This window comes from Bubalus kerabau, chromosome 23 (genome assembly GCF_029407905.1).
Source record: "Bubalus kerabau isolate K-KA32 ecotype Philippines breed swamp buffalo chromosome 23, PCC_UOA_SB_1v2, whole genome shotgun sequence".
In the NCBI taxonomy this organism is placed as follows: Eukaryota; Metazoa; Chordata; class Mammalia; order Artiodactyla; family Bovidae; genus Bubalus; species Bubalus kerabau.
Genome location: NC_073646.1, coordinates 8,712,810 through 8,855,456, shown reverse-complemented (window position 1 = coordinate 8,855,456; position 142,647 = coordinate 8,712,810). Strand labels below are relative to the sequence as shown.

Below are 142,647 nucleotides of genomic sequence, written 5' to 3'. Positions count from 1 at the left end.
GTTCCCCGACCAGGGATTGAAACTGTGTCCCCTGAGTTGGCAGATGGAGTAACCACTGGACCACAGGGAAGTCCTTTCAAAGTCCCTTGACTGGTAAGTAGCAAAGACTGAATTTGAACTCTAGGTCATCTGGGGCACAGCCCGGGGGGCAGGGAGCTTTCCTTCGTCATCATCCTAGGCGAGGCTGGGAGAGTTAGAAGTGTGAAAATTGAAGGCGTCAAGGTAATGACTCATCCCTCAGGCGAGGAGCTGGGAATCCTGACCGGGGGCTGAGTCACCGTTTCCGCCCCACTCTGTGCTGACTTGCTCATACCTCCAGTTCTTGGCCTCCCTGAGCTCTTTGAGGGGAGGAGGCCAGGGGGTCCACACAGTTTGGGCCTCCATTCTCATCCTGCCTCTGCCTTCTTGGCCGGGACTGTGTGACCCAGGTGAAGCCACAGACGTGGGCCCAGACCAGCAGTCCCCATACAGCTGTGCATGCGTGCTAAGTCGCTTCAGCCATGTCCGACTCTGTGATCCTATGGACTGTATCCTGCCAGGCTCCTCTGTCCATGGGATTCTCCAGGCAAGAATACTGGAGTGGGTTGCCATTTCCCCCTCCAGGGGATCTTCCGGACTCAAGGATCAAACCCGTGTCTCTTGTGTCTCCTGCATTGGCAGGCGGGTTCTTTACCACTGGCACCACCTGGGGAGCCCACCGCATACCTGCGGCAAGCTCTAAATGCTGCCTGTGGTGAGACCTTGAAGACATTCCTGCTCTGAGGTTTTCTTGAATGGGACAGCAGCTACAGCCCCATCCATACCTGACTTACCCAAAACACTCCTTTAGTCTAATGTTTCAAAGAGGAAAAAGAAGCCTTAGCCTCAGAGAGAGATGGGCTTGAAGGCCCAGATCTGCCTTTTATTAACTGTGTGACCTAGGGTTCCTTACTTGACCACTCAGTTCGTCTATTTTCTCATCTGGAAAGCGAGATAATAACATTATCTGTTTCCAAGTGTGGGCAAGAGGATGGAACAGGACTTTGAAAAAAAATTGTTTATTTATTTATGGCTGTGCTGGGTTTTCCTTCTGCGAGAGGGCTTTTTCTAGTTGCGGCGAGTGGGGGCTACTCTCTAGTTGCGGGGCTTCTCATTGCGGTGGCTTCTCTTGTTGCCAGGGTACTCGGGCTTCAGTAGATGCAGCTGAAGGGCTCCAGAGAAAGGACTCAGTGGTTGTGGCGCCTGGGCTTAGTTGTTCCGAGGCATGTGGAGTCTTCCTGGGCCAGGGTTCAAATCCACGTCCCCTGCATTGGCAGGTGGACTCTTATCCACTGAGCCACCAGGAAAGTCCTTTCTTTCCTTTTTTTTTTTTGATCGAAGTATAGTTGACTTACAGTGTGCTAATTTCTGCTGTACAGCAGTGACTTGGTTATACACATATATACACTCTATTTTGATACATATGTGGGCTTCCCAGGTGGCGCTACTGGTAAAGGACCTGCCTCCCAGTGCAGGAGACATAAGAGATACAGGTTGGATCCCTGGGTTGGGAAAATCCCCTGGAGGAGGGAATGGCAACCCACTCCAGTTTCTTGCCTGGAGAATCCCATGGATAGAGGAGCCTGGTGGGCTACAGTCCACAGGGTCGCAAAGAGTCAGACACGACTGAAGTGACTTGGCACACATTCAACATATATGCTTTTCCATGTGGTTTATCCCAGAGGACTGGATATAGTTCCCTGTGCTATATAGTAGGACCTTGTTTTCAGCATCTTTTCAAAGGTGTATAATGACCGTTTCTGTATTACCTGCTGTGAATGCCCTGAGAGTGTTGATAGCACTGTGGATATTTCACTCTGCTTTCTCAGCACACTCCAACTCTGCCCTGCAGTGGCTGTATATGTCCTGGCCGTCCAAATCCTCTCTTTTCCCTGTGGTAACAGTCCCTGTGGTCCCCTTCTGCCCAACCTCCTGCGTGGGCAAATTCACAGCCTTTGACTCAAGGGAAACTAACAGGTCCATCCCCAGGTCGTGGTGATTGGTTCATGGCAGAGCCCATGACCCCAGAAGGGCCAGCCAGAGAAACCAAGGCTCCAACCTTCCTTCTTTTCCAGCTCTTGGACAGAGAAACTCTGTCTCCCTCTGCATTTGGTTTGGCAATATGGGGAATATGAAGTTTCCAGGGAACCCCAAGACAAGCTGGAAACTGAAGTGGCCACAGAGAAGGCAAAACCAAGGATGGCAGAGATTCCGGGTCTGGATGCTATTGTTACATGAGTCTCTGGATCCAGCCTCATCCAAAGTCAAGCCGTGCCTGAAATTCCCCATGACGGAAGGAAATGAATTTCTTCTTTTTCTTAGTAGTAGTAAAGTCACTCAGTCATGTCTGACTCTTTGCCACCCCATGGACTGTAGCCCGAAAGGCTCCTCTGTCCATGGGAGTCTCCAGGCAAGAATACTGGAGTGAGTTGCCATTCCGTTCTCCAGAGAGGGGGATCTTCCAGACCCAGGGATCGAACCCACGTCTCCTGCATTGCAAGCAGCTTCTTTACCATGGGAGCCACCAGGGAAGCCCACTATTATTATATACTATTATTATTTTAATGATTATTTATTTTTTAACAACTTAGGTTGAGATTGTTGGGTTTTTGTTTTGAGTTTTTTCATTTGTCCCCTTGTGAGTCTTAATTGATCCCCATGCCCAGAAGGAAGAAAACACAGAACTATATTCAGCCCAACTTGGCTCTCCAGCCTGAAGGCTCATAGATACGCTACCCAGAAGGAGTTAAGTACATCTTTTTTTTTTCTAATGCTAAATGATGTGGAAAGCATGAGCCTCCCTGTTTTGGAGGGAAGCAGGTAGGCACAGAAAAGACAATGCCTGGCCCTCAGATCCTTGGAGACTTTATTTAAAAAAAAAAAAAAGAAGAAGAGAAGGAGGAAGAGCTTTTGTGATCTGAGCAAAAGCCTGGGCAGCAGGAGTGAACAGACGGGCTCATTACTTTATGTTTGGCTCTGCGGTTTTCTTGCATGGGCTGGGGGCTGGGGGCTCTCCTTTATGGAAAGAACCACAGCTGTTACCGAGAGCGGCTTTCACACATTTGGTGAACAATTGTCTTTGAATTCTAATTTTTTATTTTCCAAATAAATGGACTGCTCTTGAGATTAGCCAGAGGTCCCCAGGCTAGGAGAAAGGAGGCTGCTGGCTGCTGATAACGCGGGCGGATCTCCAGATAGTGAGAGGGGGAGAAGCAGGGAGGGAGAGAGAAGAAGGCGTGGGACTCCCAAGGTCAGACTCTGACTCCCTCTCTTACCAGCTGCTCCAGTTGCTATGACAGCAACACTAAGTACCCGCCCCAAACTCAGTGCCATGAAGCAACCATCTCTTTGGCTTACAGATGCCTGGCAGAACACATCAGCTAGGGGCTTCCCTGGTGGCTCCCCGGTGAAGAATCTGCCTGCTGATGTAGGAGACGCGGGAAACGAGGGTTTGATTCCTGGGTCAGGAAGATCCCCTGGAGGAGGGCATGGCAGCCCACTCCAGTATCCTTGCCTGGAGAAACCCATGGACAGAGGAGACTGGCAGGCTATAGTCCATGGGGTCGCAGAGTCGGACACGACTGAAGTGATTTATCACGCACGTTCTTTTTCACATTCTTTCTCGTACAGGTTACCACAGAATATTGAGCAGATCCCTGTGCTATACAGTAGGTCCTTGTTGGTTATCTATCTTACATGTGGTATCGTGTGTATGTTCATCCCATGCTCCTGATTTATCCCTCTCCATGTTTCCCTTTGATAACCATGATTTTGTTTCCCATAACTGTAAGTCTGAAAAATATGGAATGCTTCGTGAATTTTCATGACAACTCGTGCAGGAGCCATGTTATTCTTCTCTGTATAGATCTAATTTTAGTATATGTGCTGAAGCAAGCACCTAACCGTGTTTTTTGGTTAAACATTATTTTCAGATGTATTTGACAGAAATAAAGTATGGATTATTGTTAAAACAAACAAAAATACGAAAGAGTATAAGTTAAAAAAGAGCAATCCCCTTGCAGTGACCAGTCTCAATGTAAGATGATAAAGACCATCAATAGTTTGGTATATATCCTTCTATATACTGAGAAGTCCCTTGGATTGCAAGGAGATCAAACCAGTCCATCCTAAAGTAAATCAGTCCTGAATATTCATTGGAAGGACTGACGCTGAAGCTGAAGCTCCAATACTTTGGCCACCTGATACAAAGAACTGACTCATTGGAAAAGACCCCAATGCCAGGAAAGATTAAAGGCAGGAGGAGAAGGGGATGGCAGAGGATGAGATGGTTGGATGGCATCACTGATTCGATGGACGTGAATTTGAGCAAACTTGGGGAGATAGTGAAGGACAGGTTAGCCTGCCATGCTGCAGTCCGCCAGGTCATGACTGAGCAACTGAGCACCACCACTACAATATATGTTCTACAAAAATGAATGCATGCGTGTACAGGGTGTGTTTTTCAGTAGTGAGTTCACGTGATAGGACCCCTTTTACTACCTGCTGTATTCAGCTAATGTATCTGGGCGATCAGATAAGGGCTGACGTCAGAGCAACTCCAGAGGGCATCTCTATAGAGGGTAGTGTGAATGGGCTGGAGAGGAAGCATCACAAGGATTACCCAGCCTGTGCAACTTCAGCACTGTGGACAGGGACACAGCTCGCCCCTCCAACCCTGAATGGTCAAGGCAAAGATGACTAGGACATAGACATTGTCCTCAGGGAATTCACAGTCTTGTGGGAGGGTCAGCTTTGTGGTGGAATGTGAATACTGTTAGTTGCTCAGTCATGCCGACTTTTTGCAACCGCATGGACTATAGGCCGCCAGGCTCCTCTGTCTGTGGAATTCTCCAGACAAGAATACTGGAGGGGGTTGCCATTCCATTATCCAGGGGATCTTCCCGACCCAGGGATGGAACCCGGGTCTCCTGCACTGCAGGCAGATTCTTTACCATCAGTCAGTCAGTCAGTTCAGTCGCTCAGTCGTGTCCTACTCTTTGTGACCCCATGAACCGCAGCACGCCAGGCCTCCCTGTCCATCATCAACTCCCGGAGTTTACCCAAACCCATGTCCATTGAGTTGGTGATGCCATCCAGCCATCTCATCCTCTGTTGTCCCCTTATCCTCCTGCCCTCATTACCATCAGAGACACCATAATAGCTTAATAATGACATTACAAGAAAATACAGATGTAATTCCCCAAACTCTGCCCACAAGACTTGAGTAGGATCTTACTGTAAGTTGAAGGGAGTTTTGTCCTGACACATGGTTTGTGAAAGAATGAATTGCTGTTGGGTTTGACTGATTGTAGATGAGTTGTGATGTGGTTTATCTAAAGGCTATTGAATGCATCTTATAATACTCAATAAAAATCTTTATTCTTTTAGTATATAGTCCAAGGTATAGTTTTTCAGTAGTCATGTACAAATGTGACAGTTGGGCCATAAAGAAGGCTGAGTGCCAAAGAATTGATGCTTTCGAATTTTGGTGCTGGAGAAGACTCTTGAGAGTCTCTTGGACTGCAAGGAGATCCAACCAGTCCATCCTAAAGTAAATAAGTCCTGAATATTCATTGGAAGGACTGGTGCTGAAGCTGATGCTCCACTACTTGGGCCACGTGATGCAAAGAGCTGATTCTATTGGAAAACATCCTGATGCTGGGAAAGATTGAGGGCAGAAAGAGAAGCAGGCAGCAGAGGAAAGACAGTTACATAGCATCACCGACTCAATGAACATGCATCTGAGCAAACTCCGGGAGATAGTAAAGGACAGAGGAGCCTGGTGTGCTGCAGTCCATGGGGTCACAAAGAGTCAGACACTTGGTAACTGAACAACAGTGATCGTGAACATCCACTGAGCACCCTGTGCTAAGCATGTTGCTTGCATTATCTCAGTTAATCCTCTTCACCACACTCTGATGGAGATAATCTTAAGGATCCTGTTTTACAGATGAAGAAACTGAAGCTCAGAAAGATGAATTGACAGGAGTAAATAGTGATGATCTTACAAATGCACAGGAAAAACCTCTAGATGTGGTATTTGGGTGGCTCAAGCCTGTGGCCCAGTATGACACTCAGCTAACTGGCCTTGGGGGTTAAAGTACATGCTGAGAGGGGGTGTGTCTTGCAGTTGGGCTCTTTATTTATTCATGCTGTGGTAAGGAGCTGCCCTGGCGGCTCAACTAGTGAAGAATCCGCCTGTAATGCAGGAGACCTGGATTCGATCCCTGGGTTGGAAAGGTCTCCTGAGAAGGGAACAGCTACCCACTCCAGTATCCTGGCCTGGAGAATTCCATGGACTGTATAGTCCATGGGGTTGCAAAGAGTCGGACACGACTGAGCGACTTTCACTTCACAAGGAGCTGCTGCTAATACTCACCTCCTTACAGCCACGCAGCAACAGTAAACTTCTATCTCCTGGCCGGCGGGACGTGACTGTAATGTCCCAGACCACCACAGCCACATCTTGTACTGTCTTTGTATCCATGAAGCATCCAGAGCAGGCGCTTGTCCAGGGGTCCCCCGGCCTTGCCGGTTTACTCCCCAGTCAGGGCCTCGGGCGTCTCTCTCTCGCCCCCTGCTGTCTGCTTTCCATACTGCAGCCAGCCTCCTCCTCGGAGGACGTGAACTATTAATATTTTGCTCCTTTGTTACTTTGTTTCCCTGTATTCCTTTTTCCTTAGTATTGGCACTTGTAGGATTTATTTATTTTTATTTTTAACTGAATTTGTTTATTTGTCTGCACCGGGTCTTTGTTGTGGCATGAAAGATCATTGCCACAGGTGCAATCTAGTTCCCAGATCAGGGATCGAACCCTGTCCCACTGCATCGGGGAGCGCGGAGCCATAGACACCAGACCTCCAGGCAGGTCCCTAGAATTTATCTTATTAATCTTGAAATTAAAATAATTCAGTAAGAAATGTTTCATAGACGCCTCGACTATTGAGTTCGGCTCATAGAAATTATGTGGGTTTTTTTTCCGATACGAAAAATGATTCCCCAATTATTGCTAAAAATATTTGTCTCCCTATCTGTTCTTTGTTTCTCAAATGTGTAATATTTATTTATGGAATTTCTTGGCTCTTTATTTCTATTTAATACTTCATATGCAGTCCTTTAGTCTCTGAGTTTAATTTTTTTTCCTATAATAAATTATACACTACTCCAAGAAAATGCGTATCTGACCCCTCCTTGGATGCCCCCTCATAGCAACCCATCGGCTCTTGGGGTGCCCGTGAATGCCCCTTGACCTGCACACCTCATTCCCACCCCTCAACCCCCCGCCTGACTTTCAGACCCTTCTTTCATACACAGGCGCTGTTCACCACGCCAGCTCCTTGTTCGGCTCTGATAACATGTACTTTACGGCACGGCCACGCCAAGGAACTGTGGGCACCCCCGCCCTCCTCGGGCAGTCTGTGTGGGGAGAGGGAGGCCGCCTCCACAGGAAGTAGGTCCGATCTCTGCGGCTCCCCGCAGGCCTCTCGGCTAAACACACCAAGGATTTTTTTGTCATCATCACCATTCCCATCAATGGTGGTAGGACATTACTCTGCAATGCCTTTCCAGAGCTACAAATTATTCCCAAGGAGGCTCTGAAACAAGCCTTATTTCCTCTGCTGAATCAGTTCCCTGGAGGAACCTGGCGGGCGGGGGCGGGGACAGGGGAGGGGAGGGGAGGAGGGAGAGACTCTAGAAACCCGTCTCCCATCAATTCTTCCTTCCTTTTATTTATTTTTTTTTTTAATAATTTATTTATTTGGCTTCCATGGGTCTTAGTTGTGGCATACAAACTCTTAGTTGCAGCATGTGGAATCTAGTTCCTTGACCAGGATTGAACCTGGGCCCTCTGCATTTGGGAGCAAGAAGTCTTAGCCACTGCACCGCCAGGGAGGTCTCCCCACCCACATTTTTAAAAAGTAAGAAAAAACAAGAAAAGAGGTGAAATTAGCATTTATATTTTATCTAAGTCAGTATATCAAAAACTGTATCATATCAACATATACTCCAGGTTTTCTTAGTTTTTAATGAGATATTTTAAAGTATCTGGAATGCAAAAGTAGGAAGTCAAGAGATACCTGGAGTAACAGGCAAGTCTGGCCTTGGAGTACAAGTGAAGCAGGGCAAAGGCCAACAGAGTTTTGCCAAGAGAACAGATTGTTCACAGCAAACACCCTCTTCCAACAACACAGGAGACGACTCTACACATGGACATCACCAGATGGTCAATACCCAAATCAGATTGATTATATTCTTTGCAGCCAAAGATGGATAAGCTCTGTAAGTCAGCAAAGAAAAGACCAGGAGCTGACTGTGCCTCAGATCATGAACTCCTTATTTCCAAATTCAGACTTAAAGAAAGTAAGGAAAACCACTAGACCATTCAGATATGACCTAAATCAAATCCCTTACAATTATACAGTGGAAGTGAGAAATAGATTCAAGGGATTAGATCTGATAGACAGAGTGCCTGATGAACTATGAACGGAGGTTCCTGACATTGTACAGGAGGCAGTGATCAAAACCATCCCCAAGAAAAAGAAATGCAAAAAGGCAAAATGATTGTTTAAGGAGGACTTACAAATAGCTGAGAAAAGAAGAGAAGCAAAAGGTAAAGGAGAAAGGGAATGATATACCCATCTGAATGCAGAGTTCCAAAGAATAGCAAGGAGAGATAAGAAAGCCCTCCTCACTGATCAGTGCAAAGAAATAGAAGACTATAGTAGGATGGGCGAGACTAGAGATCTCTTCAAGAAAATTAGAGATACCAAGGGAACATTTCATGCAAAGATGGGCTCAATAAAGGACAGAAATGGTATGGACCTAACAGAAGCAGAAGGTATTAAGAAAAGGTGGCAAGAATATACAGAAGATCTATACAAAAAACATCTTCATGACCCAGATAACCATGATGGCATGATCATTCACCTAAAGCCAGACATCCTGGAGTCCGAAATCAAGTGGGCCTTAGGAAGCATCACTTTGAACAAAAGCATCACTCTACGAACAAAGCTAGTGGAGGTGATGGAATCTCAGTTGAGCTGTTTCAGATCCTGAAAAATGATGCTGTTAAATTGCTGCACTCAATATGTCAGCAAATTTGGAAAACTCAGCAGTGGCCACAGGACTGGAAAGGTCAGTTTTCATTCCAATCCCAAAGAAAGGCAATGCCAAAGAGTGTTCAAACTACTGCACAATTGCACTCATCTCACATGCTAGCAAAGTAATGCTCAAAATTCTCCAAGTGAGGCTTCAACAGTATATGAACCAAGACATTTCAGATGTTCAAGCTGGATTTAGAAAAGGCAGAGGAACCAGAGATCAAATTGCCAATTTGATAATAGAAAAAGCAAGAGAGTTCCATAAAAGCATCTACTTCTGCTTTATTGACTATGTCAAAGCCTTTGATTGTGTGGATCACAACAAACTGTGGAAAATTCTTAAAGAGATGGAAATAACAGACCACCTGACCTGCCTCCTAAGAAACCTGTATGCAGGTCAAGAAGCAACAGTTAGAATCAGAGATGGAACAGCAGACTGGTTCCAAATTGGAAAAGGAGTAGCAAGACTGCATATTGTCACCCTGCTTATTTAACTTCTATGCAGAGTATATCTTGTGAAATGCCAGGCTGGATGAAACACAAGCTGGAATCTAGATTTCTGGGAGAAGTATCAATAACCTCAGATATGCAGATGACACCACCTTTATGGCAGTGAAGAGGAACTGAAGAGCTTCTTGATGAATGTGAAAGAGGAGAGTGAAAAAGCTGGCTTAAAATTCAGTATTCAAAAAAAGGAAGATCATGGCATCTGGTCCCATCACTTCATGGGAAACAGATGGGGAAATGGTGACAGACTTTATTTTCTTGGGCTCCAAAATCACTGCAGATTAAAATTAATTAAAAGATGCTTGCTCCTTGGAAGAAAAGCTATGACCAACCTAGACAGCATATTAAAAAGCAGAGACATTACTTTGCCGACAAAGGTCTGTCTAGTCAAAGTTGTGGGTTTTCCAGTAGTCATGTATGGATGTGAGAGTTGAACTGTGAAGAAAGCTGAGCGCTGAAGAATGGATGCTTTTGCCCTGTGGTGTTGGAGAAGACTCTTGAGAGTCCCTTGGACTGCAAGGAGATCCAACCCGTCCATCCTAAAGGAAGTCAGTCCTGAATATTCATTGGAAGGACTGATGCTGAAGCTGAAACTCCAGTCCTTTGGCCACCTGATGTGAAGAACTGACTCCTTGGAAAAGACCCTGATGCTGGGAAAGATTGAAGGCAGGAGGAGAAGGGGACGACAGAAGATGAGATGGTTGGATGGCATCACCAACTCGAGGGACATGAGTTTGAGCAAGCTCCGGGAGTTGGTGATGGACAGGGAAGCCTGGCGTGCTGCAGTCCATGGGGTCGCAAAGAGTCAGACACGACTGAGCGACTGAACTGAACTGAACTGAATGAGATATTTTGTTCTTTTTCGTATCAAGTTAGGAAACCCTATGAATATTCTACACCACTAACATATGTCAATTTGGGGGCCCCACTCATTTTTGTGCTTAGTTGTTCAGTCATGTCTGACTCTTTTGTGACCCCATGAACTGTAGCCCCCCAGGCTCCTCTGTCGATGGGAATTCTCCAGGCAAGAATACTGGAGTGGGGTTGCCATTTCCAACCCCTGTGTTAACAAGATGTGGCTGATGGCTCCCATACTGGAGAGCACTGCTCCAGAACACTCATCCTCAGCAGGAAGTTACCCCCGCCCCACTCCACCCCTGTTTCACTAGGGAGACATTTGGGAAATTTTAGGCGCTCTTTTTGTTTCCACACCTTTTTCTCTCCTTTGGCTGCACCTTGCAGCTCCTGGGATCTTAGGTCCCTGTTGTTGTTGTTCAGTTGCTCAGTCGAGTCTGAGTCTTTTTGACCGCATAGATTGCAGCACGCCAGGCTCCTCTCTTCACTATCTCCCGGAATTTGCTCAGCTGCATATTCATTGAGTCAGTGATACTGTATAATCATCTTATCCTCTGCTGTCCTCTTCTTTTGCACTCAATCTTTCCCAGCATCAGGGTCTTTTCCAAAAAGTTAGTTCTTTGCATCAGGTGGCCTGAGTAGTGGAGCTTCAGCTTCAGCATCAGTCCTTCCAGTGAATATTCAGGGTTAGTTGATTTCATTTAGGATGGACTGGTTGATCGATCTCCTTACTGTTCAAGAGTCTTCTCCAGCACCACAATTTGAAAGCCTCAATTCTTTGGTGTTCACCCTTCTTTATGGCCCAACTTTCACATCTGTACATGACTACTGGAAAAATCACAGTTTGACTGTACAGAGCTTTGTTGGCATGGATCAAACCCATGCCCTCTGCAGTGGAAGCATGGAGTGTTAGCCACTGGGCCACCAGGCAAGTTCCTGTTTCCGCAATTACTGAAGAGCTGTTGGCGTAAAGTGGGCAGGCACCAGGCATGATGCCGCTCCGGCAGTGCATGGGACAGTGCTGGCAAATGAAGACCGGTCCCGTGCGCCTCTGGTGACTTTTGAATCTTCCACTGAACATTCACAAAGATGGTAAAACAAACAAACAAGCAAACAGAAACATCTATAAGCTCTGAACCTCTCTCTCTGTTTTATGTATGATCCCAAAGTGTCTTTTGGACTATTTTGTTGTACACTGAAGAATCCAATAAGTTAGCTACCCAGTAAATCCTGGGAAGACCATGCTTTGTTTAGTTTGGAATCTTACCAGGAGTCATCTACCAGCTGGGAAATTCACATTTCCAAATGTGGTGTCTGTGCGGCAACACAGCACAGCCGTATCAGTTTGCATTTTCAGCATCTGCCCGCTCTTTTAAGCCTCGCAGAGTATTTGTGCCTATGCATTTACTTGTAGAAATGCATATTATTTTATTGTACATGACATTTTTCCTTTTAAAAATACAGTTGGGTCTTGGTATTCATTTTTGTAAATTATGTGTGGAAAGGTTACATTGTCCATGAATTTTCTTTCAGTAGAGTAAAGTGAGATTATGAAATATTTGTATTTAAAGGAAGCTTTAGGGACTTCCCTGGTGGCCCAGTGGCTAAGACTCCACGCTCCAAGGCAGGGGCCCTGGGTAATATCCGTGGTCAGGGAATTGGATTCCACATGCCACAGCTAAGGCTTTGCATGGCCCAACGAAAGATTCCCGCGGGCCGCAACAAAGATCAAAAATCCTGTGTGCTGCAACTAAGACCTGGTCCAGCCTAATACTTTTTTTAGAAGAAAAAAAAAAAGGAGCTTTGGGTGTAATGGGTTGTCTGCAGGACCCAGGCCCTGGCCTAGCCCAACTCTCCTGTGGCTTGGAGGGACTGAACTGTCTTTTCACCGCCTGAGGTTTCCAGGGCATCTCCTGATGACACTCTTCGATTGTGTGTCCCAGAGCCTAAAGGATGTAGGCAAAGTAGTCAGAACCAGGCCAAGAAGAGCCGTGAATGCCATCCGAAGGGCTTTGAACTTAATCCTGAAGGCAAAAGAAGCCGCCGAACAGTGGCTATTTGTTCTTCGTTTTATTGCAGACTGTCCATGTCCACAGCTGCTCTTCAGAATTTCGCCTGTATTTAATAAAGCCTTCATCTTGAAATAATTTTAGAGTTACAAGAGGTTGAAAACATAGTACAGAGAGTTCTCATCCACTCTTCACCTGCCTTTCCCCATAGCGTCTTACATAAATGAATTTTCAAAACCAGGAAATTAACACTGGTGTAATGCTATTCACTGAACTCCAAACTTCATTCACGTTCACCGGTTTTTACAGGTGTGTGTGTGTGCGTGTGCGTGTGTGATACTATGAAATTTTATTACATGTGTCTAGATTCTTGTAACCACGTCCACAATTGGGATACAAAATGGTGGCAATCCTACAATACATGTTTAAAACCTATGTGCTTTCCTGATGTGCAAGCAATTGTGTGTTATTTGGTAAGTATTCACAGCGGGTCATTGTATAGATTATACAAAGAAGGGTGGGGGGAAATGACAAGACAAGTCCCTTTTTATTTCCTTTGATCAGGTATATTTTTTAGTTTTTTTTTTTTAAAGATTCAGAAGTATTGTTTCCACATTTTATTTCATTTTTTTAAATATTTATTTATTTGGCTGCCTCAGATCTTAGTTGCAGCATGTGGGACCTAGTTCCCTGACCAGGGATTGAACCCAGACCCCCTGCATTGGGAATGCGGAGTCTTAGCCACTGGACCACGAGGGAACTTCTCCTGTTTCCACATTTTAGATAGCTAAATTTCCATTCACTGCTCAGTCTTATAACTCTGTTTCATCAAAGTTTGTTATCTTTATCAAAGGACTTCAAACTAGAAACCAAAACACACAGGATGGTATGACATATCTCCTTTGCTGTATCTTTTTTTAAAGGGATCATAAGAATAACTTGTGAAATAATTTTAATAATGAGTCAGTACCTAGACTGTGAATCGCAATCTTGACTGCTGATTAGGAGCACATGAATAGAAAGATTCTTTTTAAAATCTTACGTCCAGGCTCTAATTTATACCAATCAAATCAGAACCTATTGGGACTTCCCTGGCAGTCTGGGGGTTAGGGCTCCATGCTTCCAATGTATGGAGTGCCGGTTCAATCCCTAGTCAGGAAACTAATATCTCATATGCCACTTGGTGTGTCCTAAATAAATAAATAAAATGAAAAATATTAACAATGTTTATTTACATGAATAGCATATAAATGCTGTCAAAGTTAAAAAAGAGTCACAACCCTATTTGCATAGGGTCTAAGCATCAGCAATATTTTAAGCTTTTAATTTTGAGGTTATTTTAGATTTATAGAAAATTTGTAAAAAGTAAAAAAAGCCCAAATAGTTCCTCAAAGACTCTGATGATGGGAAAGATTGAAGGCAGGAAAAGAAGGGGACGACAGAGGCTGAGATGGTTGGGTGTCATCACCGACTCAATGGACATGAGTTTGAGCAAGCTCTGGGAGATAGTGGGGGACAGAGGAGCCTGGCGTGCTGCAGTCCATGGGGTCACAGAGTTGGACACGACTGAGAGACTGAATAACAATATCTCTTATAATCATAGGGCAATGGGGTTATTGGTTATGGAGCAATAAACAACTCATATGTGCCTACCTCCTAGTTTTGTAAAGATTAATTTTTTTTAAGAAATCCCATTCTGGGTTGGGCTTCCCATAAGGCTTAGTGGTAAAGAATTCACCTGCCAATGCGGAAGACTCAGGAGACTCGGGTTCAATCTCTGGGTCAGGAAGATTCCCTGGAGTAAATAGCAACCCACCCCAGTATTTCTGCCTGAAAAATTCCATGGACAGAGGAGCCTGGTGGGCTGTAGTCCACGGGGGTTGCAAAGAGTCGGACACGACTGAGTGAGCAACGCACATATTCTGGTTTGTCTGCCCTCAGCAAAACTTTAATTAAATTAAATTATTTTTTGGCTGTGCTGGGTCTTCATTACTTTGCACGGGTTTTCTCCAGCTGCAGTGAGCAGGGGCTACTCTTCGTTGTGGTGCACAGGCTTCTCGTTGTGGTGGCTTCTCGTTGTGGCAGAACATGGGCTCTAGGCGCACAAGCTTCAGTGGTTGGAGTTCAAGGGCCCCAGAGCAAGCTCAGTAGTCATGGTGCAGAGCCTTAGTTCCTTCACTGCATGTGGGATCTTCCTGGACCAGGAATCGAACCCTGGTCCCCTGCATTGGCAGGTGGATTCTTATCTACTGTGCCACCAGGGAAGTCAAAGATTAAATTTAATAATGTATGGTAAAAGGCTTAACATAGTGCCTTATATAATTGCTTATTAATGTGTTAAAAATGATATACACAGAGATTTAAAAATGACAGAGATCCCAGGGACAGCAGAGAGAATGTCCTCATCAGAATGTCTTGAGGAGAGAAAAGTACAGAGGCTATTGCTCAAAGTCTAGAGAAATTGCTTGGAAAACTTATGGAAAGAGGGCTGCAAATTGGTGGCCAGGAACCAGAATTTAGCCCAGGAATGTTTTTGTTGAATGAATGCTTTATTTAAAAAAAAAAACACTGTTTATAATAGCCAGGACATGGAAGCAACCTAGATGTCCATCAGCAGATGAATGGATAAGAAAGCTGTGGTACATATACACAATGGAGTATTACTCAGCCTTTAAAAAGAATACATTTGAATCAGTTCTAATGAGGTGGATGAAACTGGAGCCTATTATACAGAGTGAAGTAAGCCAGAAAGAAAAACACCAATACAGTATACTAACACATATATATGGAATTTAGAAAGATGGTAACAATAACCCTGGGTACGAGACAGCAAAAGAGACACTGATGTATAGAACAGTCTTATGGACTCTGTGAGAGAGGGAGAAGGTGGGAAGATTTGGGAGAATGGCATTGAAACATGTAAAATATCATGTATGAAACAAGTTGCCAGTCCAAGTTCGATGCATGATACTGGATGCTTGGGGCTAGTGCACTGGGACGACCCAGAGGGATGGTATGGGGAGGGAGGAGGGTGGAGGGTTCAGGATGAAGAACACATGTATACCTGTGGCAGATTCATTATGATATTTGGCATAACTAATACAATTTTGTAAAGTTTAAAAATAAAATTAAATTAAAAAAAAAGAAAAAAAAAAAACAAGCCACTATATAAAACTCAAAAAAAGTATTTTAACATCAAATTCCACATTGCATTTTCTCTTGAAAATTCCTAAGCTATGGCAATACGGGCTTCCCAGGTAGCCCTATGGGTAAAGAGTCCACCTACCAATGCAGGACACATAAGAGACTCGGGTTTGATTTCTGGGTCAGGAAGATCCCTGCAGGAGGCCATGGCAACCCACTCCAGTATTCGTGCCTGAAAAATCCCCTGGACAGAGAAACCCGGCGGGCTACAGTCCATGGAGTCACAGAGTCGGACACGACTGAAGCGACTTAGCACATATGCATGGCAACACTATACCAACACTTCCCCTGGCAACAAGCTGTTGGAATTCAGTAGTAGCTGTCCCTTTAAAAAGGGAAGTGTTGGGATTCCAATTTGCCACAGTCCTTACTCCTTCCAATTGCCCTCCAGCACTAAGGCTGAAACCCAAACACCCTTAACATTTCAGCATTTGAGTTGCCATTTTCTTTCAGCAGAGCCATCTTTCTCAGTACTCGTTTCTTTTTCTCAAAAATGGGAAAGTTAGAAAAAAGACTTTCTGACATTTGAAAAGGAAATCTAAGTTCTGTATTATGTGAAGAAAGATTACTCAAGGCTCCCTGGCATTTAGTGGCATGAAGTTACCCTTTTGAACTTTATAGATTCTTGCTAACACCTGTCAGAAGCTGACAAGCCTGGGAAGGAGGGGGCTGGGTGTGGTGGGGCGGGGGATGGAGAACACAGGCGCTTCTAGAATGCCATTCGCCTTATTGCTACAATCTCAAATAAGAGAGGACTGGGAGGCTCTGAAAAACAGGAGATGGACAAACTGCTGTTTTCTGCAAATCCCCAGACAGCCAGCATTCTTGGCAGACACCGAATGTATGAGACCAGAGAAGGAATTTCTCAGCAATGTGCATTAAAATCTAGTTGCCTATTTGACTCAGTGCATTTTCCCCTCTGCAACAAGAACCTGTAATGTTAATGCTCCTAAGAATTATTGGATTGAAAGGTATAGTTTTCAAGATACGAGGAAAGATGGAATAAGAAGGGTGACGTCAGTCATTTATCTGATTACCTAGTGTGCCGTGTGCTTTTACACACTGAGTTTTCTCCTCCTGTCTCCCCCTTCCTCTTCCCTGAATTTACACTGAAGTCAGCCTAGTACTCATGACCTCAGGGGAGAGAAATAGCAGGGGATAGAGTTGAAATAACCTTTGGGGCTTTTGTTTTCAAAACTCAAAAGCACCTTATGTGGAATAACAGCCAAGAAATAACTGTGATGTGAAGAAGATGCAGAATGCCTTGATTCGTTTGCTAAAATTTGTGTTGGGGAAAAAGAAAGGAAGGAAGCTGTGTAACTCTAGAGCCAAGCGGCTTCTTGGAGAAATGGCTGAGTTTAGACCTGGAGCAGCAAATGTGTGAAGTGAGTAAAGACTACTAGGGTCCTCTCAAATCCAGATGTTAAGTTCAAGAGTTTCCTGCAAGCCAAAGAGGGGATAATTTGACTATCAATAAGGATAACTGAGGGGCTTCCCAGGTGGCTTAGTGGTAAAGAATCCACCTGCCAATGCAGGAGACATGGGTTCAGTCTCTGGGCTGGGAAGATCCCCTGGAGAAAGAAATGACAAGCCACTCCAGTATTCTTGCCTGGAGAATCCCATGGACAGAGGAACCTGGTGGACTACAGTCCGTGGGGTCATAAGAAAGTCAGATACAGTTTAGTGACTAAAACAACAACAAGGATAACTGAAATGGGTTGAAATAAATACATTTAAACCCATAAATGCAAAATCATACTTAAAAAAAAAAAACAAACAAACCTCACCTTACAGGATATGAATGAACCAGCTCATTCTGTTTTGAAATCTGGCCAACAAGGGGAAAGAAACAAGCATTTGTTTTGCCTTCCTTCTTCAAATAGAACCTCAAGATAACCGAACAATTGATTTAGCGAAGATTCCACCACAGGAAGGAAGAATAGATCAAATCAGAACGTTGCCACTTAGCAAGTTTGAATACATTAATAGTTAAGGCAACAAGCGTTAGTGACCTCAACATAGACAAAAAGAGACAATCTGAGGCTGTGTACTTTCCAGCAGAAATGCACACACCAGCCTGAAGAAGTCTTGTCCAACAATGGAATCTGATACTAAAGGGATGAATATTAGGGGACAAAGGCAATGGCACCCCTCTCCAGTACTCTTGCCTGGAAAATCCCATGGACAGAGGAGCCTGGTTGGCTACAGTCCATGAGGTCACTAAGAGTCGGACACGACTGAGTGACTTCCCTTTCACTTTTCACTTTCCTGCATTGGAGAAGGAAATGGCAACCCACTCCAGTGTTCTTGCCTGGAGAATCCCAGGGACGGGCGAGCCTGGTGGGCTGCTGTCTATGGGGTCGCACAGAGTCGGACACGACTGAAGTGACTTAGCAGCAGCACCAGCAGGTGGTCTCTGCCCCAAGCAAGAGGAAGCACCTCACAGGCAGAGAGAAGCATCTGAAGACACAAAGGCTTTCAGAGTTGGGAATTCCCTGATGGTCCAGTGGTTGGGACTCTGTGCTTTCACTGCCGAGGGCCCGGTTCAGTCCCTGGTTGAAGATCCCACAAACCACGGAGCACAGCCAAAAACAAAACACAGAACAGAGTGCCTGATACTTGAGCTGGGCATTAAGGACTGAGTGGGAGTGAGCCCTTCAAGGGTACAGCCATGGAGACCTGAGAGATGTCAGCCTTGGGGGAAATGAAGTCCCGGGTGGCTGGAGAATTAAGAGCAATAGAAGTCTCTGGAAAGGAGGCTGCTGCCCCACTCCCTCCTGTATTGCTGTTGATGTTTAGTCGCCAACTCGTGTCCGACTCTTTGTGACCCCATGGACTGCAGCATGCCAGGCCTTCCTGTCCACTATCTCGCAGAGTTTGTTCAAATTCACGTCCGTTGAGCTGGTGATGCTATATAACCATCTCATCCTCTGCCACCACCTTCTCCTCCTGCCCTCAATCTTTCTTAGCAACTCAGGATCCTTTCCAATGAGTCGGCTCTTCACAATCAGGTGGCCAAAGCATTGGAGCTTCAGCTTCAGCATTAGTCCTTCCAATGAATATTCAGGGTTAGTTTCCTTTAGGATTGACTGGTTGGATCTCCTTGCAGTCCAAGGGACTCTCTAGAGTCTTCTCCAGCAGCACAGTTTGAAAGCATCAACCCTTTGGTGCTCAGCCTTCTTTATGGTCCAACTCTCATCATACATGACTACTGGAAAAATCCAATCTTTGACTCTACAGACGTTTGTCGGCAAAGTGACGTCTCTGCTTTTTAATACATTGTCTAGCTTTGTCATGTCTTTCCTTTCAAGCAGCAAGCGTCTTTCTGTTACAGGGAATGAAAGATCAGGGAAGTCTGGAAATTTGGCCAAGGTCAGTCTGTGAAGTCAGGACTTAAACCCAGGTTTATAGAATGCTTGCAGCCTTGAGGTTTCCATTTGCTCAGTAGGATTTTTTGTTTGTGTTGGTTTTCTTCTTTGCATTAAATCACACACCCAGATGCGCTGGGCATGGAGCCCAGGCTCAGTATTTTTTTAAGCCCACACTCCCATAATTCCAACCTGCAGTCTGGATTGAGAACTACTGGGTGGGTTGATCCTCCTAAATCTCCACGCATTTTTCAGTAACTCTAAATCCCTCATTCGGCCTGTTCAGGTGGACGCGTTTTCACCATGCTTGCTTTATTTTGAGCATCAAAAGTTTCTTGAAGGTGGGGAGTGGTGGTGATGCAGAACCTAAAGCAGATGAGCTTGGCTCTTTGCTCAGCGAAGGAGGCCCGGGGACTTCTTCCCACATTTAGGCATCCCATGTGCAAGAAAAGAAGCTGAGAACATTCTCCCTCCTGTTGTTTGGTTTGGGGGAATTTTTGTTGGTGCTGTTGTTCTTTGATTTTTTTTTTTTTTTTCCACCTAGACTCCTACGAGGTGAGAAACGGGGAGTCCTGCTTGGCTGGGCAGGCGGGCAGGCAGCTGCTGGGGCCGCCTCCACACTGGAGTCATCGCTGCATCCTGACTCTCAAAGTGGTCCAGCCCCCACACCCACCCACCCCAGGGCAGGAGCCTCGCTGCAGGCGCAGAGCAGACTGAGCGCCGCCCCTCGCCTCCTCCGCCCCGCGCCCCCAGCGCCGCTGCGAGGGGAGGGCAGAGGAGGGGAGAGAGGGGGAACCTGTGAACTATCTCCCAACTGCCGTGTGCACCCGTTCCTCCCGGGGAGCGGAGGTGGCCCCCAGGGTGCTCCTCTTCTGGACTCATCCTCTCCTTTTAACATCCAAGTGGGGATGCCCCCACCTAAGGCAGTATGGGGCGCCCATCTCAAATCCCACGTTTAGCAAGCTGCAGCCTGCTTCTCCGGGAGCTGGGCGCGCCTGAGCCTGACCCTCTTTCTCAGGTACCCAGGGACCCCGTCTCTCTCTCCCCATCCCCACGTCTCCCCTTAAACCCAAGACGACTGTGTTACAGTGGCTTGGAGAGCGATCAGAGCTAATGGCAATCCAGGGCGGGAAACCTCTGCTCAACGTGAGCAAGCACCCTTAAGCAGTCATTTCCCTGTGTTAGCTAGGAGCCTTTGGGTTCCAAATAACCGAAACCCATCTGAAAAGGCCCTGGAGAAGGACGCGGCAACCCCCTCCAGCATTCTTGCCTGAGAAATCCCAAGGACAGAAGGAGCCTGGCGGGCGACAGTGCACGGGGTCGCAAAGAGTCGTAGGCGACTTGGTGACTACACAACAACATCTGAAAAGGGCTTAAGCGAACAGGGAAGGGATCGCTGCGAAGTCTGGGGCGGGGAGAGTTCAGGTCCGGCTGGATCCAGCACCTGTGCGAGGCTTTGCGTCTTTCCTTTCCTGTCCCTTCCCTCTCTCGTCTCGTTTTGTGTCCCCCTCTTTTTTCTACAGTGGCTACCCTCCCCGTCCTCCCCATCTCTCTGTCCATACTCCCTCCCCCTCCACCACCTCTGCCCACTAGAAACCAATAGTGTGTGCACAAGCACACACGTGCGTGCACACACACAGAGCAGTTGTGACAATGCAATATGTATCTAAACATTGCCAAAATGTGTGTGCATGTGTGTTTCACACCTCCCCTGCCTCATTAAAGGAAGAAACCTTTGTGAGAGATAATTGAGGGGTGGTGCAGTGGGGAAAGGGAGCCTGTGGGTCCTAAATCTGGATTCCTCTGAAGATAAGCTTTCCACTGCCATGTCTTTAACTGAATTGGGGAGTTGTTGTTGTTCAGTCACTCCGTTGTGTCCAACTCTTTGCAACCCCGTGAACTGCAGCACACCAGGTTTCCCTGTCCTTCACCATCTCCCGGAGTTTGCTCAAACTCCTGTCCTTTGAGTCAGTGATGCTATTCAGCCATCTCATCCTCTGTCACGCCCTTCTCCTTTTGCCCTCAATCTTTCCAGCATCAGGGTCTTTTCCAATGAATCAGCTCTTCACATCAAAAGTGGCCAAAGTATTGGAGCTTCAGCTTCAGCATCAGTCCTTCCGATGATTATCAGTGCTGATTTCCTTTAGGATTGACTGGTTTGATCTCTTTGCAGTCCAAGGGACTCTCAAGAGTCTTCTCCAGCACCACAATTAGAAAGCATCTATCCTTTGGCACTCGGCCTTCTTTATGGTCCAACTCTCACATCCATACATGACTCCTGGAAAAACCATGGCTTTGACTATACAAACCTTCATCGGCAAAGTGATGTCTCTGCTTTTTAATATGCTGTCTAGCTCTTCTTCCAAGGAGCAAGCGTCTTTTAATTTGGGGAGAGCCTGCATGAAATCCCACTTTATCAGTCCCTGAAGCTTTCTAGGCTCGTGTCACTGTTGTTTGTGTATATTTTAATGCTGTGAGCATAAAAGAGATATTTATTCAGAAACATTTAGCGTGGCCCAGAACTGACAAGTTTATTTTAAGGTCCTGCAAACCAGTCCTGAGAGCAGGGTTTGATTGCCACCTCAGCATCAAATTAGTGCCTTTAAAGATGCATTAAATTGTCCCTTTGATCTAATAATCGCCTTTTGCTATGGTGATGCCTCCCAGCTGCAAACAAAAGCCATTGTTAACTCCTGCAACTTAGAGAAAAACTGTGATTTTTCTCAGACTGGGAGGTTAGGAGGTGACAAACCACCCAGATTTGACTGTTTTCTTCTCAGATTTGGGCTGAGGATGGCATCCGGCTTCCCTTGTAAACTTAATTCCTTTGTGTGTGGGTGTTCAGTCGCTTCAGTCGTGTCCAACCTTTTGTGAACCTTAGACTGTAGCCCGCCAGGCTCCTCTGTCCATGGAATCTCCCAGGCAAGAATACTGGAATGGGTTGACATTTCCTTATCCAGGGGATCTTCCCAACCCAGGGATGGAGCCTGAGTCTCCTGCATCTCCTACGTTGGCAGGCTGATTCTTTAGCGCTGAGCCATGGTGGCAGTGGTGTGGTTCTTTATCTGACAGCAAAAAGCTTACACGCTGTGTCTCCCTTTTCACCCTGGATTCTGGAAACAACAAAACTTAAGTACAGAACAATAACCATCAAGTTCATTGACCATCTCCTGCCTGGCTCCGGATACAATTATCCTGCCTTCCTTAAGTGGTTAGAGGTGACTCATTTTTCCTTATTACTTTTGCTTACTCTGGGTCGTAATATTTCAGGAAGGAATCTCTATGGATCCCACTGGGGAAATGAATAAGCAAATATGTGAATTCAGCTTAGATTTTAAGCTGAATAATAGGAAATTGATTTTTTGTGACTTAAAATAGCTGAGTATCAACAAATTCATATACTACAATCTAGTGTTTATGGATGGTTGGATGGCATCACTGACTCGATGAACATGAGTTTGAGCAAGTTCTGGGAGTTGGTGATGGACAGGGAAGCCTGGAGTGCTGCAGTCCATGGGGTTGCTAAGAGTTGGACGTGACTGAGCGACTGAACCACACTGAGTGTTTCTGGGGCCCTGAAAGAGCCACAAAAGGGACACAATGCTCCCAGATTCAGGACCCAGATGGTGAGCAGTGTCATTAGGTTAGAAACGGTCCCCAAACCCAAACAACCCCTGGAAAAGCGTATGGTGGTCTAGACCCTCAGTTACCTGTAGCAGCCAACTCAGGTGCGTTTTACTTTCTTCCTTAAACGGTGTAGTTATCAGTGGTTGCTTGGAGACAGGAAGTAGGGGGGAGGGAGGAAAGAGTGGGAGGAACACAGAGGGATTCCAGGAAACGTTTGGGGGGTGATGGGCATGGTCACTATCTAATTTTTTTGGCTGTGCTGGGTCTCCGCCGCTGCGAGTGGCCTTTTTCTAGTTATGGCGAGCAGGGGCTGCTGTGTTTTTGCAGTGTGTGAGCTACTCATTTTGGTGGCTTCTCTTGTTGACGTGCACAGGTTCTAGAGGGTGGGCTCAGTGGTTGTGGCGAACGGCATGTGGGCTTCGTTGCTCCATGGCATGTGTGATCTTTCCAGACCAGGGATTGAATCTGTGTCCCCTACATTGGCAGACGGATTCTTAACCACTGGACCCCAGGGAAGCCCAGGATGGCCACTATCTTGACTATAGCTATGGTTTTTCACACATACACATATATCTATATGTACTAAGTCACTTCAGTCTTGTCCGACTCTTTGCGACCACATGGATTGTAGCCTGCCAGGCTCCTCCGTCCATGGAGATTCTCCAGGCAAGAATACTGGGGTGTGTTGCCTGTCCCTCCTCTAGGGGATCCTCCCCACCCAGGGATCGAACCCCAGTCTCTTATGTCTCCTGCATTGGCAGGCAGGCTCTTTACCGCTAGTGCCACCTGGGAAGCCCTTTATGTATATATATGTCAAAACCCTACATCAAAATGGCCACTTAAAATATTTGTGCTATTTACTATCTATCAATCATCCTTCCAAAACGCTATAACATTCTGTACATTCGAAATAAATCAAGGATTATGTATCATTTTTTAAATATTGCAAAATGATTTTGTCACACCCATCAGGATGGTCACCATCAAAAGAACAGAAAATGACAACTGCCAGCAAGGAGGCAGGGAAGTTGGAACCCTTGTGCAGTGTTGGTGGGAATGAAAAATAGTGTGGCTGCCATGGAAAATAGTATGGAGGTCCTCAAAAAATTAAAACTATAATTATTATAAGTTCCAGCAGTCTCACTTCTGGGCATATATCCAAAAGAGTTCAAAGGAGGATCTTGAAGAGATATTTGCACACTTATGTTCATAGCAGTATTACGCACAGTAACCAAGAGAGGGAAGCAACACAAGTGTCCATTGACAGATGAATGCATAGAGAAAATGTGATTACTTTCACTTCTCTTACGTCTCCTGGATTGGCAGGCAGGTTATCACTAGCGCCACCTGGGAAGCCCCACGGCAGATGACTACTCAGCAATAAAAAAGAGTGAACTATCGAGACATGCAACAGCTTGGATGAATCGCAGAATTATTATGCTGAATAAAAGCAGGCAGACCACCCAAAGACTGAGCACATACTGTACGATTCCTCTGATAGAAAGCTTTTTAAAAATGCAGATGAATATATAGTAACAGAATGCTGATTGATGGTCACCCAGAGATGCAGCAAAAAGAGAGAGAAGAAGAGGAGGGAGATTCATGAAAGCCACCGGGAAACATGTGGGGAGGATGGACAGGTTCACTGTTTTGATGGCTGTGATTTTTTTTTTCTTATGATTCTTCCAGTTTTATTCAGATATATTCGACGTACAGCACTGTATAAATTTAAAGTGTACAGCATAATGATTTGACATACATACATCATGAAATGATTATCACAGTAAGTTTAGTAAACACACATCTTCTCATATAGATAGAAAATTAAAGACAAATAAAAAAATGTTTTCGTGATGAGAACACTTGGGATTTATTCTCTTAACAACTTTCATATATAACATACAGAAATGTTAATTGCATTTATCATTTTGTACATTACATCCTTCGTACTTACTTATCTAATAACTGGAAGTATGTCCCTCCTGCCCACCTTTGTCCAATTCCCCTCGCCCACATCCCCTCTTTGGTAAGTGCAAATCTGAAATATTTCTCTGTGAATCTTTGTCTGTTTGCTTGTTTGTTTGTTTTTGAAGTGTAATTGACCTACAATGCTATGTTAGCTCCTGGCACACAACATGGTGATTTCTTATTTTTGTACATTTCGAAATGGTCAGCACTGTAATTCTAGTGATGATGTGGTGCCTGTGATTTTATTGCAGGTGTCTATGTACCTCAGGCTCATCAAAATATGTGCTGTTTATTACAGGTCAATTATCTTAAAAAAAAACTATGATGGAATAGCTACCACTTTCTAAATGCTCCTGAAGCTCTGTTCTCATTGCTTTGTTTTTTAAAAAATTATTTATTTTTAAATTTTTGGCTGTGCTGGGTCTTTGTTGCTACTCAAGGGCTTTCTCCAGTGGCAATGAGCTACTCTCTAGTCGCAGAGCACACGTTTCTCATTGTGGGCCTTCTCTCGATGCCAAGCAGGGACTCTATGGCACAGGCTCAATAATTTGGCACACGGGCTTAGTTGACCCTTGGCATGTGGAATCTTCCCAGATCGGGAATTGAACCTGTGTCCCCTGCATTGACAGGTGGACTCTTAACAACTGGACCACCAGGGAAGTCCCTCATTGCTTTATAGACACTATCTCAATTAACTCTTACCACAGCTCCGCTCTACAGATAGAAAGACAGAGGCTCAGGAAGTTGAAGGCACTGCCCAAGTCCACGCAACTATTACTAGGTCTGTCTGGCTTCCAAGTTCATTCTTTTTCTACTCTCAACCTCAAACAGCATCTCTGCCACACACATTACAGTTAATCTTCCTTATCACTCACCGCAAGCTGAATACTTAGCACAAATTAATTTAATCTTGAGCCTTGGGGAGTTTGGGTTTGCCCAAGGACACACAGTAAGTAGAGCTGGGATTTGAACCCAGGGAATCTGAGGCCAGAATCACATGCTGAAGGCAAGTGCTCCCGGAAGGACACCCTTCCCAGTTTCTCCTGGGAGCCCTTCTTGAATAAAATACTTGTCCAGAATCTCTGTCACAGCTTCTGCTTCTGGGGAATGGAAACTTAGACAGCATGAGGTTAAAAGGCTTTCTCCAGAGCACAGATGTTTTAACTGGCAAGAGGAGGGGGTCAGAGTTGCTGCTCTAACAACAGAAACTAGAGACAGCACTGGGGGCCAGACGATGCACTAAGGTGTGGGATCCTGGGGCAAGTGGGAGTGGCTCGGGCACTCCAAAGCCACCTCGGATCCTGAGAGGATGGGCTTTGCCTAGTGCCTCCCATGCCGTATTCTTTCCAAAAGGGCCAGTTCCCTGCCACTGATCTATTTGTCAATTTCCAGTTGCCCCCTCATGCCGTGACTCAGCCATGGGGCAGGGAGTGGGGATCCCAATTACAAAGGAAGAGAAACCCATTCAATCTTTCACTTATTGACATTCACTGAGCTTGCCTCCAGGCCAGGCATTATGTTTGGCACTGGAAGGATCTGATGGTGAACAAATGCCCTTCCCTGATCTCAGGGAGCCAAGGAGACAGCTCCAGGAATAAGCCATCTCAGCAACAGAGTGATTTGACGGAGGAAAGCACAGATCCCGCAGAGGTGAGACGAGGAGCATCTAACTCTTTGCTACCCCAAGTGTGCTCCACGCACCAGCAGCATCAGCATCATCGGGGCAGGTGTTGGAAAATGTAGAAACCCAGGTCCCACCCTAGACCTACAGAATCAGAACCTGCAGGTTAACTAACGCCCACAGCGATTTGAACGTGCATTAACATTTGAGGAGCTTTAATGTAACCAAATCAGGGGCGAGGCAGGCTGAGGTATAGGTGCGGGTCAGAGAAGGCTGCCTGGAGGAGGCGACACCTGAGCTGGACAAAGGAGTAGGAGTCAGCCAGGTGAGGCAGAGATTGGCTGGCTGTTCTCCAAACCTGCTTCTTCTTTTCTGGCTGGACCACATTCCAAGCGTCTTACAGTTCCAGGCGGCCACGTGACCAAGTTCAGGTCGGTGGAACGTGAAGAGATGCCTTGGGCACCCTTTGCAAGCCTGGCCCAAGGAAACCTCCACAGTCTGATCCTGCTGAACTTTCCAGATTCACCAGCCACATGCAGGGGACGTTGAGAGGGCCAGAGCCATAGGAATGACTGAGCCTGGGTCCCTGACTGATGGGCTGGCTGGTTAGCCAGGAGCTCCTGCAAATAAAGTTCTGTTGTGTTCAGCCCCTGGGGTGGGGGGTTGATTTACAGCAGCTGCTCTATCCCTGTTGAGACAGCAGGCAAAAGGGAGGGTGAACTTTTGTTTGTTTGTTTTTGTTTTATTTTTGGAAGGTGAACAGAGGTAGGAACAGGATAGATCTTGAGGATGGCGGAGACCGTGCTAAGGAATGAGAAATTTCAGCAATTTGTGTTTGGGAAGGGGTGGAGTCAGAGATCCCCCTGCTGGTAGCGGCTGATAGTTATAGTCGTGGTGATTTGGTCGCTAAGTCGTGTCTGACTCTTGCGACCCCACGGACTGTAGCCTGCCAGGCTCCTCTGTGCATGGGATTCTCCAGGCAAGAACACTGGAGTGGAGAGACATTCGCTTCTCCAGGGGATCTTCTCAACCCAGGGATCAAACCCAGGCCTCCTGCTTTGCAGGCAGACTCTTAACCAACTGAGCTACAAGGAAAGTTATAGAACACCCCCTCACACACACACACACACAAAAAGAAAGTTATAGACCCTCTTTTTTCCCAAACACGCACAAACAACTGAATAGGAGATGCAAGCGGTTCATGAGTTCCAGGTTAAGATATGTTTCAGCTGATGGGAGACCATTTTTAAAAAAGAAAGTCATGTATCGAGGGAAAGTTTCCCTTGTCGTCAACTAAGGCGTTTTTGGTTTTCATTTTTTTCTTAGTCATAAGAATCCATCTTGAGGGCTTTCCTGGTGGCTCAGTGGTAAAGAGTCTGCCTGCCAAAGCAGGAGACATGGGTTTGAGCCCTGATTCAGGAAGATCCCAAATGCCATGGAGCAACTGAGCTGGTGTGCCACAGCGATTGAGCCTGTGCTCTAGAGCCCGGGAGCTGCAACTTCTGAAGCCGGTGAGCCCTGGAGCCCGCGCTGCCCAAAAAGAGCAGCCGCTGCAATCAGAAACCCATGCACTGCGACTGCAGAGTGGCCACCACTCTCCACGACCAGAGAAGGTCTGCTTGCAGCAATGAAGACCCAGTTCGGCCAAAAATAAATAAATAAATAAACCTTTAAAAGAAAAACACACACACACAAAGAGGGACTTCCATGGTGGTCCAGTGGTCAAGAATCTGTGTTTCCAATGCAGGGCTCACAGGTTTGATCCCTGGTCGGGGGACTAGGATCCCACAGGCTGAGTGGTGCAGCCAAAAAATAAAAATAAAATAATCTTAAAAAAAAAAAAAGAATCCTCTTCAATTTTACAGTGAAAAACAACAGCAAAACAACAAGATACCACTACACACCTATTAGAATGGCCATAATCCGGGACATTGACAATACCAAATGCTGGTGAGAGTGTGCAGCAACAATTCATTGCTGGTGGGAATGCTAAAGGCTATGGACACTTTGGAAGACAGTTTGGTGGTTTCTTACAAAACTAAACATATTCTTAAAAAAAAAAAAACTAAATATAATCTATAATCTTACTGGATGATTCTGCAAACTGACTCCTTGGTATTTACTCAAAAAAAGCTGAAAAGCTAAGTCTATACAGAAACCTGCACACAGATTTTTATAGCAGCTTTATTCATAAGCGCCCAAACCTGGAAGCAAATAAGATATCTGTCCTTCAGTAGGAGAATGAATCGATATACTGTGGCCGATCCAGACAATGGAATTTCATTCCGCGCCAAAGAGAAATGAGCTATCAAGCTATGGAAAATCATGCAGGAAACATAAATAGGCTGCAATGATATATTGTACAGCACAGGGAATAGAGTCAATAATTTATAACAAGTTTAAGTGGAATATATAATCTATCCAATGGTTGAGTCACTATCTTATACATCTGAACCTAATGCAATATTGTGAAATCAACTATACGTCAATAAAAAAAGAAAAATCAAGAAAAGACAAGACATGGAGGAAACCTGCTGCTGCTGCTGCTGCTAAGTCACTTCAGTTGTGTCCGACTCTGTGCGACCCCATAGACGGCAGCCCACCAGGCTCCCCCGTCCCTGGGATTCTCCAGGCAAGAACACTAGAGTGGGTTGCCATTTCCTTCTCCAATGCATGAAAGTGAAAAGTGAAACTGAAGTCCCTGAGTCATATCCGACTCAGCGACCTCACAACTGCATGGACTGCAGCCTACCAGGCTCCTCCATCCATGGGATTTTCCAGGCAAGAGTACTGGAGTGGGTTGCCATTGCCTTCTCCGGAGGAACCCTAGACACATATTATTAAGTGAAAGGAGCCATTCTGAAAAGACCACGTACTGTAGGGGTTCAGGTATATGACGTTCTGGAAGAGGCAAAACTACGGGGACCAAGAGCAGTGGTTGCCGGGGATGAGAGGAGAGGGAGGGACGGATGAGTCGGTGGCGCGTGGAGGATGTTTAAGGCAGTGAAAATACTTTATATGATACTAGAATTACACACACATGTCACGTAACATTTGTCCAGACCCATAGCAAGCACAACACCAGGCGTGAACCATCATGTAGAGGATGAACTTTGGGTGATGATGTGTTCAGGTCAGTTTGAATGTTACAAATACACCACTCTGGATAAGGGGAGCTCCTGAGAGTGGGAGAGGCCAGGCAAGTACAAAAAGCCTCGGTACATGAACAGAGGGCATGTGGGAAATCTCCGTACCTTCCCCTCAAATTTGCTGCGAATTTTGTTATTGTTGTTTTTGCTATGAACTTTAAATGGCTCTAAAATATGATAAGCTTCCCTGGTAGTTCAGTCAGTCAAGAATCTGCCTGCAGTGCAGGAGACCTGGGTTCGATCTTTGGGTCAGGAAGATCCCCTGGAGAAGGAAATGGCAAACCACTCCAGTATTTTCTCATTTTAGTGAGAAAACAAGATTCCTTTTATAGCTAACATGGCCAGGGCACATTGATCTGACAAGGCCATGCACATCTGCGTTTATTCAGCACCACCATTCTTCTGGTTTACCTTTTTTAATTTATTTTTATTGGAGTAATGTTGCTTTACAATGTTGTGTAGTTTCTGCCGTACAGCAAAGTGAATCAATTATATATGTACGTGTATCAGCTCTTTTTTAGATTCTTTTCACCTCTAGGTCATGACAGAGTATCAAGTAGAGAGCCCTGTGCTATAAATTAGTCCTTATTAATCACCTATTTTATATATAGTAGTGTGTATGTGAGGAGAAGGCAATCGCACCCCACTCCAGTACTCTTGCCTGGAAAATCCCATGGACGGAGGAGCCTGGTGGGCTGCAGTCCATGGGGTCGCTAAGATTCGGACACGACTGAGCAACTTCACTTTCACTTTTCACTTTCATGCATTGGAGAAGGAAATGGCAACCCACTCCAGTGTTCTTGCCTGAAGAATCCCAGGGACGGGGGAGCCTGATGGGCTGCCGTCTATGGGGTCGCACAGAGTCAGACATGACTGAAGCGACTTAGCAGCAGCAGTGTGTATATGTCAACCCCAATCTCCCAATATCCTTCCCCCCACCATCTTTCTTGTAAAAGAGATGCCTAACTGGGATCCATTCTTCTGGGTTATCTCTTTTATTTACCTGATAGTGCACACTGGTGAAGAATCCACCTTCCCCGGGCAGGAGATTCAAGAGATGTGGGTTTGATTCCTGGTGCGGAAGATTCCCCTGGAGAAGGAAATGGCAACCCACTCCAGCATTCTTGTCTGGAAAATCCCATGGACAGAGGGGCCTGGTGGACCATAGCCCATGGGGTCGCAAAGAGTCGGACACGACTTGGCGACTAAACCACAACAAGGGCAAGAACAGGAGAGTGTGAGTTTCCGCACCAGATGGGGGACCCAGCTCCCAAATCTCTGCTGAGCTGCTGAGTCTCTGCTGGGCCACTAGAGGGCGCAAAGGCCCCAGTCAGCTGAACCTTGGCACAGCCCTGGCCGCTGGGGTCAGGGCACTGGCTAGTGATTCAGCACGGGGGGCCCTCTCCGCCCCGGAGTGGGGCGGGGGGCGGAGCACGAACAGCAGGCTCTCCAAAGCCCCAGGACTGCAGATAACACCCCCACCTCCCTCCAGAGCTTCCGCTGGCATCTGATCCAGCTATGCTAATGACAGTCTGGGGCCCGCAGTGCCAGCAGACCCAGAGGAGCACCCTGGGGTGGGGTGAGGGGGTAACTTTGCCCCCCCCACCTCGATTCTGCATTCCTGAGCCTTGACCCCCACGGAGCAGCCACAGGGCAGCTTGAAACCCTCCCAGCCCCTCTGCAGACAGTGTGGCTGCGTCTGAGAGCTCACAGGTACATTACAGGCTAGAATAGCCCTGTGGTGGATCAGCCTACCCTTCCTGTACACGTCCTGGTTTTCATTTACTGTAAATTACCCTGCTTCTCGTATGAGACTTGAAAGGGAGAGAAGGGAAAGGGCAGGAGTGTAGCCATGAGTTTGCTTCATCCAACATGGCGGCCTGCGGTGCAGTCAAGGCAGGAACAGGGACTGACCCAAGCCTCTGAGTGTAACCTAAGGAGCCTGCAGGAGAGGTGGTACTGGGAAGTGCAAAGGGCCTCCGGAGTCAGAAAGACTCAGGTTCAAGTTCAGCTCCCTCATCTACCAGCAGCTGGTTGCCCCCCTCTCACGGCCTCCGTCTCTTCGTTTTGAAAGTGGAGGTGGGGACTTCCCTGGTGGTCCAGAAGCTAAAACCTCTTGCTCCCAATGCAGGGCATGCAGGTTCGATCCCTGGCCAGGGGACGATTCCACACGTCCCAACTAAGAGTCTGCATGCCCCCACTAAAGATCCCACATGCTGCAATGAACACAAAGACCAGGTGCAGGCAAATAAATAAAAAAAATTTTTTAAGTAGGACTTTACTGGTAATCCAATGGTAAAAAATCTGCCTGCCAATGCAGGGGACACTGGTGCGATCCCTGGTTCAGGAAGATCTCACCTGCCTCGGGGCAGCTAAGCCTGGGCACCATGGCTACTGAAGCCCGCGTGCCTAGAGCCCGTGCTCTGCAACAAGAGAAGCCAATGCAATGAGAGGCCCTCACACTGAAACTAGGGAGTAGCCCCTGCTCGCCACAGCTGGAGAAAGGCTGCGCTCAGAATAAAGATCCGGTGCAACCAAGATTAAATAAATTTTTTTAAGTGGAGGTGATATTTAGCACACTGGTGTGAGATAACGATTCCCTTTGTTGTTGTTTTCTCCCTAAGTTGTGTCCGGCTCTTTGTGACCCTGTGGACTGTAGCCCTCCAGGCTCCTCTGTCCATGGGATTTCCCAGGCAGGAATACTGGAGTGGGCTGCCATTTCTTCCTCCAGGGGATCTTCCTGACTCAGGAATTGAAGCTGCATCTCCTGCTTTGGCAGGTGGATTCTTTACTATGTTTCTCTAGCACCCAGCATAGGAGGGCTTCAATTCATATTTGATAAAATTGGACAGTGGCTTGAAACAGCCATGTTATTATCCCCTCGGTTCTGTTGGTGGCCTCACGAGGCTATTTCACAGCTGATGTTGCTTGGGGTCTCTCAGGCTGTTGCAGTCCAATGGATGGAGTCATCTTGGAGGCTTCAAGAGGACCTGGGAAGGCTGGGCACTGCTCCTCTCCAAGCTGCCTCAGGGTTTATCTTCTCCATGTGGCCCCCTCCAGCTTTATCTACTGCATCCTGGGACTCTCAAAAGCCCAAAAGTAGAGCTGACAAGTCTTCTGATGCTTGGGTGTGAAGCTGACAAGCATCTCATATGTCATCATCTGTTGTAGGTCCCAGGTCTTGCAGATTCAGTGTGGGAGGGACCTGTCTAGAGAACAGATACTGGAGGTGTGGCTCACAGGGAAGTCTGGTTAGGGACTAGATGTGAGATGGTGTACTAGTGTCCTGTTGTTGCTGAAACAAACCACCACAAATTTAGTGGCTTCAAACAATACATTTATTATCTTACAGTCCTAGAAGTCAGAACTGCAAGATAGATCTCTCTAAATAGTCTCCCAGTAGTTATGTACAGATGTGAGAGTTGGACCATTAAAAAAAGGCTGAGCGCCAAAGAACTCATGGTTTCAAATTGTGGTGCTGGAGAAAACTCTTGAGAATCCCTTGGACTGTAAGGAGATCAAATCGGTCAATCCTAAAGGAAATCAACCCTGAATATTCATTGGAAGGACTGATGCTGAGGCGGAAGCTCTGATATTTTGGCCACCTGATGCGAGGAGTCAATTCATTGGAAAAGACCCTGATGCTGGTAAAGATTGAAGGCAGAAGGAAAAAAGGGCAGCAGAGGATGAGATGGTTAGAGAGCATCACTGACTCAATGGACATGAACTTGAGCAAACTTTGGGGAGATGGTGAAGGACAGGGAAGCCTGGCATGCTGTAGTCCATGAGGTTACAAAGAGTTAGACACAACTCAGCAACCAAACAATAACCCAACAAAAGAGCTAAAATCAAGCTGTGCCTGGTGCCTCCCTTTCTGGAGGCTCTGGGAAAGGATTCCTTGCCTTGCCTTTTCCAGCTCCTAGAGACCACCTATGAAGGCTTCCCAGGTGGCTGAGTGGTAAAGAAACCCACGTACCAATGCAGGAGGCACTGAGATGAGGTTTCGATCCCTGAATCGAGAAAGATCTTCTGGAGGAGGAAATGGCAATGCAGGAGACTTGGGTTCAATCCCTGAGTCAGGCAAATCCCCTGGAAAAGGGAATGGCAACCCACTCCAATATTCTTGCCTGGAGAATTCCATGGACAGAGGAGCCTGGTGGGCTACAGTCCATGGGCTCACAAAGAATCGGACACGGCTTAGCAACTAAACAACAACAAGGGCAAGAACAGGTGAGTCTGAGTTTCCGCACCCAGTGGGGACCCAGCTCCCAAATCTCTGACTCTTTCCTCCCAGTGGCCACTAGAGGGCGCACGGCCTGCCCTCCCCGCCCCCAGGGGGCATGAATAGCAGGTTTCCAAAGCCCCAGGACTGCAGGTAACACCTCCACCCCAGTCCAGAGCTTCCACTGGCATCTGATCCAGTCAGGCTAATGACAGTCTAGGGCGGCGGTGCCAAGAGACCCAGAGGAACGTCCTGGGGGTAGGGGTGTCTCTGCCCCCCCTTCAGTTCTGAATTCCTTGACCTGTGACTCCTCCCCATCCTCATCACGTTACTTCAACCTCTACTTCCATCGTCACATCTCTTTCTTCTATGACAGCCTGCCACCTGTCTTTACAAATAAAGTTTTATTGGAACATGGTCACATCCATTCATTTCAGATTGTCTGTGGCTACTTTTTGGACTACAATGGCAGAGCTCTCTACTTGCAAGAGAAACCATGGCCCACAAAGCTAAAAATATTCAGGATCTGGCCCTTTGTAGAACAGTTTGCTGACCCCGGTTTAAGTCAGTGGTTCTCAACTCTGGCTGTAATTTAGAATTATTTGGGGAAGCAATCCTTTCAAGTATGCCAAAACCTTGGGCCCCACTCAAAGCCCTTGTCATGTCATTGACCTGTGGGTGGACTCAGGGCGTGCATTTCTTAAAAGCTTAGGGACTTAGGGACTTCCCTGGCTGTTCAGTGATTGGGACTCTGCACTTCCAATGCAGGAGGTGCGGGTTTGATCTCTGATCAGGAAACTAAAATCCCACACGCCCTGCGACACAGCCAAAATAAAATTAAAAAAAATTAACCACCTCTGGCATCACACAATAATCTTTTTAAAAATACCCAGGTGATACTATGAGGCAGCTAAGACCAAAAACCACTGGTCTAAGCCAGTCATGGCAGTTCAGTTCTTCTTTAACAGGAAATGATTTGCTGATGGGAACCAACTCTGGCCAATGAACCATAATGGGGAGTCCATTGCGGGTGGGTGGCTGGTCTGGGAAACCTTTCCCATTCTGATATAAAGACAAGGATAAGGAGAAAGTGGCTGTAATTACGGCTGACTCTCCCTTCCTGCTGTGGATGCTGTTGGGTAAGGGCCCATGGAAATAATTTTAATATCAGAGGGAAAAAAGAATAGAATCCTGCATGCCTTGTATTTGCCTTTAATACCAACACAGTCACAAAATATAGTCTTTTTTTTTTTTTAATGGAGGAAGATCCCAGAAAAGTTATAATGTGACCGTGACAGTGCCTGGTACCGAAAAAGCCTTAATAAATAAGAGTCGTTTTCATCATTCTCAGGATCACTGCTGTTAGTGGCAGGAATGGGTGTGGTCATCAGACCAGCCTGGCCAGATGGAAGGGTGAATACAGCCAAAGTAATAACAGAGAGAAAAGCGGTGAGTGTACACACCCTGCTTTGTTCTGAAGTCAATCATTGTCTCCTCTTCTCCACCCAGCCTCCCTATCAGGTGGGTGTTATTATCCCCATTCTACAGATGAGGAAATGAAGGCCAGAGCAGTAAAGTAATTTGCCTCAGAAGCGTCTGCCTGCAATGCAGGAGACCTGGGTTTGATCCCTGGGTCAGGCAAATCCCCTGGAGAAGGAAATGGCAACCCACTCCAGTACTCTTGCCTGGAAAATTCCATGGACAGAGAAGCTTGGTAGACTACAGTCCATGGGATCGCAAAGAGTCGGCCACGACTGAGTGACTTCACTCGCTCACTCACTCACACAGGGAGTCAAAGGGGAGGCAGGATGTGAGTCCAGGTCTGTGGGACGTCACAGCCATATCTTCTCCATACTAATCAGAAAAGAGAGAAGTCCTCCAGTGACGGTCATGGGGATTTGCATCGGAGCAAACAGCTGACAACACCGGGAGATTTTTGGAAAGGAGCTAATGGCATTTAGGGAGCTGTTGGGTTGTCACATTAATTCCAGGGAACATTTGAAGAGCTGTCTGCCTGACTCGATGGACGTGAGTCTCAGTGAACTCCGGGAGTTGGTGATGGACAGGGAGGCCTGGCGTGCTGTGATTCATGGGGTCGCAAAGAGTCGGACATGACTGAGCGACTGATCTGATCTGAGAGTGTTAGCACCCTAGCCACTCAAAGGATTCATTTTTCCTGGAAACAGCTCACTTGGGCCATACACTGCAAGTGAAAGTGTTAACTACTCAATTGAGTCTGACTCTTTTGTGATCCCATGGACTGTAGCCCACCAGGCTTCTCTGTCCATGGGATTTTCCAGGCAAGAATACTGGAGTGGGTTGCCACTTCTTTCTCCAGGGGATGTTCCCAACCCAGGGATCAAACCTGGGTCTCCTGAATTACAAGCAGATTCTTTACTGTCTGAGCCACCTGGGGAGCCCAAAATAACAAGATATAATGCACTACAGCCCAGAACTCCTGGTCTCGAAGATCCTCCAGCCTCAGCCTCTCAAGTAGCTGGGACTATAGGTGCAGGCTACTGTGCCTGGCAGGCAATACACTGGTTTAGTATTAAAAGGTATTAGGTTTAGTATTAAAAGGAAGTTAGTAGGACTTGCCTGGTGGTCCAGTGGCTAAGACTCCATGCTCCCAGTGCAGGGGGCCTAGCAGGGAATGAACTAGATTCCACATGCCACAACTAAGAGTTCCCATGCTGCAACTAAAGATCTCACATGCCACAACTAAAAAAAAAAAATCCTGCATACCATCACAAAGACAAAGATCTCATATGCTTCAATTAAGACCGCAGCCAAATAAATAAATAAAAATAAATAAATATGTGTGTATGCTCAGTTGTGTCCGACTCTTTGCAACCCCATGGACTGTAGCCCACAAGGCTCCTCTGTCCATGGGATTCTCCAGGCAAGAATACTGCAGTGGGTTGCCATTCCCTTTTCCAGGGGATTTTCCTGACTCAGGGATCAAACCCAAGTCTCCTGCATTGCAGGTGGATTCTTTACCACTGAGCCATCTGGGAATCCAAATAAATACACATTAAAAAAAAAAAAAAGAGAGAGAGAGAGATGGGAGGGAGTTTCAAAAGGGAGGGGATATATATATACCTATGGCTGATTCATGTTGGGGTTTGACAGAAAACAGCAAAATTCTGTAAAGCAATCATCCTTCAATAAAAAATTAATTAATTAAAAAAAAAAGAAGTTAGAGAAACTGCCAGCCCAACCACCCATCCAGCAATGATCTGGAAAATTATCTCTTTTAATACTTTGACTTTGTGGTGGGAAAAAATACTACAAACCCTACTCATGAACTGCATGATGGCTTTGTTCTAAGTGATCTGGCGCTAACAGTGATCTATTAAACAAACACTTACTACATGCCTAGTTTGTGCCAGGTAGTCCATCAAACAGTGGGGCACAGAGCTGGAAAGATTTACAAATCTCTGTCATTTCAGAGCTTATATTCAAAGAGGGGAGCGTGTCCCAAAGGAAGCAGATAAGCAACTGAAATGATAACAGATTATGACCGGTTCTGGGAAATAAAGAAGAGACTGTTTACTGGAGACAGAATACAGGTTGTCCGTTGTCCTCCCACAGCTCTTCTTTCTTTTAAAGTCATAGATCCCCCCAATTCGTAGCTGGGCATGTGGCCATGCAGGGCTTCCCTGGTGGCTCAGATGGTAAAGAACCTGCCTGCAATACGGGAGACCCAGATTCCATCCCCGGGTCGGGAAGATCCCCCAGAGAAGGGAATGGCAACCCGCTCCACAATTCCTGCCTAGAGAATTCCATGGACAGAGGAGCCTGGTGGGCTACAGTCCATGGGGTTGCAAAGACTTGGACAGGACTGAGTGACTAACACTTTCTTGTGCCATGCAGAATATCCCAGGCTTCCTGGCAGCTGGCATGGCCATGTGACTGAGTCCTCTCCAATGGGATTGGAAGCTGAAGCCATGTGTGCCCCTTACAGGAAGGGTCCTAAAAGACAGGGTGGATGGGAGAATGCTGGAGCACCTGTCTTAACCATGTAATAAAGGTTGTGCCCAGCAGAGCAACAGGGTAGAAGGAGTCTGGCTTCTAGGAGCCATGAAACCTCAGCCGAGCCTAGCACTGCCCACTTTTGGACTTTTAGGTGACAGAAAAATAAATACCTGTGGTTAGAACCCAGCTATAGGGGAGAGGGCTTACTCTGTGTGGAGTGGTTCAGAAAGGCTTCTTGGAGGAGGGGGCATTAGATGGATGCCATCCAATACAGACATAATGCAAGCCATATATGTGATTTCTAATTTTCTAGTAGCCACGTTTTCAAAGTAAGAAGAAATAGGTGAATTTTTTTTAATTGCTTTTCTTTTTTTACTAACTCTTGGAAATCTGGTGTATGTTTGATGCTTACAAGCGCATCTTGGTTCAGACTAGCCCCATTTCCAGTAGCCGAGTGTGAGTGGCAGCTTCTGTGCTGAACAGCCCAGCTCTGAAGGAATGGAAGAGCCAAGGAGGAATTCTTCAAAGAGCATTTTATGCTAAGGAAACCAGGCTGAGTGCAAAAGACCAGAATGGGAAAGATCAGATCTGAGAAATACGAGTCCTCGCTTGATAGAATCTTCACCAAGTACAAGATGGGCCCAGTAGGGGGCTGGCACGCTTTAATGTATATATTAATTATATATACATATATATATATATATGCACACACACATATATATGTTTAGGTTTATTCACTTTAACATGTTTTTTAAAAATTGTCTTATAGTTGATTTACAATGTCATGTTAGTTTTAGGTGCAAAGCACAGCGATTTAAATAGATAGATAGGCAGGTAGATAAATTTTCTTTTCTGAATTTTTTTCCCTTATAGGGTGTTACCAAATATTAAGTGTACGTCCCTACGCTATACAGTAGGTCCTTATTCGTTATGTCTTATTAACCAATATGTTATTTAATCATTTATTTATTTATTTTTATTTTTGGCTGCCCTGGCTCTTGGTTGCTACACACTGGCTTTCTCTGACTATGGGGAGTGGGGGCTACTCTCTAGCTGTGGTGTGAGGCTTCTCACTGCAGTGGCTTCTCCTGCTGCAGAGTATGGGCTTCAGAGGGAGGGGACTCAGTCCTTGCGGCCCACAGGCTTAGTTACCCCGCGGCAACCAGGGATCAAACCCATGTCCCTTGCATTGGCAGGTGGATTCTTAACCACTGGACCACCAGGGAAGTCCTATTAACTAATATCTTGAAAGCGCGTTGATATTGGATTTCCCTTCTTCCAATAGTAACACCAGGGTCCACCACAATGAGTGATGAGTCAGACCTTTTATGTTCAAATCTTTGCTCTGTTTCATACTGCTGTATGACCTTGGCAAATTACTTCATCTCTCTGTGCCTCAGGTTTTTTTTTTCCATCCCTAAAGGACAGATGATAATTATAGGACTTGCCTCAGAGATAGTTGCCAGAAATGTGTGCTAAGCCCTGGGGGCAGTGCTGGGCCTGTGGCAGGCATCCTTTAGACACTGGCTATAGACTTGGGATGGTTTTTAGCACCTAAGTTAATGATAAGCAAGAAGAAACAAGTAAAATATGAACCTAGTGCCAGCTGGGTTTCCTGAGCTTCAGACAGGAGAGGAAAGAAGGGAGGTGAATGTTCCAAGAATGCAATTCATTTAAAGTCCTAACATAAGGAAGTGGGTGGTGGTGCAGCTACAAACGCAAACTGGAAAAAGTTAGCCAGCAAGAAAAATTAGCCAGGAGATAAATGGACACAGAAAAATAACGGTCACTATTTTTTTTTTTTTTTTTTTTTGCCTCTGTGCTATGCCCTAAGGTTTGGAAACTCCAAATGCCTAAAGGAGCTAGGCTGGTTTTGCAAACAAGTGAAGCCATTTGACTGTAAGATGATGGAATATGGTGGCATCCATAGCAACAAGTTTCCAGGCTTAGGCAACTGAAGTCGGTCCTAAACTACATTTTCTCTATTTGGCAGAGTAAGAGCACTCATAGTTGGAACTTGAGCAATTATGTGACCATGGATAAGTTGCTCAAACCCTTGTGCCTCAGTTTCCTTATCTGTTACACAGAGACAATAGTAACTATTTACAAGAATGAACACAGGTGAGTTTGAACAGGACTTGACATGTAGTATTAGACATCCAGCAAGTATTATAGGGACTTCCTAGTTGAGAGTCCTGCCAATGCAGGGAACACGGATTTGATCCCTGGTCCATGAAGATTTCGCGTGGCGAGGGGCAAATAAACCCAAGTGCCACAACGACTGAGCCCACCTGCCGGGACTACTGAAGCCCATTCACTGAGAGCCCTTGCCACAAGAGAAGCCACCACAATGAGAAGCCCCGCCACCGGCAACTAGAGAGTACCCCTGCATAGCAAGGAAGAGCCGGTGCAGTCATAAACAAATAAATAAAAACGTTTGTAAAAACCAATATTATATTGCAGGCAGATTCTTTACCAACTGAGCTATCAGGAAAGCCCAAGTATTATATACCATTGTATAATATACCATTATGATTACTGCTGCTATTCATTAGTTGCATTGCAGAAACGGGGCGGTGGGGGGCGGGCAGTAGGGCATGGCATGGGTGCACCAGCTAATCCTCACACGGCGTGATTAAAGGCATTAGCATGGAAGTGATAGAGACCCAGATCTACCACTTACTAGCTGAGTGACTCATTTACATTACGTAACATCTTTGAATTCAGCTCTCTCAAATGTAAAATGAGGGAAAATATCTACATGCATCAGTGAGATGTCTTTGGCTGTAAGGAACAAAAATGTGTATCAACCATAAGAAAATGTATCATCTCACATAGCAAAAAGCCCGGAGGGAGGGTGGGCTTCAGAAATGGCTCATCTTGAAGCTGAATCGAGGACCCAGAAACTTTTATTTTTCAGACCAAGGTTGCAGTTCTTTTGTGGCTATTGGAAGACTTCTCGTGGTAGCTGAGGCCACATGCCTTGGTGTTCATATCCAACCGAGCAATAGAGACTCACGCCCAAAATCATGGACTAAAACTCTGTCCTTTCAGTCTAATTGGTCCAATTTAAGTCTGAGAAGCCATTCACTGGGGGATGCCTGAAGCTGATTGGCTTGGGCCTGGATCCCTGACCCAATCACAGGCAGCAAAATGGGATTACCAAGTTTAGACCAATCAGAGTCCACTCTTGAAGCTGGGGGACGGGATTGGCTGGCCCTCAGTCACGTGAGCTACATGCATCTCAATTTCAAGAAAAGCCAGACTGGTTGCTGAGTAGGCAATCAACAATGACCCCCACACTGCCTCCCAGGGTTATCAAGAAGATTAAATAAGAAAATGCCTTTAAAGCACTTAGCACCGTGCCTCACACCTATTATTAAGCTTATCTGTGTTGTTAGTGGGAGCCAACTGAGTGCAGGGAACTGCTAAATTGGTTTCCAAAGGAGAACAGAGAGTCCTGGCAGGATAGATTTTTCTTTCTTTCTCTTTTTGTTTGGTACAGTTAAAAGAGAAAGAGTATAAATATTCTTAACCATTTGCCAGCTGTCAGGTGCCTTGAAGACAGACTCAGAAACTAATGTAATCATAAGGCAGTGCTTGAGAACATTCACCACCACCACCTCAAATAGTAATAGATGCAAACAAATGAAATGACTGATCTTAAGGGAGTGTGAGGCTCATGAAGCTTGAGTTTTGGAGGCCCTTACTTCTACCTTCCTAAGACCTGAGTGTAAGAGGATAATGTATTTTAGGTGATGTGTTTTCAAGTTACAGGGTCCGTTTTTTGATGCGTTAGATCAGGGGTTGGCAAACAATAGCATTTGAAGCAAACCTGGCCTGCTGTTGGTTTCCTAACAATTTTATAATGGTGATTAAATCTTTTTTTTCTTGAGGAAGACTACTCCAAAATCACATCAACTGGAATCCCTGATGTGACTTTCTCCTTTGAGTACAAACCCAAACTCACAGAGATTAGTTTGGAGGTAAGTGATTGGTGAAAACCCCTGGGAACTTCAGAGCTAAGTTCTTTCTCTTTCCTTTTCTCTCTCTCTCTGGTCTCTGAGTTGCTTGCTGCCTGGCTTTATTTTGCATGGATATTCTTGCCATGTGGCTTCCCAGATGGCTCAGTCAGTGGTAAAGAATCTGCCTGCCCACGCAGGAGACGTGGGTTCAATCCCTGGTTTGGGAAATTCCTTGGAGAAGGAAACGGCAACCCACTCCAGAATTCTTGCCTGGGAAATCCCATGGACAGAGGAGCCTGGCGGCTACAGTCCATGGGGTCACAAAAGAGTCGGACACGCCTTAGAGCCTAAAACAACAACAACAGCAACACAGCATTACACCGAGGAACTGCGATCATTCACTCCATTCCCATCAATGTTATCACTGAGGGTAGTGTGAACCAGAGAAGGGACATTTCAGTTTACACAAGGTTACCCTGTATTTGCACAGCAGATCAATCAGTATTATGAAATCACAGACCTGATATAAAATAATCCTACCCCCCACATTCCTGGGGTGAGGAGTGTTACAGGGGAGGGAGAAAGTGCCACATTTACCGTGTTGCTGGTTATGGCTCATCATCTTGGGCCTTCTGACCCAGAAAGGCCTGGAGTCAGAAGGTCTAGCAGGACTGATTTAGGGCTCATCAAAGGGATCTCTTTTAATTTACCCGCAGAGGCTCCTCCTTGTGGAAGCTTCTCTCAGTGCTGCCAGAGCCTCTTTCCTAGAATAGCTGCAGCTCAGGGGGTGGAGGTGGGTATATTCTCATCCATCAACTGCAGAGAATCCGACATCATTTTTCATCACTACCTCCAGGGACTCCAGCACCACGCCACTCCCTTTAGTAGACTGGATGTCATCGGCATCTCACCTCCCAGTGGTGTTCAGCAAAAATGTCTCCCCGTCAACCCAGGAGAATGACAGCTGTAACCAAATGCTTCCTCCGTCCTTGTCAAGAGTCAGCTGGGGCAGGAAGGCAGCCAGCTTGAGCAAAAGGGAGAGCTCACACTCGGGAGATGGGAGCACCTCGCCGAACCTAAAGACCTCAGGAGGGTCCAGAAGTGGAAAGCCATCAGAAACACAGAACGGATCTGCATTTCAAGAGCATCTTGGCTCAGTTTCTGTCTGCAAGTTGCATGCCTCCTTTCTCTCTCCAGCTTGACTCCCTGTGCTCCTGGACCACTCCAGGGACTGTGGCAGCTTCAGAGCTCAGTCCTACCACACAGAGTCTTTCTCTCAACCTCTCTGTGTGCCTGGTAGTGGAGGAAGGGTGGCCACGGATGGTTAGGCAGGTTCCACCCTGCGCAAGGGCCCCTGAGCAATGAAGCCCCTGGAGGGTTGAACCCTAGTCCCTCCTGTGTTTATCAAGCCATTCATTAAGGGTGAGGCTGCATCTACCCACTGGGAAGGTCTTCCTCTAATTCTGCAAAGCTGTTGGATGGATTAGTGATACCCAGAGCAAACTTTTCTCTGAACTCATCCTCCAACTGCGGCCCTTGAATTTAAAGGAAATTCTCTTTCTCCACTACTTGCAACTTGACTGAGCTTGTTGATCGAGGTACCAAAGGGTAAGGGTGTGCTGGGACTAGATCTGTCTTAAAATCTAAATCTTGGTGTCTGCTCACCCTGCAGCAGTGCCTGGAGAGACTGGTGGAGCCCACCTCATGGATCCCAGGGCTACTCCTCTCCCTTCCTGGGTCTGGGTGGTTCAGCTTTTCCTTGGATTCTCTGATCTATCCTCTCTCCTTCCAACAAATGGCTATTTTTTTACTTAAGATAAAGTTGTGTGCTGCCTAGAACCCTTAGAACAGAAGAATCCTAACTTATAACAACAGCAACAACAAACATATTTCGAGCACTCACTGTGTGCCAGGCACTGTTCAAAGCACCTTATGTGTAAATTCATTTTCTCCTTACAACAGCCCTATGAGGTAGATACTAATGTAACTATTCCCATTGCACAGATGTGAAAACTGAAGCCTGGGGAGGAGACGCGACGTGCTCAGGACCACCCAGGTGTTAAGGAGTAGAGCTTGGATCTGGAGTCAAGCAGCCTCAAAGTGTCCAGAATTCACATTCTTCTTTAGTCTCAGTTCCAAATTCCCAGGAAAATGATTCCACTTGGCCTTAATGAGTCAGATATACAACCTCAGTTCAGGGACTTCTCTGGTGGTCCAATGGCTAAGACTCAGGGCTCCCAATGCAGGGGGCCTGGGTGTGATCCCTGGTCAGGGACGTAGATCCTGGATGCAGCAACTGAAAGAAAAAAAGATCCTGCGTGCCCCAAGGAAGAGACGAGATCTGTTGTGCCGCAGCTAAGACCTGGTGCAGCCAAATAAATAAAAATAATTTTTTAAAAAAGGGGGACCTACCCATCTGCATTTTTTTAAAAAACACCCCAGGCGTTCTTGTGCTTATTACGTTGAAAACTGCCCTCTCTTTGTAGCGAGCCTCTGAAGGGAGAAGAAAATTGCAGTCTTTGGGATGTCCTGAGCATCTTGGCGTAAGGCAGATCAGTGGTAGGGACGGACATGCCCGCTCTGTCTCCTTTCTGCCCCCGCTGCAGCCTGGCGCCCCTCTCATGGCACATGTGCAGAGCCAAGGCTGAGCCATGGGTGTGAATCAGCTCTTGGACTGCCCAGGAGTCAGTGAGTGTTTCTTGGTTTCTAGTCTGGCAGTTCAGTCCGACGGAGCCAGAGCTGGTTCCTCTGGCCCCCGGGGATAAAGGCTCACCCGCTGCCAGTCTAACAAGATGACAGCTATACAAGAAGGAGCATCAGATTACCTTTATCCAGTTTGTTTCACTTTAATTTCATATTCAGTGCTCCCATTTCATTTAGTCTGTGTTTCCCAACTTTGCCATCTCTCTTTTTTTTTTTTGATGTTCTTTCTCAAGCATTTATCAAGCAGAGTAGAAAGGTTTTTGTTTTTACATATACAAATCATATGTATAATATATATTTTAGAAGACATAAATTTTTACCTAACTAAAAAATTTATGACATATTGATTCCACTTGTTTGACTTAGTATGAATAGAACACTAAATTTCTATTTTACTAGAAATTTTAATATCTATTTTAAATTTTAATATCTATTTAAAAAAAATAGATATGTAACAAGCAACAAAAATTTATTGTATAGCACAGGGAACTATGAGTTCATATCTTGTAATAACCTATAATGGAAAATAATTCCAAAAATAGTATATGTATATATGTATGAACAAATCACCTTGCTGTGCACCTGAAGTGTTGTAAGTCAACTGTGCTTAGTTGCTCGGTCATGTCCAACTCTTTGTGACCCCATGGACTGCAGCCCACCAGGCTCCTCTGTCCATGGGGCTTCTCCAGGCTAGAATACTGGAGTGGGTTACCATGACCTTTTCCAGGAGATCATCCCAACCCAGGGATTGAACCCAGGTCTCCCGTATTGCAAGCAGATTCTTTACCATCTGAGCTACCAGGGAAGCCCAAGTCAACTGCACTTCAATAAAATATATAAAGAAAAAAAAAGAGAGAGAGAAAGAAGGCGAGGAGGAGGAGGAGGAGCAAGCCTCCGCCCTACCTCCCTGCAAGCAGCAGGCTGTGTCCCCTACAGGTGGCACCTGGAGTGAAGGAAAACCCTGCCTCAGTTTTTTCCCTGGGAGACTTTTATCCCTTGCCCCACCCTCCTGGGAAAACACCAATTCTTCTGGCATCACCTGAGCTGGGCATTGCACGGAAATCAAGAGTGTAGATTGCAGAGCCAGGTTCAATCCCTGATTCTGCTGTGTTATGCTGGCAAGTTACTGAATTGCGCTGTTCCCTCAGTTTCACAGAGGCCTGCCCCTCATGCGTCAGACGGAGAGGTGAATGAGTTAATATACGTCAGGGACCCAGTGCACCTGATGCCTGTGAGACAGAAAACAAGGAAGAAGTGTTTTTTGGTACCGTCAGCAGTACTAATATTGAAGGTAGTTATTAATGTTCTCCGTGTGTGTGCGCACGCTTAATCGCTCAGTCGTGTCCGACTCTGCAATCCCATGAACTGTGGCCTGCCAGGCCCCTCTGTCCATGGGGATTCTCTAGGCAAGAATACTGCAGTGGATTGCCATGCCCTCCTCCAGGGGATCTTCCCTCCTCCAGGTCTCCCGCATTGCAGGCAGATTCTTTACCATCTGAGCCACCAAAGAAGCCCAAGCTCTTCCCAAATCCATGAACCAGTGTGAAAGCTTTAGATGTATGTTATAGTCTTCATAAAAACCCAATAGGGGGACTCCCCTGGTGGTTCAGTGGTTAAGACTCCATGCTTCCAATGCCAGGGGGGACATGGGTTTGATCCCTGGTCAGGGAACTAAGATCCTACTGCTGCGTGGTGTGGCCAAAAAATACAATAAATAAAATAAAAACCCAACAGATTCTGGAACAACTGGATAGTGGTGATCAGTTCAGTTCAGTCGTGTCCGACTCTTTGTGACCCCATGAATCGCAGCACGCCAGGCCTCCCTGTCCATCACCGACTCCCGGAGTTCACTCAGACTCACGTCCATCGAGTCAGTGATGCTACAATAAATAAAATAAAACCCCAATAGGTTCTGGAACAACTGGATAGTGGCGATGGCTGCCCCACATTGTGAGTGTGCTTACTGCCAGAAGCTTGTGCATGGTGCAGTTTAAAATGGGGAAATGTCACATCTTTATGTTATGTATATTTCACATCCCTCCCCCAACACACACCCAAAGTCCACTAGGGTAGGAGGTATTGCGATCATTCCTTTATTACAAATGAGAGAAACTGAGGTCAAAGAGCCCCTGTGCCTGCCCCAGGGTCCCAGGGCTGGGAGTGGCTCAGCCTGGATTTTATCCCAACATGCTCCGCACTACTGGGAATACAAAGACCCACTGGGCTATGTTTCTGTCCCCTTGTACCTCCCTCCTTTTATTCTTTCATTCGACAGCCATGAGTGGTACCCCTACTATGTGCCAGGTCCTTTACCAGACGCTGGGGATTCAACAGACAGCAAGAGAGATGATCCTCAAACGCTAGCCCAAAGGAACGCACACTTACCCCCTGGGCTGGTGCTGAGATGAAAGGTGCCAGGAGAGGAGATGACAACTGGTGTGAACCAGTCAGAGCACCTGGGAGACAGCGTCATGGATGAAGTGAAAGAGTCAGGGGTGAAAGATGCTAGGAGTCCCCTTAGGGAGGTGGGAGGGGAAGAATGGTCCTGGCAGAGGAAGCAGCCACTCATGCAAAGGCCCTAGGGCCCGTGTGGCCGGTGAGAGGGCGTGGGAGAGACAGGAAGCCAAGGGCAGAGAGGACCATGCAGGCTGCCCCTGGGGAAGCTTTGCCTTTGTCCTAAGGGTAATAGGGGTCTTTTGGGGTTGAAGCCGGGAAACATAACCTATTTCACCACCCCCAGAAGAGCCCACCTCTCCCCAGCCTTGACGTCCCACCAGCAACAATGAGGAGGGCCAGAAGTCCTGCAAGACCCCTCCTCTCCCTCATCCCCCACACCACCATGCCTCACCTGTCCCTCAGCCCTCTACCTGTACCCTCCCCAGCCTGCCCTCCTCCCTGCTTTATTCCTCTCCAGAGACCCCTGGGACCCTGTGTATCTTACTTCTCAGCTTGTCTCTTCCCCTAGAATGAAGGTTGCTCAAGGCCAAAGACTTTGTCTCCCCGGTGCCCCCAAACAGGACTGAGCATCCCATAGGTGCTCATCTATCAGGCACCCAACTGTTGAAAGGAGTCCTAATGCCTCATGCAGGTGGCAAGGGGGCAAAAGTGAGGGGCCAGAGCTTCCCTGGTGGTCCAGTGCTTAGGAATCCACCTGCCAACGCAGGGGACATGGGTTCGATCCCTGGTATGGCAAGATTCCACATGCCGCAGAGCAGCTAAACCTGAGCGCCACAACTACTAAAGCCCTTGTACCTAGAGTCCGTGCTCTGCAGAGAAGAGAAGCCACCGAAATGAGAAGCCTGCACAGCCAAAACTAAATTAAAATAAAAAAAAAAGAGTAGGGGGCCAGGTGAGGATCTGCTGTGGGGTTCTGAGTGGGGGCACTGACGCTTGGGCTGCAGAAAGTGAAAGTGTTAGTCACTCAGTCGTGTCCGACTCTTTGCGACCCCATGAACTGTGTAGCCCACCAGGCTCCTCTGTCCATGGAATTCTCTAGGTAAGAATACTGGAGTGGGTTGCCATTTCATTCTCCAGGGGATCTTCTCAACCTAGGGATAGAACCCACATCTCCTACATGACAGACAGATTCTTTACAATCTGAGCCACCAGGGAAGCACAAAAACGGGAACATTCCACAGTGATGGGAGCAGTCCTCGAAAAGCTTATGAAAGTGTCTTGGCCCAAGAGAGGACAGTTTTCCTGATTGGAGAAGGCCCAAGGTCAACCTGGGTGTGATAACGGGGCTGAGATTAGAAGTCTAATCCATCTCCACCCAGCAGGACATATCTGATGGCACCCACCAGACCCTTCCTGGACCCCTCCTGTCTTCCTGCAGCTCACACAGAAGCCAGCCTCCAGGCGTTTGCCCTCCAGCTCTTTCACTCCTTAAGGCAGAGCATCTGCTTCTCCTCCCTCCTGGTCTAGCTTCAAGGCTCAGCTTCAAAGTCAAGCCCTCACAGAAGTGTTGGAGGTGAGAGAATGGGAGGGACTTAGGGGAAGGGAGTAGAGAGAAGCCAATCTGATTCTAAGGTCAAAACACAAGAGTTCTTCCCATTCATTCATTCACCAAACTGCTATTGTGTGTGTGAGTTGCTCAATTGTGTCCAGCTCTTTTTGACCCTATGGATCATAGCCTGCCAGGCTCCTCTCCCGATGGGATTCTCCAAGCAAGAATACTGGAGTGGGTTCTATGTCCTCCTCCAGGGGATCTTCCTGACCCAGGGAACAAACCCAGGTCTCCCGCATTGCAGGCAGATTCTTTACCCCCAGTCATATGCAGGCTTTGGGGAGACAAAAAGAGACAGAGGAAATTCTTTCTGCTTTGTGGAGCTGACAATCAATAGCCGGGAGATGGATATTAACTATCAGAACAAATTAGGATTATTACTACTACCACAGGGGACTTCCCTGATGGCTCAGGTGGTAAAGAATCTGCCTGCAATGCAGGAGATCCAGGTTTGATCCCTGGGTCAGGAAGATCCCCTGGAGAAGGGAATGGCAAACCACTCCAGTATTCTTGCCTGGGAAATCCCATGGACAGAGGAGCCTGGCAGGCTACCGTCCATGGGGTCACAAAGAATCGGACACAACTGATTGACTCAACAACAACAACGATTATTATTATTATTTTGAATAGTCTGTATGAGGGTGAAGTGACCTCACTGCACGTCAGAGTCTGAAGGAGACATTCTAGAAACACAGGGCTCCCTGCCCAGCCAGTGCCCAGGTTCTCTAAGCATTGCTCTGTTCTATCTGCAGAGTGACGCTGGGGCCAGCATGACTGTCTCCGTTGCTAAGAATCCAAACACTGAGGCACAGGGAGCTCCACCCCTCACCCCTGACCAAGAGCAGGGGTGGCGGGCAGAGATACCAGGGCTGCTGGATGCTTACCTCCCACTGCCCCTCCTTAGAAGACGTTCCTGGACCACCCTCTCTTCCCCTCAGCCTGCCTTGCTTCTCTTCCTGGCACTTTGAGATGTATCTATTTTTTAATCCGACTCCTCCAGGAGAATGTAGGGCCAAAGGAAACTTGCTGATGACTCAGCCCCTGCTGCTGCACACACCCGAAAATAATTGGATTTGGAAAGAAAGGCATTCAGTTGACTTTGATTAGCCCTTTAAAATCATAACCATTCTGGGAGCTCTCCTATTGACTGAAACCCTTGCTAGACTTGGCTGGGTTCACATTCTTGTTCCTAAGGCTGAGCACATAGTAGGTGCTCAGTAAAGACCTGGTGAGGAAATGGATGAGTGAAACCACTGGGGACTTTCCTTTCACTGCTCAATTATATCCCCTCTATCCACTTTTTCCTCCTCTCTCCTTCCCCCATTCTTTCCTGACCTCCTCAACTTTTGAGGCCCTGTTCCATGTCTTGCTCTTATGCAGAGCCTCAGATAACAAACTAAAAGTGACACAAAGTTCACAATAGTGGGGTCAATAGAATCTGTTTTTTAAATTCCCTTTAAGGGAATTCGATGGTGATAGTGGTTCGGACTTGGTGCTTTCGCTGCGGGGGTCCCCAAGCTGTGTTGGCACAGCCAAAATGAAAAAAATGAAAAAAAATTCCCTTTAAGATAATGTGTTGTGTTGTGCTTAGTCACTCAGTCGTGTCCAACTCTTTGCAACCCCATAGACTGTAGCCAGCCAGGATACTCTGTCCATGGGGATTCTCCAGGCAAGAATACTGGTGTGTGGGTTGCCATGCCCTCTTCCAGGGAATCTTCAACATTATTTTATGTAATTATTTTTCCATCTCTTGCTTCTTTTTTCAGCTTTGGTGTATGTAATATGGGCTTCCCAGGTGGCTCAGTGGTGAAGAGTCTGCCTGCCAATGCAGGAGACACAGGTTTGATCTCAGGGTCAGGAAGATCCCCTGGAGAAGGAAATGGCAACCCACTCCAGTATTCTCACCTGGAAAATTCCGTGGACAGAGGAGCCTGGCAGGCTATAGTTCACAGTGTTGCAAAGAGTCAGACATCACTGAGCGACTGACCACTCAGTCATACTTAATATAAAAATTGTACATTTAAAAAAATATATTGTTTATGTATTTGTCTTCACTGGGTCTTGATTGTGGTTTGTGGGATCTAGTTCCCTGACCAGGGATCAAACCCGAGCCCCCTGCTTTGGAAGTGAGAAGCCTTAGTCCCTGGACCACCAGGGAAGTCCCCCAAATCATGCATCTTTAATGTATTTATCTTGGGAGTTTGGACACACACATATATACCCACGATACCATTGCCACACTCAAGGGAACAAAAATATTCATCACCTCCCAAAGATTTCTTGTGTCCCTTCTTTTTTTTCTTTCTTTCTTTTTCTTCTTTTGTAGTAAAAACACTCACCCTGAGATCTGCCTTCTCCACAAGTTTTTAAGTGAGTGACATGCGTGCGTGCTCACTCAGTCATGTCTGACTCTTGGCGATCCCATGGACTACAGCCCACCAGGCTCCTCTGTCCCTGGGATTTCCCAGGCAAGAGTACTGGAGTGTGCTTCCACTGTCACCTCCGGGGGAGCTTCCTGACTCGGGGATCGAACCCAAGTTTGTGCATCTCCTGCCTTGGCAGGCGGGTTCTTGACCACTGAACCACCCGGGAAGCCCAAGTTCACGACACCATGATGTTAACCGCAGGACCTAGGTTGCACAGCAGGTCTTTGGAATTTTCTCATCATGCAGTTAGACCAAAGCTGGAGCAGGGAATAATCCATTCTGTGGGGAGTGAGGCAGGCGTAGAGTGTGAAGAGCGGGGCTACTGGAGAAGCCTTCTGAAAGGGCAGAAATCTGAGAAATACTCTGAAAAATGTCCAGAATTTCATCTCCTGTGGGCCATGGAAACTGCTGGAACAAAAGTGTGGAGGTAGAGTGAGACAAATATTGTATAATATTACTTACATGCGGAATCTTAAAAATACAACAAACTATCAAATATGACAAAAAAGGGGCAGACTCAGGGATACAACACACTAGTGGTTACCAGTGGGGGTGAGGGTGGGAGAGGGGCTATGAGGGGAACTAAGTCTCTTCAGTCATGTCTGACTCTTTGGGACCCCATGGACTAGAGCCCACCAGGCTCCTCTGTCCATGGGATTCTCCAGGCAAGGATACTGCAGTGGGTTGCCATGCCTTCCCCCAGGCGATCTTCCCCACCCAGGGATCGAACCCACATCTCGTATGTCTCCAGCATTGGCAGGTGGGTTCTTTACCACTAGCGCCACCTGGGAAGCCCCATGGGGGGAGCGGGAGATACAAAGTATTCGGTGTAAGATAGGCTAAAGGATGAGATATTGCACAACACAGGTGATATAGCCAATTTTTTTAGTATTTGTTTATTTATTTGGCTTCATTGGGTCTTAGTTGTGGCACATGGAATCTTTGCTGCATTTTGTGGGATCTTTGGTTATGGTGCATGGACTCTCCAGTTGTGGCGCTTGGGTTCAGTAGTTGTCCAGTTCAGTCGCTCAGTCGTGTCTGACCCTTTGCGACCCCATGGACTGCAGCACGCCAGGCCTGCCTGTCCATCACCAACTCCCGGAGTTTACTCACACTCTACTCAACTCCCGGAGTTTACTCAACTCAGTAGTTGAGGCATGTGGAATGAGTTGCTCTGTAGCATCTGGGATCTTAGTTCCCAGACCAAGGATCAACACTTCGTCCCCTGCATTCGAAGGTGGATTTTTAACCAGTGGACCACCAGGGAAGTCCCAGCCCATATTTTATAATAATTGGAAGTGGAAAATAGTCTTTCAAGTTGTATACAATTTTTAAAAATATAATAGGAAACTAAAATGCAAAAAAGAAATAAAAAAGTAAGGCAGTGACTGACATTAGAAGAACTCCAAGTACCCTGGGTAGCTAAGCATGAGGGGTTTTGTAGGGAGTGGCAGTTTGTCAGGCCAGCAAGTCCTTTTTGAAGTACTTATGACTCAAGTGGCTGCATATTTAACTAATGGTTATATCTGCAGCAGATTTTGCATCAGCACTAGAAGGGTTTTATTTTTCACCTTTATTGAGGTATAATTTACACATCATAAAATTAACCCATTTAAAGTGTACAATCCAATGATTTTTTGTAAGTTTACCGACATGCACTTCCACTATAATCTAATTTTAGAAACTTTCCATCACTCTCAAAGGATCCCTTGGGTCCATTTACAGTTAATCCCGTTTGCTCCACCAGCCCCGGGCAACCACTAATCCACTCTCTGTCTCAATGCATTTGCTTATTCTGGACATTTCATATAATTGCAATCCTATTCCGTGTGGTATTTTGCATCTGGCTTCTTTCACTGAGGGTTTTTCCAGAGGCTCCTTGGTAAAGAATCTGCCTGCACTGCAGGAGACTTGGGTTTGACCGCTGGGTTTGGAAGATCCCCTGGAGAAGGGAATGGCAACCCACTCTAGTATTCTTGCCTGGAGAATTCCTATGGACAGAGCAGCCTGGTGGGCTACAGTCCTCGGGGTTGCAAAGAGCTGGACACAACTGAGCGACTAATCACAGCATAGACTGAAGAAATGTTGACTGGAAGGCTTTATGGCTGCCTCTTTTCATGTCTTTGGGATAAATACCTAGGAGTCAACTGGCAGGTTGGATTGTCAGTTCAGTCATTCAGTTGTGTCCGACTCTTTGCAACCCCATGGACTGCAGCATGCTAGGCTTCCCTGTGCATCACCAACTCCCAGAGTTTACTCAAACTCATGTGCATTGAGTCAGTGATGCCATCCAACTTCTCATCTTCTGTCATCCCCTTCTCCTGCCTTCAATCTTTCCCAGCTTCAGGGTCTTTTCAAAGGAGTCAGTTCTTCGCATCAGGTGGCCAAAGTATTGGAGTTTCAGCTTCAGCATCAGTCCTTTGAGTGAATATTCAGGACTGATTTCCTTTAGGATGGACTGGTTGGATCTCCTTGCAGTCCAAGGGACTCTCAAGAGTCTTCTCCAGCACCACAATTCCAAACCATGAATTCTTTGGCACTCAGCTTTCTTTATGGTCCAACTCTCACATAAGTAGACTACTGGAAACAGTGCCCTAATCTTAAGTGTAGTGGCTTGATGACTTTATTCTTTTCTTTTTTTTTTGATGACTTTTTACATGTAGCCATATCCTGCAACCACCATACAAACCAACACCAACTAACAGAATATTTCCAGCACCCCAAATTTCCCCTCACCATACCCCTTCTCCCTTCCCTGTCCAGTGGTAACCATGATGCCAAGTTCTAGCACCATTGATTAGTTTTTCCCCTTCTTGTAGTTGATGTAAATAAAATGTTTGTCATGTTGTCACATCTCAATAATTTGTTTTTTTATTGCTACAGAGCCCTGGAGAAAGAAATGGCAACCCACTTCATATTCTTGCCTGGAGAATTCCACGGACAGAGGAGCCTGGCGGGCTATAGTCCATGGGGTCGCAAAGAGTCGACACGACTGTGAAACTAACTTTCACTTTTCTTTGCTCTAGAGTATTCCACAGTATGATTATACTAAAAATAATTTAACCATTCTCCTGTTGATGGACACTTGAGCTATTTCTAAGGCTTTTGTTGTTGCTATTGCTATTAGTATATCCTATTACTTAAAAAAAAGAATAATTCAGACTTCCCTAGAGGTCCATTTGGAATCTGCCTGCCAATGCAGGAAACTCAGGTTCCATCCCCAGTCCACATGCCATGGGACAGCAAAGCTGGAACACCAAAACTGCTGAAGCCCTAGAGCCCATGCTCTGCAACAAGAGAAACCACTGTAATGAGAAGCCTAGGCACAACAAATAGAGAGTAGTTCCCACTTGCTGCAACTCGAGAAAGCCCATGCAGCCGCAAAGACCCGGTGCAGACAAAAATAAACTAAACAATTTTAAAAGAACATTAAAAAAATTTTTTTTAATTAGAGAAAGAATAATATGTTCCTACCTAAATAGTATGTTCCCAAAGCATTCTCAAACACCCGTATGACAACCTGGTAAGCATTTATTCAAAATATAAAGCTTTTAAAATTACCTGATTATTTCACAGCAGTGAATTTGTTAGTGGGAACTTTGTGAAGTAGGCATCGATATGGTACAGTATGTATGGCATATAATAATGTTGTATAAAATTATGTTTCCTTTGTACAATGAACTTGTACTGTAATATGATTAAACAATGAAATAATGTGTTAAGGTTACAAGGGAAATATCTAAAGTGGACCTAGTTTCAATAGCCCCCAACATACCTAGCCAACTTTGGAACCTATGAAAGGGTAAGTCTTCAGGGAAAGAATGGGTGAGATGAAATGAACAGCGTTTTTTTTTTTTTTTTAATTTATTTTATTTAAGTATAGTTGCTGTACAGTGTTGTGTTAAATTCTGCTGGACAGCAAAGTGACTCGGTTATATAGGTATACACATTCTTTTTCAAATTCTTTTCCATTAGTGTTTGTCACAGGAAATTGATATAATTCCATGTGCTATACAGTAGCATTGTTGTTTATCCAGTCTAAATATAATAGTTTACTTCCACCACCGGTCTCTAGCCTTTCCCATTCTATTGTTTTCCTCTATGTTGCATTGTTCCCTTAAGAAGGCCTTCTTACCTCTCCTTGCTGTTCTTTGGAACTCTGCATTCAATTGGGTATATCTTTCCCTTTCTCCTTTGCCCTTCGCTTCTCTTCTTTTCGCAGCTGTTGGGAAGGCCTTCTCAGACAACCACTTTGCCTTCTTGCATTTCTTTTTCTTGGGGATGGTTTTGGTCATCACCTTCTGTACAATGCTAAGAACCTCCGTCCATAGTTCTTCAGGCACTGTGTCTGTCGTATCTAATCCCTTGAATCTATTTGTCACCTGCACTGTACAATCATAAGAGATTTGATTTAGGTCATACTTGAATGACCTAGTGGTTTTCCCTACTTTCTTCAATTTGAGCCTGAATTTTGCAATAAGGAGCTGATGATCTGAGCCACAGTCAGCTCCTGGTCTTGTTTTTGCTGACTGTATAGAACTCTTCCATCTTTGGCTGTGAAGAATATAACCAATCTGATTTCAGTATTGGCCATCTGGTGGTGTCCATGTGTAGAGTTGTCTCTTGTGTTGTTGGAAGAAGGCATTTGCTATGACCAGTGCGTTCTCTTGGCAAAACTCTATTAGCCTTTGCCCTGCTTCACTTTGTGCTCCAAGGCCAAACTTGCCTGTTACTCTAAGTGTCTCTTGACTTCCTACTTTTGCATTCCAGTCCTCACAGAGTTGGACATGACTGAAGCGACTTAGCAGCAGCAGCAGCAGCATGATGAAAAGCACATCTTTTTTTCCCCCTTGGGTTCCAAAATCACTGTGAATGGTGACTGCCGTCATTAAATTAAGACGCTTGCTCCTTGGAAGAAAAGCTATGACAAACCTAGACAGGATATTAAAAAGAAGAGGCATCACTTTGCCAACAAATATACACATAGTCAAAGCTATGGTTTTTTCAATAGTCATGCACGGATGTAAGAGCTGGACCATAAAGAAGGCTGAGCATCAAAGAATTGATGCTTTCGAACTGTGGTGCTGGAGAAGATTCTTGAGAGTCCCTTGGACAGCAAGAAGATCAAGACAGTCAATCCTAAATGGGAAGATCCCCTGGAGAAGGAAATGGCAACCCACTCCAGGTATTTTTGTCTGGAAAATCCCTTGGACAGAGAAGCCTGGTGGGCTACAGTCCAAGGGGTCACAGAGATTTGGACACAACTGAATGACTAACACTTTCTTTCTTTATTCTTTGGAAGGACTGATGATGAAGCTCCAATACTTTGGCCACCTGTTGTGAAGGGCAGACTCATTGGAAAAGACCCTAATGCTGGGAAAGACTGAGGGCAAGAGGAGAAGCGGGCAGAGGATCAGATGACTGGATGGCATCACTGACTCAGTGGACATGAGTTTGAGCAAACTCAGGGAGATAGTGAAGGACAGGGAAGCCTGGTGTGGTGCAGTTCGTGGGGTTGCAAAGAGTCAGACACGACTTAGCAACTGAACAGCTACCAGGTGGCTGGTTCGGCAGTATAGAATCTGCCTGCCAATTCAGGGGGACACGGGTTCAATCCGAGTCGGGAAGATCCCCTGGAGAAAGAAATGGCAACCCACTCCTGTATTCTTGTCTGGAAATCCCATGGACAGAGGAGCCTGGCGGGCTACAGTCCACAGGGGTCTCAAAGAGTCAGACGCGACTTGGGGACTAAACAACAACTAATCCCATACTCCCAACCCATTCCTCCCATCCTCACCTCCCCCTTGGCAACCAAAGTCTGTTCTGTGTTCTCGGGTCTGTTTCCGTTTCATAGATAAACCCATTCTTGAGACGCACAGTGTTGAAATGGTAGACACTGATTTGGACCATGAAGGAGATCAGCCCTGGGATTTCTTTGGAAGGAATGATGCTAAAGCTGAAACTCCAGTACTTTGGCCACCTCATGTGAAGAGTTGACTCATTGGAAAAGACTCTGATGCTGGGAGGGATTGAGGGCAAGAAGAGAAGGGGACGACAGAGGATGAGATGGCTGGATGGCATCACTGACTCAACTCCGGGAGTTGGTGATGGACAGGGAGGCCTGGCGTGCTGCGATTCATGGGGTCGCAGAGAGTCGGACACGACTGAGCGACTTACCTGATCTGATCTGATCTGATCATCTATCTTATCTACCTACCTAGGAAAATATCATAGCGAACATTTGAGTGAAAGTCCAAGTACGAGGTGGGTTTTGCACAGTAATTCAGTAAAAGGTAGAGACTCCAAATTGCTGTAACCGCAGTCCTTGTTGCCATCTAACCCTAATCTGGAACCATACCTGGAGTAAACCTTTAAGCTATGCAAATGAGTGAGGATTCCAGACCCTGCCTTCGCAAGAGCTGGGGTAGGGAGGAGGGTGGTGGGAGGGAGCCTATAATAAGTGGAGGCTGAGAAGGGAAGGACCAGAACTCTTCCCCGTTACTGCTGGCTCTCCCAGATGCAGGGCCCTCTTTATGCTCAAAGACAACTGACTGTCTTGAGATTTGCCATGCTATCGAAGTCAAGGACACCTCAGAAACGGAAACGAAAGCCTGTGTATGGCCGGAGGACCAAAGGGTCAAATGGACCCCAATTGCCGAGACAGCTCTCCCCTAACACCCCCAGCACCAGCTTAGCCTGCAGGCGGTTCCTGGAAGCCTGGAGGAACACAAGACAAGGTATGCTCTTTGCAATGACGTTTTCCAACTCAATTGCTGGTTCATAAGAAAGCTGTTGATTTTAGGGAGGTAGATCTTGCCATGGGCCACCTTACAGAAATCTTAACTTTGCCTTCCAGAGCTGGTTTGTTTCTTCTCCAGGGAGGATGTAGGTCTGCATGCAAATACATCTTTTCCTTTGCAGTTGAGCCTCTGTCTCTCCTTCTCTTGCATTTGGTGGTTTCTCTTTGGAAGTTGAATTGACCAAATTGAGGTTGGGTGGAAAGAGAGGGGTGGGCACAGAGGTTAGTGGATGGGTGAAGAGGAAAGGCCGGTGGGTGCTTTATCAGTTGAACCAGGATCATGGCTAAAAGCGCTCCTCCACAGCACCAGGCTCCAACATGGGATGGGCACAGATGCCCAAGAGCAGTCATAATCACCCTTGAAAATCCCTTAAGTCACTTTTGTTACCTTTTTAAAATCCAGTTATCTTCCAAGGTAAGAACAAGATTACCTAATTGAGTACAGCTGAATTGTGTTTAGAAATGTCATTACTTTTCCCTCCTTCAAAAAAAAAAACTTCAAATCTGGAATCACCTCAGTCCAGAGCTGACGTTGTATAAGTTAACATGAAAATACTGAGCATTTGTTCTATCTCTGTAAGATCTGTTTCCTCCCTTGGTTTCATCTGAGGCTCGCGGCCCTTACTCCCATCCCTTTGAAACTGACATTCTGGGCATCACATAAACACCATCTTCAGCTTCCTTCTGCATATTTTTTTGTAGTCCCCCATTCCTTGGATGGGCTTCCCAGGCGGCACAGTGGTTAAAAAATACCCACCTGCGAATGCAGGAGACACAGGACACTCGATTCGGTTCGATCTCCAGGCCAGGAAGACCCCCTGGAGGAGGAAATGGCAACCTACTCCTGTATTTCTTGCCTGGGGAATCGCATGGACAGAGGCGCCTCATGGGCTACTGTCCATGGGGTCACAAAGAGTTGGACCCGACTGAGCCCACACGCAGTGGATAAGGGCTTTCCAGGTAGCGCTAGTGGTCAAGAACCTGCCTGCCAATGAGGGAGACAAAAGAGACGCTGGTTCTATCTCTGGGTTGGGAAGATCCCCTGGAGCAGGAAATGGCAACCCACTACAGTATTCTTATCTGGAGAATCCCCATGGACAGAAGAGCCTAGCTTCTTCAGTCCATTGACACAACTAAAGTGACTTAGTTTTACCTGCACAGGGAATTCAGCCTTCGGAACCCCACAGACAGGGAGAGGGTTGTGTGCCTGAGGGTGAGGTTGGAGTTGGGGATGTTGGAGGAAGGTGCTCCTTAGTGGGTGGGGTGCCTGCAAAGCTCTGCTAGTTCCCACAGCTGCCACAGACATCCTGGCTCAGAGAAACCTACAAACCCTACAAACGTATTGGTTTATTCCTTTAGGCAATATTTGAGTCTTTCCTGTGGATTCTAACTAGAATGAGATAAGGGCAGTTACTACCTTAAGGAGGATGGATACATTCTGCTGGAGGAGACAGAGGTTTTTTGTTTTTTAATCTATATTTAGCAAAATGTCAGCTCACATTGAGCACCTATGTGTACCAGGCCCTAGGGAATGGGGTTCTGCTTCATTGAAGAAACTCACATCTAGTAGGGAAAAGGTGAAACAGGGATTTTTGGCAAAACACCACTGACAGTCCAGTGGTTAAGACTCTGCACTTTCAATGCAGGGGGCGTGGGTTCGATCCCTGATCAGGGAACTAAGATCCTACATGCCATGCGGCACAGCCAAAAATTGAAAGGAAAAAAAAAAGGCAAAACACATAACAGGTGTTAAGTCCTACATGCCATGCGGCACAGCCAAAAATTGAAAGAAAAAAAAAGGCAAAACACATAACAAGTGTTAAGTCATCAGTTCTTTTAATCAACTGCCACGATGGCTGTGAAGAAGTATCAGGTACAGTGATGGGTGCTACAGAGGACCTTAAGAAAATGAAGGAAACATTTTGCATCATTTCTCTTAGTAAATCTTTGAAATCTAGTATATATTTCAGATAAATATGGAATACTTATGGGCTGCTAGGGTAAAGGATGGGGAGAAGTGATAGTTAAGGAGTTTAGGATGCACATGTACACACCTCTTCTTAATAGCTTCTGCTTCTGTTAGACCCATGCCATTTCTGTCCTTTATTGAGCCCATCTTTGCATGAAATGTTCCCTTGGTATCTCTAATTTTCCTGGAGAGATCGCTAGACTTTCCCATTCTATTCTTTTCCTCTATTTCTTTGCACTGATCACTGAGAAAGGCTTTCCTACCTCTCCTTACTATTCTTTGGAACTCGGCATTCAGATGGATATATCTTTGCTTTTCTCCTTTGCCTTTCCCTTCTCTTCTTTCCTCAGCTATTTGTAAGGCCTCCTCAGACAACCATTTTGCCTTTCTTCTTTCATTTTTGCATTTCTTTTTCTTGGGGATGGTTTTGATCCCTGCCTCCTGTACAATGTCAGGAACCTCTATCCATAGTTCTTCAAGCACTCTATCAGATCTAATCCCTTGAATCTATTTCTCAATTCCCCTGTATAATCCTAAAGGATTTGATTTAGGTCATACCTGAATGGTCTAGTGGTTTTTCCCTACTTTCTTCAATTTATGTTGAATTTGGCAATAAGGAGTTCATAGTCTGTGCCACAATCAGCTCCCAGTCTTGTTTTTGCTGACTGTATAGAACTTCTCTATCTTTATCTGCAAAGAATATAATCAGTCTGATTTTGGTGTTGACCATCTGGTGATGTCCATGTGTAGAGTCTTTTCTTGTGTTGTTGGAAGAGGGTGTTTGCAATGACCAGTGCGTTCTCTTGACAAAACTCTATTAGCCTTTGCCCTGCTTCATTCTGTACTCCAAGGCCAAATTTGCCTGTTACTCCAGGTGTTTCTTGACTTCCTACTTTTGCATTCCAGTCCCCTATAATGAAAAGGACATCTTTTGGGGGTGTTAGTTCTAGAAGGTCTTGTAGGTCTTCATATTAAGAAGAGGTGGCAAGAATATACAGAAGAGCTATACAAAAAAGATCTTCACGACCCAGACAATCACAATGGTGTGATCACTCACCTAGAGCCAGACATCCTGGAATGCGAAGTCAAGTGGGCCTTAGGAAGCATCACTATGAACAAAGCTAGTGGAGGTGATGGAATTCCATTTGAGCTATTCCAAATCCTGGAAGATGATGCTGTGAAAGTGCTGCACTCAATGTGCCAACAAATTTGTAAAACTCAGCAGTGGCCATGGGACTGGAAAAGGTCAGTTTTCATTCCAATCCCAAAGAAAGGCAATGCCAAAGAATGCTCAAACTACTACACAATTGCACTCATCTCACATGCTAGTAAAGTAATGCTCAAAATTCTCCAAGCCAGGCTTCAGCAATACGTGAACCATGAACTTTCAGATGTTCAAGCTGGATTTAGAAAAGGCAGAGGAACCAGAGATCAAATTGCCAACATCCACTGGATCATGGAAAAAGCAAGAGAGTTCCAGAAAAACATCTATTTCTGCTTTGTTGACTATACCAAAGCCTTTGACTGTGTGGACCACAACAAACTCTGGAAAATTCTGAAAGAGATAGGAATACGAGACCACCTGATCTGCCTCTTGAGAAATCTGTATGCAGGTCAGGAAGCAACAGTTAGAACTGGACATGGAACAACAGACTAGTTCCAAATAGGGAAAGAAATACGTCAAAGCTGTATATTGTCACCCTGTTTATTTAACTTATATGCAGAGTACATTATGAGAAACGCTAGGCTGGAAGAAGCACAAGCTGGAATCAAGATTGCTGGGAGAATTATCAATAACCTCAGATATGCAGATGACACTATCCTTATGGCAGAAAGTGAAGAAGAACTGAAGAGCCTCTTGATGAAAGTGAAAGAGGAAAGTGAAAAAATTGGCTTAAAACTCAACATTCAGAAAACTAAGATCATGGCATGTGGTCCCATCACTTCATGGGAAATAGATGGAGAAACAATGGAAACAATGACAGACTGTATTTTGGGGGGCTCCAAAATCACTGCAGATGGTGACTGCAGCCGTGAAATTAAAAGACGCTTTCTCCTTGGAAGAAAAGTTATGACCAACCTAGACAGCATGTTAAAAAGCAAAGACATTACTTTCCAACAAAGGCCTGTCTAGTCAAAGCTGTGGTTTTTCCAGTAGTCATGTATGGACATGAGAGTTGGACTATAAAGAAAGCTGAGCGCCGAAGATTTGATGCTTGTGAACTGTGGTGTTGGAGAAGACTCTTGAGAGTCCCTTGGACAGCAAGAAGATCCAACCAGTCCATCCTAAAGGAAATCAGTCCTGAATATTCACTCGAAGGACTGATGCTAAAGCTGAAGCTCCAATACTTTGGTCACCTGATGCGAAGAACTGACTCATTTGAAAAGACCCTGATACTGGGAAAGATTGAAGGCAGCAGGAGAAGGGGATGACAGAGGATGAGAGGGTTGGATGGCATCACTGACTCCATGGACATGAGTTTGAGTAAACTCCGGGAGTTGGCAATGGACAGGGAGGCCTGGTGTGCTGCAGTGCATGGGGTCACAAGGAATCGGACACGACTGAGCAACTGAACTGAACTGAACTATACACCCCGCTATATTTAAAATGGATAACTAACAAGGACTTACTGTATAGCACATGGAATCTGCCCAGATTATGTGCCAGCCTGGATGGGAGGGGACTTTGGGGGAGAATGGATACATGTTTATGTATGGGTGAGTCCCTTCTCTGTTCTCCTGAAACTATGGAAACGTTGTTAATCCGCTATGCCTGTGTGAGTGCTAAGTCATGTCCAACTCTTTTGCAACCTCACTGTAGCCCTCCAGGCTTCTCTGTCCATGGGATTCTCTAGGCAAGAATTCTGGAGTGGGTTGCCATGCCCTCCTCCAGGGGATCTTCCTGACCCAGGGATCAAACCTGCGTTGCTTGTGTCTCCTGCATTGGCAAGCAGGTTCTTTACCACTAGTTCCATTTGAGAAGCCCCCCAGCGCTCCCGCCCAGCCAATATGAAATAAAAATTTGTTTTTCTTTTTTAAAGAAAGTGAATGATGTCACCTGGGACAAACGTTGGATGGGCATCTCCAGAAAGTCCTTGAGGCCTTCAGATTTAAGATGAGGTGGAAAGGCAGGCAGGGAGGGTCCAGATAAAGCAAGGTGGTATCTAGAAGGTTCTTAAGGGAGTTATCCCATCACATTTGAAAGGATGACTCTGGTTATGGTGGGAGGAGTGGCTTAGACCTGGGAGTGTCTGAATGGATGGGCCTGGAAAACTGGGGCCTCCCTGGGAGGGTAGAGGGGAAAGAGAGTCAAAGAGATGAACAGGAGGGTGAGAAAGAACATTGGCATGAACTTGGGCAGGCAGGGATGGACAGAGGCAGGTGACTCATTAGGAGCTCTTAGGAGGCAGAATAGAGTTCCAGGCAGGAAGAGAGGATAAGGCATATGATGGACAGACTTGGGCTTGACCCATCTAGGAATACTGGGCTACCTGGAGGTTGTTCCAGTGAAGTACCTGCATGGTACTCAGCAATCTTTTGAGAGCTGGAGATGAAAAGTGCTAACTAAACTCTTTGTTGTTGCTGTTATTTAGTCACTAAGTCGTGTCCAGCTCATTTGTGACCTCATGGACTGTAGCCCACCAGGCTTCTCAGTCCATGGGGTTCCCAGGCGAGAATACTGGAGTGGGTTGGTTGCCATTTCTTTCTCCAGGACATCTTCCTGGCCTAGGGATTGAACTCATGGCTCCTGCATTGGCAGGTGGATTCTTTACCACTGAGCCACCAGGGAAGCACAACTAAACCCATGAATTCGATTAATCTTCATAATAACCCTCTAACCTTGTGCTTCAAGCCAAACTTTCTGCCATAATGGAAATGTTCTATATCAGGGCTGCCCAGAACAGCAGCCACAGGCCCCTGGCAGCTGGGCCTTTGAAATATAAATAGTGCGACTGAGGAGCTGAACATCTAATTGAATTTAATTTGAATTAATTCAAGTTTAAGAACTGATGCTTGATTCTGTTACTGAAGAAATTTTAAGTGTTTTTGAAATAACTTGGTTATATAGTTCTACTTTTGAATATTGATATTATCTTCAAAGGAAATTTGAAATACATAGAAATACCATTTAAACTGTTCTTGATAACATTTTGACTAATTTTTCAAGGGCAAATTTTTTGAAATCTAAATGGACATCAAGTATTTCCCAATGAAATTTTGACATCTAAATTGAGATATGTTGTAAATGTGAAATATAGGCCAGATTTTGAAGATTTACCGAGAAAAATTATGTATGTAAAGTGTCCCATTATTAATTTTTTATGTCAATTACCTATTGAAATGATAAACTTGGAGGGACTTCCTAGGCGATTCAGTGGTTAGGACTCCTGTCACTTTCACTGACGGGACCCAGGTTCAAACCCTAGTTGGGGAACTAAAGTCCTGCAAGCTGTATACTGTGGCCAAAAAGAAAATGAGATAAGCTTAGATATAATTGAGTTAAATGAAGTATATTTATTACATATAAATAATATTTAAATGGTAATTGCCAAAGCCTGCTAACTGGTCTCTCTGTTGTTATTGCTGTTGCTCAGTCGCTAAGTTGCGTCTGACTCTTTGCGACCCCATGAACCGTAGCACGCCAGGCTCCCCTGTCCTTCACTATCTCCCGAAGTTCGCTCAAACTCATGTCCATAGAGTCAGTGATGCTATCTAACCATCTCATCCTCTGCCACCTGTGGTCTCCCTGCTCCAGGGCCAAATCTCCTCCAACAGCCAGAGATATTTTTAAAAGTGTAAATCTGACCATGCTATTCCCTGTCTAAAACACTTCAATGGCTTCTCCATTCCAAATATATCAAATGTAAATTCTTTCTCATGGCCTGGCACTCATTTGATGCTCATTCAAATATTTGTTGAAAAAATAATGGGGAAAAAAATTTTTTTTGTTTGTTTCAAACCTATGTGTTTTAAACTTAAAGACATTTTAAATTGAAAAATTTTAAACACTTAAAATTTATTATTCATGGGGATTCCCTGGCGGTCCAGTGATTAAGACTTGGTGTTTTCACTGCTGGGACCTGGGTTCAGTCCTTGGTTGAAGAACTTAGGTCCTAAAAGCCAAAAAATTATTACTCAGGATAACATCCCATCTGCAATAGAAGTCCATTTTCATGAATCATCTCCATCACTGGGTATTCATCCTTTAAGTTTTCAACTATGGTCTATTTGCTGGGTGAAAAAGTACCTTGTTTTAATTTAGATTTCTTTGCTAGTAACTAGGTTGGCTACCTTCTGTTTGTTCATTATTTACTATTTGGTTTTATGGCCAAATTAATTAATAAAACTTTGTTTTTATCGAAAAATATTCTTTTCCGCAAGAAGGATTTCCATCCTTTGTCTATGTCATGACTATTTTTTCTCTATCATTCATTGACTTAACAACAATGATTTTTGTTTGTTTATTTCATGAGTATTTTTTCCCTATTTGCCATTTGTTGGCTTAACAAGAATATATATATATATATATATATATTTTTTTTTTTTTTTTAATTTGGCTGCACTGCTCAGATTCAGGATCCGAGTTCCCTGACCAGGGATTGAAAGTGCAGAGTCCTAACCACTGGACTTTCAGGGAATTCCCAACTAAATATTTTGAAAAATAATCTTCTAGAAGAAAATGAATGCTTGCAAATAAATCTAATTAATTTAAAATACAAGCTAAGAAAAAGATTGGTGTGTGTGTATTAGGAAAATGATTGATAAAGAAGAATAAATAGTAGTTGATATTTATATGGCAGGCTTCCCTGGTGGCTCAGTGGTAAAGAACCCACCTGCCAATGTAAGAGATGTAGATTCGATTGCTGGATTAGGAAGATCCCCTGGAGAAGGAAATGACAGCCCACTCAGATATTCTTGCCTGGGAAATTCCATGGACAGAGAAGCCTGGTGGGCTATAGTCCATGGGGTTGCATACAACTTAGCAACTAAACAATAACAAGAACAATTTACCTGGTAAGTGCCATTTTACCCAGAGCATTCTGCATCTTCGGTCTTTTTTTTTTTTTTTGTAAAGGTTCAGATATTAAATAGTTTGGACCACACAATCTGTCTCAACCACTCCAATGTGCTACCCTAAGAGCCACAGGCAATAAATGAATGGCTGTGGCCCTGTTCCAATAAACCTTATTAATGGATACTGAAATGTAAAGTTTCATAATTTTTGAAAATACTATTCACTGATCTTTTTCCCCCAACCGTTGACAAAAAATGTAAAAACCATTCTTCATTCTCGGGCTATACAAAAACAGGAAGTAGACCAGAAAAATGTGGCCCACGGGCTATAGTCGGCCAACCCTTGCTTTATCGCTTTTGAACTTGACTGTAGCTCAGTGAGATTGACGGAAGCAGGATTCTCCGCTTTCAACGCATGCAGAGGCAGGTTCAGGGAGGAGAGGGCACAGAGCTGATTGGGTTCTGCCCTGTGGCTCACAGATGCTCAAAGGAGAAGCCAACAGCAAACAGTTCATTGGAAGCCAAAAGCTTTTATTCAAATCCAAACTGTTACAGGTTTAGAAACTTAAGTTTGTAATGAATTTAAAGTTTTAACAAATTCCTCCCAAGACTAAATACTTCAAAGAAAGAATACCATGTCCCTTTGAGAATAGTTATTTGAATACTTTGCTTGCCAAACTGGATCCCGTCAGGGCTACCCACTTTAAACTCAGCAGGTGGGTTTTTCTTTTTAATGTTTATTTCTTCATTTGGCTGTGATGGGTCTCAAGTGTGGCATGCAGGATCTTCAGTTGCTGCCTTCAGAATCTTTGGTTGGGTCCTCTGGGATCTAGTTCCCTAAGCAGGGATCCAACCTGAGTCCCCTGCATTGGGAGCAATTAAGTCAACCAAGCGGTGGAGCCCCAGCTTCAGAGTGTAGACAGACTTAGAATCCTGGTCCTAACACTTGCTGTGTGACTTTGGACAAACTACTGCCAACCTCTGCATAAACCAATCAGCTCTTAGTGTTGTCGTTTTTCAAATCTCAATCAATGACATAAAAATATGGGTCAAACCTCACTTTTTGTCCTCATGTGAAGTAATACAAATTGCTTGTTCTTGTTTGTTTAGTCGCTAAGTTGTGTCCAAATCTTTTGCAACCCCATGGACTGTAGCTGGCCAGTTCCTCTGTCCGTGAGATTTCCCAGGCAAGAATACTGGAGTGGGTTGCCATTTCCTTCTCCAGGGGATCTTTCCAGACCAGGAATTGAACCCAAGTCTCCTGCATTGGCAGGTGGATTCTTTAATGCTAAGCCAGCAGGGAAGCCCAAATTCCTTTGACCCCCACATTTATTTAAGGCTCCAGTAATCTCAAGGCTCATAGGACCAAGAGGCCTGAAGAAGACTTAGTGTGTCTCTACTCTGACCCCACCTGAGCAGGTAAACAGAAATAATCCGCCTTCCATTGTCAAGGGTAATTTTGAATGATTAAACTTTATAAATGTTGCCAAGTCTTCAGGAACACAACCTGCCCAGAAAATATGGGAGCCTGGAATCCATCTTACCCAGCTAGTGTGAAAAGTGGAGTTAAAAGTAAAAAAAAGTAACAGGACTTCCCTGATGGTCCAGTGGCCAATGCAAAGGACCTGGGTTTAACAGGTTTGATCCCTGGTCTGGGAACTAAGATTCCACATGTGTGCAATCAAAAAGTAAAATTTGAAAAATAAGTTTTAAAAAAAAGTAAGGAAAGTAGCTGGCACAGGGTGGGCCAGGCTAAATAATGGCTGTTTGTATTAGTTCAGTGGCGGAGTATTAATCCAGGAATTTCTGGGATGTGGGTTTTGAAATTTGACAGGCCTGCCTGAGTTAGAGCAAGCTGATGTGACCTCCTATGGAGCGGGGCTAAAGCTGCAACAGTAGAAATCTTTTGTGTCTTGTTTTGTTTGAAATAACAGCTTTAGTGAGATATCGTCTACATACTGCACAACTCTCCTAGGTATATAATTAATTAGTTATTTTTTGGCTGTGCTGGGTCTTCACTGCTGCAGATGGGTTCTGGTTGTGGTGTCTCTTCCTTGCAGTGGCTTCCCTTGCGGTGGCTTCTCTCTTGCAGAGCACAGGCTCCAGGGCGTTCTGGCACCCGGGCTTAGTTGCTCCACTGAACCCACATCTCCTGCGTCTCCTGCATTGTAGGCGAATTCTTTACCGCTGAGCCACGGGGATTGTCCAGCCTGTCCTGAGTGCTTCCCACGAATTCATCTACGTGTCCTAACAACCCCACGGGCAGAGAGCTGTGCTTGCGGTTGTCTAATGTGTGCATAGTACCAAGTGTGAGGCAAGGGATCAGAGTTGGGCAGGGTCAGAGAGAAGGGAGAAGGTGGAAGGGAGAAGGGAGAAGGTGGAAGGGAGAAGGGAGAAGGGAGGATCAGGGAGAAGGGAGAAAGTCAACAGTGGGGCGGGGGTGGGGGAGGCAGAGGAATTTTTAGGATGTTCATTTTGATAGTGGGGGAGGGGGATACTCATCCCTATGCATTTGTAAAACCGATAGAACTGTACAAAGAATGAACGTCATCTATTTGGTGCATGGCTGCGCTGGGTCTTGATTGTGGCATGTGGGATCTAGTTTCGTGACCAGGGGTGGAATCTGGGCCCCCCAGGCAGTTGGAGCACGGAGTCTTAGCCACTGGACCACCAGGGAAGTAGCAAGAGTGAACTTTTAATGCACACAAATTGTGTTAAAAGTCAAGAGGGATATTGAGGCAGGGTGGTCCCAGGACAAAATGCAGACAGTAACAAATGAATCCAACTATATACTACAAGTATTTGACAAAAGCTCACTGAAGGGGGCGGGAGAAAATAGAAGCTGACTTAAATGACTTTGGACAATGGCATTTTTAATGGAAACTATGAAGCTAAAATCAAAGCACTGGACATTTTTGAAAAAGGTAGAGGGTAGGGTGTAAATGGAGAAGGCAATGGCACCCCACTCCAGTACTCTTGCCTGGAAAATCCCATGGACGGTGGAGCCTGGTAAGCTGCAGACCATGGGGTCGCGAAGAGTCGGACACGACTGAGCGACTTCACTTTCACTTCTCCCTTTCATGCACTGGAGAAGGAAATGGCAACCCACTCCAGTGTTCTTGCCCAGAGAATCCCAGGGACAGGGGAGCCTGGTGGGCCGCCGTCTATGGGGTTGCACAGAGTCGGACACGACGGAAGTGACTTAGCAGCAGGGTGTAAAACCCAGCCCAAGAACCTCTGTCCACTCTTGCTCCTGTACGGTAACAAAGGCTCTGTCTGTGCACACCGCCCTGTGATGAGACAAGTGTCTGCCAAGAGTGGCACTTCTATTTCAAACAAAGGGGCTGTGTAGGCGAGTCCTGGCCCTGCCTACGACCTGGAGCCATTACCCCACTTTACAGACGGGCAAGCCAAGACAGAAGAGGAGGTTAACTGATCCAAGAACTGGCCCAATGAAGGGTCAAGGTTTAGCTTCTGGAAGTAACTCAAAATACCTAGGAACAGATGAATAGAGAAATAAAAGTTGTACGTCCTGCCATGGAATTTTATTCAGCCAGAAAAAGGACCTACACAGTGATACACGCCATCTTGATGAACCTTGAAGATAACAGGCTGAGTGAAATAAGCCAGACACAAAAGGCCACATATGCTCTGATTCCATTTATGTGAAATGTTCAGAATAAGTTTATCCACAGAGACAGAAAGCAGATTCGTGGTTGCCAAAGGCTGTGGTGACAGGAAATATGGACTTAGTGCATGCGTGCTAAGTCATTTCAGCTGTATCCAACCCTTTGCGACCCTATGGACCATAGCCCACCAGGCTCCTCTGTCCATGGGATTCTCCAGGCAAGAATACTGGAGTGGGTTGCTATGTCCTTCTCCAGGGAGGAGGGATCAAACCTGTGTCATCTATGTCTCCTGCATTCGTAGGCAGGTTCTTTACCACTTAAGGCCACCTGGGAAGCCCCAGTGGGTAGAGGATTTGGGGGGAGAAATGAAAATATTCAATTGGCCATGGTGATGGTTGTACAAATCTCTGAATACACCTGAATTAATGATACACCTAGGAGGACTTCCCAGTGGTCCAGTGGTTAAGAATCCACCTGCCAATGCAGTGGATATGGGTTCCATCCCTGGCCCAGGAAGATTGCACATGCCGCGGGGCAACTAAGCCCATGCCCATGAGCCTAGAGCCTGTGCTCCACAGCAAGAAGCCTGAGCACCAGGACCAAGAGTAGCCACGACTCACCACAGCTAGAGAGGGCCCGTGTGCAGAAACAAAGACCCGGTGCAGCAGTAAATACATAAAAGATTTATGCAGAACTACACAAAGGTCCATCCAGTCAAGGCTATGGTTTTTCCTGTGGTCATGTATGGATATGAGAGTTGGACTGTGAAGAAAGCTGAGCACCGAAGAATTGATGCTTTTGAACTGTGGGGTTGGAGAAGACTCTTGAGAGTCCCTTGGACTGCAAGGAGATCCAACCAATCCATTCTAAAGGAGATCAGTCCTGGGTGTTCTTTGGAAGGACTGATGCTAAAGCTCCACCTGAATTAATTAGAAACTCCAATACTCTGGCCACCTCATGCGAAGAGTTGACTCATTGGAAAAGACTCTGATGCTGGGAGGGATTAGGGGCAGGAGGCAAAGGGGATGACAGAGGATGAGATGGCTGGATGGCATCACCGACTCAATGGACATGAGTCTGGGTGAACTCCAGGAGTTGGTGATGGACAGGGAGGCCTCAGTTCAGTTCAGTTCAGTCACTCAGTCATGTCCAACTCTTTGCTACCCCATGAATCATAGCATGCCAGGCCTCCCTGTCCATCACCAACTCCCGGAGTTGGTCCACTGACCATCCATCATGGTCCATTGAGTCAGTGATGCCATCCAGCCATCTCATCCTCTGTCATCCCCTTCTCCTCCTGCCCCCAATCCCTTCCAGCATCAGAGTCTTTTCCAATGAGTCAACTCTTCCCATGAGGTGGCCAAAGTACTGGAGTTTCAGCTTTAGCATCATTCCTTCCAAAGAAATCCCAGGGCTGATCTCCTTCAGAATGGACTGGTTGGATCTCCTTGCAGTCCAAGGGACTCTCAAGAGTCTTCTCCAACACCACAGTTCAAAAGCATCAATTCTTTGGCGCTCAGCCTTCTTCACAGTCCAACTCTCACATCCATACATGACCACTGGAAAAACCATAGCCTTGACTAGATGGACCTTTGTTGGCAAAGTAATGTCTCTGCTTTTCAATATGCTATCTAGGTTGGTCATAACTTTTCTTCCAAGGAGTAAGCATCTTGTGCTGCAGTTCATGGGGTCGCAAAGAGTCGGACACGACTAAGCGACTGAACTGAACACCTCAAAGAGGGGAGTTCTTAAAAAACAAACAGCCTTTCCTGGGATGGTGATGCTGAAGGCCCTGGGACCATGTTCTGAGAACCTGCTTTGGGATGACTTGTATAATGTGGGTCAGAAAGTGCTAGAGAAGTTCTGGTGACCCCCGGGGGAAAAGGGGACAAAAGAGTTTTTCCATAGTGCCAGCTCTGGCAGAACCTGGGAGCCCATTGTACCCTGGAGGAGGCAACCAAGAAAAATGGTACTAGGGTGGAGGTCCCAGATAAGGGCCCCTTGGACCCCCCACCACCAACCAAGACTTGAGAGCCCTGGGTTCTCAGCCTTCTCATCTCAGGTTCCCTGGAGCTCTGCTCTAATGCTATATGGTTTTGATATGTTTCCTCCAGATGTTATTATTACAGTATTATATGCACATGATAAAATTATTATATGCACAGAAAAAATTCAAACAGTACAGCAGGAATTGACACACTTTCCATTAAGGGCCGAGTAAGTCCTTGGTAAGTACTTTCGGCTTTGCGGGCCTTGTGTATGACCTCTGATCTCTATTGCAGCTATTAATTTTGTCTTCATCTGGTGAAAGTAGTGATAGATAACACACATATGAATGAATGCTGTGTTCCAACAAAACTTAATTTTTTTAAATAATTTTATTTATTTATTTATATTCCTCTTTGGCTGTACTGGGTCTACATCGCTGCCAGGGCTTTTCTCTAGTTTTGGCGAGCAGGGGCTATCTTCCATTGCCGTGCACAGGCCTCGTGGGCTTCTCATTGTGGTAGATTCTCTTGTTTCAGAGCATGGGCTCTAGAGCACAGCCTCAATAGTTTTGGTACAAGGGTCCAATTGTTCTGAGGCAAGTGGGATCTTCTCGCATCAGGGATCGAACCCATGTCTCCTGCAATGGCAGGAGGATTCTTTACCACTGAGCCACCAGGGAGGCCAAAATTTAATTTTTTAATATGGAAATTTACAATTTGTGTTTAGTTCAGCTACTCAGTCGTGTCCGACTCTTTGCGATGCCATGGACTGCAGCACGCCAGGCTTCCCTGTCCATCACCAACTCCTGGAGTTTGCTCAAACTCATGTCCATTAAGTCAGTAATGCCATCCAACCATCTCATCCTCTGTTGTCCCCTTCTCCTCCCACCGTCAATCTTTCCCAGCATCAGGCCTTTTCCAATGAGTCAGTTCTTCGCATCAGGTGGCCAAAGTATTGGAGTCAGCTTCAGCATCAGTCCTTCCAGTGAATATTCAGGACTGATTTCCTTTAGGGTGCACTGGTTGGATCTCCTTGCAGTCCAAGGGACTCTCAAGACTCTTCTCCAACACGACAGTTCAAAAGCATCCATTCTTTGGCACTCAGTTTTCATTATAGTCCAACTCTCACATCCAGACATGACCACTGGAAAGACCACAGCTTTGACTAGACAGGCCTTTGTTGGCAAAGTAATGTCTCTGCTTTTTAATATGCTGTCTAGGTTGGTTATAACTTTTTTTTCAAGGAGCAAGTGTCTTTTAATTTCACCATCCGCAGTGATTTTTGGAGCCCAAGAAAATAAAGTTTATCACTGTTTCCATTGTTTCCCCATCTATTTGCCATGAAGTGATGGGACTGGATGCCGTGATCTTAGTTTTTTGAATGCCGGGTTTTCAGTCAACTTTTTCACTTTCCTCTTTCACTTTCATCAAGAGGCTCTTCAGTTCTTCTTTGCTTTCTGCCATAAGGGTGGTGTCATCTGTGTATCCAAGGTTGTTGATATTTCTCCTGGCAATCTTGATTCCAGCTTGTGCTTCATCCAGCCCAGCGTTTCTCATGATGTACTCGGCATATAAGTTAAATAAGCAGGGTGACAATATACAGCCTTGACGTACTCCTTTCCCGATTGGGAACCAATCTGTTGTTCCATGTCCGGTTCCAACTGTTGTTTCTTGACCTGCATACAGATTTCTCAGGAGTAAGGTAATGTGGTCTGGTATTCCCATCTCTTTAAGAATTTGTGTTAGTTCAGATGTATAGCAATTATCTACTTTATATATAGTAGTATTGTATATATGGGACTTTCCCAGTAGCTTAGCAGATCGAGACTCTGGTTCGATTCTTGGGTCAGGAAGATCCCCTGGAGGAAGAAATTGCAACCCACTCCAGTATTCTTGCCTAAAAATCCCATGGACAGAGGAACTTGGTGGGCCACAGTCCAGTGAATGGACAGGACTGAATGATTAAGTACAGCACATTATATATATATATATATATATATATATATATATATATATATATATATATCTCAAGCTCAGTCTCCCAGTTTATCTCTTACTCCTTGAAATAAACCTTATTTTTAAAAGCAAGTACTTGCATTTTTGGCCAGTGGGCCTTAGTTTACTAATTCCTGTGGAAAAGTAAAGTTAAAAAAAAAAAAAAATAAACATGGAATCTCTTCCTGTTCCCAAATTCCTCCAAGGAAACCACTGTTAATTTTCTTGCATATTAGTATTGTGGCTAAAAGCACAAAAGTCAAGTTTTTATATAAAGGCAAAATAAAATAAGCCAGGTGGCATCATAATTTTCAGTGAAACCCAAAAAGCCCAAACCGTTTTTTTACTTCCTTAAATACCTTGAATGTAACAGATTAAAAACATACTTTTTTAAAATATATTTTTATTTGGCTGTGCTGGGTCTTAGTTGTGGTATGTAGGATCTAGTTCCCCGACCAGGGATCGAACCCATCCCCACTGCCTGCGGAACACAAATTCTTAACCACATCACCACCAGGGAAGTCCGATTTTTTGTTTTTTGTTTTTTTTTCATAATTTTACTTATTTATTTTATTTATTTTTGGCTGCGCTGGGTCTTCGTTGCTGTGAGAGCTTTCTCTAGCTGCAGCGAGTGGGAGCTACTCTCTAGGTGTGGTGTGAGGGCTTCTCATTGCGGTGGCTTCTCTTGTTGAGCATGGGCTCTAGGGCTTGTGGGCTCAGTACTTGTAGTTCCTGGGCTCCGGAAATCAGGCTCAATTGTTGTGGTGCATGTGCTTAGTTATTCCCAAGCATCTGGGATCCTCCCGGATCAGGGATCGAACCTGTGTCTCCTGCATTGGCAGGCAGATTCCTTACCACTGAGCCACCACGGAAGCCCCCCCACGTTATTATTATTTTTTTTTAATTGATAAAGCAAGTCAGAGTTGATAAATAACAATGGAAACGATTTAACATAAATGGTTCCTATCTTTAGGATAACTTAGTAGATGTTCCAAAAATGTGTGTTGCATCATTTGATTTTAAAAAATACTCCAGAATGATAAGCATTCTCCTACAGAATCAGGGCAGTTCAAGTTAAATTTGGCCCAGTTAATTTAACCCAACATTTGAGCATCCATGTAGATTTATTAATTGCAGATTTATCTTCTTTGTCCTCTGCTTTTGAATTTCTACTCTCAGAGTATCTAAGAACTGAATTCTGTATTAATTTACCACTGCCTGCTTGCATTTATCTTCTTGGGACATTACTTCAAGTCAACAGCAGAATTAATCCAGGAAAAAACAAGGTTTTTAGGACTCAGCTAACAAGGACAGTCTTTCTCTAGGCCTTGAACATTTTTATTGTAAGAAAAAAATATCTTGATAACACCAAATCCTGAAACACATTGTTCCTTGCCATTTAAAGATACTATAGTTGTTTAAAAAAAAAAAAAGAAGAAATTCAAAAGGCTCTCTCAAAATGTAGATTCTTAAAGTATTGACAAGAATTTCCTTTCTACTTTCCTTTGGTTGATGTGCTGAGCAGGAACAGAGATTATTTATGAATAAAAACTACTCTAAAGAAATAATTATTAATATGGGATATTATCTTAAAAAATCCCCAGGGTGCCTGGCACATAGTAACTGCTTAATAAAAGTTGTCCATTTTGTATGTAATTTTCTTTAAAAGGGACCTCAGTGTTCTCAAGTTGGTTGCCTCAGAACCTGAGACTCTTTCCCTATCAACCTTGATACCAAATGCCATTATTTTAATTAATTTAAATTCCCTGAGATCCCATCTGGCAGATAAAATCCAGTTGCTGCTTGCAACAGTCACTGAACTCCAAACAGTGGTGCAAAAAATCTGCTTGTTGCCAGCGTGTGTATTCAGTGAGTCAATCAAAATATTACTCTGTGTAACTTCCCTGGTGGTCCAGTGGCTAAAACTCCACATTCCCAATGCAGGGGGTTCAATCCCTGGTCAGGGCACTAGATTCCCACAGGCCACGACTAGGGCTTCCCTGGGGGCTCAGATGGTAAAGAATCTGCCTCCAATGCAGGAGACCGGGGTTTCATCCTTGAGTAGGGAAAATCCCCTGGAGAAGGGAATGGCTACCCACTCCAGTATTCTTGCCTGGAGAGTTCCATGGACAGAAGAACCTGGAGGGTTACAGTCTGTGGGTTTGCAAAGAGTTGAACACGACGGAGCGACTAACACTTTCACTTACCATGCCACAACTATGACCCAGGGCAACCAAATAAATAAACATTAAAAAAAAATTTTTCCTGAGCAAGAACTATGGAAGGAAAGACTTATTTCCCGACCAGCCATAGAGCCTAGTATTAATAGCTTAGCTGTGCCCTGTGTCCATGTGTCCTAAGAGATGGGAGACAGGGGATCCAAGGATGTGACAACCTCACTGGCCAGGGGACCCACATCATGGCCTTGAAGCAACGTTCCTTTTTTTCTGCCTTCATCCAGACCTTGAGTATGGGGGTGCTGGAGAAGCATTCTGCATTTGTTGCATGAGTGAATGATTGGATGTGAGGTTAAATACATTTTACTTTGAACGCATGGATGTTCTCCACCCTCGTTTTCAAATGTCTTTGAAAATAGTTTTCCAGGTCTGCAGTTTATTTTTAGGCTAATTAGGAGAAGAGTAAGTCGAGTCACTGAACAAGCCAATGCCAAGTCGCGAGGCATTTGTGTTTGTCATAGCTGCTGCCAGCATTCAGTGGGTGGACCAAGGATTCGGATAAACATCCTACAGCGTGCAGGGAAAAAGCAAAGTGTTAGCTGCTCAGTCGTGTGCGACCCTTTGTCCTCCAGGCTCCTCTGTCCATGGGATTCTCCAGGCAGGAATACTGGAGTGGGCTGCCATTTCCTTCTCCAGGGGATCTTCTGGACCCAGGAATGGAACCCTTGCTCCTGCATTAGCAGACGGATTCTTTACCATGAAGCCACCCTGGTTCAAATCTTTACCTTATGTTTTAGTATAGTTAAAGTACATAAGATAAAATTTACCATTAATGACATTTCATCCATTCACCATGTTATGCAATCATCACCAGTATTTCTGGAACATTTTCACTACCTTGCTCCCAGAAACCACATATCCATTCAGTAGTCATGCCTTCCACCCCCATACCCAGCCTCTAGCAGCCATTAATCTGCTTTCTGTCTCTGGATTTGGCCATTCTGGATATTTCATATAAATGGACTCATAGTATGTGGCCTTTTGTGGCTGGCTTTTTACTCAATGTAATGCTCTCAAGGTTTATTGAAACAGGTATACACGCTTCCTTTTTAAGGGCTGAGTAATATTCTTCTGTAGGATACATCGCCTTTTGTTAATCTGTTCATCTGTCCATGGAAATTTGGTTGTTTCCATGGAAACAATCTTTTGATAGGAAACTATCATGCCTCTTGCTGCAATGAACATCTGTGTACAAGTTTTTGTCTGAGACCCTGTTTTCCATTCTGTTGGGTACATCTCCATGAGTGGCATAGCTGGGTCATCCCGTGCTAAGTCTATGTTTAACCTGTATTAAGAATCCCTTCCCTTGTTTTTTATTACCTCTTAGCCCTTTCCTTCTTTGCGCCTTGGTTTCCTCTCCTGTAAAGAGGGGTGCGCGGTTTTATTTCAAACGGCAGTTGAGAGGACTAAACGAATGAGTTACTGTAAGCCCTTGGTTCAGTGCCTGGCACAGGGAAGCACTCAATAAACACAAGCAATTACTATTGCTCTTATCTGATTGTGGGGATTAAGATGCTCAAACACAAAGCATGCCACCTGGCTCTTTGAGGAGTTACTTATTATTTGGTTTACAATTCGTGCTAAGAAAATTCTGTCAAGAATGTGTGCGATGCGACAAACTTCTAGGCTGATACTGGTCAAACACGAGTCAATTGCCTTTTAAAACAAAGGGATGGTGGAACTTCACTGGTGGCCCAGTGGTTAAGACTCCATGCTTCCAATGCAGGGGGCGTGGGTTCGATCCCTGGTCAGGGAACTAAGATATCCAACGTGCTGTGAGGCCAAAAAAATAAATAAATGATAAAACTAAAATAAAACATGGCTTCCCTGGTGGCTCAGAGGTAAAGAATCTGCCTGCAATGCAGGAGATCTGGAATTAATCCCTGGGTCAGAAAGATCCCCTGGAGAAGGGAATGGCTACCCGCTCCAGTATTCTTGCCTGGGAAATCTCATGGACAGAGAAACAGGTATACACGCTTCCTTTTTAAGGGCTGAGTAATATTCTTCTGTAGGATACATCGCCTTTTGTCAATCTGTTCATCTGTCCCTGGAAATTTGGTTGTTTCCATGGAAACAATCTTTTGATAGGAAACTATCATGCCTCTTGCTGCAATGAACATCTGTGTACAAGTTTTCGTTTGAGGGCTACAGTTCGATCCTTGCTCCAGGAAGATCCCACGTGCTGCAGCTACTGAAGTTCTCACCTCCTAGATAGAGCCTGTGCTCCACAGCAAGAGAATCTACTGCATTGAGAAACCTGAGCACGGCAACTGGAGAGCAGCCCCTGCTCCCTGTAACTTGAGAAAAGGCCGCACAGCAATGAAGACCCAGCACAGCCAAATAAATAAATAAAATAAAATTATAAATCAAATTTATAAGACTCCGCAGAAAGGAAGATTCCTGAAGATTTGGCATGAGCAGTGCCATTGAAAGGTGGCCTGTATCTCTTTTCAGAATGAGAAGATAGTGTGAACACAGTCCCCAAATTGTGAGGGTCCTGATTCCAGTGGGGTGGGAGGATTTCACATTGTGGGTATCAAATGAGTTGCTTAGCAATTTTTTTTTTTTTATTGTGGCAATTTGGAGCCACACTGCTTGGGTTCAAATTTGGACTTCTCCGTTATCAGCTGTGTGACCTTGAGCCAGTTACTTAACCGGGAGCCTCAGTGACCTCCTCCATGAAATGGGCATCAGAGCGCCTGCCTCACAGGGTTGCAGTGAGAATGAAATGAACTGGGTAACACATGAAGTGCTTCAACAAGTTCCTGCCTCACAATAAGGGCTGTTTAACGGAGCACTTATATATTTTTTTCTTTTTTAATTACCCCATTGTTCCATAGTCTTGGGTTTCCCTGGTGGCTCAGATGGTAAAGAGTCTGCCTGCAATGCGGGAGACCCAGGTTCGATCCCTGGATCGGGAAGATCCCCTGGAGAAGAAAATGGCCACCCACTCCAGTACTCTTGCCTGGAAAATTCCATGGACGGAGGAGCCTGGTAGGCTACAGTCCATGAGGTCGTAAAGAGTCAGACACAACTGAGTGACTTCACTTTCACTTCCACAGTTTTACTCTTTTAAGAAGATCTGACCAAGAGGGGTGATAGTTGTCTGACAAATTTTCCTAAAACGCAAACAAACAGAAACAGAAAAAGAAGGCACCCACAGTCTCACTGCCTCTCATTAGGGCATCTTTGTCTTTAAACTTTGAGGCAACCCATTCATATTACCAAAGCATCTTTTTGTGAGCTGTTTCTTTTTTTTTTTTTTGAGTAAACGATATCCCAATATCTATAGCACACCAGCCAACCACGAAAAGAGTTTGCTTTAAGGTTTTGCAACTTCCCTGGTGGTCCACTGGTTAAGTAGGACTTTGCCTTCCAATGCAGGAGGTGCAGGTTGGATCCCTGGTCAGGAAGCTAAGATCCCACATGCCTAGAAGCCAAAAAACCAAAACATAACACAGAAGGAATATTGTAACAAATTCAGAAAAGACTTAAAAAAAAATGCTCCACATCCAAAGAAATCTTTAAAAAAAAAAAAGAAAGAAAGGAATTAAGGTTTTGTTGCTTCACAGCCCAGAAGCATATTGGCCACGTGACTTCATTAGCCACCCCCATGGTCACTCTTGAGAGTCCCTTGGACTGCAAGGAGATCCAACCAGTCCATTCTGAAGATCAGCCCTGGGATTCTTTGGAAGGAATGATGCTAAAGCTGAAACTCCAGTACTTTGGCCACCTCATTTGAAGAGTTAACTCATTGGAAAAGACTCTGATGCTGGGAGGGATTGGGGGCAGGAGGAGAAGGGGGCGACAGAGGATGAGATGGCTGGATGGCATCACCGACTAGATGGACGTGAGTTTGAACTCCGGGAGTTGGTGATGGACAGGGAGGCCTGGTGTGCTGCAATTCATGGGGTCGCAAAGAGTCAGATACGACTGAGCGACTGAACTGATGGTCATTTTTGCCATTTGTTTAACTCAGGCAGCCCTGTCCTTTTCACACAGTGGGTTAGGGTTAGGCCTATGAATAGTTTTGAGTGAAAGGATGATGTGTCAGGAATGGGGAAGGGCTAGGGTCTCATCCATTCTTTTACAAGAACCATCTCGCAAGCTCTGGATGGGAAACTATTTGAGAAAAGTCTTATCTTTTCACTTGGTTTCCATAACAGCCCCTTTAGACAGAAACGAGCCTCCCCATTTCCTTGATAAGAACCTTGAGTTCTAAGAGGTTGGGTCAGTCTCCCAAGTTCAAGTTTGCGGAACCCCCTTGGACCACCTGATTCCTCACCCTAAAGCCCCTTATCCTCCCGAACTGCTTACAGCTACACGATCTTTACCGAATGCCTTATCTCTATGCCCACATCCTCACTAACCTTGGGGTTAGGGGTTTAAGTTGTATCTTTCTAACTATGGATTATAACACTTACGCTGAAAAAAAAAAGAAAAAGAAAAAGAAAAAATGTGCTTGGTACTCCCATTTCTTCTTTGACATGTCCATTAATTTATTTTAGACCCTGATGAGAACCTACCTTCCAAGTAGGTAAATAGTCTGGGTGGGTCTCAAGAAAAAAAAAAAAACCTGACCAGCTGTTTATGCCGAGTCATGGCTGGGGCCCTGGGAGCAGCAAAATATGTTTTGCTCAGACAGTAGTGATAGGGTGGCCCCTCCCTACTTGGCTCTACCTACTGACAAGGCAGCTGGTCCAGAGGTTCCAGTCTCCCAGGTTTTCTCTCTCTTTCTCTGGTCCCTTGTTTCTCGGAACCAGGGTAGGGGTTGTGAAATTTAAAACAAATTGGCAGTGATCAGAAATAGTGCCAATCCTCTTGCCCAAACAGAGTTCTCCAAACAGCTTCTTTGAAGCATCTTGGCATTAAGGCTCCCAGGAAGCAGGCTTTCCGCAGCTGATTCACATCTTCTGCGGAGTTCTTTTCCAACAACCCCTTCTGCATGTAAAGGGGCTATAATTCCACTGGGCCAAGAAGAAAACACACTAGCATAGCCCTCAGGAATAACTGAGTCTGGGCCTTCTTGGTAGGCCTAAAAATGCACTGGTCTTGCTTTCCTAGTAGCCATGGGGGCCTAGGGATAAATTTTCCACCTGCCATCCACTCCTCTGTGAAAGATGGGCAAAGGAAGAAAAGAGCAAATAAGTACGAAAATCCATCTGAGATGCCTTGAAAGCAAGCAGGCACTGTCTTTCCCATCATTGCCCCAGACGGCTCCTAGCTCCTCACACGCAGTTAGTAAGCATCAGCTGGGGTGGAAGCATTGATTCAACCTTTATCGAGCATCTGCTGTGTCAGGCACTGTGCTAGGTTCTGTGGACAGAGCTGTGAGAAAGATAATTTCTTTCATCAAGATGCTTCTAGGAGTGGACAGAGATTATTTACACATGTTCGTTTTGTTTGTTTGTTTTTCTCTTTTTGCTGTACAATGCGTGCTTGCTAAGTCGTTTCAGCTGTCAGACTCTTTGCAACCCCATGGACTGTAGCCCACCAGGCTCCTCTGTTCATGGGATTTCCCAGGCAAGAATACTGGAGTGGGTTGCCATTTCCTTCTCCAGGGGATCTTTCTGACCCAGGGATTAAACCCAGATCTCCTGCATTGCAGGCAGATTCTTTACCACCTGAGCTACCAGGGAAGCCATCAAGGATGAAGGTTGTAGGGAATAAGAATGCTAGGAAGTACTATGAAAAAGTAAACCAGTTCCCAGAATTGTCGTCTCCTCTGTGGGTCCCTCTTTGTATCAGCATATGACTGTGGCCCACATTTGCTATATATAATATATCCCCACCTCCCTAAGTGACCTCTAGGCTCTCATACCATCTCCACACATTTCTACCCCTCAGTCCAGAATCCTGTTGAACTAATTTCTTCACACCTCCATATGGATAATGTCTGGGACTTCCCAGGTGACTCAGTGATTTAAAAAAGAAAAAGGAAAAAAAAAAAAATCCACCTGCCAATGCAGGAGACTCAGGAGATGCAGGTTCGATCCTTAGGCTGGGAAAATCCTCTGGAGGAGAAAACAGCAACCCATTCCAGCATTCTTGTCAGTAATATCCCATGGACAGAGGAGCCTGGTGGACTACAGTTCATAGGGTCGCAAAGAGTCGGACATGACTGAGCAGGCATGCATAGATAATATCTAACACGCACTTCAAATGTAATACAGTAAAAAAAGAAGAAAAGGCAAACACAAAAACAACAACCCCCTCCCAGCTCCCTAAAGCAAAGCCAGAAAAACCTCTCAATTTTACTCCCAAATCTGTGCCTCCCCCAGACTTCTCCCCCATGTTGGTAATTGGCACCATCATTCACTTAGTTGCTGAAACCAGAAATCTGAGAGTAATACTTGATTCTTCTCTCTTCTGTCCCACCCAACTCCAGGCTATCAGCAACTTGACCTGCCTACAGACTAACCTGTTTTCTCCATCTCCACCCCCGCCCCCACCCCAGGCCACTCCATCTCCAGCACTCTCCTAGACTACGAACAGCTTTCACTCGGGTCTTTTATTCTCATTCTCATCTTTTTATTTGTAAATTTTATTATATGTTTATTTGACTGCGGTGGTCTTAGTTGTGGCATACAGTATCTTTAGCTGCAGCACGTGGGATCTAGTTCCCTGACCAGGGATCGAACCCGGGCCCCCTATGTTGGGAGTGTGGGGTCTAGTTCCCTGACCAGGGATCCAACCCGGGCCCCCTGTGTTGGGAGTGTGGAGCCTTAGCCACTGGACCCCCAGGGAAGTCTCCTCATCTTTTTCTTGTTTTTAAATTTTATTGCAATCTGACCCATAACATATAATTTACCCATTTAAAGTGCACAATTCAGTATTTTCACTATATTCACCAAGTTGGATAATCACCAGAATCAGATTTTGGATATTTTCATCACCCCGCCCCCCAAAGAAACCCTGTACTTTCTAGCAGTCACACCCAAACCCTTAACTGTCCTTAATTTATCTCTCTATAAGTTGATTTTCCTGCTCTGGGCATTCTGTGTCATTGGAATCATCATACACCATAAGATCCTTTCTGTCTGGCTTCTTTAACTCAGCACAGTGTTTTCAAGCCTCATCCAATTTTTTAAAAAAATTAAATTTATTTTAAATGAAACGATGAATATTTCTAACGATAAAAGGTATAATTCACAAAAATAGGCATCATAAATCATTAGACACCTAACAACAAAGAAACAAAGATACATATAGCAAAAAATCAGAATAAGAGGGAAAAGAAAAAATATATAATCATAGTGAGACATTAGCATTTCTCTGAGAATATTTTATCAAGTGCAGAAAAAATAAGAATAGGAGCATCTTGAATGATGTCATTAATAATTTAAATATAATAGATATACATTTAATTAATTTATATTAATCCATTCTTCATTGCCAAATAGTATTTTACTGTACTGGGTGTACCACATTTAGTTTAACCATCATGCAAGGTATTCCCTACTCTTATCCTTTTTTAATTCCCGGGTTGGTTCTGAACCCAAGTGATGAAGATAAGGTTGGCCAGTGTGGAACCCGATAGGCACCATTATCGTTGCCTGCCACCCCTTCCACCAGAGCGGTCCCGTCTGCCCTCCCCCAAGTGAGAAGGGTTCATTTGCATCTGAGAACCTTTCATTAGCATTTGTGGGAATAACAACACCTCTTCCTAATCTGGGGGGTGAAGCTGGGGCTGGACTGATTCGTCGTGAAGTGGTTCCTTCCCTCTTGAATGTCATTGCTTGGGTCCAGCTAGAAATTCACTGGTGGGAAATGCTTGAGGGATAGGGGGTGGGGGGCTGGATCTCATCACATTTTAATTACACATTCATTCAACAAATATGTATCCGAGTACTTGTTCTGTCTCAGGGTGCTTGGGATACCACAGAGAACAAAACATTCTTTTCCCGGAAGGGAGACGGACAGTGAATCAAGTAGAGAAAACCCGAGAAAAATGCAGGGACAGATGAGCAGATAGAAAATCTTTCTGGTCATTTGAGGGCAAAATTATATTCTCCCTGGAGACGGTCACTAAGAGATACAGTAGAGACGCAGAGATGTACGTATCCTTCTCCACTCCCTTCTTCATCCACACTGCCTTGGATTTCATCAGAAAGTTGAGACCCCTATCGCCGGTCTCCCAAGGAATGGGAAGGAGGCAGGCCCTAAAGGATCTAAATCAGATTGGGTTGATGTGAAGGGAATCAATTGATGCCAGATCAAGAGATACTTTGGCTGGTTTTGAGGGGACCAAAACCTGGTGTCTGGTTTGGGCTACAGTGAGAAAAGTTCTCGCACAGCGCGGTACTGGGTTGAATGAATCACACATCTGTTTTCAAAGAGGTAAAATAATCATCACCAGGGCCAGCAAGGGCTGACCGGCACCGGCCACTCGCTCCAATCGGGCCGTCTTCTGTCGAGTCCCCGGGCGACATCAGCCAACCCTCCCGCGGTCAACCGGGCCCCGGGCAGGGTTTCGGCCCCTGCATCCCCTGCCCCCCTCCCCGGACTGCCCTGGGCTTCCTGGATTGACCACACGCCCTGCCGGGCACCTGCTGGGGCCACTCGCCCCGCTAGGGCTGGGGCCCCCGGGCGCGCACGCCGGGGCTGGGCCGCGAGGCTCCGAGGCGGGCCCCTCGGGTCGGGAGAGGCCGAGGCGGGCGGCGCGGGGCGCGGGGCGCGGGGCCGCTGCGCTGAGGGCCGCGAGCAGGCGGGCGGGCGGACCCAGGCGGCGGCGGCGGCGGCGGCGTTGGGCTGGCCGCGCCCGGCTCCGCCTCCCCGCTCCGCCTCCCGCTCCCGCTCCGCCCTCCAGCGCGGCGCCCGCCCGCCCGCTCGCTGCGCCGCCCGTCCGCCCGCCCGCTCTCGTCGCTCGCAAGCTCGCTCTCGGGCCCCCCATGCGGATGTGACATTTCACGCCGCCGCCATTTTGAGAGCGAGCCGAGCCGAGCCGCCGGGCGCCGCGTCCGCTGCCGGAGCCTCGACGACGACGCCGATAAGGCGGAGGCCACAGCGCCCCGAGCGCGGCCGGCCCGTCGCCCGCCCGCGCCGCCGCCGCCGCCGCCGCTCCCGCCGGCCCCCGGCCCCGCAGGCCCGCCGCGGCCGGCCAGGCCTCCCGCCCGCCGCGCCCGGCCCGAGGCGGGGCTGACTCCGCGGCCCCCGCCCGGCCGCCCTCCGCCCCCGGCCGGCCCGCGGCCCCGCAGCCCCGGCCCCGGCGGCGGGAGGCGGGCCCCGCGGCGGCGGCGGCGGCGGCGGGAGCGGCGGCTGAGGCGGCGGCGGCCGCAGCAGCGAGCGACGAGGCCGCCCGGCCCGACCCGCCGCCCGCCCGCCCGCCTCGGCGCCGAGATTGGGCGAATCGCGAGCAAGTACGTGCGCGTCTCCCTGCCTCCGCCGCCGCCCGCCGTGGGCCGCCCCGGGGCCGCCGCCGCCGACGACGCGCGCGAGGAGGAGGAGGAGGCCGCCCCGCCGCCGCCGCCGCCGCCGCCGCCGCCCCGGCTCGCCGCCGCCGCCCGCCCGCCGGGCCCGCAGCCCCGGCCCCCGGCCGCAGGCGAGGCCCAGGCCGCGGCCGACATGAACCACCAGCAGCAGCAGCAGCAACAGCAGAAAGCGGGCGAGCAGCAGCTCAGCGAGCCCGAGGACATGGAGATGGAAGGTGAGGCCCCGCGGGCCGGCCGCGGCGGGGGCCGGGGGGCGCCTTCCATTGTGGCCGGGGCGGGGTGGGGGGGGGCGGAGAGCCGCGGGAGCCACGCGAGGGGCTCGCCATCTTTACGCAGGCCCCGGGCGGCCCGCGGGCCTCGGCCCGGCTGCCCCGGCCCGGGCGAGGCTGCACCGTCATGCCGGGGGCCCGGCGGGCGGGGGGCGGGCGGCGTGCGCCCCCCCCCTCCCCCGCGCCTCCCCGCCCGCTGCATTGTCCGGCCCGCGGGGCCCCCAGGCGGCCTTCCTCGCCGGCACAAAGCGCCCGGAGCCCCCCGAGTTGTAAAGGAGGGCGCTCCGGGCCCGGCCGCGGGGGGACGCGGGCGCTTGCGGGCTCTGCCGTGCGCCCCGGCTGGGGAAGCCGGGCTCCGGGGAGCTGTGTCCCCCACGGCCCCGGTGGGGCGTCGCGTGGTTTCCCCGCTTACGCTCGGGAAACGAGATCTCCGTGGGCTCCGGGGCTCGGGCCGCACCTGCTCGCGCACGCTCTCTCTCCCTCGGAGAGCTCACCGGGGACTTCGAAGCGGGGCTCCCCCCCGACCCCCCACCCCCACCCCGATCGCTCCGTAGCAACACTTGCTGGCCTCGGGCTTGGTTTGGAAACACCTGCAAGGGGCGTAGAGGCTCGCAGCCTCTGGACGGGCCCAGAATTCGGAACCGGGCGCGCTCTTCCTTTCCGAGTTAAGCCGTTTTTCGGGGAGTTAGGTAACCAGGCTGTGTGAGGTGCCTCCGGCCAGGTATGCGTTTGAAACTACGTGACCCCCCCCCCCCGCCCCGCCCACAACACACACACACCCTCTCCCCAGCCTACGACTCCTTACCTCTGAATTCAACCTGACTTGAAAGGTAACTTAATTTTTTGCCTAGGTGCCGGCAGTTTGTTTGAGAGTACCCAGCTTTGAGATGATAACAAGGGCTTGGTAATAGAGGTTTGATGTAGAGGGTCTGGACAGGAAAGGGTCTTGCTTGAGCTTACATAGAGCAATCAGTGCTGGTGGTTCGAAGGCTCGTGGCCCAAGTGCTTGAAAGGGCAAAGTGTAAGAAGTATTCAGAGAGGGTCCTTAGCTATTTCGAGAGGGGGACAGACAGGCAGGAGTCAAAAAGAGGGCTTCTGAATGAAGGGGGTATTGAATGAGCTGTACTTATGTTGCTTTTAGCCAGAGATTTTGAGCTGCGGAAATGAACAGGGGCGCTAAGGAAGCGTTCCTACCGTGGGGTGCTGCACCCTGGTTGGTGGGAACTCTCACCGTAACTGGTACTCCCCTGTGAATAACAAGGGGCGGCCAGCAATTCAGTGTGCCCTGAAAAAAAATTGGTCTACAGGATGGCAAAAGGCAAAGTGGTGGAGATGCCGGCAGAAGGCACTTCCCACTGGGACTTCAGTGGCCACTAATGCGAGACAGGGCAGCCCGTCCGCGGCCAGGCTGGGGCTGTGTCTTCTGACTCCAGCAAGGCAGTAACTTCATAGAGCTTTTGTCATGTGTCAGTAAGCCAACTAGCCAGAGGAGTACATTGCCCGGGAGGATTTTGAATATTTAAAAAAGGGGTTGCTTTTTAGTGTCCTTTTTAAGTATCATCCAATCAAGACAAAAACCCAATATTTATGTTGTCTTAGCACTTTTTTAAGTCTTTTGAACAGGAACAAGAGCTGATCAGCATGGACCCCACTGCAGAGCAGATTTCTGGTGTAGAGCTGCGTCTCTGGGGAAGTAGTCATGTCCACAAGTTACAAGGGCTTTTCTCTAAGACCAGAGAGTGTTGAGTGGGGGAAGAATTTTCAGAAGTCATGCCTGCTTTTAAGACTACTTTATTTTTTCAAGGAGTTTTTGGTTCTCATATCCAAGTTTGCGTTGGAAAAGTCACCCATAAAATCACTAATCTGCAAATTTACTGCCATTTCAAACTGGATCGCAGAGGTTGTAGTTTATTATTACTCATTCTATAAACTTACAAGTCTTGTTTCTTTCAAGTGGGTCTCTGTCCTGAATTTATTTTCCAGAAGGTACCTTGTCTTTGTAGGGCTTACAGTCGTCACCTTGTCCTGGTAGGCTTATGGCTGTCGACACCCTGTGAGCACCTACAGGTGAGATAGCCGCCCCTGTCTCAGGCAATCTCTGTCAGCCTTTCTTAAGCCTTCCCACTCCTCAAGTGTGGTGCTCAGTTTATATATTGTACTTTAGGGTCGGGAAGAGCAAAAGAATCCTTCCTATTAAAAAGGGAGAAGGGTGGGGTTGTGGTGATCCACTGTGCCTGGCTTCATAAGCCAGGCTCTGGGAATGACTCGCACCTGTTTGGTGTTTGCCTTGGTTCCCATAGACTCAGCAGCTGAAAGCTGTCAGGGCTCTGATCAGCTTGAGGAGCTCTGCCCTTGAGGAGCATTGCTTTCCCACTGCTCCTAGGCAGGGTGGTTTCAAAGGAGCCGGGAGCCGGAGAGGCTGGTAAGATTGGCGCATTTCCCCTATCAACAGGTTAATTGGCTCTCCTTCTGCTCTGCTGTAAAGGGGTCGCATTTATTTATTTTTTTCTTGACTGACTCTGCACAGCCTTTGTATGTCTGCTGGAGAAAAACTGCCCAGGCCAAGTTATTTTTAAAATGTCTTGTTTTGAGCAGTTGGGAAAGTTCGGAAGGGCAGCGAGGGAAAAGATGGGGCGGGTATGGTGGCAGTTCATTGGGGTCTAGACCACATGCTTCCTTCCTGTGAGGCCTGTGCACGTTTTCAGGTTGGGAGGCAAACAGCATCGTGGAGGCGTGGCCTCCGTCGGGGCCTGGCCAGGAATGAATTTGCTCGGCAGTTTATTTACCCTCCAACTCAGAGGCAGTGCAGGCCAGGGGGCTGCAGGAGGGACCCGCACTGGCCTCTGCCCTCTGGAGTACTTGAGATAATCAGGGCTGTTCATGCTCCCTCGGAGTCAACAGGAAGTTTCCCCGAGGCCTGCCTCCTGCTCTGGGCTGGCTGGCACCAGTGTCGGTACCTCGATGTCTGCTCCCTGGTGAGATTCTGCTGCCCGTGTGAGCAGTCTATTTCTGAGTGTCATCTTTGAGACTAATGGGGACAGACAGTTTCATTTTGTACTTTTGTACAGTGCTCAGACCATTGCTATCAGGACGCCAAGGTGGGAGCAAATGAATGAGTGTGGTCTACCGTTTCTGAAAAGAATTCGTCACTGACTGCTGTGTCTTTTTGTTTGGGGTGCCCCAGTGGTGGATTTCTTTTTCTTTCAAACCTGTGTGGGTAGATTTCACAGAGTTTCAAGTTACTTTTCTGCTGAAGCAGGTTTAGGAATAGAAAGTGAGTTGCCTTGTGTACATGCATCCAAATAGACTACACCTGGGCATTTTAGTCTAAGGCATGTTTCCTTTTCAAATAGCACCGTAACAAGGCAAAAGTCAAATAATATGAGAATATAGGTTATCCTCTCACAGTAGCTTCAGTTGGTAAAAGAACCCTTCGAAGTGAGCATCAACTTGGAGAATCCAGGGGGAAAAAAAATGGAAGAATTTAGGCCAGACCTAGAAACATCTGACTGTGATGTGAGCCTGTCAAGTTTTGATGGGTTTGGAAGTTACTCGCCACAGGCATTTACCCTCCTGATTCTTCCAGACTGCTGACTTAAGATAAACAAAAGATTGATCAAGTTTTATCACACATATTGGGGAAGAAGTGTATACCTTCATCTTGGCTTTTTTAGGGGTGGGAGTGCAGTCAGTTTTGTGGAAGGGGAGAAAGAAGCTGTTGAGTTAACTCAAGGAAGGCAAGTGGAGTGAGAGCGAGTACAGGCTTAGTGCCAGGCCCGAGTCTGAGCGTGGACTTTGCCATTTAATTGTTGTGTGACCTCAGCACGTTGCTTAAGCTCTCAGTTGTGGCATCCTGGAAAAGGAGGTCGGTGGGACCCTGCAGGGTGGTCATGAGGGTGGAGGCATAAAGCACGTGTGCAGTGCTGGGCGCGGAGCGGGGCGCTGTGGCGTTCAGTCTCGGTGTGGTGATGGCGACAGGGTCGCACCTGGGCGGGGACAGGCGCAGGTTAATCAGGTGCACAGGCGGGGCTGGTTGGCATTCGTGGTTCTGCAGTAATTATATCCTAACACGGATTAGGACGCAAACTGACCGGCCTCGGTCCAAGCAGCATTGTTTATGAATGGGCTTGATGTTCCTAAGTAGATATTTAAAGTTAATGATAGAATATTTTAAGAAAAGTGCAATGGGCTCAGGAGGAGAGGACGGTGGGTTTGGTGCGGTGGGGCACTGCTCGTGACACCTGGTCAGCTTGGGGGCCTTCTGCTGAGGGTGTTACTTGACCATTATCCAGCATCCAAAATTGACATGGTTGCCAATCAGGTTTGTCACAGGGAGGCCAGGTCACAGGAGTGTCCCAACGTGGGAGTTGGCCCTGAATTCTTGTCTCTAAATCCCACATCCTGTTACCAAGCCCTTTTGGTGTTCCACCCGCCAGGCCCCTGTTGCCTCATGCCGGGACTTTGCAATAGGCCTCTTAATGTTCCCTGCTTCCTCTCTTCCCCCCACGGCTGCCTGGTCCCCGCCCTGCTTAAAGGACTCAGGTGGGCTGCCTTCCTCATGCAGGTGATGGCTAGTTGCCCAGGCCTACTGATGGGATCCCTGACCCGGTTTGTGCTTCAGGCTCCGAGCGCGCGCACACACCTGCACTGCACAGGGTTCAGCCGTGGCTCTCAGGCCCTGCTCTTGCATGGGTAGTGTCTGCCTCTCCCTGACTGCACACAGCGCAGAGACCCCAGGAAAGAGGCTCAGAAGCCTGTCATTCATTTTCCCAAACTTGTCTGGTGGTCTCAGGCACTAGCCTTGCATGAGAGCTGTGTCTTTGACCTGTGGGATTGCCACTGTATCCTCATCTTCCTCACCCCGGGACTGTTCCTTTTCTGTTAAGTGTTTCTGTGGGAGACACTCATTCAGGAAACGGCAAAACAGTAGTACCGGAGGTGGCTGGCTGGCCAAGTCGGTGTGAAAGAGAATGCCGAAGCCATAAACCAATTTCGCTTTGATAGCTGCTAATTCAGTTTTATTGCTTTTAACGTTCAGTTGCTTCGATTGGCATTTTTGATCCTTTTGCCAGGAAAAAGTCCTTTTCCACACACAGGGCATCAATGAACCTTAATGATGTTTCCTTTTGAGTATTTCTGAGTTTGTTATTGTTTCTGTTTTTTTGCCTGAGTAGTTTGTAGCCTGGCTGCTTCTCCTTGATTTCCAAGGCAAAGGAACTTTGGAGACTGGCGTTGTAACATGGTATTTCTTGACATGTACTATGACAGTTAAATGTTAAAATGTCACCTGCTTCACAAACTTCTTGTTCTGAACTAATTTGGACTTAGGAAAGTTGGAGGAAGCAGGATTTTTAAGTGTCAGGCGTAGGCAAGAAAGTCAGTTATGCCATTTTGGTAGTAAGTTAACACACGACTCGGCTAATGAGAAGTCACATGTGTTGAAACCCTCTTGAAGAGAAGCAGGCCTACTTCTGAGCGTTGGTGGTATAGACTTGGAAGTTGGCAGTGGAGGTAACTGGGAAGTTTGTTGGGTAGGGAAATACACCGACCTGGATAAGAGTGAGTGCTTCCAGAACTTAACGAAGATGCTGGCGTGAACTCTAGTTCTAGAGCCGGGGTGTGGGGATGAGGGGAAGGGGCGTCCCGGGGTCACACCTTGGGGAGGAGCGTCACTGCCATTGGTGTTAGGCAGAGGAGACCCCCGACTGGAGGGCGCACTGCTCGCGTGCGCTGGCGGGGGCTGGTGCTGCCTTGATGCCCCTTTGGCTGGGACCCTGTTAGCACGGGCACAGCTGTTAATGTTCACAGAGATGCCCGGGTGTCCTTCCAGGGAGTGCAGGTCACCCGATTGACCGGGGCTTTATCTTACCAAATGTGAGTGAGCACCATGTCTGAGTCTCAGGGCGGTGGGTGGTTTGCCCTTCTTTTTGTGTCATTTGGGGGGTTTGAGTGGACTCCGGGGGTGGTGATGGACAGGGAGGCCTGGTGTGCTGCAGTTCATGGGGTCGCAAAGAGTTGCACACGACTGAACTGGGAACCTAAATGATAAAGAGGGAAGTTCCCTTCCTTGTGCAGCCACAACAGTTCCACATGCTTCTCCCGCCTGGCATAGGATATTTGAAAACCAGGCCGGCCCGCCCTCCCTGGGCGAGGGATGCCAGTGACTGGTTTCCCTGAGGTCCTGCTACTGGGAGGGCAGCGTCCCGTGCGAGGTGCCAGCCCCAGAATACCAACCAGGGGAAGGTCTGACTCGTGCAGTAAGTTGTTAAACTGGCCTGTGCTTGGGAGAGGGCTTGTGTGAGATTGTTGGGGTGATCTGTGATGCAGAGCACCATCACATCCAGGGCGTGACTCCAGGTGTCTGGGTGGCAGTCTGACCTCTTGGCTCCCTCCCACCACCCCCTTTATGGTGCTTTCAGAAGGACTTGAGGGGGCTTTTCTCTAGGGTATATAGGCTGAGCAAACTAGGCTTATGCACCTAGAATTGCAAGTACATTTCATCAATATGACTTTGGGGAATAAATTACGTTTCAAGGCTCTTAATTGACCCGGTGCAATTGTGGTTTTCAAACAAGCACCTGTAATAGTCTTTAGCCTGTTACATGGTTAGATCTCCAGCTCCTCCTCTGAAATAGTGAAGGGCAGGTAGTTTTCGTTTTCTAATAGAAGTATAGTTGGTAGTAGGTAATTTGGAAGTGCTTGCTTCTTAGAGTTGGTAGTTTGTCAGCTTGGAGGAGAAACTATTCAGTCAAACAAATTGGGTGTGAATTGGCTAAAGACATTCCTCAATCCCTAACCTCAGTTCCTCTTCTATAACCATCATCGATGGACCACTAAGAGTTTTTCCCCACGAATCTCAGCCTTTCCCTCCTGTCTTTAGCTTGTGTGGGCAAAGCAGATGGGGCTGGTGTGCCTGGCCCGCAGGATGTCCCCCAAGAAGCTGGTTGGTGAGGTTGCTGAGCTGAGCCCCATGCTTTGGGCAGTCCCCCTCCTCACACAGCTCTGAGTGACGTCCAGCCCGTGCTAGCCAGAGGGCTCCTCCTCTTTCTGAAGCACTCCAAGTCTCCTGCTGCTACTGATGAGGACAGATTAAGCCTGTTTTCCTCCCAAGCCCCATGCTGCTGGAGAAGGCCGCTCGGGGTCTTGGGAGCAGGAGAGAGGATGCTCAGGGTGTCACCTGCGCTGTGCAGTAAGGTGGCCACTGGCCACATGGTGGCAATCGCAGTCCTTCACTGACCAGCCACGCTGCAGGGGTTTGGTTGCCGCCCGTGGCCAACGCCACCACCCGGGACGAGCAGATACAGCATGTGTCTGTCGTGCAGAAAGTGTTCGTGGCCAGAGTTCGCCTGAACAGTCTGGTTGGAGCCTTAGCTAGCGGTGTTTCTGGTAGCGTTAGTGTCACGTTGGGCGTTGGAAAGACACAGTGTGTCCTGGAAAAGCTAAATTAAAATGAGTGAATAAATAGTTCCTAGGCAAATGCTACAGAGCAGGCTTTCTTCGGTTATTTGTGGAAGATCCAATTTATTTGTCTTTTTTAAATTTCCAGTCCGCTTGTGGACAGTTTCTTTCTGTGTTTGGTAAGCAATACAGGGTAAACAAATTATTTAAGAAATGAAATTAAAAGGCACATACAGAATGCACACCCCACATCATTACTACATTAAAGTCACATTTCAGCAGTTATCACTTAGAACAAACACATAGAAAGAAAGACTGGCAGAAGTTATATATGTCCACTGAAAGTGTGTAGAGGCCATTAGTATGCGGAACTGTGCTGTGCCCCTGTGACTTTGTCATGCCCCTGTGGTAACTAAACAGTTTGGTGTGAAATAGCAGTTCCCCATATTAAAAGCTTACTTGCGCACTTGGAAGGAATGCCACATATACAACTGGTCTTGTTTGTTTTGTTTTTGATAATTTTGGCTGTGCTGGGTCTTCATTTGCCTTGCTGTACAGGCTTTTCTCTGGTTGTGGCGCGTGGGGCCGGCTCTCCAGTTGCGGGTTTTCAGGGTTCTCACTGCACTAGCTTCTCTTGGGGAGCACAGGTCTAGGGTGCTTGGCCTTCAGTAGTTGCAGCACGTGGGCTCAGTTGGGACTTGCAGGCTCTAGAGTACAGGCTCAGTAGTTGGGGCGCCCGGGCTTAGTTGCTCCTCCACGTATGGGATCTTCCCGGACCAGGGATAGAACCTGTGTCTCCTGCATTGGCAGGCAGATTCTTTACCGTTGAACCACCAGGGAAGCCCACTGACTAGTTTTCAGTAACAAGTAATCTTGCTCCTGTTTGCTTGGGGGACATCCTTGCTCCTCGTGGAGCGTGTTGATTCAGGCCATCTCGATGTCTGTTTTACCAACCGTAAATAGTATGCACGTGAGTCCAGGGCTGCAGAAGTGTGCATTGGGAGCCATGTGGGACACATGACGCCACTCTCCAGTTTGACAGCGGGTAAACTAGCCCGTGCTCGGATGTGTCAGGAAAGTCAGGTTGCTGAAAAGTCTCCTCCCTTGCTTCTCGTTTCGGTGAGGCCCGAAGATGGCACCAGCCCGCAGGCTCCTGCAAAGGCGCCCTTGGTCCTCCCCACCCCACTTTTTGCTGGGTCTCTCTGAGCACCAGGCCTGCTCCTGAGTCCGCCGCCCCCTGAGCCTGTTGCAGGGCTTCTGTCCTCAGATAGAGGACCCTCCCGACTGGCAGTGCCGTGCTGGCCGCCCCCTGTGCTTGAGTGAGGGCTCCTGGTGAACATGTGCAGGGAGGGCTGGCCTAAAGGGGTGGGTCAGTAGAAGCATGAGGGTGTTGTGCTCAGGCGGGAGGTGGCGAACAGCACCGTGGCCTTGGGACCTAGTGGGAGAGGATCTGTGGCCCCAGAATCGTGGCCCACAGAGTCTGTCCTGATCCCCTGGAAGCTGTGACCACTACTGCCTGACAGGGTGCTTCGCAGGTGTGGTTAAGTTCAGGATCCCCGCATGGGGAGATGTTCAGTCACTGAGTTGTGTCCTACTCTTTGTGAACCCATGGACTGCAGCATGCCAGGCCTGCCTGTCCATCACCATCTCCCCGAGTTTTCGCAGACTCATGTCCATTGAGTTCATGAGGCCATCCAACCATTTCATCCTCTGTCGCCCCCTTCTCCTCCTGCCGTGTTTCTTTCCTGGCATCAGGGTTTTTTCCGGTGAGTCGATTCTTCGCATCAGGTGGCCAAAGTATTGGAGCTTCAGCTTCAGCCCTTCCAGTGAATATTCAGGTTGATTTCCTTTGGCGTTGACTGGGTGGGGAGGTGATCCAGTGTTAGCCAGGTGGCCCCAGGGTGATCACAGGGCCCTCCTTCCCCTGAGAAAGAGGCTCAAGGTGACGTGATGTGAGAGGCTGCTGCTGGCTTGAGGCTAGGTGAGGAACCCAGGAGAAGCAGGAGGAGACCAGGAAGCAGGTCCCGTCTCCAGAAGGAACCTTGCCTTGCGGATACATTGATTGGAGCCCAGGGAGGCCCATTGTGGACTTCTGACCTCCAAAGCTGAAAGGATAAGTGTGTGCTGTTTAAGCCAGTGAGACTGTGGCGATGTGTTGAGCTGCCAGGAAATAGGTCAGGGTCCAGGGAGCGGATGAGATGCGGCAGGCAGGTGTCCGGGAAGCTGCACAGAGGCTGGGAGAGCATGGCCGCCCCTCCCAGGGCCAGGCTGCTGGATGCGGGGGCTGTGCCCACGTCTGCTCATTGGCTCCTTCCCACAGCTCTGACATAGCGGCAGCAGCATCCCCATTTCACCCCTGAGCACAACAGAGGTGCTGAGCACAGTCCACAGCCTACCAGGGCTTGGTGGCAGTGGCAGGCTTTGAATCAAGGCAGCCAGCGGCACAGAAATTTGCATCTCGTCACATTCAGCAGACACTTGGTCCTGACGTCGTGGTCACCCCTCTGCTGCCCTCTCCAACGGTTCCTGTCTCCCCGCCCAAAGTGGCAGGCTGCAGGTGGGCTCCTTAGTCGGAAGGTTTTTGTGTGGTTCACCACATGCTTTGAATGTAGAAGGCAGCTCACTGCAGAGTCAGCCGGGGCCGCCTTCTGCTTGAGCACGTGGGGAGTGGTGGGTGGCAGAGGGAGACTCGAGATGTTTCTGAAGGTAGATACTTGCCTTCCTCACTGAATCAGGTCCTCAGTAACGTGAGCCTGAGCCGAAGTGAATCACCCTAAACAAACCATTCAGGGCTCTGGGCATCTGGAGAGATTTAAACTTGATAAGGCGGGGAGCCTTGTCTGCCAGGGCTCAGGGCACAGACCCCAGCTCTGCGGAGCCACAGGTTGGAGCCCCCGAGGCCGCTCGTCCACCCCGGTCCTCCGGTCAGCTCACCCACACAGCCCTGCCTCCGCTCGTGAGCAGATGAGGCTCCTTCAGCCACGCAGATGGCACCATCCCGGCTGTCCCCCCACTCTGTCTCCAAGCTGCAGCCACTTGAATTCGTCTCCTCAGAGCCGCCTGAACCATCTGTTTTCTTAAGGCAGCAGCTTTCACCAGGTGGAAAGAAGACAGGGTCGGAGGGGCCAGAGCCGGGTTCCTCAGCAGGCAGGGGCTGAGAGGCCAGCCAGTCCCCTCACTCCTGACATCAGCTAGCAGCATGGGGGCGTATCCTGAAGGTCCTCCTCCTGGGCCTCTTTTCCTGACAGTTTTAAAGGTTTAAAACACAAGATAGATACACACATACTGCTAATACACTCACCGCTGGGTTGGCCAAATTGCGACCTTGAAGCACGTGGTTTGGGGGTGTCTGGAGAAGGTGGAGATAAGCGAGGTAACTCAGGGGCGTCCTGGTTAAGACCCAGAACGCAAATGATCCGTAGAGGTGACTTGTTCCGCCTCAAGGCATGTGGCGGGCAGTGATCCAGACACTGCCCCTCGGGGTCCGGACTGGTGGTGGCTGTGGGCTCCTGCCGGACGCCCAGGTCATGGGCCTGGTGATGTTACAGGCAGGGTCCCCGGGAGCTGTTAACAGTCCTCAGAATTCTCCTGTAGGTGGTCACTGCTTACCCCGAGGGCTCGGGGAAGGAGTGAGAATCACAGATTCAAGAGTTTTCTGTGATAGCCAGTATTTTCTTGGGAATCAGAGGTTATTATTTAAAATCTTAATTTCTCTTTTGATGAAGTTCAGTCCTATACTTTTTAAGGGCTGCTGTTCTTAAAATATTGCTTTCATTGTGGCTGTGTTGTTGGAGGGCTCGTGGTCATGTGATTTTGCTTTAGAGCAGACTGTGATTATTACACCCCTTACTCTAGAGGCCAAGAGACCCAAGTCTCCGGGAGGGTGAAGTGATTGAAGTCAAGTAAATACTCAGCTCCCCAGTCTCACCAGATCTGTTAAGGGGCACGTAGCACCCGTGGCTCGCCGCTTCGCAGCGGTGGATGGTCTCCATCGTCACAGACAGTTCTAGTGGCCAGTTGCTGCTCCAGATCCAGCCTGTGAACTGGTTTTGGGAGACTGCCTTGGAGCGGATTGCTCAGAGTAACAGAAAACCAAGCATTTTCTTCTGTAGAAAACCCAGGAAGAGGGATCTGCAGATTGACTCCCCCGAGCGCCTGTTCTGTTCGCCCTTCGCCTCAGATCTCTGCCTCAGGCGCTGGCCCGGGTGCTTGACACAGAGGAAGAGGGGATCAGGTGTCAGCCGGAGGGGAGTCCGAGGGATCTAGACGGCCCCGGGAACGCACAGTTAATGTGGAGAGAGAGGGATGGCCGCCACAGAGGTGCAGAGCCCAGGCTCTGAGCGGGGAGGGGCTAGGGTGTGAGTTCTGAGGACTCGAGGCGAGAGTGGCAGCGGTCTGGCTTTGGGTGGATGGAGGCAGAGACCTCTTTGCTTCTTGCCCGGGCGTGTGGATTGAGCTGTGTTTCTCTGCTCTCCCCCCGTTCGTCTCTGAGGCCATCGGCATTCCGGTCTCTCCACCGTGAGCCGCCGTTTCTACCAGTTAACTGAATGCACTGTGTTTTTATGTTTTAGTTTCAGTAGGCCAGGAAGGGCCACCGTGCGCAGTGCCACTTAACCTTCATTTTACCTGCTTTGGGAACTATTGTAAAGGTTAGATTTGCATCTGCCTGTCTGCAAGTCTCTGAAAAAATGTCAGTAGTCACCACAAATTTTAAAATAACGAGTTATATTGATGATTCCCATCCGTCACAATTTAAACCACCCATTTAAAGCATTCAATTTATTGTGACCATCAGCACAAATTTTGAACATCTCTGTACCTGCTAAAGAAGTCCTGTATTCAGCCCCAGGCAGCCCCCAGTCTGTCCTCTCCCTGCCTGTTGTGGACGTGTGTAGCCGCCTCACACTTCGTGTGGCCTCTGGCGTCTGGCTCCTTTCTGTAGCATGAGAGGGAAGGATCAGCGCGCTGTCCCTTTTTATTGCTCAATAGTATTCCATCCTGTGGCGCCTTGCTGTGATTTGTGTGGGATCAGAAGATGTGCAGGCTCTCATGATTCTGTCGTCTGTAAGAGGTTTTATTCAATGTTTTTAAAAGGGACTTGGAACTTTGTTGAGGATGTGATTCACCGCCGAATGTAAGCAGCCGGGTGGTGCGGGGTGAGGGTGTATCAGTGTCAGGGGAGGGCTGTCAGCAGCAGTAGAGCCGCATGGAGGCACTTACTAGGTTTCTCCCGCGCGCAGCTCTGCGAGTTGCTGGCCGTCCACTGGCGCTGGCACGGGAGGCCACCTGGCCCGTGGGCTGCGAAGGAAGATGGTGGCAGGTGGGTGAGCGAGGCTGGAGCGCATCCCTGTGGGCTTCTCCCTGCCTGCTGGTGCTGTCCTCACAAAGCAAAGGGGCCAGGAGGCAGACAAGCACCGGGCGTTGGGCAACACGGGGCTCCTTTGCTGCGCCCTCCTCGCTGCTGGAGCTCCGCAGGGAGGGGCCTGGGTTGCAGGGTCGCTCGAGTGACAGACATCCATCCACCAGGCGGCCTGGTCTCGGGGCTGTCACTGCTGAGAACCCCGGAGAGCTGCTGGGTAGGTGGGTTATATCTATCATTATTTGCCAGGTTAGAAATTAAAAATTAGTTATTCATTTAGAATAAATCAGTATGTGGTAGCACATTTAATACAGTGGGTTTTTTTGGCCATGCAGCACAGCCGTGGGATATCAGTTCTCCGACCAGAGCCTCTGGCAGTGAGAGCACAGAGTCCTAGCCACCGGCTTGCCAGGGGACACCCACACGTGCAGGAGACGCTTTCCAAAATGAAGTTTAATGAGGAATGGCATTGTTCATACATTTTGCAGATTCATTGTCAGGCTTGATGGGAGTCAGCTGGATTTTCATATCTGCTTTTGCTGACAGCTGCAATGTAAATTTTACTGGAGAGATAAAGAAACCCAGTCTTAGAAGGCATATACTTAGAGAGGTACAGCCTTGCCAGGTAACTGTGGCCATTCGTTCATACTGCACCACGGTTTGGTAGCAGCTTGGGTTCATTGCAACATGCAATTTGAAAACTCTGAGTTAACTTTTCATGCTCTATTACATTAAAACTCATTGGTTTGTCTTGAACATTGAATGCTGCATTTCTAATACTATTCATTGGTCATTTGAAAATTCTGATTCACAGTTTACAGACCTTTTAAATGTTGGTGTATTTCATTGTACAGTTACATTAAAAAGTCCTTAAAACATCACATTTTCATTCAGCCCATCGCTGTTACCTCATTGGGAGCAGGGTTGTAGTTAAATCTCCAGAAAGCTCATGGCACAAAGAGTGGTGACTTTCGATCTATATGTTCGAGTCCCCACTACTTGGCAGGTGAATATGAAAGTCACTCAGTCATGTCCAACTCTTCGAGACCCCATGGACTACACAGTCCATGTAATTCTCCAGGCCAGAACACCAGAGTTGGTAGCTGTTCCCTCCTCCCGGGGATCTTCCAGACCCAGGGATCGAACCCAGGTCTCCCACATTGCAGGCAGAGTCTTTACCAGCTCAGCCACCAGGGAAGCCCAAGAATCCTGGAGTGGGTAGCCTATCCCTTCTCCAGGGGATCTTCCTGACCCAGGAATCGAACCGGGGTCTCCTGCATTGCAGTTGGTTTCTTTCCCAGATGAGCCACGGGGAAGCCCACCCAGTGAAGATGGTTGGATGATAATTAGCAACTGGCAGCCTAGTTGTCTACAGCAGCTAATTCCAGATTCAGGCAGTGTTGGGTGGTCCCCCGCAATGGGAACTTGTCCTGTGGTCCCACACACACACTTAAAAATATATAGAATGTATTTTTATGGATACATAAAAATGTATAGGTTCCATTAAGATGAACAGATATTCTGTGAGAATTCAAGGAGAGGACAATTAAGTAGAAATAATTTGTGATTTTTATTAGTTTGCTTCCCGCTCCTTCCTCATGGCCAGCATTCCACTTCCTATTCTCTTTGGGTCTTTCCCCTCACTTTCTCCATTTTCCAGTGGCTTGTGTGGAACACTTGGAGGAACTCTGAATTTAAACATAGCTTTTGAAACAGCACACCTTATTTATGTACCCGAGTTCACTGGAGCAGAGTGTGTATCTGACCTCCCGTTTTCCTGGCTTCTTGACGTACCCGACTCCCTCTTCCTCTCCCCCCAGAGAAAACGAGCTGTGCTGCAGTCATTTATGGGCACAGCCGCCCGCAGGTCCTGGGGTAGAAAGACTCAGACCTGTATCTTTTATGCTGTTTTCTTTTCCCATGTGGATAAAGTTCTGAACTCATAACCCAAGGCGGTGTTTATTTAGAGAGTTGGTAAATCACATTCTTCTCCTTGCCCTACAGGTGTTTTTCCCTTGGTTTTACATATAGTGAGCTTGGCAGCTCAGCGTTGCAGCTCGGGGGCAGGTCTGTGTGTGCCCCCTGGCCCGGCGGGGCCCGGAGCAGCCCCTCATGCCTAGCTGCCCGTGTGTCTCTGTGCAGTCTTGTCATCTTGCAGAATCGTACAGCTTGTAACCTGATCAGTAGTTCATTGCTTTTTATTCCTGGGCTCTATTCCACAGAGGGACATCTGGGTTGTCTCCAGTTTTTGGCAGTTACAAATGAAGCCACTATAAATACCCATGTTCAGGCTTTTGTGTGAACATGAGTCTTCCTTTCTCTAGAGGAAGGTGTCGAGTTGTTGGGTGAGGCGTGCTCCGTGGGGAACTGCCCACCTGCTTGCTGTCCGTGCGCCTGGGTCCTCTGCACCGCCTCCTTGGCCTCGCCAGAGGTTTCATCTCAGTCATCTTATAGGTGGCGGTCGTTTTAATTCACAGATACCTGATAGCTCAGGCATACATCTTTTTGCTTATTTGCCATCCTTGTACCCTCTCTTACGTGTCTGCTTAAGTATTGGGCTTTTTAAAATTCTTATTACTGTCAAGTTTGGGGAGCTCTTGATGTATTTAGTGTAAGTCCTTTGTCAGGTGATCTGCAAATATTTTCTCCCAACCTATAGCTTGTCTGTTTTTTTCCTTAATGATGTCTTTACAGAAAAGTCCATTTTATTAAAATTCTTTTATTGATCTTGCCTTTTGGTGTTATGTCTAACAATTCTTTGCTGGGTATCACATGATTACTTTTTAAAGTTTAAATGTTTGTTCACCTAAGGTCCATTATGAGTTAGAATTTGAAGGTGCGAGGTTGCAGTTTATTTATTTTTGCCTATGAACGTCCAACTGTTTCTTTACTGTGTGTTGAAAAGACTGTCTCTTTTCCTCTGAATTACTTGCACCTTTGTCAAGAATCAGGCAGTAATGTTGACGTGGGCGTTTTTGTGGACTCTCCTGTTCTGTTCTGAGTCCACCCCTTTGCTAACACAGCTCCGTCTCAGCTACTGGAGCAACTCAACTTCTCCTTTCAGAATTGTTTCCCTTACTGTGCTGGGAATTTGACTGGAATTGTGTATCAACATACCGAATGATTTGGGGAGAACTGAAGTCTTCACCCCGCCTTCCAGCCCCTGAACGTGGTCAGTCTCCTGCTCTGGTGACTTTACGTGGGAAACTAGTCTTCCTCCCACTTTCTTTTGACACTATAGTTTTTTTTAGAAGGTCTTGGATGTGAGTGTTCCTTGATAGTCTGGGTGGGCCCCCCAAAAAGTAGGGTCAGGCCTGAGTGATAGTCCAATGGCACCAATGTGGGGAGAAAAAAAACATCAACCAGAAACGGCTTGGTCCTCCGTCCCAGACTGTTCTGTTTGTGGCTTTATACCAATAAAGGAACTCCCCTGACATGGGCTGCGCTTGACTGGCTTGTTAAAGTTTTAATTAGCACAGTCAGAGTATGTATTTTAAAATCTCTCCTCTGCTTCTGACCCCATTCTTCAGTCCCCGGATTTCCTTGTCTCTGTGAGTAGAAAATGCAGGCATTTAAGGGCGGGTGTTGCTGTCTGCCCAGGTGTGCAAGGCCGACCCCCATGGTCACAGATAAGGGAGGCAGTTCCTTTGTGTGGGTCTGCTGGAGGAGCCCCGCCGCCTCTGTCCAGAAGGGCAGCTCCGCACCCCTTCCTGCCTGCTGCAGCCTGGCTGGTGCGCTCAGGCTGCAGGCTGTGTTCTGCTCGTGCCTTTTCTTTGCACTGTGGGGTTACAGAGAATCCTGGACAAGACTGAGCAACCAAACTGAACTGTAAAGGCATGTGTACTTGCTGAGGCGACAGGAGGGCAAGCAAGGCTCCGTCCAAGGGGTGAACACTGTGTACTTAATGCACGAGGGGTGTTGCTCTGCCCACACACACCGCTTTCTCCCCTAAGGACTTCCTGCTCAGAGTCCTCTCTGGGTGGACATTCTCCCTTAATAGTCTTGCTTTCTTTAAAACTACACGAATGTGGGGTGAATTCATACGCACAAATAAATTTTATAGATAAATGGGTTTTTCAAACACCACAATGGAATTTTTTTTTTTTTTAAATTTTTGGCTGTACTGGGTCTTTGTTGCTGCACAGGCTTTTCTCTAGCTGTGGTCACGGGCTTCTCACTGTGGCAGCCTCTCTCGTTGCAGAGCTCCCAGGCTCGTGGGCTCCATAGTTGAGGCGCATGGGCTTAGTTGCTCCCCAGCACGTGGGGTTTTCCCCGACCAGAGATGGAACCCGTGTCTCCTGCATTGGCAGGTAGATTCTTTACCACTGCACCTCCAGGGGAGCCCCAGAATGTTTATTTCTAGAGAAATAGTGCAGGAAGTAGAGCATTTACACCTGCCTCAGATGTTTAGCTTCAGTTGGGAAAGAATCCGCCTGCAGTGCAAGAGACCCCAGATCAAGTCCTGGGTCGGGAAGATCTGCTGGAGAAGGGATAGGCTACCCACTCCAGTATTCTTAGGCTTCCCCTGTGGCTCAGCTGGTAAAGAATCCGCCTGCAATGCGGGAGACCTGGGTTGGATCCCTGGGTCGGAAGATCCCCTGGAGAAGGAAACGGCTACCCACTCCCGTGTTCTGGCCTGGAGAATTCCATGGACTGTATAGTCCGTGGGGTCGCAGAGAGGCAGACGCGACCTTCACTTTCACTCTCAGGCATTCAGTGCACACAGCAGTTCCAGGCAGAGCCCTCAGGACGGCTGTGCTCTCTGAAACTGGTTTGTCCCCATGCAGAATGGCCTGTTTCTATTCAGTTCTTGTCCCCTCCTCCCCCAAACAGTGCAGCTTTATTGAGATATTCCATATACCCTGCAATTCATCAGTTTTTAATAAACGTATTCACCCATCGCTGCAATCGGTTTATGTTGCCTAAGAGGAACCCTGTGCCCCTCAGCCATCGCCCTTCCAGTCTCCCTCCCAGCTCTGGGCAGCCACTGTGCCTTCTAACTCTGTGGAAATCACTCTTCTGAACACCTGATACGAACGAATGGAGCCACACCACATATGGCCCTTAGAATTAATGAGCACTTGTGTTTTATAAGGTTTTCTCTGTGAAGCGTGCTGAAGTGTAAGAAACATGCTTGTGTACAATTTGGGGCATATATGCTAGTTTTCTGAGAATAGGTGTCTAGAAATGACATTCTGAGTTACGACTTTGGCTTTCATAAATATCACCTTTGGGGAGAATGATTTGACTATAAGTTTAGACTCTAGCCACTTGGCACCCATTTTATGATGTGAGACCCTCCGCATCTGTGGGCATCTCCAGTATTTTTCACTGTTGATGTGGTAGTCGGAAAGGGGTGTCCTGTTAATTAGGGGGGTTGGGCGTACTTGTTACTTGTATTTCTTCAGGACCTCTCCTTGGCTGCAGTTGGCTTGTGTCGTCTTGGCTTCAGCATCTCGTGAACCCTCTGGCTGCTGTAGGCTGCTCGTAGTCTTCCTCCGTCCTGGAGCGTCCACATCGTGCCCCCTCTGCTGGGCTTGTTGGCACTTGTTTTCCTCCCCGGCAACCGGACAGCCCTACGCAGTAGAGCAGATGAGACAGGACATGTAAGAAAGCAGCTGGGACGTAATTATAGGTTCCTCAGTTGGGCCGGGTGCACGCCCCTCTCTGAGCCTGGCCAGTGTCCACACCAGTCTGCAGTCGTGGTTTGTGGGGCAGACGTGATGGCGGGTTAGCACGGTCCTCCAGAGAACAGACGATTTTTGCATAATGAAGCCAAACGGAGAGCCCCAAACAAATAATCTTATTTAAGGAACACAAGTTTATCCGTGGCCTTCCTTGGGGCTTTATTTTCCTATAACTGATGTAAATCTGAATTATTTAAGAGTATGGAGCCCGCTGTTGGGCTTCAGCACACTGCTTCTGCTTGGAACTTTCAGGCTCTCCGCAAGGCAGGAGCTGAGAAGCCCCGGTTTAGCAGGGAATGGGCTTCCAGCTCCCTTTACGGAGCCAGAGCGCATAAAATTAAACCCAGAGCACGTGTTAACACAACTTAGTGTTGATCAAGTCACGGTCTCACTGTTAACATATCCAGAGGAAGTCCAGAATTGCTGGAGGCTGCCCTTCCCGGGGGCCAGGGCACGAGAGCACAGAAGCACACGCTCTCACACACACACACACACACACACACGGGAGCACAGAAGCTCTCTCTCGCACACACACACACTCATGCACACACACTCACTCATGAGAGCACAGAAGCTCTTGCACATACACGAGAGCACAGAAGCTCTCACGCATGCACACACGAGCACAGAAGCACACTCTCTCACTCACACACACACACACACACACACGAGAGCACAGAAGCTCTCACGCGCACACACACGAGAGCACAGAAGCTCTCTCTCACACACACACGAGAGCACAGAAGCTCTCTCTCTATCACACACACACACACACACATGCACACTCCCCACTTCCTCCTAGGACCAGCTACGGACAGATGCCTGGGCCCGCGGTGGTTGGACAGGCTCGGTCAGATGGCTGCCTGGGGCTGGCAGCCAGGTCCAGACCCAGGACTTCTCAGTCCTGACCCCCCTATTCCGAGTGTCACGTGCTTCCGGGCCGCAGGTGGTTCCTCTTGGGACGGGTGCTTGTGTGCACTCGGGAGTTTTCAAGGCCCTGCCCGCCCTCTGCCTGAGCCTCACTGCCCACCTCCCCCTGTGCCCGCCCGCAGCCTGGCTCTTGTTCACTGTGGAGCCTGGCAGGTGCTTCTCGGGACCTCTGCCCGGCCAGCCCCCTGTCTCTGGTCCCGGCCTGTGTGTCTGTCTGCCCTTCTGTCACCTTAGCCCTCGTGTCCAGGGTCTGCTTATCAGTTCTCCCCGCCGCCCGGCCCAGCCTGCTCTTGACACATCTCGACACTTGCTGGGAGAGGGACTAACCTCTGTGAGAGGAGGGCAGCCTGCTTCGCCTCCCAGATGGGTCGTGTGTGCAGACCAGTGTCAGGAAGTCAGTCTACCCCCTGAGGGAATGGAGAGCCTGCTGGTGTGATAGTGGATTCGAAATGACTTTTTTGAAGCGTAGTCAAAGTTTTTCATTTCTAGGAGGTATCATAGAGGGAGGGAGGGCGTTTCCTCACAGCCCACGGGCACTGTGGTCCTTGTCCGACTGGGCCAGGATGGGGTGAGCTTGTTGGCAGAGCCTGTGGGCTCTGCTGCCTGGTCGGCACTGGCTCCTTCCCGCCCGGCGGTTGCTGGGGTGGTGAGAGCAGACAGTTCAGACTGGCCATCCCGCCCCATGTCTGTGTCCTCAGTGACCTCCATGTTCTGCCCAAGGATGCGTCCTCTGCCTCTTCCCCATCTGTGCAAGGCCCGGCTTGCCCCAAGACTCCCCCAGGAGGACCGGAGTTGACACCGAGCAGAGTTCTCCCACAGAATTGTAGGTTTTGTAGGGGTGTCCGGAATTGTTTCCCAACACCCAGGAGGTTCTGGCTTCTTGGGGAGTGTGACAGCTGACACCTGTGGGTCTCTGCTTTTGTGGAAGCCTTATCAGACCCCCTCCTCCCCATCCTCTGCTGGGGGCGGGGCCCCAGCTGCTGCCTGCCCCCCGCCCCCACTCCCCACCACGCCTTCCTCTAATCAGCCTAGCCTCTCAGCCGGGCTCAGCAGGAGTGGTTCATCTTCTGTCTCTCACCATTGAGTTATCAGTTGCTTCTTTGAGCTCAGAGCCAGGGGTTTTGTGGATCAGAACCTTTGGAAATCGAGTGTATCTGAATTCTTGAGAGAAAGTGATGGAGCTGAAACAGGATATATATGCACATCTCTGTTCGGACCTGTACAAAACTCTATTTCTGGACCACTTTGCCTTTTGAAGGTGATCATCTCAACTGATGGTTGCTTGATTATGTGTCTGGGCCTGATAACTGTGGGCAGCTTTAAAAAGAGAATGCTGAGCGAGAGCTCCTGGAGGTTCTATGCAGTCACTCTGATGTGGCTGAGAGAACCCTGCCCTCCCCTCCCCCCACCCCCAGCAGATTCTGCTGCAGAGCCATGCAGACATGGCGGGGAACTGCGCACTTGGACCAGAAGGTGACTCGCGAGCCCAGAGGGGGCCTCATGACTCCGAGAGGAGAGGAGGGGGACCAAGCAGAAGCCTGGGGGCTCTGACCTGAAAGTCAGGGTGGACTGGTGGGGTGGGGCTTAAGCTGGGCTGGTAAGGCTCTGCTTGACCCATTCAAGGAGCCTTCCATGTCAAGGTCACCATGGTGTCTGTGGCCCTCCACTTACCCTGTCTGCCCTTTTTAAACCAAGTCATGGGTTTTGCTCACAGGGTTGTATCACTAGTTGGGATTTTGAGGAGAAGTTTGCAGGGATGGGGGGGTTCCTGAGTGGAGAGCGACTCTGAGGCATGGCTGGACCCTTGTGGCCCAACTAGCTCCTGGGGGCAGCATATAGACTTAGTTGGAAGGCCATGAGGTTTTATTGGGGTTGTTTGGTCCCCTCTCCCCAACCTTTTTGGGAAAAGTTTGAGAAGTGATGGAAGACGTCAAGGCCATCAAAGTGGAATTTTCTGTTTTTCTCCTCCTGGAGTGAGATTCAGGCGCTAAATCGGGACCACCTCATTTCCATAGCAATTGGCCGGCTCTGGGTTGTGACATCACAGAGGTCTGAGAAGAGTAAAGCTGGATATAGATAGGCACAGGGAGCCCCAGTAAAAAAGGAGGAAATACAGGCTTTGTAACTAAACAGGGGAGCCTTTTGTGTTTCTAAAGTCACTCTTTTAAAAAGGTATTTTGTGCCATACGTGTGTATTAAAATTTGCCACTGATACTATCACAATGCTGTTGTCAAAAGGCCTACTAATCATGAGTAATGGAAATGATCTGTTGTATTTCTGGGCGTCATGTGTATATTTCAGAATGATAATCACCCCCTTCCCCTCCCTGACACTTAAGTGTACCAGAGACTTGGTCTGTATACTTGAGGCATTCTCTATTGTCAGTGGTGTTTCTAATCATTGTGTCTTCGCTCATATTTGGCCGAATGAGAGTTAACATACTTGAGAAAATTCCAGCTAAGCAAGATAAGAAATTCAGAACAGGATCAGTTTACATGGTGATAAATAAACATAAATGCCAATCTTGCACTTCTTCCTTGATGATATAGATAGCCTTATCGTTTAGGATATTTCTGGAAGCCTAGTTCAGATTGTGATATCAGGCACCTTCCATCATTTAATTCTGGTCCAGGGATTTACTGTGTCTTAATTAAATTTTTAATCCTTTTGTTGAACTGACTCGTTGATGAGGAGCTTATTTTAACTGGATACAGTCCCTTAGGAGCTAGACTTGAGTTGCCGACCTTTTCTCCACGGGTCCCGTGCCAGTTGGTTGGGAGGGCCTGTTGCCGACAGTTGCCCACGTACGTCACGGGCCAGCCGGGGGCTTTTCTGCAGTTGGACAGCCACCGGCCTGGGCCACTGTCACCATGCCTGTGACGTGTGGAAAACTGGTCAGCCCAGCAGGAATGTGTACTATGTAGAAGATGGGACGGTGCTCAGGAGAACCTCGTTCTAACTGTGGAACCCTACCCGCCTTGCCTTTAGGAGCCAACTTCAGAGAAACTTGTCGTTTTTGCACGTGTGCACTATAAACCATGCTTTAAAGCTCTTCTAAAGACCTGAGGAACTAAAGTCAGAGTACCAGGCACATGTCGAGCAAATGGCTTCAAGATCCCTGGTGCATTCACGTGACGGGGGTGTGTCTGCAGGGGGGAGTCACCACTGCTTCAGAACCTCCTACTAGCTTGTGTTCTAGTCTGTGTTTGTTTATTGGTGTAAAGGGCAATAAGAGTTTACATAGTCTTACTCCAACAAAACTCTTATCTCTTTTATAGCTATGATGATAGATATGGCATCTTCATTTTAAAAAATTTAATATTATTAACTCAGAACCTCATATAGGTACACTGAGAACCTTTAGTTCCCCGATCAGGGATTGAACCTGGGCCCTGGGCAGCGAAGGTGTGAGTGCTAACCACTGGGCTGCCACGGAATTCCCCAAGAACCTTAAAAAAAAAAACTGCTGTATAATACTCCATTGGTGGAATGTGTTGTTTATTTCATAGGCCTTTGTAGGATTTTTCCTCAAAATATTTTTTGATGGTTTGAGGTAATTAATTTAGGAGGGTAAATGTAGAAATTTCAGTCAAAGTACATTTTTACCATATATGGTTCAAGCTAGATAAGCAACGGGAAAAGGAATTTCTACTTTCCTTACTTCTTACTTTCCAGTTTTTTTGTCAGGGTGTCATGATTGGGGGGCCAGTTTAAAAATTGTGTTTTCATAAACAGCTTTTATTGATAACCCTGACAAAAATTAATTAAATGTATATATTGATATTTAGTGGCTCAGCTGGTAAAGAATCTGCCTGCAATGTGGGAGACCTGGGTTTGATCCCTGGGTTGGGAAGATCCCCTGGGGAAGGGAAAGGCTACCCACTCCAGTATTCTGGCTTGGAGAATTCCATGGACTATACATGCATCGCAAAGAGTTGGATATGACTGAGTGACTTTCACTTTGGGCTTCCCTGGTGGCTCTGCCTGTAATGTGAGAGACCTGGGTTTGATCTCTGGTTCGGGAAGATCCCCTGGAGATCCTTCTTGGCAACCCACTCCAGTATTCTTGCCTGGAAAATTACATGGATGAAGGAACCTGGTGGGCTGCAGTCCATGGGGTCGCAAAGAGTCAGACACATCTGAGCAACTTCACTGGTTTATTGATATTTAATAAAAACAAAAACATCAAGACTGGCAGTGGTCTAAATTTGGGTGGTAATACCTGTTTCTTGGCTTCCAAGGAACTCTAAGGTGTGTTTTGAGATACTCAAGGAAAAAAAGGACGGTTTATATTCAGGAATTATTTGAGAAATGTAACCTGAAGTTGAGGTTTGGAACTTGCCTAGAGGAGAAAGGGAAGGGTGCTGTCCATGGTGCTGAATCAGACCCACTGCTTGTTGGAGTGGTGGAAAGGCTCTGAAATACTGAAGTCCAAATACACAGCTATGTAGCCACTTTAAAAAAACCACATCTCCTGTTTGTAGCTGGTATTCTTAATTTCTGTTGGAGTGTTTGAGTTGCCAGGGAAAGCTGACCATACAAGGAAACACAGAACATCATTAGTTGCAGTAAACTGTTCTGTTTGCCAGAAGGACAGGATTAAATTAAAAGTATGGCCATTTTGACCAGTCAGTCAAGTCAGAGTAGTCAAAGTCACTCAGTCGTGTCCGACTCTTGTGACCCCATGGACTGCAGCCTGCAAGATTCCTCTGTCCATCGGATTTTCCAGGCAAGAATACTGGAGTGGGTTGCCAATTCTTTCTCCAAAGGGATCAGCTTAAGTCAGGTTTAAATCCCTTATGAGTTTACTGATGGCATTTTGTTGATGCTGATCACCACAATTCTTTCTCTGAACTACCATACTACAATGCCCTGTAATTCTTTTTTTTTTTTTTTAAAAGGAGGCAGGTGTTTAAAAATGGACTCATTTGTTGTTTTTTTAAGACAATTCCACATAATGTTACTAGTGGGCTAATGATGGAATTCAGCTTGCCACCCCCGCCCCGCCCAGGCCACTCTTCAAAGCAAGCGGCTTTATAGAACTTTCCCAGCTGTGCGAGAACTTTGGAGTTAACTAGCAACAAGCCTGAAAATTTGGTTACGTATATAAGTACAAAGCGGGTTCATCAAATCCCTGTTCTGGCCCTCTGCTGCTAAGTCGCTTCAGTTGTGTCCGACTCTGTGCGACCCCATAGACGGCAGCCCACTAGACTCCCCCGTCCTGGGATTCTCCAGGCAAGACCACTGGGGTGGGTTGCCCTTTCCTTCTCCAATGCATGGAAGTAAAAAGGGAAAGTGGCCCTCAACCCAGTGCACTTCAACCAAGGCGTCATCTACCACCTCCTTAACGTTTATCAGACACTTGAATAAGTAACATCCAGCCACTCCTTGGAGATGGTTCCCTTTTTCAGACACTGGGCTGCTGAAGGGCTCAGGAGCCTCGTGGTCCTGGGCTCCATTACTAGAGCCTTTACAACCTTCCAGAACCTCCATGTCCCCCTTTTCCTCACTCCTTTCATCCTCCGTGGGTTCTTAGAGGCTATTTAAATCCTAATTCCTGCCAGAAGTTTAAAAAAATTTTTTTTCTTTTAAACCATGGCCCTATGTCTCAAAGAAGATTGTAGTTAATGAATGAAGAGGGATGGGAGTGTTACAGTTGGAGTTTACACTTCATACTTGCCAGTCATTGGTTAAAAGTTTTAAATCCTCACTTCTGATTTTATATAAATGTTTTCCAGGCCAGCCTTCAGCAAGCATTCTGCTAATCTCAAGATCCTTTGTAGGATCTTTGTCCATTCTCATCCTCCCAGGGATCCCCTTTTCAAATTCCCCACACCCCAAAATGCCATTCCTGTTCTTTGGTATGGATACATACTTTATATGATTGAAGTGTCCAGTAACAGTTTAGAATGACCTTGCTGTTTTAAGGCACGTGTATCCATGATGGAAGATTCTAACGTATGCTGTTTTAAACCCCCCACCCCCAAACAATATTTTCTCTAGGATTGAGTTTTAATGAGTAGAAACCTTTTTCAAAATAAATTTCATTGCAAATTCAGCAGATTATTGTGTGTTCAGAACCCACTTAGCATTTTGAAAGGAACAAAAGTTTGTTTAGCATACATACCAGTAAGTATCTTTTGGGGTAGAGTATAGTTATTTGGCATGGTTGGAACTTATTAGTGACTGGAAATCGTCCAGAGTACAGATATGTTTTTGTTTACTTGATCCAAGCCAGGAAGGTAAAAATCGTGGAATTTCTTTGTTTCCTTCAAAGCTGGAGATACAGATGACCCACCGAGAATTACCCAAAACCCTGTAATCAACGGGAATGTGGCCATGAGTGACGGGCACAGCAACACGGAGGAGGATATGGAGGACGGTGAGTATCCGGGCTTCGTCTCCTCGTGTTGGGCAAAAAGAGGTCAGAAGCAGACACCTCTTCCGTGAGGACTGTTGAGTCTCTTTAAGAGTAGCTAGTTTTCAGGAAGTTGTATCTGAGCAAAATTTAGGAGCCTGGTTTGGTTTTGAATTTCACGATTGCCTGCAAATTTCAAGGTAAGTTGATTCTCCCCAGCCTAGGCGAGAAGGTGGAAATACAGAAGTCTGTAATTGACGGGTATTTGCTCAGGCCTGCAGTTAATTTTCCAGCCACTCCTAGTACTCAGAACAAGTACCTTACTGTCCTTTCCTTTCCGTCTGCAGCACACTACTTCTAGACACTGGAACGTGGCTTCCCATTGCATTCTTACTGTAGCAGGTGTATCAGTTGTCTGTAGCTGATCACCCCTCCCCCCTCCGGTTAGGTTCAAAAATCAGAATCGAGCTTTGGGCTTCATCCCCCAGACTGACTTTTGGTCTTTTATCTTCTCTGCGCAAAGTATACACATTTGTACATGCATGGGCATTTTGGGCCTAGGGAAGCACTTTCTCTCGAGGCTATTTCTTCATTATGCCTTATCAGACGGGTGTGACCTGTGCGTTTGCCAGGTCAACCCCACGAGAAGGTAGCAGCCAATAGTCACTTTATGCGGCCCCCCGGAGTCTTGCAGTGTAATATGAAACCGTGTTCTGTCAAAAGCGTGTCCATCAATCCTCATGAGGGTTGTGTCCTTCCCAGGGGTGTAACGGGGCAGTTGAAAGAAACCGTCAGTCACGGGCTGCACCACCAGAAGGACTGCTGTTCAGACCTCCTGCCAAATGTTCAGCCTCCATGAGAAACTGCAGCCGTAGTTGAGAGTTCTCTCACAGTGCGCTTTACCCCTGGCAGCGGGCTGAGGCCATATCTGAGGAAGGTAAAGAGGCGTGGTCTGACCCGCTGCTTTGTTACCTGTGGAGTGCGCTTTCCACCGCAGACCAGAGGGCGACGGTGTGGGGTGGCCCCCCGGCTGCGGGGGCCCTTTGGTTCCATCGCAGACCCTGGAGAGGCCAGCAGTGGTTCAGAGAGCGCCGCGGGGAAGGCCCGAGGCAGGGGTCGATGGTAGCCTCTCCCAGAGCAGGGAGCCGCCCCAGCCAGCCAGAGCCCTGCCCTTAGCTGGTTCCACAGTGCAGGCTCGTCCTGGCGTCGCCCCAGGTGTCCTTGGGGAGGGAGGGCTCGGGAGGAGGCGCAGATGTGGATCCAGGCGCAGGCTTCCGAGGCCTCCAAGCCTTTTGGTGGGTCCTTCTTGCTCAGAAGGGTCCGTCCTGTACTTTTTAGGTTGCCGTGTTATCCCCTCCTCCCTCCCTAGTCGTGACAGCTCCAGATGTCTCTCATAGTGGCTAGAAGTCTCCCGGGGGCCCCAGATTGCCTCACCTGAGAACCAGTGTAAGGAGAGCACAGTGTACACAACATCCCTTCCTTTTGAGGCCAATTGTACTAAATTGTTAGTAGTCAATGATGGCGTTACGGAACCTAAAAGCAGAAATGCTCCTACTGTGAATTATCAGCTGGAAAAAGCACTTTACAGGACAAAGTAGCAGTGGTCTTCAATACCCTTTGTTCCTGGTCTTCTCAAAGGCCCAGGGGCAGGAGAGTGAAAAGATGGTGTCTGTGGGGCGGGGGGCCGTGGTGATAGTTATTTTGAACCATTTAATGGCAGAATATGTGCGTGTGAAATTGTTCAGAAATCTGCAGAAAGTGAGAGGAGTGCTGGGTTAAGCACGTTTCTTTACTGAGTACTTGTGAGCCGTTAGCCTCCTAACATGTTTCTCCGAAAGCCCTTTTTGTTGTTGTTGATGATTCCCCAAGCCTCTGATACGCTAGCACCCCTTTTTCCCGAGTCTCCTTTGGCAGCGTAATGTAGGGAGGGCACACGGTGTGGGGAACCGCAGGGTAGGAGCCTCAGTCCACACAGAGACGCCTTCGTGGCGGGGAGGCTCTTACACGGCAGTTGAGTGGCTGACAGCAGAGGTGGGAGAAATGTCCAGTCGAGGTAGAGGGATTGTAGATGCAGGCGGTTGGTGCCCGCGGAGGAATAGTTGTTTTTGTTTTTTTCATGGGGCGGGGGTGATTAACTGGGATGTGCAGAGATTTGTATTAGAACGAATAATTGAGGTTTGATACAGTTTCTGCCAGAGTGCCCTTTGGGGGAACCTCAGGCCCACCTTTTGGGGGACCAGGTTTTCTGCCAGGATATGTGAGGGCAACAGGCGGCACAAAAGCTCGCCAACAGACGCTAGCGTGGGTCAGTCAATGTCCCGTGGTGCTCAGGCAGGTCAGAGTCTATTTGGATGAGGCAATAATCCGACAGGATAGGAGGTAGTCTTTATAATCCCAAGTGTACCACTTTTACCCAAAAGGGTTTCACTTTGAAGCCATTGCAGATAGAGAAAGCTGCATAAATAGTCCATGGGGTCCTGGGTACCTTCCACCCGTTTTCTCTCCTACCTCCTCAGAGGACGGTCACGAGGCCAGCCCTGTCCGCCAGAGAGACTGGGGCTTCCTGTCTGCCGCTCTGCTGTACCCCTGCCTGTCTGGACCTGCTGGTACTTAGTACAGGTTCTCAGCTGCTCCGTTAGCGGGAAGAGCTTGGGGGGCAGCTGCGCTCTGGTCTCGGCCACCAATGCCATGGGTACGAAGGGCTTGAAGACGGGGTGGTGACATTTTTATTCACATGAAATCTCACATCAAACCTCCTGATTAGCATATTTTGGAAGATAATCCTGTGCCTTGGGCGTGAAGCAGCATCTCACATCTGGTGTGTGATTCAGCAAGTGTGAACTGTGTGGGGGAGGGGAGGGGAGGAGGCGGGCTAGGGCGGCACCAGGAGCCCTGGGGGGCTGGCCTGCTTCTGCACCCACGCCAGGTTCGTGTGGTCCTGTTTGACTGAAGTGTGGGGAGGAAGAGCAAAAAGGCATTTTTTTGTATAAAACTCATCCTACAAAAACCTGAATGGTAACGGAAAGTCACGCAGGTGGGGGCTTGTGACGTCATGTCTTTGGGTCCCGGAACGTGTCCTGTCATCACCAGATAGTGGCTGGTTTAATCGGGCTCTGGGTGTGGTCCCCTAAACTCTTAAGATGGCTTTGGTCACTGTGTTTAGTGTCCACAGCTCTTGGGTCCTGAGACCCCCTGTGATACCTTGGATGAGACAAGCCACTTAACCTCAGCAAGCCTTGGTGTCCCCACCTGTAATGTGGGAGCTGAGTCGCACCTGCCTTGCCTGGCTGCGGGGTTTGGACTCTGCTCAAATACGATATGTGTGGCTGTGGAGGAGTGGCCCACTTCTCTCCCCGGCGTTCTGGACCGCATTCTCTGCAACAAGCGTTTTGCCTTTTCCGTGGACTCTTATGTCGGGAACGGATGAGGATGACCCCTGCAGAGGCCTGAATGCATCGCATGCCATGCAGCTGCTCTTGCTTTGAGGGCCTCTGCAAAGAGCCGGGTTATGGGTAGTAAAACATGTGGGGACAGAGCCTTTAAATGGAGAGAAAAGCGCTGTTAGCACATCCTGTGGGGTTTTCTTTCTTTGGTAAAGAATATTACCCTCTCATGAGGATTGATGGACATGTTTTCTTAAGAACAAACTCAGCCACAGTGGGGGCAGTTTCTGTGTGCGAAGAAGTGAAGTGTGAAGGGCCTGGGCGTGTTCTCGGCACCCTTTCCCTAGGCCTGAGAACCCCACTTGTGCCTGGACTTGGGGGTGACAAAGTAGCCCCTGCTGCTCAGCCAGAAAAGGCCCTCCTGTTACTCTGTAGGTCACGTGTGGCCCTCGGCCCCTGCGCCTGTGCACTACCCCTCCTGCCACGAGACAGGCTTATAAAGAGCAGGGACCTGCTTGGAAAGTTGTGTAGCAATTTGTCCTCCCCGCTGCAGTTTTCGTATGTGCTGGCCGGTAACAGGTTTTTTTTTGGGGGGGGGGTGTTGGACAGCTGCAGAAGGCTAATGGGTTATCGGCGCTTAGTATCACTGCCTGGGGTCACTTGAAATGAGTAGTCACCAGCAGAAAAGGCTAGAATTCAAAATGTGACTTTTTAGTTTAATTCTTACCAATGCTTTGCTTTTTATTGGAAGAAACCTTGATTCCTTAAGTTGGCCTTTGGTCTTGCTGAGTAAATTTAACTGTTCATTCTGTTCAGGTCCAAAGGAATACCAGTTTCTTCATTTTTCACCCCCTGCAATGTTTCCCCTTAGAGAATCTAGTGTGCTATTTCACCAAAATGTTGAACTGGTGAAGCTAATGTTTATTTTAGCTAACTTCTTAGGAATGGTCTTATCTCTAAGCAGTGCTGCACTTCCCAGGGATGGCTGTCCCCACTCCTCAGAAGGCCCTGTTTGCCTGCAAATCCATGTCTCTTCTCTACACTCAGCCCAGGTCTCAAGCCCTTTTCTTTCCCTCCCGAAGCCCTGTCCTTGAACAGATGTGACAGAAGTTTATTCCTTTCCTCCAGTCTCTCCACTCGCTGCAGATTACTTGGGAATTAAGACAGAGTAGAGTAGACATTCTTAATCACACTGAGCCGGTCTGGTGGGAAGGCAGATGTGTGTTGCTGGCCCTCTCAGTCTGGGGTTTTATTCACACAACCTGTATGTCATCTCACAGTTTAGACTGATACTGAATTGGAGATGATGCTCTCCTTGCCCCAGAGGGGTAGGCTTCAGCAGTTGAATTGCCATCGTAGAGAATGTTTATCCCAGGTTTGTCCTGCTTTCAGTGTTGTCCGGCGGTCCCTGGGCCCTGTGATTGACAAAGCGTTCTCTTGCAGACACGAGTTGGCGCTCCGAGGCAACCTTTCAGTTCACTGTCGAGCGCTTCAGCAGACTGAGTGAGTCGGTCCTTAGCCCTCCGTGTTTTGTGCGAAATCTGCCGTGGAAGATTATGGTGATGCCACGCTTTTATCCAGACAGACCACACCAAAAAAGCGTAGGATTCTTTCTCCAGTGCAATGCTGAATCTGATTCCACGTAAGACAGTTTAAATGATGCAATTACAAATCCACAATTAGTTATAAGCCAGATTGGCCTCTTTGAATTTTGGATTTCTCTGTGAATTTCCTTGCTGCCTCTACATAGCAATTTGATTTTCAATTAGATTCAATACATTTCCCTCTTTAAAAACTCACTGGTAGGTATTATCTCCAAACTAGAAAAGGTGTATATTTTTCCTGCAAATAAAACACTAAACTTTGTGTATGTGAGAATCTACCTGCCCGTGGAACATGGAATTAGGGCCTCTCTGGACTACCGTAATTCTTATCCTACCAATAACTGCCAGAGGGGAAGACGATAGTTAAGGAAAACTCGCCAGGCAGACCTCCGCACTGTATGTTAACTGACTCTGTGGGTTATTTGGAAACTTAAAGACCAAGCTCTTGCTGCCCAGTGCTTCTCAGCAGCGCAGTTGAGCGATTGAGGGGATCCCAGCTCACTTTGTCTCCTTGCCTCATTCTCCATTGACCATCCCAGGAGAAGGCCGCCTCCCTGGCCCACGTCTGCCTGCCGCCCCCAGATCGTGGCTCTTGGCACCTCAATGCAGATGCTCCCGAACTGGCTCCAGCAGTCTGCCGCGGCCCTGGGGGGACCCAGCTCCTTTCATTTTTCCTCTTTACCTGAGTGTTTCAGAAGCCAGTTTTAAGGAGCTAGTCAGGGCCTCGGCTGTGTTTTTACTTCTGTGTTCAGTTCACATTACAATCTGACCTGATCGGACAAGCCTTTGGGCTGGGTTTGTTTAGTCCAGCAGACAGCCTGAGCCTGAGCAGCAGCTGGTTCAGGCGCAGCCCACACGGGGGCCCGAGCGGACAGCAGTTGCTGCCCCTGTGCTCTCGGGTCTGCGGCATGTCAGAGGTCGTTTGAAGCCATCCTGTGAGCTCTGAGTTGGGCCTCAAGCATTTAACGTGCAGTCTGCCCCGGATGTCTGCACCTGCAGTCGCTCCCCAGTGGCGGGGTCCTTCTCGGAGCCCCCTGCACAGCCCGACCCGGGAGCCTCGCAGCCCCGGGGGAGGGGCAGGAGTGACACTGTAGAACCTGGGGCTTTAGGTCTGTCCATCTGACAACCAACAGGTTCATCATTCTTCAGTGCTTTTCAAGCAGCCCCAGCGTATGTGATACTAGAACTGCTATCTGACCAAAAAGCTATCGTCTCTTGTCAAATCTCAGGACGCTATTTGAAGTTCAAACGCTTGTGTTTTATAGATATCAAGAAAAAACTTGAAACCTTTTAGAAATCAAAAAGACATAAAACGTAGACTGAAATCCCTCCAGACTACACAGGGGCACCCCGGGACCCTCTTCACTTCTTTCTTCATTAAAGATCGACATGTGTGCCCTTTATTCCATCTAAAACAAAAATAGAAGGAAATGATACGGGCGATTTTGTGTGCTCTTAAAAACGGGGTCGGTGTGGGTCCGCCTGTGGACTGAGGCTCAGGTCGCCCTCCTCGCACAGGTCTTGGTCCTGTCACGCGCAGGCGGTGCTGAAGATCATCAACTACAGAGATGACGAGAAGTCGTTCAGCCGGCGCATCAGTCACTTGTTCTTCCATAAAGAGAACGACTGGGGATTTTCCAATTTCATGGCCTGGAGCGTAAGTAGCAGTTACTCAGACTGAATCATCCGAGCCCCGATCCTCGCTCCCCGATCCTTGATTCTTCAGCTCCTCTGTCCATTCGTTTCGGAATCAGAAACATTTGCTCTGCGAGTTGGATAGGTAACTGAAAACGGGTTTCCTCCCGATTCCTTGCTGAGGTTTTCAGCAGCCAGTGTTCCGATCAGACATTGTAAGGTAAAGTAGTCTAGCGCTTTTTGGATAGGCTAGATTTCCTTTAAGAAAAATAATACTGAGGCTGGCACGGTGCAGGGAGATTCCAGTAACCAGTGAATTCTCACGTCAGTGCTTTGGGGCTGCTTTTGCAGGAGCAGAAGCCAGTAGGACGTAGGAACACCCTGCTCAGCTCTCTAGAGTGTTCTCGGTGGCCTCCTGGGACCCTGCCTGCTAAGTGGACATGGAGGCCTTGGGTCTGAGAGGTGGTCTCCCCCGACTCCTCCAGGAGGCATCCAGACTTTGGCTGATTTCATTCAGAGGACAACATTGTTGAAAACAGGCCAGAGCACTGCAGAACTAGAAAGCACAACTTCAGTGTTTTGAAAAAGCAGTATTTTAATCTGTTAAGTACCAGGCACCAGGGTGATTGTTTGAAATGAAGCGAGCATTCATGTGTTCTCATGCAAGTTGGATATTCTTTTTTTTTTATAGGAAGTGACTGATCCTGAGAAAGGATTTATTGATGATGACAAAGTCACTTTTGAAGTCTTTGTGCAGGCGGACGCCCCCCATGGAGTTGCGTAAGTTTTCCTTTGATTGGGTGCTGTAGTGAAAGGAGTGAGCAGAGGTGCCTGTGTCAGGAGAGACGCACCCTTTCTGTGCTTGCCCTGTGGCACACAGACGTGTGTGCCAGCTTCACGTCGGTGCCTTTGTGTGGCACATTTATCGAGCAGTTTGTATGAGCCTGGGCTTCCCTAGTGCCTCAGATGGTAAAGAATCCACCTGTAATGCAGGAGATCCGGGTTCCATCCCTGGGTCAGGAAGCTCCCCTGGAGGAGGGCATGGCAACCCACTCCAGTATTCTTCTCTGGAGAATCCCACGGACAGAAGAATCTGGTGGCCTACGGTCCATGGGGTAACAGAGTCGGACACGACTGAGCAAGTAACAGTTCCGTGAGCCAGACACGCTGCTGGGCTCTGGGGGCTGTAACTGTGGTGAACGAGGCAGCTACGGTTTTACAGCCTCAAAGAACCTGGGGACCCGTCGGGCAGAGGAGTTAATAACAGTAACTACGGCAGCATATGCACTTGCTATTTTGTTGGCAGGTTGCGCAGCGCTATGACGCGTGTGATGGTGGGGAGAGGGTGGGCAGCTGGAAGGATGCGCTCCTTTCCCAGGTCTGGGAGGGCTGTGTGCAAGAGCAAGGTTTTGGCCTTGAAGAATATGTAGCTTTGGGTCCTTGATGGGTAAGAAGGGAGAGGAATGGGCAGGGTGTCAGGGGAGTCTGCAGGGGCCACTGGAGGCTCAGCTGGTGCGCTGGGATCAGGTTGGAGCTGAACAGGTGTCCGAGGCCAAGCACTAAAGCAGCACAGTGCGGTCTAGGAACGAGGCAGGCTCAGGTGCCCTGCCTGCTCACGTGTGTTTCTCTTCCCACGTGGCCCTCCTCTGGCAAGAGTGTGTAGACTGACCTGGGTGGCTTGGTGGCACTGGGAATTTTAAAAAACAAATGAGATCTGCTGGTTTTCATATTAATTGGGCTACTTTCAGAGAAATCAGACTCTCCTTTTTGAAACACACACTTGAATTGTACACTTGAATCATGTTCAGATATCCGGGGTCAAGGGTGGGCAACAAGGTGGTATTTCTAGTTTTTTGTGGGGTTTTTTTGCCCTTGTTTTAAAAACGTGTTCCCCTATACTTACGATATGTCTTTTAACTGACAAAAATAGCAGATTGGGTTTTTCAGACTTAGCAGTCAAAACTGTCTTAAGAAAACCTAATACCTGCAGTGTCCGAGTCTTTGCTGATGCTGACCTCACAGGAAACGTCTAGCATTGGCCACGTGTTCGCATTGTGCAGAGGGAGGGCTCCTCTGCTTCCTGTTACTACAGGGGGTTGTGGGGGTGCTGCAGACGGTTCACTGTCCTAAGCAGCCAGAGATACAACGGACTCGAGAAAAGGCCCTAGGAGTTGAGGTCTGATCCTGTCGCCATACGTGTCCTTGCTCGCGTATGTGATACTACAGAAAAGAGGGTTTCAGCGGTTTCTGCCTTGTACGACCAACGTGTGTGTGATGCGTGTGCGAGGGAACCAGTCTGATTGCTGTATAGCTTGTATGTGGAAGCAGTGCCCTGGGTACATGACAGCCATGCAGCTGCTCCAGTCAGACCGAGTTCCCCCTAGTCCCCACACTTGAGTGAACCACACGGGTGATGTTGGAGGGAGCCGGGTGAGCAGGACTCCTGGCTTTGCGACGAATTAACTCCCTTGGAGGTGGGTGCTCAGATGTCACCTCGTGTCAGGAAGGGGGCGGAGGTGGTTGCACAGAGCAGCCGGCCCCAGCCATGTGGCAGAAGCGTGGGGGCGCAGCCTTGCCTGAACCTCAAACTGATTTTGTAGGTGGGACTCAAAGAAGCACACGGGCTACGTCGGCTTAAAGAATCAGGGAGCGACTTGCTACATGAACAGCCTACTGCAGACTTTATTTTTCACAAACCAGCTACGCAAGGTAAATGGATGGTGTTTCTCTCGCTCAACCTTCCCCAGCCTGCCTTCTCTCTGCAGGATTCTGGGGCAAGAACAGCCCGGCCCCAGGCTTGTCTCCAGGGAGGGCCCTGCCTCATGCTTACACGTAGCCTCATTCCTCGATGTTCAGACACTTGTGAAGCCAAGTGGTGTGATGAAAAGCTTAGTACAGCCAGCAAACCTAACTTTATTAGGCTAGAAATAATCAAGCTTTTTTTTTTAATATGAAAGTCAGTAGTAGCAAGATATGAAAAGTTTTATATGGAGGGTGATGAGTTGAAAGACTACTGGCCAGTAATCTGATTTTTCAGTTTTTATAGATAAAATGTAAAATCTAACAGGATAGTTACTTGTACTTTAGGAAGGTCATGAGAATAGCACAGACACATTGGCGGGTCTGCTGGCACTCCTATTTGCATCGCACTAGTCTTCCAGGAAGCAGTAATTACCTTGATAGGATTAGATCAGAGGCTGAGTGTGGATAATTTCAGTAGCGTTGAAGGTTTCATCAATTCTTTTTGCTCATATGTCAAGTTATGTTAAAAAAATGTTGCTCTAAGAAGTATGAAATAGAAGTGATTCTTGTTGGATGGTACGCTATGAGTAATGCTTAAAATTGTTTTTGCACTTTCTTGTAACTTCTAGATTATCTCTAAAGACGTCCATAATTGTTGGAAGAATATTCTGGCTCTTTGGGGGGATAGTGAGAAGCCCTGCCCATCTACCTTAGTCGTTGTGGTAGAAATGATACTTTCACATAAGATTCCATTTTTACTTCTGAATTGCTTCTTTTAGGCTGTGTACATGATGCCAACAGAGGGCGACGATTCATCCAAAAGTGTCCCTTTAGCATTACAAAGAGTGTTCTACGAGTTACAGCACAGCGATAAGCCCGTAGGAACAAAGAAGCTGACCAAGTCATTCGGGTGCGTGTGGGGAGACCTTTCCAGCTAGTGGACGCAGAGGGGTTGAGAGCATAGCACAGGCGCGCAGTGGTGTCAGGCATTTTACCAGTGTTCTTGGTTTGACCTCTTTGTAAATGGGGGCTCTTAGAATTTTGCTTGAGAACTAATGCACCACTTAGGTTTGCCTGTCAGGAAAAGGATAGGTAATGGTCTTCAAGCTTTCTGTGCGTGTACTTGCAAACTTGACCTCCTCGTGCAGTAAGACGTTCAGAACAAGAGAAAGTTGGGAGTGTTTTGGTGTCCGGATACAATTCAACTTGGCTTTGAATTATAACCCCCCAAATAATCCTCTAAATTAGTTTAAGAATGATGACTGGTGGTATGGTGTAGTTTGTTAACTTAATCTTGTGTGAAATTTAGAAGTTTCAATGTATATTCATTTTATCTTTCTAAGGTGGGAAACGTTAGATAGCTTCATGCAACACGATGTTCAAGAGCTCTGTCGAGTGGTGAGTTTCCTGCCATAATTTTTTTCCTCTTACATTTCATATTTCGAAGCACTGTCAGAAGTTGTTACCAAACAGAACCTCAGACCTACTTTAGTCACTGTTACTCCAGTTATGCCCATCTTTGTTCAGGACCAGGACTAAGCTAGAAAGAAAAGATGGCGCGTATCTCATTTAAAGGTCAGAAAGACTGAAAATGATTTGGTAGGAAAGTGTGAGGGGAAACCGTATAGGTAGTGGACTGTTAATTTGTTAAATTGGCGTAATCTACCAGTTAGTAACCCAAGAAATGAGTCCTGGTTGAGGCAGACCTTTGTGTGGGTGATTCTCCCCCAAGCCGCCTCTAGTCACTAGCAGGCACCCACTTTCCAGTCGTGATGCAAGACACACACACACACACACACACACACACGTGAAATGGCAATTCAAGGTGATTGGCTGGGCAAGGTGTGTTTTCTTTTTTGCAGCACTAGCTGGATTGAATCCAGTTCATTAAATATCCATGGACAAACCAGTCAATCCTGTTGACAGGCTCAACCTCATTAATCTCTTGGTGTGGACCAATACGAGTTAAGTTTAGTGCTCAATTTACATGCTTTTCCACAGAGGTAAAAATGAATATAAAAAAATGCTTCTAAAGGCACTACAAATTACTAATTCATTCCAAAGGCTGTATAGAGGGTTAATCTCAACTGTTGCATGTAGTTATTTTTGTAAATATCCAACCAAGAAAGAAGATTTTGTATGTTTTTGATAATTGCATGCTAAAGGTCATAATATTTATAGTCTAGAATTTCTTTGACCATTGAAATTTCCTAGTCACGTTTCAAATTACTGCATAATGCTTAAGCGTAACATTTTCTGAAAGCCAAAACTTTCTCTTCCAGTTGCTTGATAATGTGGAAAACAAGATGAAAGGCACATGTGTAGAAGGCACCATACCTAAATTATTCAGAGGCAAGATGGTGGTATGTGATTACCAGTTTTAAAGAATGATTTGTGTAAAAATTTTTCAGTGTCCGTATTTTGACGCTTAATGCTTAAGCCACCTTATTTTCCTTATTTGTAGTCTTATATCCAGTGTAAAGAAGTAGACTACCGATCTGATAGAAGAGAAGATTATTATGATATCCAGCTAAGTATAAAAGGAAAGAAAAACAGTAAGTTCTGTGTACATATAGCACAACCTTTTCATAATTCATTGTAATGCTTCATTGATGCGAGTGGTTTTTATTGAAATACACTATAGAGAATGGCCCAAGTGACGAATGTATCTCATGAACACAGACAGGTAACCCCACTCAGGCCAAGAAACTAAAACGTTTGCTAATTAAGGAAGACGTTGGCCCTTTCCTCCACTGCCTGCCTCTCCTCCCGGGGACACTGGGCTTCTAACATCCTTTGCTGGGTTAGTTTACAAGGATGGAGCACGTAGGACATAGTCTTGTAACTGGCAGTTTGCTTTATCTCAGCGTTGCCTCCACGCACTTGTGGCAGCAGTTACCTGATCATTTTCATTGCTGTGTAGTATTCCGCTTTGGGGATGTAACACAAGACTTTGAAAGCCATTCTTTTCGAGCTTAACAGAAGCAGCCATTTATCCCTGCCACCCCTTAGCAAGGTGCGAACACTTGTTCCACATCCAATTAGTCATCAGGATGGTAGAAGATGGTGCTGTCTTGGGTTAATTTGCATTTGCCTAGAAGTCAGGGAGAGTTCACCTTTTCAAAAGCTCATTGGTGATTTGGATATCTCCTGGAACGTGCGGAACGTCGTTCACGGTAACTTGATGTCCGTGTCTGCTAATCCTGTGATTTCTGGATCTATCTCCGTCGACTCGTTTTTCATCACGGGCTGTGAGTTCCAGCCCTGTTGCCTGTCCAGTCGTCTTTCATTACATGCCAGCTGTCGTGATTTTTATCTTGTTGGTGTTGGCTGTTCTTCACCTCTGTTCTGGGGCACATTTCAGTTATATGGAGATAGTTGATGCTTTCAAGGCCTATTTAAGTGTGGTCTCTTGCCGCAACTGTGGGGTTCAGTTGTCCCCACAACCGAGGCAGTATCTGGCAGGTTTTCTGCCCGAGGTCCCGTCCCTGTGGGGCTTTCTCACTGTGGCTGCAGAGAGCAGGGCTGTTCCAGGCTGGGGTGAGCTGTGGGGACTGTCCCTCCCTGGTCAGTGCTCAGCAAGGCTCTCGGAGAAGCCTCAGCACATTGCCTGGGCTCTCCTGGGCCCTCCATCCTGCAGAGGCCAGCTGCCTGGGGCCTCTATAATCCCCACACTCTGAGATTCTGGGGTTTCCCTCCCCAGCGCTGCCACCTGGAAGGTCCAGAAAGTGACCCGGGGCCTTGGAGGCTCACGGGGTCCTGTGCTGCCTTCACTCAGGGTGTGAAAGTGGTGGCTGCCCTTGTAATCAAGTCCAGCGCGGGGGGCGCTGCTTGCTCCGCATCACGACCACCGTGCTGCTGCTTCCTCATGGCCTCTGGATGCTGGGCTGGGTTTTGGGGCTCTTCCTGCATCTGGGGCTCACTTTTTTTGCTCTTGCCATCTAGCCATATGTTTAACAGAATTTCATAATTGTGAAATCCAGTGTTTCACTCTGCTTTTTGTGCCTAAGAATGCCTTCCCTGAAGTCATCAGACAATTCTTTTATCTTTTCTGTTGATCTCCAACCCACCCAGAGCAGTTCCTTTCTACTTGGGGCCAGTGTGGCCCCGAGGTGTTCTGCCTGCCCCCTGTCAGCAGTGAGCCCTGCGTATCTGTGTAGGCCTGTTTCTAGACTCTTGTGCTGGTCCATTGGCTACCATCCTTGGATGAATTCTGGGTTCTTCCTTTTCAGCTTCCTGGTGGTATAACTGATGCAATCATAAAAGGGTTAACAAGTATTCATCATGATTTGATGTGCATGGATATTGTGAGAGAATTACTCCCCTGTCTAGTCCGTGAACCCATCCATTATTTCACTACCATTTCTGTTTTAAATTTAGGGGGTGAGAACACTTAGGTTCTAGTGTTCAGAGTTACACGTGGCCGCATTCTCGGCTGTTTCTAATGTTGCTGATGTTGTTATTAATAAAACATCCACTCCGTGTTATCATAAGACAAGATAATGTTGTAAGATATTACGAAAAACCCAAACAAACTTTCTGGCCAACTCAGCAGCACCCTGTTTGCTTAAGAGTGTACACCTCTCCCTGGGTCAGTGAAGGCGCAGACCTGGGAGTTCGTGTTCACGGCTGCGGTTGTTGGTATGTTCGTTCCTCTCTGGCACCTGAATTGAGCGGTTGGCTGTGTTATGATCGAAGCTTCAGTGATAACTTTGGCTGACTTTCCTCTCTCTCTCTCCTGAAAGTATTTGAATCGTTTGTGGACTACGTGGCGGTAGAACAGCTGGACGGCGACAATAAATACGACGCCGGGGAGCACGGCCTGCAGGTAACCGAGACTGTGGGCCGCTGTCCCCTCCGGTCCTGGTGCTCTGTGTTCAGACCCCGCGCTTAACCACGAGCTGGAGACCCCCTAGAGTCTGTCCACGCACCGCTGGTGTGGAGCGCGCGGAAGGATCGTGTTTCTCAGTCTGGACGTGACAGCAGAGAGCTGGTCTTGTCGCTGGTGCCCGGCTGGGGAGGCTGTGGGCAGGAGGTGGCTGATCCTCCTGTGGATCGGAGGCGGGACTATCACCCGACTCCCCTGCCCCTCCCACTCCATCCGACGCTGCCCCTGACCCAGCGTGTCCTCCGACTTGGCACTCTCCTGTCTCTCCTGGGCACAGGGAGAGCTGCTCAGTCACTGGACTCCACTTTTGGTGGCTGGTGGCGATGGTGCTTGGCCTTTCTTTCTTGCTAGTTTTCTGAGAATCCTGACTTCCAGCGTGAGGAGCGCGTTTCTGGTGTTGCACAAGCGCTCGGTGTCCCCGCCTCTCTGCCACTTGGCCTTGCAGGAACTCCGCGGGGCCCAGAGGGTGTGACCCAGCCACAGTCTGCGGTCACAGGGCGTGGCCTGTGGCCTGTGCAGGCTGCCGGTCAGGCTGCTTGGTGGATCAGCAGCGTCCACGTGGGTCCAACCACCCGGCCCCGTAAATCTCAACCAACTGCCTCAGCTAATTCATGAGTGTTTCAGACCGCCCCGTGTTTACCAAGCTTGCTAAAGCAGTGTGTGCGCGAGTGAACCCGTGTTGCAGTGAGCCACAGACCTGCTGTCCTCCTGCCGGGTCAGGCCACTCGGGGTGCTGGGGTGTAGATCAGGAAGTCTCTTAGGGAACATACTGCTGTATACTTAGGAAACACAAGTCACAAGAACCGCCCTTACCCACACTGAATGTTTTAGAGTCTGGGTGAGCAATATGTATATTAGAATCAGAGTCTCTGGAGACAGTGGCCAAGAAATAGGAGCCTTCTATTATTCTCCTGAGTGGTCCCAAAACCATGCCATTCCTTTGCGTGGCAATGGGTTCCTGGGCTTTTGGTTTTCTTCCCAGAACTGCCCTGTTCTCTAAATACGAGAATGTACATCAGAGAACCTTGCCACATAGGTGTGGCTGCTCGTGGACACCCGTTCCTCCAGGTGGGCGTTTCCTCACGGGTGTTGGACGTAAGGTTCACAGCTCAGAAGGAAGGGCTGATGGCCTGGTGGCGGCTGGATTCGGCCAAGGCTGCTTTTAGTGAGGAAAGAGCTGGCCGAGGCGGAGCGGAGGTGGGGGAGGAAGGCGGGGGCTGGGCAGGGGCCGTGCCAGCGGGCAGGGGACCTTGCTGTTAGCAAGAGGGAGCGTGTTCAGAAGTGGAAGTGGACGGCCAGCACTGACTGCCCTGGGGACTGATGGCGCCCACAGGCAGCTTTCCTCTCTTCCTTTTGGTTTTCTCACACTTCTCCAGAATTTCGGAGTCTAATGACTGTGTTGTTAGGGCAGCAAGTGACTGCGCCTTGGTTTCCTTCCCCATCCCTGTCACTGGGCAATAAGATAGTGTGATGTAGACTGAGAGGAGATCTCACACGTAGAGCATTTAAAGGCCCCCGTACCTGTCTCCCCAGCAGACGTCCCCCACGTGTTCCCATCCTGCTGTGAAATGCTTTGGTGCCTGGGAGAAGTAACCAGAGGCGAACTAAACCTGCGTTTCTTTTTCAATGTTCAGGAAGCAGAAAAAGGAGTGAAATTCCTGACGCTGCCACCAGTGTTACATCTGCAACTGATGCGATTTATGTATGATCCTCAGACGGACCAAAACATCAAGATCAATGACAGGTAATCTAGAGTGGGCTTGTGAGACTTAAGATTTACCCAGCATCCGGACTCGGGAGTAGTCTCGGTGCCTTGTTAAAGTCTTTGTATTCTCGCTCTCATCTCTCATTTGTTTAGGTTTCCCCTCTGCCTAGGTGTCCCGAGACAGACACCTCGGGACAAACTTTTCTGGGGGTGGAGGGGGGCGGTGCACTGGGAGGCCGAGCCTCACGGCACATGGGATCTTCCCCGACTAAGGAGCGAACCCGTGTGCCCTGCATGAGGAGCGTGGAGTCCCAACCACTGGGCCGCTGGGGAAGTCTGATCTACACTTTTGAAGGGATGGCTTCAGGGGCTGCGAACCCATGTCTCCTGCGCAGGGAGCCCCTCTGTCTACCCTTAGGCAGATGATGCCCCAGGGCGGGTGCTTTCTGCTGCTCAGGCTCTGCTTGCCCTAGAAGTGGGGCTCGATATCCCTCTATTGCTTTACCCAGGATTCTCCAATGGCTTGTTGTCTCTGGGTTCCTATCGACTTGCAGAATGTGCTAGAATTGTCAGGGCTGCTGGTGTGGGTAGGTGTGCTCCCCCCACCGCCCCATGTGTTTTCTAGGCCCTTAAAGCACCTGTAAAAGTTTGGTACCCCACACAGCTTCATCTGGTTCAGCAGACAGAACTTGGACCGGTGACTCTGACCCCGTGGTCAGAGGGTACTGCCTGATAGTAACTGGCCTCCTGGACGTGGGCCAGTCACCCGAGACTCGGGGGAGGGCGCGGCTTGACCACATCTCCTGCAGAAGCCGGGCTTGCTAGTCTGTCCTTGCCCCTCACCGTGGGCCCTGAGACAGCGGAGCTCGCAGACCAGCCGCCCGCAGGCCCGTCCAACCTGCTGAGGAGCTTTGTTGGGCCCTCACCTTGGTTTTCTTCCTGGTTTTATTAGAATCAGTTGCCAACATTTTTTCACGTCATGAGCTGTCACATGGAAGTCCTGATTTCTGGCATCTGAGGCTTGATTTGAGAAAAATGCCTGCAGAGTACTTGGTACATTGCATGATGCCGGCCCCGAGTCCCTGAGGGCGGTGTGGGGCGGGCTCTGCCTCCCACCGCAGTCCTCCAGGAGATACCCACTCTCTAGAAAAGGTAGTGTGTTTTGTCGCAATATCCTGGAATTGGGGGATTCCGGTAGGTGTATCAGTACTCTGCAGGCATTTTTCTCAAATCAAGCCTCAGATTTTTGTCAATGTGCGAGTCCTCTGAAGGAGTTCTGGGGACCTTGCATGTCAAATTCCCTGCCCTCTCCACATAACAAGGAGCCAGTGAATTAGAGAGCCTGGTAGCAAATAAAACCTTACAGTGAAGTGTCTTACCGGAAGTGAAACCTGGATTTCTCTTTAAATGATTTTTTTGGTTTTTTGTTTTTAAATAGGTTTGAATTTCCTGAACAGTTACCACTTGATGAATTTTTGCAAAAAACTGATCCTAAAGACCCTGCAAATTACATTCTTCATGCAGTCCTGGTTCATAGTGGAGATAATCATGGTGGACATTATGTGGTTTATCTCAACCCCAAAGGGGATGGCAAAGTAAGTCTGGGTCAGGGGGTGGGGTGGTCAGGAGGCTGTGTGGGAATTCAGTGACGCTCACTTTAGACTTGGCATTAGCGGCCAAGGATTCCTTCTTGGCCTCTGACGTGTCTACACATTCTGATCTGTGTTAACTGTTGATACGTTCAAAGTGGATTTAAGTTGTGATAGTCCTTTATATATACAATCTTAGTATCGGACATTGGATCTGACAGGATCCCTTTACGTCTGACACTTATCATCTGTGGCCCTCGAGGGTGGGGCGGCGACTGATGCTTGTTCCCGCGTGTGCCATGTATAATGAATGCTCTGGCTTTGCCTGGTTCACATGGATCCTATCACGTAACCTTCACCAGGCGGAGCAGATGCGGGTCTGGGGGTCTGTGTCCACGCCCAGCAAGGAACAGAGCAGGTTGAGCCCTGCTAGTTCATGCAGGGGGATTTGATGGCGGTACCCCCACGGCCAGGTGCAGAGCCTGCAGCCGAAGGCATTAGTGCCCGGTGGACTGAGATGGAGCCTGAGCTGAAGCTGGGCTGATATCTGAGCACCTTATAAAAACTGCCCGTGGGTGGATGTCAGCAATTTCCCCGGAGTTTGGGACAAGGAAGGCGAGAGCGCTGGCAAGTTTCTGCAGGTCGCCCGTGGCAGAGGATGTGTTTCAGGGAAACGCCACCTCCTCCTGTGTGCCTTACCCCTGTTGTTCCCGTCACAGTGGTGTAAGTTTGACGACGACGTGGTGTCCAGGTGCACGAAGGAGGAAGCCATCGAGCACAACTACGGGGGCCACGACGACGACCTGTCGGTGCGGCACTGCACCAACGCCTACATGCTGGTCTACATCCGCGAGTCCAAGCTCAGTGAGTGCGCCGGGCGCCTGCCCTTGCCGGGCCCGCTCCCCTCCTGACCGCGGGCCTGAGCTGGAGCCGCTGTCCAGACGCGTGCAGCTTGCCCTGCCTCCCAGCCGCCTGGGAGCAGCCGGCATGAGCCCGTGGGTTTGGATGTAGACCGAGGGTGGAGAGCGGCGCTGCCCTAAAGAATGGCTTTGTTCGTGCCGGCGTAATGCACAGAGGTGAAGGCAGGTGCCTTTGTCCCCCAGGTGAGGTTTTACAAGCTGTCACCGACCAGGACATCCCTCAGCAGTTGGTGGAACGATTGCAGGAGGAGAAGAGGATCGAGGCGCAGAAGCGGAAGGAGCGGCAGGAGGCCCATCTCTACATGCAAGTGCAGGTCAGCCTCCGGCCGGCGCGGCAGCTCCACAGACCTGGGCTTCCTCCTGAGTACGGGTGCCAGGGCAGGCGAGCCCCGTGAGCACACAGCCGAGGGGACACTCGGGCTAGTCCCCTGACCGTTCGGAGTATTCTTACCAATTCAGGGGGCGGCTTAGATGGATGGGAGAGGTTCTCAAGCTGCCAGAGAAGGCAGCGGTGTGCGAGCATTCATGAAACGGGCAGGGGCCTGGAGAACAGCGGGTGAGCAGGGCCCGGGAGAGTGCTGTCGGGGTAGGCGAGGGCTCCTGTTGGTTCATGATTTAGTTGCAATTAGAAAACAGGCAATTGTAACAAGTTGACTGACCATCTGGGTAAAAAGTACGTGTGCATCCTGGCTTTATAATTAGGGATTCTCACCCAGGTGAACTTGCAGTTAAAGCTTGTGGATGAGTTTAGACTGGCTGCATATAAATGTTCAGTTTGGTCTTTTCTAAATAAATGAATATCTGACCTCATGCTTGGTCATTTGGGGTTTCTCTGCGTGGGGCTTCTGAAGAAGGCAAAAGACAAGTCGCTCTTGCTCTTAGTGTTGGAACCTTGGCTTCCGTCTGTGTGGCCTGGTTCTGTTCTGCCTTTTGGGTGTAAACCCTGGCCTGTGTTTCCACACCTCTTGGCAGATCGTCGCAGAGGACCAGTTTTGTGGCCATCAAGGGAATGACATGTACGATGAAGAAAAAGTGAGATACACTGTGTTCAAAGTGCTGAAAAACTCCTCGCTTTCGGAGTTTGTCCAGAACCTCTCTCAGACCATGGTGAGCGCGCGTCCCCCTACGGGTGATCCTCTCCCTCCTCCACCCCCGGGTGGGGTAGTCACCCCCGGGGCCGGTGCTGCTGGGCTCCTTCCCTTCCGGTTGTGCCCTCATCGGCTCCCCCTGCCGCCAGCGCACCGCCGCCCACACCCGTGGGGGGAGGTGTCAGCATCGCTTCTCCCCTTCTAATCACAGAACCATCGCCTTGATGTCAAATGAGACTACAAACTGATTGTGCTTCAATTAATTGAACTCTGAATATTTCCAGGGATTCCCACAAGATCAGATTCGGTTGTGGCCCATGCAGGCGAGGAGCAACGGCACCAAGCGGCCGGCCATGCTGGACAACGAAGCCGACGGCAGCAAGACGGTGAGCGCGGCCAGCGGCTGGGCTTGCACGGTGCACACCGCGGGCCCTGCTGTGCGGCCTGTGGTCCAGGGGCACGGGATTGGACTTGTCAGTTACTCGAGTCTCTCTCAGCCATTTCAGTCTCCTAAACCCAGCCTCTCTCTCGGAAATAGATGATTGAGCTCAGTGATAATGAAAACCCCTGGACGATATTCCTGGAAACAGTTGATCCGGAGCTAGCTGCTAGTGGAGCCACGCTACCCAAGTTTGATAAAGATCGTAAGTGCCCCCCTCGCCCAGCCTGGCACCCCCAGAGGGCAGAGTTAAGTCCTGGACCATCGTTCTAAACACAGGGCTAAGCATTTTCTCGCAAAGAAATCTCACTAGTCCCCAGAATACTCGTTAACATCTCTATGGTCAGGTCAAGTCAGACCGACTATGGGCTGTAGTATCTGGCAGGTGAAGAGAAGGTGGCGGCCACTGGTCATGTCCCCTGCTCTGCTGCTCTGCACGTGACAGGGGACGGAGCAGGGTCACTCTCAAGGGCTGGCAGTAAATCCTTGGCACTTTGTGGGCCATGACCCTCTGCCTGCCATTGAAGCAACCAAGTGGCCACAGAGATTAGGCAAGAGAGCCCTACTTCAGCACAACTTTATTTACAAAACGGGTGGGTCTGAGTGTGCTCTTTTGTATTGCTTCAAGTGGTCACTTCTCTGGCAAAAACGCAGACACAACCCTGAACAGGTATCCCCTGGTAGCTAGTGAGTTTCGGGTCTCGAAACTAGGTTTCCTACGTTCTCTGCACTTTCTCTCATCTTTGCTGCTGCAAATGCAGCACCTCCGTGGGGTTCATGTTTGAGATGACGCTCCAGTCCTGGGCGCAGCCTCTAAGAACCCTCGTGGCGCGCGGTAACCGCCAGTGCTCCACGCTGTCGGTTCAGTTGTTCCTGAAACTTACTGTGGATATGTGTTAGCATTGCACTGACTGGAAGATCCCAACACAGCCTGTCTGTTAACCCTGCAGATGATGTGATGTTATTTTTGAAGATGTACGATCCCAAAACACGGAGCTTGAATTACTGTGGGCATATCTACACACCAATATCCTGTAAAATACGTAAGTCTGACTGCAGTCGCCTTCTGAACAGGTTTTGCTCAAGTCGCCACATGTCGCAGCCTTGGATTCCTTATTTTTCTTGAACCTAGGTGACTTGCTCCCGGTTATGTGTGACAGAGCAGGATTTATCCAGGATACTAGCCTTATCCTCTATGAGGTTTGGATCCTTATTTTTCTGTAATCCTCATGGTGGTGGTGGTTTGGGAAGGACGGGTCCTGTCTGTGTGGCTCCCCGGAATTTGCAGTGTGAAGACCACAGCCAAATGGGGTGGTGTCAGGATTCTCTCTGTCCACTTCTGACTGTCCCCTCTGGGTGTCCATGATTATTATTAAAAACGTAGCGCTGATGGAATTGGGTGTAGAGGAAGGACATTCAGTGTGTGGCCGCATTAAACACTGGACAGGCGTTGCGTTATAACCATACCGTTTCTTTCACTGCAGGAAGTTAAACCGAATTTAACAGAGAGAATTCAGGACTACGATGTGTCTCTTGACAAAGCCCTCGATGAGCTAATGGATGGTGACATTATAGTGTTTCAGAAGTACGTACCCTTTGAAGGGCTTTTCTCTCTTTGCACGAAGATCCAAAGTCCTGGAACCAGAAAACAGATCACCTCTAGACCCTGAGACACGTTTTGTTTGGTGTTGGCAGCGTGTTGACCGCAGCTGGCCGCCTCTCGAGTTTGGGAGTTAGGGGTGGTGAGCTTTTTCCTCACTGAATGCTTTTAGTTCCTAAAAATGGCGACAGTGAGCGTGATAACTGTTTGCAGGGGGACAGAGGTCTTTATGGAATAGCGAAAGCGTTGTGTTTTCCTGAAAACATGAAATTCCTTAGCCTGCACCTACTCGGGCAATCGCTTGAGAGCCAGCAGGTGTGTGGTCTGAAGGCAGCCTGGTGACACAGCCGGGCTCCTGAGGCCTTCTGGCTGGGCAGGACAGTCCTGGACCCTGGCCACGGGGAGGCCGCCGCACACGGGGCCAAGAGTGGGGCGGCAGACTTCTCCTTGAGGGCCAGGCAGTGAGGACTGTAGGTTTAGTGGTGACCGGCTTCCTTCGAAGGCAAGTGCCAGCCCACCGAGCCCCGGTCAGGGAGGGGCCTGCACAGCTGGCAGGGTGGGCCCCGCCGTGCGTCCTGAGTCCTCCCCCTTGTCCAGAGGGCACCATTCTGTTTTGGGAGTGAGATCAGGCGTGGAAAGCAGCTGCCCTATGCCGCTCAGGGCACACCTTCTGTCTGTGGTCCCCTTTTCCTGGTGGCCGGGCAGGCTCCCGGCTTTGGGAAACGCTGGCCTGAGTTCAGATCTGCAGCGCTCGTGCCACTGTTGCTTGGGAGACGGTGCCTTTTTAAAACAAGTGAACAGTGAACCTTGGCCTGGATTTCGATCGCCTGTGTTTCTCTTGCTTCCCCAGGGATGACCCCGAAAACGATAACAGTGAATTACCCACTGCAAAGGAATACTTCCGAGACCTCTACCACCGTGTCGATGTGATTTTCTGTGATAAAACGATCCCCAACGATCCTGGATTCGTGGTGACGCTGTCAAACAGGATGAATTATTTCCAGGTATTGGATCAAACACTTTTCTCTTCAGATTCCACACCAGGAAGACTGCCTTCTTACGTTAAAACTGTCTTGCCCATGAGGCTGTGCAGTGGATTTGGTTCTGGGGGAGGGGTTACCATCCACTGTCTGAGGAAGTTTCTGCTCCAGGCTGGTTGGTGTTGTCGGTGCCAGGGGACCAGAAGCAGTTTCCCCCCGACTCCCCCGCCCCCGGCCGTGTTCTCTTCAAGATCCTCCCTACCCCTGGCATAAGGTGGTTTCAGAGATCATAATTTTAACAGCAGCTTTGCTTCCGTTTTAATAATGCGAAGTGTGAGCTATTAAAATCGTCTAAAGAAAATATAGACCTCCCTATTAAAAGTGAAAAGTGCTTTTAAAGTTCTTCCTCAGATATGCTGTTCCCATGGATACATACTAAGAAGTATAGTTTATTCCTGTTAAAATAATAAATTTCTGGGGCATTTAAATTCTGGCAGCTTATGCCCCATTTTTTAAGAACATTAAGCAGTTAGTCAGTGCTAAGTGCATGGGCCTGGCTCAGTCTGCTCTGCGGATGGAAGCCTCACTCTCTGCTCCCCTCCAGGTGGCAAAGACGGTCGCCCAGAGGCTCAACACCGACCCGATGCTGCTCCAGTTCTTCAAGTCTCAAGGGTGAGCCGCATGCGCAGACACCCGCCGTCGGGTCCTGCCTGCACGCTTCCCGTAGCCCGCCCGTCAGTTAGAGCCCTCGATGGACACAGCTCGCAGCCGGCCACATCGCTCGCCTAGTTTCAGCATAGAATTGTCACCACTCACATCTTGACCCCATGGCTCAAGGTGTCAGAACAGCCGGCAGCCTTGTCTAAAGCCAGCCTTACTCTAAAGACCGCATGCCTCCCCTCCCGTGTTCTGGCTGGGCCCGTCCCAGCCGGGACTCCATGTACCGTTCAGAGAACGTTCGTGTGTGACAGACACAGGGACTGGGGACCAGGGATGGGGGCCACATTGCAGGGCGAGGGGGCAGAGCAGAGGTTTGCTTTGATGCTCACTCACGCGTGTGTGTTTTAGGCAAATAAACAAGCTTTGTATTGATGTACTGTTTTCTTGTGTAGTTACAGGGATGGCCCAGGTAATCCTCTTAGACATAATTATGAAGGTACTTTAAGAGATCTGCTACAGTTCTTCAAGCCTAGACAACCTAAGAAACTGTACTATCAGCAGGTATGAGCCCAAGTTAACAGACCGTGGGTCATAGAAGACCCGGGTTTCTGTTGGGACGGGTCTAAAATGCCTTTCTCTTTTCTTAACAGCTTAAGATGAAAATCACAGACTTTGAGAACAGGCGAAGTTTTAAGTGTATATGGTTAAACAGCCAATTTAGGGAAGAGGTAAGTATTTTCATGATGTGAAATTTTTATTTTTATTGTGGCTTGTTTATTGTTTCTCTCTACTTAGGCCTTGAAAAACTCCTGGTAACAGGGTCAAAGGGCTTCCCTGGTGGCTCAGCAGGAAAAGAATCTGCCTGCAATGCAGGAGACATGGGTTTTATCCCTGTGTCGGGAAGATGCCCTGGAGAAGGGAATGGCAACCCCACTTCAGTATTCTTGCCTGGAGAACCCCATGGACAGAGGAGCCTGGTGGGCTACAGTCCGTAGGGTCACAAAGAGTTGGACACAACTGAAGCGACTAAACAAGACCTTGATAACTGAAACAACCAAAGAAAGCTCATAAGCCGCAGCGTGTGTTAGAGACCCTGCCCCAGAGTCTGAGAACTAGATGGGAGGTGGGGTGAGCTCTGTCCTTCCCCGGCCCCCAGGGCTGCAGTGGAGTGACAGTGTGACGGTGTGACGGTATCGGGGACTGTTGTCACAGACGGGGACCTGGATGCTCGGCCCTGGGGCCGGCAGCCTCTCCTGGCACCCTGAAGGCACCCTGCCCCGTGTTGGGTGGCTCTTCTGGCAAGTCAGACCCCTAGCCGTTCGCCTCTGGCCCCACCGGCTGGAGAGGGACCTGGAGCACACACCATCAGTATTGCCCGCCGCGCGCTGTCGCGATAAGGAGACAAAGTCCACCCTGGGCCTCGTCCTCTGTCTCAGCGTTGAGAACTGGACAGGCTCTTAGTGACTGTTCCGGGGGAGAAATTCTGAGGAGCTGTCCTGGGAACCACGAGCTTTTTGCCTCAACATGGCCTTTGATAGCTGCACAGCACTGTGGGGTGGGTCCCAGGCTGGGCGGGTGGTCTGCGTGAAGGTCGGTGGGGAGGTGTCAGAGCTGAGTGCACAGGCCCCACATGTGTCATGGTTCCCCTAAAGCCTTGATCTTGTCATTTCTTAGGAAATAACACTATATCCAGACAAGCACGGGTGCGTCCGAGACCTGTTAGAGGAATGTAAAAAGGCTGTGGAGCTCGGCGAGAAGGCATCAGGGAAACTTAGGCGAGTATTTCCCGAAGGTGGAGCTTGGGGTGGCCCCAGCCCGACCCCACCGTTGCCCCTGACGCATCATCACCGTACTCAGCTTTTCTGTCTTTGGCAGCAGTTTATTTAAATATTTCATGGTTTTTCCCTCCCTAATTCTTGACACTAATTAGCAGCAGTGCAAAGGGAAATTCAGGCAGAAAAAGTGAAGCAGAGAAGAGTGAACTCAAGCAGAATGATTGGCTGAAACTGGAAAACTTGGGGCTCGCTTGTGTCGGGGAAATCGGGTCGCTTCTCCTCCATTTCTCTCATGTTCGGGCCGAGGGAAGAAGCACCAGATTTGATGATCAGTTTTTATTTCCAAGAGTTGGGTGCGGTTCTTACCACCTTGTCTTTTGGGCAGCACAGAGGATGAAACAGTCTTTTGGGCTTTTGGTCCCCAGAATGTTTTCCTTGCAAAATTAACAGAAGAATGAGGCCTTTATTATCTAACGAGTGAGAAGAATATCACCAACCCTGCTTTCTCTGGAACCATTGTGGGAAAGGCCTGCACAGGTCCCTCCCTGGGCCCTGGCCCGAGGGTCCCCTTCAGACTGGCCTTCCCATGCTTTCCGAGGGGACCCATGGCCAGTGTTCTGTCTGCTCCCCACGGATACCTGCTTTTGACACTTCAGATCTTCATAAGGACAAGCAGATCTCCATAACTTTGTAATAAAACCCTTGTAGAAAAGCATTTGTTGGTTTTCCCCCATAAGTTTGTATAGTTAATTTTCTTCCTTACTTTGCACAGGCTGCTAGAAATTGTAAGCTACAAAATTATTGGTGTGCATCAAGAAGATGAACTATTAGAATGTTTATCTCCTGCGACGAGTCGAACGTTTCGAATAGAGGTGCGTGTTCTCTGACTGCAGTGGAGGGCGGGGGTTGGGGAGTTGGGAGGGGGTTGCTATGACCTGGTGGGAGGTGGGGGCCATAGGTTGTTCAGGTAACACAGCAACTCCCAGAACATGCTGCCATCCCTGCGGTTAATTCTCCCAGGTTTTGAAAATCTAAATGTTTATAGAGTAGACCTGACCTAAAAGCTACTGTTTCAAGTGTCCGCTTCATTTGGTGACATGAGTACGTCCGTGTGGTTGGACAGTTGTCACCGCTGCCCATCTGCCCCCAAGGCCCCCGCCCCACCCCCCACTCCCAGTGCCTCGCTTGTTTGTGCCTAGAAATTGATTTCAGCGGTGGTCACTACGTCAAGCCAGAAATGACCGAGCCCTGTTAATTGTGAAGCGGCTGAGATTGCCACAGTAGCTGCGGTGATTCACCATTTGGTCTCTTGAAACTCGGTGTTTTCTTTGAGGTTTAGATCTTTCTTCTGACTTTAAACCCTCATCATTCTCATGAGCCCCTAACGTGACCTTGTGGCAAAAATCTGCCCTCACTTCCTTGCTGGAGGAACGAGTCAAGAGTTCAGAATTAAAACGTGCAGTGCTGTGTTGGCCTTAACCGAACATCTGTCCACTCTGTATGTCCCCAGGAGATACCTTTGGACCAGGTAGACATCGACAAGGAGAACGAGATGCTCATCACGGTGGCTCATTTCCACAAGGAGGTGTTCGGGACGTTCGGGATCCCGTTCTTGCTGAGGATACACCAGGTGAGGCACCCTTCTGCCAGCTGGCTGGCCGCTCCGGGTCCGCCCCGCTTGGTGAGCCGTGTGAGCATACACGCCCTTTGTCGTCCACAGGGCGAGCATTTCAGAGAAGTGATGAAGCGGATTCAGAGTCTGCTGGACATCCAGGAAAAGGAGTTTGAAAAGGTACACGCTTCTTGGATACCGGCTAAGTCATTTGTCGGGTGGGATGCTGAAGTCTTGACTTTTTTTTTGCCCGCGGTGTGAGTTTCGCTACTCTTGGGAATTAACGGAGTTTTCTGGTTTTGTCTGTCAGTTTAAATTTGCAATTGTGATGATGGGCCGACATCAGTACATAAATGAAGATGAGTATGAAGTAAACTTGAAAGACTTTGAACCTCAGCCTGGTAAGAGCCCTCCCGTGGAGACGCAGGCCATCAGGGCCCAGGGGGCAGGTGGCCCCGTGTTCAAGGGCCAGGCCTCCCTTTCCTGGCTGGGGAGTGAGCCTCGTTCTCATCCTCTGCGGAGCAGGGAGGGACAGCGGCCTGCCTCCGGTGACTTTGGTGGGTGTCACACGATGGCAAGTGGGGTAGGGCCTGACAGTGCTACGCGGGGAGCCAGTGACCTTGGTGGGGTGCGGGGTCCCAGCTGTGGGACCCATGCTGCCCAGGAGGCCCCTTGACCTCTCCTGACCCCAGGGCCCGAGTGCTGGCTCAGTGGTCTGACTGTCTCCTCTCCCCACCAGGTAACATGTCTCATCCTCGGCCGTGGCTTGGGCTCGACCACTTCAACAAAGCCCCAAAGAGGAGTCGCTACACATACCTTGAAAAGGCCATCAAAATCCATAACTGACTTCCTCCCCAGGGGCGGGCGAGACGGACCGCGGTGGGTGTGCCCCTTACCAACAGCCGGGAACTCTGGTGCGCGAGCACCACCCCACGTCTTCAGCAAGAGGATTTGCTGCTGGTGTTAATTTTATTTTGTTGAGGCTGTTCAGTTTGGCTTCTCTGTATCTATTGATTGCCCTTTTTGAGAAAAATGAAGGTGTTTTTATAAAGCTTGGATGCCAATGAGAGTTATTTTACGGTGACCACGATGCCAGGCACTGTCAGCGTGCCGGGGAGCGGCCGGCGGACGCGGCGCTGGGCGGGTGCGGCTGACCCCTCCCCGGGGCCCGGCCGCCAGCCCGCAGCTAGGAAGTCTTCTGTTTAGGCTCGTCTGACGTCTTTCCCTCAGTTATACTTTCAATGACCTTTTGTGCATCTGTAAAGGCGAAGCAGAGAAACTCACAACCTAATAAATAGCGCTCTTTCCTTCACTGGTGTCCTGTCGCCCCTTCCTGGGTCTCCCCGGCTGCCTGGGTCTTTTTAATAAACTCGTCTCCCTTCCGTCAGCCCCCGCGTCCCACAGCCCATTTGCAGAGCGGATGCACTGAATACAGGCTTGACCAGACACTTTGGGGTCTTTTTATTCAACTGAAAAAAAAAAACACTGTTCAAATCCAATTAAGGTGTACTATGCTGCCTCTGGGCAAACCTAATGATCTCAAGAGTTCATTCAAGCAGGTGAAAAAATTATAAATAGACTCGTCTGCTTCAAATGGGACAGACGGAACCAAGAAAGGAGGGCCTTTTAGCTAAGAGGGTATGCCCACTGGTGTTCGCAAGCTGTTGACTTTGTATAAAAAAAGTTAAAAAAAAAAAAAAGTTAAATAAAAAAAGCAAAAAAAAAAAAGGAAAAATGAGATTGTATATTTAATGAATGAACATGTACAATTGACCACGGGGAGGAGGTGGTGGCTTCTGTCGGGTGACTCTGAGTGGCCCCCACTGATGTTGACATTCATCGTGTGTGGCTTTCTTTCAGTCCGGCCGTTTCCTTTGGAGCTGACGCCAGCCGCGTGTCTAGTTTTGAGTGCAGTAAAAATAGAATCAGCAGATCACACTTAGTTTTCATCCTTTTCCAGTACTTTTTTGTTTGTTTCTGTAGCAGCAGTGTACACCAACTCTTCCTGTATATTGCCTTTTTGCTGGAAAATGTTGTATGTTGAATAAAATTTTCTATAAAAATGATAATTCAGTGAGTTGACGTGGAAGTTGAGGGAGCCATCAGCTCTCCCTGCAGGTAGGCCCGGGGAACATTTTATCACTTCATGGCAAGGTTTTGGGGGTTCTTGCCTCCTCTTCCTCCTCCTCTGGAAGCTTAAGAGATTGAGGTTTTCCAGGCAGGAGTCGAGTACACTAAGATGACCATAAATACGGGAATGGCCGAAGGTGTGGTCCAGGGGGAGGTGGCCTCGCGTCCCCCACCTGACACAGCGTGTCCGCTGGCTGCTCTCCACCTGGAGGAGGGCCTTCCTGCCCGGGTCCCCGCAGTGACCATAGATGGCGCTGTCTTTGCAGAAAGTCACTCCCCGGGTGCGCAACTTTGAACATCTATTTAAGTATTCGGGATTTTTTGTTTTTTAGGTTTTGGCCGATGGTAGATGATGGTCTTGGGTCACTGAAACTTACTCCCGAGTTATTAGTAGGCTTTTCTCAAAGGCCATTTAACAGTGTGGGTGGTCAGCACACACTGCATGGGATTCTTTTCCATTCCCTTCCAGCCACAGCCTTGAGTCCAAGTTCATAAAACCGATGGGGGTAGTGGGGATGGGGCTGAACCTGAAAATAACTCCTCGCTTGGGGACCCCAGAACCACAGTGTATCATTCTCGAGGGGCTTGAGGTTCCTGTTACTACCAGAAGCAGTACAGCGGGAGAGTCTCCTTGATTAGAGGAGCAAACTGTTTGCAAACATCCATTTCAAATGTCAAGGTCAAACCACAGATCCCTGTTGTGGGATGGACGATACTGGCATTTCCTCGAATAGGAAATGGCAACCAACTTTAGGATTCTTGCCTGCAAAATTCCGTGGACAGAGGAGCCTAGCAGGCTACAGCCCATGGGGGTCTCAAAGATTGGACAGGACTTGAGCGACTGAGCGTGTGCTGGCATCTCTGCCAGTCTAGGCCTTGGCGTCCTGACCACTCACTGCCCAGTAGAATGACCTAAGTCATGGCGGGTTGGGGGATGCTCTGTGCCCCTGCCCAGGGAGAGAGCCACACGCCCCCGGTGTCCACTGAGTATCTAAAATGTGGCTGAAGTAGCAGAAGGTGAATTTTGATCACTGATTTAATTTTTTTAAGTTTATTTGGCTGAGTCAGGGCTTACCTGTGCCATGTAGGATCTTTCAACGTGGCATGGGCTTATGTTCCCGCTGGTGGTGGTGATTTAGTCGGTAAGTCATGTCCAACTCTTGCTACCCCATGGACTGTAGCCTGCCAGGCTCCTCTCTCCATGGGATTTCCCAGGCAAGAGTACGGGAGTGGGTTGCCATTCCCTTCTCCAGGGGATCTTCCCAACCCAGAGATGGAACCTTGGTCTTCTGCATTGCAGGCAGATATGTTACCCACTGAGCCACCAGGGAACAATCAGGCCAGAGTCCCTGGTACTGCAAGGCAGTTTCTTGACCACTGAACCACCAGGGAAGTCCCTGGTTTAGTTGTAAATCGCCACATGTGACTGAGGCTCCTGACCACATTTTCCTCGCTTTGTGTGGTGATGGTATGATGAGCTCCCTCGAGCCGTCTTGAGTTAGTATATAAAGCCGTCATCAGTGCATGCGAGTTTTCCTGACCTCCTCATTAGAGGAAGCCGTGGGCGCGTCCAGGGGCAGGGTGGGAACCAAACGAAATAAGGGCCCAGTTCCCCAAGGTCCTCCTTCAGCACCTCGTGCCCTCTGTTAACTTCTAATGAGACCTGGAAGCAGGGTCCTGGGCACCTTGGGGAGTAGGCTGATCAGAGTGGTGTCTGCACATTCAGAGGCAGGGTCCCTTTTCAGCAGAGATCTGAGAGGCCGCTGACCTGCTGGGGTTGGAGGGGGGCGGGCAGGCATCATCAGTGGAGGGATCCCGGGTGGTGTGTGTGCAAAGTCTCTCAGTCGTGTCTGACGCTATGAACTGTAGCCCTCCAGGCTCCTCTGTCCGTGGGGTTCTCCAGGCAAAATACTGAAGTGGGTTGCCATGCCCTGCTCTAGATCTTCCCGACCCAGGGATTGAACCCGCGTCTCAGGTCTCCTGCATTGACAGGGAGATTCTTCAGCACTAGCGCCACCTGGGAAGTCCCATTCACAGCAAGATAGAGCCAGTTTGATACATGTGCCGACTGTAGTATCCTTGTCTGGAGAATCCCGTGGACAGAGGAGCCTAGCGGGCTCCATAAGGTCGCGAAGAGGCAGACACGACTGAAGCGAGTCAGCTTGCATGCAGAGTTCATGGGATGCTGTGGGAGAGAACCTGCACTCAGAGCCCCGTGGAGCCTCGCCCAGTCCCTTCCCCACTGCAGAGAGGCGGCCCTTCATCTGTTCAGACCCCGCACTGCGCAGGTTGGGGCTGCTCTTGGGCTGGTTCGTTCTACCCCACCCTGCGCTGGGCAGGCGGTGGATACACAGGGTGGCAAGGTGGCCGCGCTTGGCTCTCCTGACCCTACGGTACCTCTGGCAGGAAGCCGTGGGAGGCGTCCCCAGTGCCTGCCACACTGTGCCCCTGTGTTGGGGTGGGGGTGTTCTTTGTCTCGTCTCTGGGGGGCCATGTGGTTGGGAAAACCAGAGCAAGGGTCCTGATACCGGCTGTCACCACTGAGCGTACCACGTGCCAGCAAGGAGGCAAGTGACCAGGTCAGGGAGTGAGTGAAGCCCCCTGGCTGGGCACTCGGCCTGCTGAGTGCAGAGCCAGCCCTGAGACCCACACTCACTGCCACCCCTTTCTGAGTGCCGCCTCCCTGCTGAAAGGAGGGGAACCCCACTTTAAGATGAGAGCTTTGGGAGAAAGGGGCTGGGCCAACCTCCTCTGCCTCCCCCAGCCCGAGCCCCGGCCCCTCCTGGCTGGCCCCAGAGGTCGGTTCAGATGAAGAAGGAGCTTGGGAAAGCCTCAGGGAGAGAAGAGGGTCCCATGCGCCCCAGCCTGGGTCTACAGTGAGGTCTGGGGACCCAGAACCAAGGCATCGGACATCAAGGGGTGGGACTTCCCTGGTGGTCCAGTGGTTAGGAATCCACCTGGCAGTGCTGAGGATGCAGGTTTGATCCCTGGTTCGGGGACTAAGATCCCACATGCCTTGGAGCAGCTAAGCCCACACACCCAACACAGCCAAATAAATATTAAAAAGCAACAAAATAATTAGACTAAGAAGTAGGAAGGGTGGTC

The 142,647-nt window shown here is 48.1% G+C and overlaps 1 protein-coding gene, 1 long non-coding RNA gene and 1 other non-coding gene across 11 annotated transcripts; 2 read left to right on the top strand and 1 right to left on the bottom strand.

The window, feature by feature from the left end:
* Positions 1-3,813: 3,813 nt before the first annotated feature.
* LOC129638262 (U6 spliceosomal RNA) lies at positions 3,814-3,916 on the bottom strand. Its single transcript, XR_008707769.1, has one exon. It is a non-coding gene; the product is annotated as a U6 spliceosomal RNA (small nuclear RNA).
* Positions 3,917-40,900: 36,984 nt separating this feature from the next.
* Positions 40,901-43,996, top strand: LOC129637317 (uncharacterized). Of its 2 annotated transcripts, XR_008707430.1 has the most exons (4): positions 40,901-41,360; positions 41,528-41,613; positions 42,449-43,200; positions 43,597-43,996. It is a non-coding gene; the product is annotated as an uncharacterized LOC129637317 (long non-coding RNA). The 2 variants fall into 2 exon arrangements; XR_008707429.1 differs by having other exon boundaries at positions 40,901-41,613.
* Positions 43,997-57,192: 13,196 nt separating this feature from the next.
* USP7 (ubiquitin specific peptidase 7) lies at positions 57,193-138,724 on the top strand. Of its 8 annotated transcripts, XM_055562492.1 has the most exons (32): positions 87,847-88,053; positions 110,712-110,816; positions 111,555-111,729; positions 115,619-115,817; positions 117,298-117,436; positions 118,106-118,194; positions 120,015-120,123; positions 120,936-121,066; positions 121,500-121,554; positions 122,439-122,519; positions 122,621-122,711; positions 124,902-124,984; positions 126,679-126,788; positions 128,188-128,344; positions 129,058-129,202; positions 129,442-129,572; positions 130,231-130,365; positions 130,631-130,732; positions 130,885-130,990; positions 131,736-131,828; positions 131,918-131,985; positions 132,270-132,370; positions 133,236-133,389; positions 133,970-134,037; positions 134,478-134,586; positions 134,676-134,753; positions 135,700-135,800; positions 136,573-136,672; positions 137,311-137,430; positions 137,521-137,592; positions 137,723-137,813; positions 138,152-138,724. In XM_055562492.1, exons 4-32 carry the CDS (start codon positions 115,732-115,734, stop codon positions 138,256-138,258), a joined length of 3,012 nt encoding a protein of 1,003 aa, XP_055418467.1. In that variant the 5' UTR covers positions 87,847-88,053; positions 110,712-110,816; positions 111,555-111,729; positions 115,619-115,731; the 3' UTR covers positions 138,259-138,724. The 8 variants fall into 8 exon arrangements, with proteins under 8 accessions (XP_055418462.1, XP_055418464.1, XP_055418465.1 ...); XM_055562487.1 differs by lacking the exons at positions 87,847-88,053; positions 111,555-111,729 and adding an exon at positions 57,193-57,464; XM_055562489.1 differs by lacking the exons at positions 87,847-88,053; positions 111,555-111,729 and adding an exon at positions 84,850-85,005.
* The last annotated feature ends 3,923 nt before the right edge of the window (positions 138,725-142,647 follow it).

Coding starts and splice junctions, on each gene's coding strand:
- USP7 (XM_055562487.1), top strand. CDS start 57,245: ATGCAGGGCCCTCTTTATGCTCAAAGACAACTGACTGTCTTGAGATTT. Junction 128,345..129,057: donor ACCCCAAAGGGGATGGCAAA/GTAAGTCTGGGT, acceptor TTCCCGTCACAG/TGGTGTAAGTTTGACGACGA. Junction 131,829..131,917: donor ACCAATATCCTGTAAAATAC/GTAAGTCTGACT, acceptor TCTTGAACCTAG/GTGACTTGCTCCCGGTTATG.